Raw genomic sequence first — 132,400 nt, 5'->3', positions numbered from 1 at the left:
TGAAATATATTAGGCAAAAGTGACAAAGTCTTGCTTTAAAACATTTAAGTATAAATGATTTTGCATCTTTACTGTAGGGCTAGAAATGGGTATTTCATTTAAAGAATATATATTTGTAATTTCATATCAGTGTATTTAGAAGGCCCTAACAGTACACCACAGTTATTCTATTTGTCATTTAGGCTGCATGATATATTATTTGTGGAAATAAAAAACAAAGACAAAGTTGTAACTCTTTAAATAAATTCATTTATTTCTGTAGGATGCTATCCATAATCGATACAGACGAAAGCAATACTCGACTACCAGAATTTATAAATCATTATAATCATCTCTTGTGAGCATCACAATAAACAGTATATTGAATTATGTACAATGGAAGACAACGACGCATTCAGACTGAGTCAATCCAAGATCAGTCTGTCTGTCCATGGACACAGAAATGGGTAAAGAGCTTTGAGACACGTCAAGAACAAAGTTCCCAGCGACAAAAAAACAAAACACTTGGCAGAAAGAGAAATGTACAAGGAGCAAAACAGGTTCTGCTCGCCACAAGAAGAAAAAAAAATCATCAATGCAAAGTTACATTTGGTTCCACGGTTGTAAACTAGATTGTATTCATGTCACTATTGCATATGCCATTAGGTAAAGTGAGTCAACAAGGCCAAGAGATCGCTATAATAAAATAGACAGAGTATTTTTTTCATATAGTCGGACTGTGAGGGAGAAAAGCATACAATACACTGTACAACCCCAAAAGCAAAAACCCCGATCCCCTTTTTAAAAATCGGTAGCCAAAATCTTTACACAGGAATATCATTGCAACATCGGTAAAATCTAAGAACTATGTATTGTCAATAGATTGTTTTTAGTTAAACTCTTTCTATGTACACAATATACACATTCAAGACTCTGTAGATAAATAGATACCACAACTTAGCGTGGTACAGCTCCAATATTATTCAACTCTGTCAAAAACAGTTACCCACGATATGTTTATGTGGTGTTCCTACCAGCTCAGCGATACATTCAGACATGGTTAAAAGTTTTACAATCTACTGTACAATAAAGGGGGTTGTGAGCCTGTTGGAGTTGGCACAGTGGACGACTCGAGGACCAAACAGTCAGGACATTACAGGGGGCTTTCAGTTGATGTTAACTAAACGTCTGGCGGCCATTTCGGAGGGTCACAGTTTCAGTTTCCGAGACTGTGTAACTTTTGAAGGCTATAAGACAATCTTCTTCTAACTATTGAAAAGTTAAATTTATGAGTAGTGAATCACCCCAGCGTATGGTAGCCTAGCTATTGTTAGCTAATAGTAGCAATCTGTTGGCTTTTATAGTTATCCTGAAATAGCTTGCTACTTGTGGCCACAGTGGCTGCTGTTTTTCTATGTGCGCTAATATTATAATTTGTTTTAGCATTATCCTGTAATTGTAATTACATAGGTGTCACTTAGTGATATCGGCTAGTTACATAGTTTTGCTTTAACTTGTAACATTACGTAATTCTCTTCACCTAGATCAAATTCTTTGTCTGCAATAGAGCTATATTTTCCAGACAGCTGGTTTTCCAGTGACCCTCCATGATGGTGCCAGATGTGTTGGCCTGTCCACCTCTACTTTTTCAGCGATTGTCCAGCACTGCCGATACTGGTTGACCAGAAAAACGTCTCCACTGTGCCCCAAACGTGTCATTTTTCATCGGCTCCACCCCCTCCATCGTCACCTCAACTATACAGTTGTACCGTCCAATGATATCACAGCAGAGTGGCCTGCATTAAGCTCAACGGCAGGCCGTACAGGTATGAAGGTAGGAGTGTGTGAGGTCTTAGGGGCTCAAGTGACTGAGGAACTGTGGGAGGTACAGTGCATTCAGATGCCTGGTGCTGTGGGGTCTGAGCTGAGTTATAAAGACATGCATAACGCTTAACGACATTTAGAAATATAACTCTTTAAGTCCAGCGCTTTGATTGGACAAAAAAAACTTAAGTTAGAATAAATAAGAAATTAGTAATTAAGAAAATACTTTAATATCAATACAGCAAATCAGATCTCAAGCCGCCCCACTGTGCTGTATATTTCTGAAATAATATCTTTACTGGTAAGCTTTTTAAGTTCCACAACAGAACAACAATATAGAGATGTAGGTCCAAACAGACATATCATAATAGAATATTTATCTCTTATTTCATAGAAAACATAAAGACAGTATAGACATTAAGGCATTGGGTAGGTCTTATCAGACATTCATCTTCCAAAAATAAATAACATGTTAATCTAAATATAGTTATATTCTCCGTGTACCTTGGTATCCTCGCTCCCTGGGCCATTTGTATAGTAAGTTTCTTTGTTCATTGTCATACCGGTTAGTTGTACTTTGTCTCAGAAACACACTCGCACTCACACAAGGCAGTCATAAAACTGCCCTCAGGTAAATAAATAGAATCTGGGTACCATTAGAGTTTTGTTACGATCTGACTATCTTTGCTTCTGTGCTTGCGCCAAAATGTAGGTCACAGGTGAGAGGGCCTCTGAAAGCGCAGGGAACATGAGACGCACACACACATACACATATACACAAACACACTTGTCCTGCCTTCAGCGAAATTCATGACATGCATAGACGGTGACCTGCTTGTTTCCTAAGTGTGTGTGTATGATTGTTGCTGAGGGTCCAGACATCTTTTAGGGCCACAGAGCCCAGTGGAAGGGCAGAGTTTTCTTTCTCTGAGCAGCAGGTCGGTGAAGACGTCAATTCAAAGGATAGAGGAGTCCTTCAGTCTGAAAGAGACGGCCACGGAGAAAAAGAGGGAGTTAGTGGAAATATCATTACAACACTCTTTTGGCTTTAACTATAGGATGAGCATTTGTGAATGAATACATTTGGACCAACTAAAGGCCACCAGTGATGAACTCTACATGGAGTCTTAAAGCTGCACTGTGAAATCCTTTTTTATAAAAAAACAAGTCATATTTTAATTCAGTGTTTCTCACCAGAACTCATTGTATGAATCTTTTGAGCTCAAGCAAATGTGTCCAATGCGTTTTCTTCCTCATAAAACATTTGAGAAATAATCAAAATCAAAATTTTGCGAGCTCAAAGTCTTTCTTCTTTCCTGCCTTCGTTGGTACGTTGACAATCTTGTTTGTGCGTTGCCCTCACCGACTGCCTATAAGACCCGCTCATAAAAACATTTCTTAAAGAAGAACAGTCTCATACACTGAACGCATTCGGACTCAGACTAGGCTGCCGTTTCTGTGCCACAATAACAAGGGACACAAGAACAACAAGAACAGAGAGTGCTGCACAAACACACACACACACGTGTTGAATAGGAGGGATTTGGGATGTGCTAACCTGAATGTTTCATGTGCATTACTCGTGTGTAATGACGGTATTTAACCAATGTCCAGGTGGTTAGATGGTGTGTGTTCGTTTCTTAACACACCAGCTGTTTTGCCAGGGGAAGCTGCTTGAAGGATGGCGGAGCAGCGAGCGTTATTACATAATCTGGGATAGAGCGAAGAGGGGGGGGGGTGGGGTGGGGGGGTCTCCTGTCGCGCTGCCGTGTTGCTATGGACACGGGCTGAGCGGAGGAGAACCAGCTACCAGTACAGTAGCTGACGCATCTCTCACACACAGAGAGAAACTATCGATGCATTTGTTTTGCATTGATTGTCTGGCCACTGTTGACAGTCTGTGTGTGGACAAGGGGTCGGAGGCATCGCAAGCAGAGTGGAGGGAGGGACACTGGGTCAACTGGAAGCAAGGCTGTCTTTTTTCCTCTTCGGTCCTGAAAAGTTGCCAGTTTTGGAGCATTCTTGCAAAAGCCCCATCACAATTCTATTTTTAAACGGTGAAATGATAAACAGAGAAGGCTGGAGGGCAGTTAAGGACACTGGATGTTAAGTCACTAAATCCAGAGACAAGTCCCCTGCATCTTACATAATTTACTATTAAAAAAGGGACAGTTCAAAGGGATATATTGGCCATAGAGATGTCTCTTGAATAGAATGCGACTACATGGCATTCTGCCTTTGTGGTGAAGGTGAACTGTCCCTTTAAGACATCCAGAGTTCACCTACTTACACAGAGAAGATATCCCCGTTTGGCTGATGCTTTTATCTTTTTATAGCCAATTCAGACAGATTTCTTTTGGTTCGATGCTCAATTACTGTGAGCTGGGACGTGGACGGGGGCTAAAGCGACACAAATTGCCCACACCTCGCGTCGCGTAGTGGCCAGCTGCTGTCCGCGGAGTAGCCGCCGGCCCTCACTGATCTACCCACTGGCCTTTCTAATCTCGCCAGCAGAGGCTGTAATCTCATCTGGAGCCGTGGCTGGCTAAACGTGGGGAATGCTGGCCACGCAGTTATGTAGCAGCTAGCGCTTCTGTCTGGAACATCCCGTCCTACTTTAGCACCCCCCCCCTGTGCAATGACACACATACGCTGCCTGGAAACTCTGACACAAGAGCCCCGCGGTGTAACGTGTGTGTGTTTGTTCTCCATATATCAAGTAACATGGCATTTCTGGATTTCCTGGCTTGGGTCGTTATGTTTGCAGGATCTCGGCTTCAACGCCGGCGTAAATAAACTATTCAGCATATATATATATATATATATATATATATATATATATATATATATATATATATATATATATATATATATATATATATATATATATATATATATATATATATATATATATATATATATATATATATATGTATATATGTGTGTGTGTGTGTGTGTTTGAGCCGGTGTGCAGGGGACGCAGCATCAGGCTTTTTTTTTTACGAGTAACACCAGAATAAAGTGTGACGTCTGGAAAATCAAAAACGAGCCACACGGGCCCCACTAAATCACGATGTTGGCCAAAATTCCAGCAGTGGAAAACGTATCAATGCAGCCTTTATGCAAAATGTTTCAGTATCAAGTGTGTGTGAGCAGCAGATTTTGTCTATAAAATACCCCCCCAAAAAAAGATTGTGTCATCCAAATCACCTTGTTGTGACATCCGCATCTACCGAGCATGCTCAGAGCGAGTTAGGGATGCATGGCTGTGCAGGCTGGACCCCTTTCGCTCCCGTCAACATCGCAACGCAAAACACATAACACAGGGAGTGAAAGTAACATTGGTGTGCACGCAACACGCTACGGGTGGACGCGGATCCGCCCCCCACCCCCTGTGATGACATCACTCGCGCTACTACTGGGTGAATGACGACGAGTGGAAGCGGGACTCTGAGTCGATGGACACACGAATGCCTCTCATCTGGCCGATAAATTACACACACACGATGCTGATGGTCGTGCTCTCTGCATCCTTGGGGGGGGGGGGGGGGGCGTCATTCGTGAGTAGGTTGTGTGTGTGAGAGAGAGAGAGAGAGAGAGAGAGAGAGAGAGAGAGAGAGAGAGAGAGAGAGAGAGAAAGAGACATGGCATGGATGCTTTTACATGCTAGTGTGGTCAAGGGAAGGGAAATGAGGGTGTTTGCATGTGTGTGAAGACAGGAGTAGCGGCCGGTCGTCGCCCGCTCCAGATAAAGGTATTAGTCAGACGAGGAAGCGGAAACGGCTGACTTGGCTAATCTGGGTCTGGTACAGAACATCCACCTGGCTGAGCTACGGCGAGGAGACGGAGAGCAGAGGTAAACAAACACTTTGACCCGTGTGCCAGGCGTTAAGAGCGCCTAAGCCGACTCTAGGTGGAGCACCGAAAGAACGTATCCAGCTGTCAAGAGCTTATGACTTCAGGGTTTCATTGATGAGGAAGGAGGACGGTCTGGGGGGAAGCAGCTGGGACTGATTGCACTTTGATCTTCCTGCAGAGTGTTGGCATTCCACCACCGTAGAGAGAATAAAATATGGATTTAGTCCACGCGACATCACCCATAGGAACCGTTGTGAAGCTCGAGGTAGAGGGGTCTATAGGGGGCAGTGGGACGTCCTGATGAACACGAAAACCAAAGCCCTCCGCCAGTGGGGCCCCCGGCGCACTGTGACCTCCCTTATCCCGCTTCACCCCACAGAGCAGTGGGCCTGAGCGTTCAGTAAACAAGTCATCGGGGCCCGCCGGTGCAAACGCTCCCAGAATGCACCTCAGTCGAAAGGGCGGCCTCACCGGGCGTGTTTATTTGTCGCTTTAAAAAGAAAAAAAAAAAAAAAAGAAAAAAAAAAACTCCCCACCTCTTTCTACTGAGCACACAAGGCTGTCCTCCACGCCCCCTCTCTCTCTCTCTGCTTGTCTTACTTCTGGTAAGTGAACAGCCTAATGAGGCAGAAGTGGCGTGCACGTGCCATCCCCCCCGCTATGCAGGCATTCATTCGCTCCCCCACAAACAGTCAGGCACTGGGAAACACAACAGGCTACTCTCTCTCTCTCTCTCTCTCTCTCTGCCAAGTGTTTTTTTCACGGATGTACACTATGCAGAAAAAAAAAAAAAAAGGTCCTGGAGAAAAACACCCCCCCCCCGACTGCATGCGTACGTGCTACAGTCCACATGAATGTGCTCGACTGTTTTCTCCCTCTCCCTACTGAATTGCATCCAAGCTTTATCAGCGCCATAAAAAAAAAAAAAAAAAAGTATATTTGTACTCCATCGAAACATGAGTGAAGCACGTGCGAACCAACGCAGCTCAGATTTAAAAAAAAGCGAAACAAAAAGCCGTTTTGCTGTAAATTAACTCATTTTAGCTGAGAAATAACCGTTTTCACTGGAGCCACGTTGATAATAATGTCAACAAATTTAAAGCGTGCATGAATGAAACATTGGTTTTCCATGCCGTGGGGGCTGAACATGACTGTGCAAATAACTTATTTTTCTGTGCTGCGTTAAAAAAAATAAAACTCAATATAACTTATCTCTCTCCGTATACGCAGGGGGGGGGGGGTAAGGGAGGGCATGTGGTGGCATAAAAGCCACTTTGTTTTCAAACGGGACAAAAACAGGTCCCTCGTTCGTCCAGGAAGGTGGACCGTGACATCCAGTTACCTGATGGCCGCACAGCAACTCGCCCACTTGGTTGTTTTTCCCTCTCGCCGCCTACAAGCACGGACACGCACAGCCACTTCCATGTGCTCGCGAACACACGTGAGCTCACGGTGTCCAACGACCGGGGAGGGGAGGGGAGGGGGGGGTCGAAACGTGTCTGCTGTTCCTCCTTGTTTACACCGTCTGCTATTTGGGTCACTGGAATATTCTGTGACGCGGTTATTGATTATGCAATAAGAGGTCTGTAAGGGTCACGTTGTGGTGCAACACATCCTAAAGCCCACCCGACTGAAAAACAGCCGGAGGCTCAGTGAGCCTTACCAATACTTGTGATCTAATATGTTTTTTTTAATACATCTCTAGTGTGTCTTTGGTTTTTTTTGCGCAAACAACTTTCATTCATAATAAGCGTCGGTGGAATTCCAATATCTACTTTTTTTTTTTTGTATCGGCAGCAGCAGTGAGGCCTCCTGCTCCGTCGTGGTGCTTGTTTACTTCAGAGCTCTCAGCTTGGTCACGTTTGTGCTACGTTCACGTGTTGTGGGGAAAAAGTGGGAGGACCAACTAAGTATGAGGCAAAACAAAAAAAAAAACAAAAAAAAAAAAAACATGTTATTGCAACGCAACCACTCTTCATTTTCGACCCTGACACCTCATAGCACTCTGTTGTTTAATTGCAAATGTTGATATGAAAGTACTCAGAAGTCGGAGCTTAAGGGCAGCACTTGAAGGCTACATCAGCACCGCCTACAGTTTGAATTTCTGGAGGAAATACAAGTTTGCCTTCATCTTTGTTTTTCTTCTCTTCCATTTGGCTGCCAGCTGCAGCTCTCTTTTTTTCCACAGTAAAACTTTTTATAGATGAAAAAAAAAAAAAAAAAAAGAGTCTTCCCTCATTCAAAACAAGAACAGCATCCGGACTTTAAGCTGAAAGTTCAGATACATTATTTTGCACACATCCGGCAGGGGCCTCACTCACCTTTGGCAGTGGTTGCAGCCTCCTTGAATCCCAAACAGACATATGGCGAGCTGTGTAATCCATTGATACCCCCTTTGCAGCTGCTGGTGGGTTTGAAGCCGGCCAGGTCCTCGCATTTCTCCACGTCCCTGTTGTCCAGCAGGTTCAAGGCAATGTAGTTCAGCCCGTTCGGGTAGGCGGCCGAGCTCTGCCGGTTCACGGGGCTGCCGTACTCCTCGTCGGAGCCCTCGCTGCTCCGGGACGAGATGTTCTCCACTGAGCTGTGCCTCTTCATCGCGTCGCCGCGGGCAAAGGAGGGGAAGACCGGCGTCACGGTGGCGGTAGAGGAGAAGGTCTCGGAGCTGTGGCGCCGGCGCCCCTGCGGGTTGGCCCGGATTACCTTGGCGGAGCAGTCGGGGTCCACTGTGGAGGAGGAGGTGGCCCCGAGTAGGAAGGCCCCGATGCCTTCTGGGACTCCCTGGTCTTCCAGAGAGAGCCTGCTCTCCCTGCTGCTCTGGAAGCTGGGGGAAAAAGTTCAACATATGACATGGTTACATTCACATTCATGCTAATCAAAGGTTTGAAATTATGGTTTTTGTTACCACCAGTATACATTTATTAAGAGGAAATCAAAGGAGGATAATGCTTCATATCTGGATTCACATCATCATTGCTGATATTCAATCATTCCCTCCCAGCACAGTTACACATACCTTGCTGTGTTGTGAGGAACAAGCTGTGGAGGGGAGCTGGTCATCCCAAATGTCATCTCAGTGTAGTCATTTTTCACCTCATCACCGAGGCCCTGAGACCCTTTCTCACTCTCCAGATGGTATGCTCCACCCTCCTCTGAGCACATGGATAACTCTGGGAGTGTGTCCAAGCGTTCAGCGGGAGTGTCAGTCTCCTTGGGTGAGTGTGAGCCCAGCTCCAGGTTCATGTAGTCTGTCAGAGAGGACCTCCCCGCGCCCCCGCCGCTGGAATCCGCCGATGAAGACTGGCTCTCTGTGGAGACGACGGAGGGTGGGGAGAATCTGATGCCGCTGAAGTCAATGTTAATGTACTCTCCGGGGCTCCGGGGTTCTCCGGGCAGGGGGTGCTCGTTCATGCTGGGCAGGGTCCTCAGGGTGTCCAGGTATAGCCGGTTAGGCCTGCCGAGCCGCCCTCTGTAGGCCAGGTTCTCCGCCCGGCCGAGTCTGACAGGGGAGGGTACCGAGGGGCTCAGCGGTGAGGTCTGTGCTGCACTGGGCTGCATCACTGAATAGTAGTCTGACTCCCCCGCCCTCTGCCTCAAACTATGAGGGCTCATCAACACGTACTGGCTGATTTCCTCATTTTTGGAGGCTTGAAGTTTAGCAGGGAGCGTGAGGGAGCCGGCCTGGATGGACCTCACGAATGCTGGTTCCCCTGTGAGCAGGCCCAAGTAGTAGTCGGGGGGTGTCTGGAGTGGAGGTGGGTTTCCAGGTGACATGTTCATGTATTCACCATGCCTGTCTGGGCTATCCATGGAGGATTTGGAGCCACACCACATTCTCATGTAGCCGCTGTCCTCCAGAGAGCTGCTGCAGGGGGAGTTGGTCTTGTAGCCACCACCAGCAGGCGCCTGAGGATGCACCCTCGGGTTCACAATCTGCTTCGGTGCTGAGACACACATGGGGCTCATGGGCATGTAGTTGTCTACCTTGCCCGCCTGGGCTGCCACGCCTGGCGTCATTGGCATGTAGCCATCATTGGCGAGGTTACTACTGGAGCTCCTGGACGAACCGATTTTAATGTCTCCGTAATCCTCGGGGTAACACACTTTGGGCGAGGCGGAGTGAGTGTTCAGTCCGTGGGCCATCCTCATGTGTGTGTACTCTTCCAGGGAGGCCGACGACAGCGGCGCCACCACCCTCTGTTGGCGCGGTGTGGTGAGGGAGTGCGTCCGTTTCCTGTAAGCCTTGTCCTGTGCCAGACCATCGCCGCCAGCCCCGTTCGCCCCCTCCATTATCATGTAGCCACAAGGGTCGCTGATGTCGCGGGATGGGGGCGTGCTGGACAGAGAGTCAGGGGTGTCGCTGCGGGTCAGGGGGATGAATCTGAGTTCACCCGGGCTGGAGCTGTAGTCATCACACAGCATGAAGCCAGTGTCACTGAGGGAGCCGGAGATTGAAGCGCTGCAGCTGAAAGGCCGCCTGGCTTTGTCAGGAGTGGAGATGCTGGCCCCCCCTCTGGGAGACATGCTGATGGGGCTGGAGGTGCCCGGTGGGGAGTTGGACACCGGCATGGACCGGCTATGGTGCAGGTTGGAGGAGGAATCTAGCATTCTGCAGGTGCGCCCGCTGCTGAGGGTGTGGGACCTTATGAGGTGGTTCCCAGAGTTTGGGCTGGTGGGACTCCCGTTTACAGATATGGACATGGACACGGGCCGGGTCACGCTTCCGTCCCCCTCGCTTGCCGTTCTAATCCTGCAGGACGTAAACTTTCTCCCTGGGGACATTGCTGCCATGCTATCTGTTCTGGATCTCCTCACTAGGCCCGTCTGGCTGGGGGGCAGGTTGTTGAGGTTGCGCCGCGTGGGCACGGAGATGGGGTTGGTGCTGGCAGACTGGCTCTTGCTCCGCGGCCTGAACTCAGACAGCTCCTTCATGGCCTTCATGGCCTCGAGGATGGTCTCGTGGATGTTCTGCGCCACCACAGAGTCCTCCGCCTGCATCCAGAACTCCCCGGGCCCGGTGACCGCCGAGCGACCCACCTCTATGAAGAAGAAGCTGTCCGAGTGGCCGCATCGCCTGATGTTCATGAGCTGTAAACTGACAGCGGCTGCTTCAGAGTTCAGCTTGACGAAGCTGATGGTCCTGCTGGACAAACACAGCCGGTACACTCCAGTGAGGTTCTTGATCTGACCCAGACCTTTGGATTTCAAGTTGACCTGCCACACCTCCTTATACGCAGCTGTTGCAGGGGCAATGAGTCCGTAGCTGGCTTCATCAAAGCCCACTAAAGAAGAGGTGGAAGCGGGGCTGTCGTACACTTTCCCCTCGGCTATTAGATCGGTCAGAACCGTGTACCAGCTCTCCTGCTCCTGCTCGCTGTCCGCAGCCACGGCAAAGTACTCGTCCTTGGTGTAGAGGGCGATGAGGTGCTTGTGCTTGGCGTCGGCCCGCATGTTTACGCACAGACACGAGTCCAAAGTTATGAGCCGTTTCGCGGGGGACTTGTTCCTCCATTTCTTCTCGCTCTCGTAGTACTCCAGGCGCGCGGGGCAGCGCTCGGTCGGCTCGCGCAGCACGAAGAAGCGCCGGTGTCCGTGTTTCTGCTTCCTCAGGTACCCGCACTTCTTCACGCCGTTCTTCCCATTAGGTAACAGGTGCGCTCCCGTCACCGGAGGACTTGCCATTTCTTCTCCACGTCTCTTATTTTACCCCCAGGTTCCAGATAAGCAAGCTCCTTGTTCCTTTTCTTTTACTTGCAGCAAATAAATACTTCACAGAGATGCACGTTTAAAAAAAAAAAAAAAAAAAATCTAATCCATTGCAGACACCGAAAGCTGCGTCCTCTGTCCGCCACGGTAGAAGCAACAGTGCAGCCGGAACCAGACCGGGGGACTGATCTGATCCTGGAGAAAAACAACATGTGACGCTGCTGCTCTAAAAACAGAATAAAGCACAGAGTCATAGGGGGGCGGCGCGTGCTGCAGGGGCCGTGCCTGTCCATCACGCGGCTCCGACGCTCCCCATTGGCCGCTTGAATAATTCAAGGAGCGCGAAGCCCCCGCCCCCTTTTGCTTTTCCAAACAGCCCTGTTGTGTAGAAACAGAAATCAAGCCCGTTGAATAACAGTAAAAGGCAAGTGTGTGCAAAAACACACACACCCAACACTCATTTTATAGATCTTATGTACTGCAGCAGAGTGATGCCTCCTTACTATTATGTCACAGTGCGATTGACAAGCCAATTTGGATTAATGAGGATTTGAAATGTGTGACATAATGCTGAGGCAGTAAGAGTGTAAACAACCCTGATGTCCCGCTTGTTATGTAAGGAGCGTTGTGGCCTATATTTAAACCTGTGGGTATTCCTCTCCAGCTGGAACTCAATGGGTCCTATTTCAACACCATGTATTCTCCCATCCAACACGACAGCAGTGTCCACATTTGGTCATAATTATGGACATTAAGTGTTACAATATGTAGCTTTTGCAATGTAAAAAAAGAAAAATGCTTGTTTTTTTTCTGTGGGTTTTGATAACCATTCGTGCTCGTGCTGCACTTTAAAAAAGAAAATGTTTTTGTTGAATGAAAAACAGGAATGACTAAAGCGAATGCGTCAGAGGCCCCTGTGTCATAACAGGCTGTAGAAATGCTGCCATCATCTGGCTCTTTGTCCCTGCTGCACGCAACTCTTCCCCCAACTTTTTTCTTTCCTCCTCGCTGTGGATCCCAATCAAGGGACAAAACAGAAGGGCACCAAAAGGTCGTGCCGAATAAACTAGCGCTCCGGGGTGGGGGTGGGGGGGGCTGCATTGGGCTGTGAAGGGCCTCTCAGACAGCTGTTCATCAGATCATCAAGGCAATTCTGCCAGTAATTGTCCCTGTGATCTTTGTGATCATTGGTCATGTCCACCCCCCCAACCCAAACACACACTTTTTTTTATAATCTCCCAAACAAGCAGATTACACCCAATGAGGTGTCAGTGTGAATGAGATGCTATGGATGATGGGGTGGGTGTCTGCCCCTTTAAACAAACACATAGATACTCCAGATTAAGGGTAATCCACGCCTCCTCTAATCACCATTGTACTCCTTATTGATATTGTTGATGCCTGAATGTGTGTGTGTGTGTGTGTGTGTGTGTGTGTGTGTGTGTGATCCCGGTGACATTTGGCCTTTGGCTATTTTTCTGTTTTCGCACCAGTGTTCATTTGTCGGGGGGGGATCAAGTGAGCCGTGGCATGTGTTTTCAGCATTAGCCGTCACCTATAATCTGAAAATAGCAGATATAAACAGCCTGAGGCAATAATAAAAAAACAAAGGGAACAAAGACATTATTGTCGAGACCTAAGCGGCAGGGACCTACAATACCGTGGTAACAACACCGAGGGGATGACGCTGAGAGCTGGATATTGTTGTTTTGCGTCTCCGTGTGTTGCAGGTGGTGCATGGGATGTGGTGTGCTGACACGTTCCCACAGGGGTTTTTAATTCAACACCGGTCTGGGTGTCTTCTGTCCCTCTGCAGGGCCCGAGCCCAGGGAGCTTTTATTACTAATGCAGATTGCTGTTGCCGTCTGACATCTGCAAATGAAGGAGCTCTTCTACCTCGGCGGGATATTTTTGGGATTCTTTCCACCGCTGGTTAATTTTAAACTCCACAGGGCCCCCGCCAGGTTGTTACCCCAGTGTGAACAGGCCCGAGGACAGACTCTATCTGGAGCTTTCAACTGCATCCAGCAGTCTTCCTCAGCAGAGGAGTCAAGAATGATAATAATCTTTGTCTCAAAACCTGTAAAAGCTATTAGAACTATTGTTACCAGTTATGATAGTAGTAGAATTGGTTCTGGGGATATAGTAATAGTATGATAAGTAGCAGTATTAATAAGTACAATAGTAATAGCCGTGTGTAGTGTATGGTAGTAGATATAGTGGTAATAAAATGAGGAGCACAATAGTAGCTGCAGTAGTAGTTCCCATACAGTGTAGTTGAATACTGGTGATAAAAAAAAGGTAGACGAAGATCAGATTTCCACTTGGTTTCTTGTTGCCAGACCCTGACACAACAACGCTGCTTTTCACTGTGTACAGACGTACAGATCAGCGCACCAGTGGGTCGTGCTCTGAACCAAAGGTTTCCCACCTTCACAGAAAGCCTTTTCAAGCATCAAAGCTTCCACACATGCAGCTTTAACTTCTAACACCCATGTGATTGTTGCTCACTTCAAAACAAGTGTGTATATGACCCAGAGACCTGCGGTATCCCATAGACAGATATCTCTCAGTGGTAAATACCTGAATGCATGCACACACTCAAACACACAGAGAAGACACATATGTCCGAAGACATATCACTTTTGCAATCACACAATTGCAATTAAAGCTGCGCGTATTGATTACTTTAATTGTCAATTAATCTGTTGTAAAGTGTTTTTATGATTAATCAGTTCATAGTTTAGTCTCCAGTTCCCAGAGGCACATATAACCTATTTTATTTATTAGATATGGTTGTCAATACATTTATGACGTTATTTTTTGTCCAATCTTGACTCTCCACTTATAATAATAACGACTTCCAGATCATATTTGTGGACCTGTTGTAGCTGAGGCTCCAGCTCCAGCAGTCTCATTGCAAAAACTACAAGTCTGACGTGGGAAGAGGGTACTTGTTTGTAGATAGTACAACACGGACCTCTAGTGGCAGAGCACATAAACTGCATGCCTCAAAGCGAGTAACCACTCGGATCCGAGTTTTTTTTGTGTGCAAATGTTTAATATGGAGGCCCATTCTGATCATCTCAGAATGTGGACTTAATCAGTCGATACCTCTAATAGTTTAAAATCAAGACAATTTCAGTTTGTAAGACATAATTAAGTCAGAAATCTTTATTTTATTTAACATACTATGTAATAAGGTTGACATCTGAGCATACTCAGTCGTGTGGTAGTGTGTGTGTTGAGAAAGGCCCACAGTGTTTCAGACGAACACAAAACGGAGTCGCACGTGAAGGGGCCTCCGTCTGAATTTCGCGCGTCATAATAGTCACGTGACTGCGAGCGAGCTTATTGGGTTAGGGCCGCGGGGTGGACGTGGGTAGGAAGTAGTCAGAGGGTGAAGGAGGTGGTTTGTGATTGTCAGCTTTCTGGAGCTTAGCACTCTCGCTTTAAACATGGTGTCCGCTGCGGTGCTCTTTCTTCTAACGGTCGGTTCCGTCTGTCTGGCAGACCGACAACTGGTCTACGTGACTGTGGTGAGTGTTTGCTAATAAATCGGTAGAAAGCTACGGAAGCTGCGTGGTTCGCAGCTTTTCTCGTCGATGTGGAGAGACGCTTCGCGGAACTGCGTTCAGAATTGAGGAAGTTTCGTGTTTTCTTTGCTTCTCAGCAAACGTGCATATTGTTCTGAACACGAATTAACCCGTCGGTTAATAATGTGGGTCTCGTGGTTAATTCGGCATGTCAACAATCCACCTAGCAACACTTTTTATTTTATTTATTTTTACAAAGAAGCTAATTGTGTGCTTGGTTCGCACAGGCTAACCATTTGCAAAAGTGTGCATTTTATTGAGATGCAATTATCATTCAAAATAAAATGAGTAGATTTGAATAAAAAAAACTGTATAAAAAGCTTGTTTCGTATTCAGAGTCAAAGACTGCACAACAGGAACTCTGCACATATCGAGCTAGATCTTGTTTATGCAAACGCTTGGACTCAATTGCCAGTAAAGGAACTTGTCGGGTGACTATTCGGCTGTGCTAACAATACTTGTGGACAGCTCATGATTACTCAAATGTTGGCATACCGGGGCGGATTGACTGTAACCTGTGTCGTGTAGGAACTTCCACAGGTGTTGTTAAAGTACTTGCAGATCCAGTTCCTGCCCTGTGACCTGTTCACAGCTCACTCCCACAAAATTCTTGTTTTGACAGAGATACATAAGCTTCATGTTTATGTCAATGCAACACGATGCAGATGAGAGCAGAGTAATTGTAACTGTGGTGCAAACTCGCTCCTTGCTGAATGTCTGTTAATGAAATGTGACTTCTGTATTTGTCATATTTGTTCGTTTAAAACCAGCACTAAATCGTCACTCCCACACATAAGTGCATTATTTGCACGTCCTCCTTTTATTGCATTTAATCTAACTGTTAAACCTGTCTGCTAATTTCCAATGCAAAGTATGGAGAAGCTCGCAGGACGGTGATGGTGGAATAAAGTCCTTCGCTCGCTGTAGAGTACACGATGTGGCAACCTGGGGAAATTTCTATTTATACTGTTAAATCTTCTGTGGGTTGAGGGTTAGTAGGTTCTCTTTCCACACTCTTACAGACTCTGTGTCATGGCCGTGAGAACTGAAAAAGCATCGGACACACTCTGTGTTTCCCCCGCGTTGAAGCCGTGACATCTCGCAGGTCCCGGGTCAGGAGGGCAACGTAGCGGTTTCCTCATATAAAAGCTGTTTTTGTGCTGTTGCTGCAACTTCTATCGAGGGAGTTGATGTTTGCAAGATTCCCGTTTATGGAGCAGATAAGATTAGGAGTTCTAAAGGGATAATCTGTTTCTTGGGGGCTATTTTTGAACAGATCGGTCATGCAAGCTCTCCACACCGGAGCACCAGAAACCCACACTTCTCTGAAGACGATTGACACTTCAAACTGCTCCACTCGAGCGGGACAGCTGATGCGGCGGCGTGTAGTAACGTGGCCTAATTGACCAGATACGGGTATTACTTTCAGGCTACACCAACATCTGGGCCTACAGGGCTTCTTTTGTTCCTGGGAAGGCTCACTTTAAGGCCCGTCATAAATACATTTACATTTTTTTTGCATTGTGCTTGCAGGCCATTTGCATTCATTTGCAGCTCCATTCCGATTGTTAGCCATTCAAATCTTTTTTCATGCTATTGCGGAAGTGTTTTTAGTTGTTGTTGTTGTTTGTCAGTTGGGTGTTGCCTGACTTCTCCTCTCTGTCTCCCCTTCCAGCTGTTTCGTCACGGCGACCGGTCACCAGTCAAAGCCTACCCCACCGACCCTCACCAGGAGAGCGACTGGCCGCAGGGCTTCGGACAGCTGTCGCAGGTAGAGCGGACCTTTTGTAACTGGAGTCATCGCAGAGCGTCAGCACCTGTGTTGTCTTCAACTTCTTGTTTTTTTTTTATGCTGACCTATTGGATACATTTCCATATTTGATAAGCTTTTTTTTTTTTTTTTTACTGTCTCACTTTAAAACTCACATTTGTTACCGGCACCCTGTGACGTCATCGATGTGTTTTTTTTCAGGAGGGCATGAGGCAGCACTTTGATCTGGGCCACTTTCTGAGGAATCGGTACCGAGTATTCCTGAACGAATCCTATGATCGACGCGAGGTAACCTCACAGACAGACGCTGATTCATAGGAATATTTGGGAGGAGAAGGGGGAGGGGCTTTGACATGCTGGTGTTATACAGGTTTCCCCACTGGTGCTGGCATTCCTGCAGCATGATGGAGTTGTTTACCGAGAGGAGGCCTCTGTTCATTGTCCTCTTCTGACCCCTTTATCGGCAACTCCTTCTGTCCGCAGATCTCCGTCCGCAGCACGGACTACGACCGCACCCTGATGAGCGCTGAGGCCAACCTCGCAGGTCTGAACGTCCGCTCACGCTCTCCTACCTCCTCCCTCCTTTCTACCTAGCGATCCTCGTACTCTCCCTCCCCCGCATTAACAGTCTCTCGTTCGTCGTTCCAGGTCTCTACCCCCCCGCTGGTCAGCAGGTCTTCACGCAGGACTTGAAGTGGCAGCCGATACCGGTGCACACGGTGCCACAAAGAGAAGAGAGGGTATGTGTTTGTGATGTAAATAGTTCCCCTTTGCTGTAAATGATTGTACACTGAACTTTCTGTCTTTGTCCCTTTTTTATTTATTTATTTCTTTAGCTTCTGTCTTATCCTCTGGGGGACTGTCCTCGCTACAAACAGCTGATGAACGAAACTGAGCACACGGAGGAATTTATTAACATCACCACCACGTACCAGGTACGGGGGATTTTTTGGGGGTTACGTGATGTCGAGGGGGAGTCTCAAATCGACATGTTTTTGCTTAATGCCATTTTTACTGCGTTCCTCTCTGCAGGACATCATAGAGCTGGTGAAGAATGAAACCGGACTGAATGACACCAACGTGGAAAACATGTGGAGCGTGTACGACACGCTCTTCTGTGAGGTGAGAACACCAGCAAAACTATAGGAAATTAAGACAATTATTCTGAATGAACACTGGCTAATTGGTTTACTACGCTTTCATTTCAAAATAAGAGCGTCCCTTTATTCAAGACCCGGTTCACAAGCTGTTCTTTCAACAAGTTATTTGTAAAGTTCTTGTGGGCGAAACTGTAATTGACCAAATGTCATGATGTTGAGTTTCGGTCTTGTGACTCGACCGCCCTCGTCGGTTTTTTAAGCAACACGACGAGGGCTTAGAGGAACAGAACTGTGCAGCTGGTTTCTGTTTCATATCTGTGTTTTTGTCTTATCTAGTTAACAAAGGTCACTGCTTGCTTTTCAGCATGCCTCCAATCAATAAACTGCATTGCTGTCTTATTTAAAGGCATCTGTACCTACATTTTCAGGGATGTCATGAGTCAAAAACACACAATTTTAAGTGTGAAATCAGGGACCAGTGGGTAACTTGGAGGCAGAGGACTCACTGCTGACAAGGAAAAAAAAAGACAGATTTTCAACTCAGCTACTGCTTGATTCCAGCTTTTACGCATCTCTTGAAATTCCTCTTTCAATCCAGTGTCTTTGTCGTGGCTTTCTTAATCCCCGCTGTGTTTTCTGTGCCTGAATTCAGTCCCGTCACAACATGACTGCTCCTGACTGGGTGACTCCTGATGTCATGGAGAAGCTCCGAGTGCTCAAAGACTTTGGATTTCAGGTAAAAGTGGCAACGGCATTTCTGTACGTTTAGGACTTCTAGCGTCTCGTGATGGCGTCAATGCTACAGTGTAGTTAAAAGTAATGTAAAGACACTGTTTGTTTTCCACACAGGTCACATTCGGGTTCTACAAACAGCAAGAAAAGAGCCGGCTGCAGGGAGGTATGTGTGTGAAGTTCAAACGTTACTAAAACAGGAAGAAAGTGTTTTTTGTTGGGGACTACTTTCAGCAGCAGATGAATTTACATTTGGTGCTCTAGTGAGTATTTCCAGCAGCAGGGACAGTGTATGTGGGATTGAGTCGAAATGAACATTGTGTGTGTGTCCATTCATTGATGGCATACCACGAGACTTATGATTTAAATACAGGACTAAATGGGGAAATAAGAGCTTCTGTTTGTCTTCAAGGTATCCTATTGGGGGAAATAGTGAAGAATCTTTCCAAGATGGCCGTCCCAGACCCGAAACAGAGGATGAAAATGATGATGCTGTCAGCGGTAAGAATGACTTTTTCAATTACTGGTAGATGGATTGTTTTTTTTCACACTTGGACAGAGCCAGGCTAGCTGTTTCCATTCTTTATGCTAAACTAAGCTAAGCTAGGCGTCTTCTAGCTGTAGCTTCATGTGTAGCGCAAGTAAGCACATTTCCCTAAATGTTTTAATGTGATCCACAGCATGACACCACTGTAGCCGCTCTGCAGTCCAGCTTGAATGTGTTCAACGGACAACAGCCGCCGTACGCCTCCTGTCAAATAATTGAGCTGTACAGGGACGACAACGGGTAAAACGCAAACACAGAATATACTGTAGACACTCGATTGATCAATAATAATTAATGAACAGACTCCATGCGCAACTGAGGAGCAGATACCAGAAAGAAATAATATAAGTGGAATAAATAGATGAGACTTTTACTTTGAAATTCAACACAACCAGATTCAGCCGAGTCAAAAATGCATTTTTAAATGTGACATCAGGTAATTGGAGACTGTAAAACTCTCTCTGTGTCCACCCAGCTCTGCCTCGGTGTCGTTGTTTTACCGGAACGACAGCACGGTGGAGGCGCTCCCTCTGCAGCTACCAGGCTGCTCCCTAGACTGCCCCCTAGAGGACTTTGTGAGAATTACAAAGCTCTCTATTTCAGATGACCGCGACAAGGAGTGTCAACTGCCGTCGCAGGGGAGAGATAAAGGTGAAAACACACAAAAAAAGTGCAAATTAAAAAGAGATTGTGCCACCATTCATCCATTTTTCTTCATTCGTCTGCAGAAGTCATCATCAGTCTGGCGGTGTCCGGCTGCCTGCTCCTCATCCTTATCGTCGTCCTCCTCGCCATGATCTGTTGGCAGAAGGAGCCGATCGGCAGCCAGGGGTACCACCAAGTGATCAACCAGGAAGCTGGAGAGGAATCCTGACACGAGCACAAGCTCCTCCCTCGGAGATCGGAGAGCCCGGCGTCTTGGGACAGCAGCAGCAGCAGCGACGACGATGAACTTTGAACTGTAAAAAAAAAAAAAAAAGTGCAGGTGACTCTTTTTTTGGGGGAGGGGGGGGGGTTCATCAACACATTCGGGACCCGCAACTTCAAGGACGGCTTCCTCATCTCTCTCTACACTAACATGACGAGTGAGACGTTGTCTGAGGGGACCACCCGCAGCAGGGAAAATCTTCTTATTTAAGTCTTGAGACTTGAATGGCTGCAGAGAAGTAGTAGGAAGTCGATGCAGGAAATGGTTCTGAAGTTGTGACTGTCTATAATATATAAATGGTTTTGCATCATGCTTTTCCTCCCGGCTGCTCTGATTTTCATTAAAAACAAGACTTTAAGATGTTACAAAACACCTAAGATGTCTGTTTAATTGAAACCTCATTGGCTAAAATGATGCTCAGTCTAGAATGTTTCCACAAGCTCCTAAAGATCACTTTCTTTTAATTGTTGGAATACACTAATTTAGTACGTATATGTTCATGTCTGCAGGTGTGTTCATGATTCACCAGTGTGTGTGTGTCTGCGTGTTGACTCTTGAGGACCAACGGCCGAGATGCCTTAAATGTTTTGGATGTTTGTCTTTTTTCTTCTTGTTATGATGTATCACATTCTATTTGATCAAAGGAGCAGCAGGGTGGTGCTGACCTTTGGCTAACTCGCCCAGAGAGAGCTGACCGTAAGCCTCGTGACAATAAGCATCCACCCCCAAGTGTCCGTTAGTGAGACACGAACACACCAGCAAATTGTAAAAAGAAATGAAATAACAAAGCTGAATCTCTTCTCAAGAATCAAATCAGTTTTGCGATGAACCAGCTTTTTAAAGATGCGGCTTACAGAAACACTGGAAACATTTACATTTGTGTGTTTTTCAACTTAATGTTTAGAACAGATATTGGATGCTTTTCCTTTAAAGAATAACTAAACTATTTCAGCTGTAAACTAACATATATGGGTATTAAGTTGTTGTTGATGGATTCTGGACTTGATTTTAGTGCAAAGTATTTGAGTTCTACATATTGTGTTATAAATATGCAAAGTGACGACCCTCGACTGGTTTAATACCAGGCTATTGCAATTTAATTTTGCTCTTATCTAATCTGGAGAGTGGGTCCCCCTGTCTGCAGCCTTCCAAATCAATGTCGTTTAATCCCACCCACTGGATTTGACTTTAATATGGGCGGGGTTAAACAGTCAGCACATAAATTGAAAAGGACCGGTTGCTTTCATCTAAACTGCAGTCGGCGAAACAGACCGTTATTAGACTGGTGGGTTGTAACAAAGTACATAACTCAAGAACACATTTGAGGTGCTCGTTCTTTACTTGTGTATTTCCATTTAATGATACTTTAAATATAATTGGCTCTAGAGGCAGGTGAAGTTTATGGAGGCAGCTTTTGGCCCCGCCCCCACCTATAAAATAGCTAATACAAAGTATTACAAATAAGTATAAATCCTAATGCGGTCTTAACCAGAATCTTGCTCTCCTTTAAGTCACGATTCTGGACTGAAATAACTTGCACACTGTCAAAATCATTGTTTGTAATTACATCAAACACGGAGAACACATGATCTTTGCTATAAAAAATAAAATAAAAAATCTGTTTTCAATTGCAATATCCTACACAATTAAGGTTATTTGTCAGTATAACTGTCATTCAAATTTGATTTCAGGCTGTATGAAATCCAGGATTTTGTTGCTTGTACATGTTCTTTTGAAAAATAAATCCATGTGAACGCATACGTGCAACATAAGCAGCGGTGGACTCTCTGCTGTACAACTCGGCTACCTTTTGCAGTGAGCTGCAGTCTCGACTTAAACTTTTTAACTCAGCCACATGACCAGCTGCACGAGATCATTTCTGTGCAATGTGGCTGTGGTTTGATACCCATCACACCTGTGGGTTGTATGTGGTGCAAAACTGGGAGGACAGAAAGGGAAGTAAACTCCCTCTTGTGTAATGTTTCACATAACAGATTCATATTCAAGATTAGGAGCGAACACTGACAAATTCCAGTTCACCTTTGTCTTAAAAACAGTGCAGTAGGCCTTTATTTAAACATGGTAGTGCTTTTCTTGCATACATAGTTAGTGATCTGTCGCACAATAGGTTACATTCAGTATGACCACGGATAAACCAATCCATAACAAAACAATTCATAAAACATTTGCCATTGTATAGCTGATAAAGCAACGTTGTTATAGAAATGATATCAACTTGGAAACAAAACTTCAGTTCCATGGTTGTATTTCAGCGTCCGGTGACACTTGTTGATACGTGTAATGCTTTTTTTTGTTTTGTTTGTTTTCTTGTGTGAAGTTAGAGTTTACATGGTCATTTACAGATTGAGTTACACGACAGCTGAAGTTGGTTTACGTACCGCGCGGTGGTGGGTAGCAATTTTTCATTTAGCCAGCTCAGCACAGATGGGTACACTGATTTGGGTCAAGTGAAATATGCTTACAGGCTGCAGTCTGTCATGAGATTCAGAAAATAGGATAGGAGAAAAAAACTGAATAAAATCTGTAAAATAAAAATGTATAAAAGCAAACTCGAAAACCTAGAATTCAAGGTCCCACACACACATACAGACTCATAAACACACCTGGATTAGGAATCGATTAAGTTGACGCACAAACACTTAAAAAAACACCAGCCGTTTCTTGTGCAAAAATATTTTCTTTAAGGAATGAAACTAAGATATGACAAAATGTGATGGCACATCAATATTTCCTTTCTCAGAGGATAAATAGTAAAATATTGAATACAGACGATGATTGAAGAAGATTCAGAAAACAAGTAGGAGACGAAAATCCTACATTCAGGCCCGAAGCCTTTTTCTCTGAAGGTGACGTCTTCTAAGTGCAAAGTTTTGCCTCACAACCCACAAAGGATCAGATCACGTGACAGGTTTTTGGTCAAGCGTCTGTTTTCAGCAACATTTCCACCCTGTTAATGAACAATCCCAGGGTTGATTTCTACTTCAATATGGAATGAAGGCTACATTTTACTACTTTGATCTAGTGTCCAAATGATACTGAGTAACCCAGTAAAAATCAATGATATGTTTTTAATCCCAAACATTCAGCAACTTGACTTGTATGGCACTCCCTGTCTTCACATAGTTTCCATTGTATAATTATGGGGAAGTAAACCTGGATTTGGCTGCAGTTCAATATAATCCGACAGCAGTGGCATGAGCAGATTTTGTTAAAGCCTGAGTCAGTCGCTAAAGTCATCTGTTGACACTCTTCCCCCATATAAAAATGCATTTATTAGAAGTTACATTTTTCACACAGTTACACATTGACCTTGTGCTATTGAGATTGACAAAGTACACACATATGGCGGCTACATCGAAGTTTCACGTATATTCTGCGGCTGTAAGCAGTCTACATGGATGATACTTGTGAACGCTGAAATAAACTGCCCCGTATTTTGATGACAGTTATTAAAACCGCGATAAACTTATTTTACGTATCAAACGAAACGCAAATCCAGTACAGAGTAGGCAGGCTAAAGTCTCAAGCTTGCTAACGTCGTTTGTACAGCTTTTCTATGGCTCCAAAAAGAAATCATTGAAAGCAATAATAAAGTTCTGAAGGATGGAAGTTCGGTTAGCTTTTTATATTTTTAGTTTTGCTAGGTCTCTGAGAATTTTGTTGGTTGAAACAGATTATGAGTTTAAGCTAACTGATAAGCTAGCTCTCACTGCTACAACAGCTAAAGGCAAATCAGAGATAAGGCGCCAGCGTCCTTCGCCGTTCTTTTCCCGCCAAAATAACCACCATTGTATGAATGCGTGGCCATTAAAAACAGTCACACAACCCTTTTTTGACAACCAATATAACAGTTGGACAAATGCCGAGCGAATAGAACGTCTTTGTGTCCAGAGCTGTTGACTGACAAACCATGGCAGCTTCAGCATTAGCCACGTTGGCTAGCCCGCTACATGGCCCCCATCTGAGCAGAATGGTACATTCCATAGAAGCACAATTGGATGACATTTACAAGAATAGGATAATTATCTGATCCCTGATGATTCCAGTCTTAGAAATGATAACAGACCAGAATGTTTCAACATAAAAAGTTTGGTCTTTGCGGTTTTAGGTGTATTAGCCACATTAGTGCTAAAACTCTGGTCCATGGCCTGCGCTTGCTTTCGTTCTGGTCCATACATGCCATTTAAAGACAGCGGTGTCTGTAGTTACTGATGCAAGCACAGTTCTCTGGAATAATTTGGCGAACCAACCTTCTAGGCCCAACCTGGTTTGGAGCAATGTCTCAGAATATCCCTCAAAAGTACCTGCTTTGATGTATCTGGGGAAGCAAATTGGCGACGAAAAAAGGCAGGACGTTGTTAGTTATTAGTCAGGTTTTTTTTCAATCTTTACGGATGGACCCTGCTCAATTCTGTGGGGTGCAGAAATATGTTTGCGACCCGCCATAATAATTCTGTGGCGTGGAATAGTAGTTACTGTGATGATGATGATGATGATTTTGGTTATTGTTGTTCTGGGGGGTGGAGTAGTAGTTGTGGTGTTGGTGGTGGTGACTTTGGATGTTTCCGTAGGCAAAGAGCAGCGGGGCCGTGGAAGGCGGCGGTTGCTGGGTGGGAGCAGCGCCCGCCGCCAGAGTCCCGTTGCGTTGGATGGAGCCGTACCAACTGGACGTGCCCAGCTGGGGAGTGGTGGAGAGGAGGCTGAGGGACGGATTGAGAGGAAGAGAGAGGGGGGGGAGAGGATAAGCAGAAGAGAAATCAATCAAAAGTAATTTCATCAGTCAGGGTATTGGTTTTCTTGGGTGTGTGCCCACCTGGCCCGATCCGTCCTACTATTAATGCTTCTGGACAGGTCGTCATCACTGTCGTACCGCCGAGGGTTGTCAAAGAAATACGCTCTGGAGCTGAAACTGTGGCTGTTGATCATCCCTCCTGGAGCCTGAGAGTCAAAGAGATGTTCAAGGTCCATTACTCTTTACAGTCCTGCAGATTTACGGTTCTGTCCCACAGATCATCGCTAGCATATGTACTTTCAACATGCTATGTTACCAGGTTTTGGTTGGGTCTTTGGACTCGGAAGAAAACCACCACTAAACTTGTAGGTAGCAGCTCCCAGAAGAACAGAATGATCCCAAACGCGACGTAGGCTTCGCCGCTGATCTCCTGCACATCGGCCTGCAACACACACACAAACATTTTAGATTCATCACCTGAATCTTGAACACACTAAACAACTGAACAAAGAGAACATATTAGATATCATGCTCTGGCATTTGTGCTTTTTCCATCTTTTGAGTGCACATATCATATCTTACACTGTCGACATCGCTTGTGTATCGAGTATGGCAGCATTAAAGGGCTAGTGTATAAGATTTGCCACCATCTAGTGGTGAGGTTGCAGATTGCAACCAACTGAAACTTCTCCCGCGTGCCAAGCGAGCAAGAGAACTACGGTGGCTCTATCTAGAGTCCTTGTTAGGTTTGTCCATTCTGGGCTACTGTAGAAACATGGCGGCCAGAAGGGACATAATTAAGTTGAGACGTCGGACCGACAGCTGGTAAACAGACGGATTATAAAAAAATATTTATAATATCAGATTATACCCATACATACAATGGAACCCTTTAAAATGGCCTGTCCGTCTCAAGTCCTGATCCATGATGTAGGTCAGGACACACAAACACACACACACACACACACACATGGTTATTTATAGCCAAACAAAGCCCTTTACCCCACAAGGCATTGCTTTCCCAAAGCTCCTAAGATGGATTGTCCACTCGCTCACACACACACAAACAAACAAAGGCACTGGGTTTCTGGCTGAATAAAAGCTTGTTTTCCTTCTACAACCCAACACACTCTGTGCAGTACCTGATCAGAGAAGCTGTACCAGCCGTAGTTGAAGGGACTTGGTCTGTCCTGTGGGGACAGGGCCACTGCCACCAGGTTGTAACAGGCTCTGGATGTGTAGAGCAGGATCACCATGGATCCTATGGCTGTAGCTTGGCACACCGATGTACCCTGGGTGGAGGAGTAAACCGTGCTTATTACAAGTCATGCATCAGTTGGCTATCGGCCTGTGATTGAATGTCAGATATGGGCCCTCTCCATGGCAGACTATATAGGCCAGGAATTGAGTTTTGAGGCTCAAGTTACTCAAATGACAGTCATAGTCGGGAATACATTGAAATTTACAGCTTACCAACAAAGAATAGTTTTTTCTGACAGGTCAAAGGTCATCAGTTGGCAATATAACTTACGAACTTCTGGGGAGTGACTACCAAAACAATTTACGATACCAAATACTTTTGACATATACCGACATCTTTTTCTGCAACTAATTAATATTGGCGTTAATCAGCCTCAACACAAAGCAGTAGTACAAGACCTTTGCCTGAGCAAAATACATTGTAATTACTACTTTTTATCATCCTACCTTGGACTCGAGGTAAACGTTGGCAGAGGACATCTTGGCGATCTTGAAGACGCAGACGGCCAGAGAGACAGCGCACAGCACAAACAGGCTGTCGTTGATCAAGACCCGGGCCAGGACCGTGTGTCGGACGCCCCCGTCACTGGAGACACAAAGGTCACGAACTCTTTGAGTGAAACTGTTCCGTTGGCGCCTAATGGGACATTACTGCGCGAGGAGACAACATTCTGTTCTTTGCATTTGTATTGTTTACCTCGGAGATTCGGAGCGCTCCAGAGCTCCCTGCACCAACAACGCACACGTCAGATTCACCACCAGGAAAAACACACCGAGACACAGGAAGAACAAACACAGAGGAACCCTTGGGGAGGGAGAGAGAGACGAGACAGTAAAGAGGACGGCCAAAACAATGGGATTTTATTCTTACACAACAACTCATTAAAATGCATCGTGTTGAATCTGCAAAGCAGCCGAGTGTGTGAGAGAAGTAAGGAAAAGAAAGAAAGAGTCTGGTTGTTGAGAGGAGGAAGGAGGAAACTGCAAACAACATCAAAAACAATGAAGTTGAAGGACAGACTCACTTGTATTTGGTGAGCTCTGGGGAATACTTGGCTTTAGCCTTGAACATCACCTACACAAAGAAAAGTAAAACAATATATATCATGACACAGTGATAAGACATATTGCATTTTTAAAATGTCACATTTAAGATCAGATAGAAGAAAATAGAGAGCAAGAGAGTTGTTTTATTTTTTTTTTATTGACAGCTGTATGCAAAACAGCTTTTGCCCGAGGCGATGATTTTATAATTGAGAGGAATAAAATAAGGGTCTTCCCAATTTCTCCTATTGGCCTCCGAGCCTAGAGCAGACCGCTGAGCCGACAGCAGGGATTACAGGACGTGACTTCATATTAATAAGTAAACAGAGAGATCGAACAAAAGACACGGTCGTCAACTTGCGAGCAGCAGTCAGGAGGAAAAAAAGGGACGACACCAGTCGTCTGAGTTGACCGACTTTGACACGGTATGCAGGTAGGCCTTTATGTTGTCCAGGTTTTCAGTTTATTAGCAATCGAGGCTAGAACACTATGTGAAGTGCACTTTTCTGTGTGGACTTTCCTTTAGAAAAGGCATGGGATTGCTGAGTACATTAATGCTGATTGGCACTTTTTAGATTACTTTATAATGGAATGAATGGAGGCTTTCAAACACGTCTGTCTGTGTATATATATATATATATATATATATATATATATATATATATATATATATATATATATATATATATATATATATATATATATATATATATATATATATATATATATATATATATATATATATATATATATATATATATATATAGTAAGCTGTAGGGGGAAATATGTACAAAAACTGGGTTGATCCCCCCCCCCCCCAGGGTAACCCATTAAATATACAGAAAGACACTGCATAAAATGATGCAAGTATCCATATGTCATTACAGACAAGCAGAAAATGGTAAGAAAGGATAATAATAGGAAGACGGTATGAAAAACTGCTGTTGGGCAATCACACTAATCATGACATTAAACAGAAATCATTTTTTGGAAAACTAATCACATGAAAGTGTCTGTTTTTGGCTAATCCAGTGGATTTAATACCAGACAAATGAAGGTACTTCATCTAACAAATAAAATTAAAAAATGTAAATCTGGTTTCTAGCTATGATACGGTATGAAATTGATCAAATAAAGACAAGCCAAACAAAAACTACATATCTATCATCTACCCGCTTCCAACATGTTATCAGTAAAAACACTCAACAAGTCCAGTTTGAGTGTACAAAAGCTGGTTTTGAAAACTGTTTACCACAAATATAGTTGATTCAGTTATTAACTGTCTTTGACCAAAGTCATGTTTGATGTGATATGATTAGATGGCCACAGAGGTCTCGAACGTTGCTCAACATTGAGTTTATTGTAAACACACGTTAAACACTCAGCCTTTTGTGTGGGAATGTAGGCCAGGAGGTAATTGATAACCCACAAATGAAGCAGCCAGCCAACAAAACACGACCAGATTACTTCATGTGTACCCAAACATCACGGGGGAAAATATAGCTAAATCTACAGAGAATGACATTTGACAGTTTGCAGCTCAACAGTACCCTTATTATTTTCTGTAGTGAGATAAAGGGGAAGCAAATAGCAGGTCAGGAGTCATGCCTGACTCATCAGAAAACAGACGGTGGCATGATGTTGTGTCAGCGGTTTACGACTCTCGGAGAGTCCGACATTGAGCAGCGCTGTTTGGCAGTAACGCACAAACGGTGTTGTGATATTGTTTGAACAAACTGGTGCCAAATATTCCTCGCAAAAGGTGGAGAATTGATGCATCGCTTTGTCAAATATGGTGGTAAATATCTTTGGTGGTTTGGAGAAAAAAAAAGCATGTTCAATCGACGATAAATGCAATCATTAAATGCACCCCAAAGTCAGCGAGGGCACTTTCTTTCACCCTAAAGGAATTAATACACAGTCTGTCTCATAGATAAATGATAGTTTAAGACAGTGGTTCCCAACATCCTGGACTTGTATCCCCTTTAACAAATGGTCCATCACAGGTTTTATACGTCTGTGAGACATGAGCAGTTCAATCAAAAAGGCAATTTCTTTTTTTGTTGAAGAAAATGTGTTTTTGATTCAATCCCATTCAGCACTTTGGATGGATCTGTATTGGATTTGTCCAGGTACAGGAGCGCCAATGGTAGTTTGTCAGCCTGTCGTTGTCACATGATTACATAAACTGGGAAAAATCAAGCCTTGTGTTTGTGCAAGTCCAATATTCGCTCTTCTTTTAGCTCCGTTTTGGTCTCCACCAACTCCCGAGGAAAACTCCTGGCTCATTTGAGCATCAAAGAGAGATCACTGATTGAGAAATCATTGATTATAGCTGCTTTAATGATTCTTTGAATGGTCTAGTGTTTGATTTATAACTTTAATATGACCGAGACTGTAAAAAACAACATAGATTGAGATGCATACTTTTAAACTGACGATGACATCGGAGAACACCATTTTGTTGGTAATGGTGGAAAGAAAAAAGGGCAGTGCGCCAATTGTGCTATGCAAAGTAGCACAACATCCGGACAAAGGGAAGTTGTTTACTCAGCAGTTTGTATGCGTTGACTGGTCGCAGGTCGGGCCGCGATGTTTTTTCAGCGGTCTTCATTACCTAATCTCCACTCAGACAGTTAAACGAGCTTCCTTTCCACTCACACCCACGTTTTATGTCACTGAGATGCATCCTGTGTTTACCTCCGAGGGCCGTGTTTGATCTTCAACCAACTCAAAGTCCCAAAGTGCGTAGGTGTTTGCTGCCAGAGAAATGGTCTTTGACATTTGGAGTGGGCAGGTGTTAAACAACTGCGACTGACCAACTGTCCCTCTCTTTCTATCCTCCATACCACACAGGTTGTGACAGGAACATTCGCTCCAGTCTTGTCCACTTATTGAATGAAACACATCGATGCAACGCAGGCTTTTTTTTTTTTTACCATTCGGTCTCAACGTCCCTGACCCCCGGGGACATAAACTTAGCCAATTTGCAGAGCCTTCAAAGCTGATTCAAGTCAGTCAACCAACTCTATGGAGCATGTGGGCCAAATAGCGACCACAGTAACCACATTTCACCATTTCGCGGTGGCAGCTCTGCAAGCAAAAACTCGAGTTTAAAGTCACTTTGCTAGCGAAACGGACATTTCTTGACAGTTATACATTGGCCGACCACAAAACTGCCTTTCGGCTTGATTGCCGTCTTACTGAGAGCGAGACGAGTAGATTGATACCTCTCACCACGTCTGTCCATTAAGCGTGACGGTAGAGCAAGGAGATGGCTAGCTTAGCTTAGCATAAAGACTGGAAACAGGTAGGGTGGGGAGCTCGCCTGGCTGTGTCTAAAGGTACCAAAATCAACTTACCAGCACATCGTAAGTTCTCATACTCTTATGTTGGATCTTAATTCTTTCCTGCAGGGGGGGGGGGGGGACTATTTCTTTGCTGGGTGCAACTTCCTGGAGTCCCTGCTGGTTGCCTGGAAACCTCACAGTGACCACGAGACCCAGCATTGACACAATGTCGAGCTATTCCTTTAAGGTTGTGTGTTAACGGTCTGCTCTGCTAATATGCTCTCAATTAACCAATTCATTATTGGGTCCATGAAACAAACTGTCATGGGAGCTGTAGTTTTGGAACATCTGGTCTTTTAATCTATGCTAAAATTCAAATTCAAATGTATTTGGAAAATTGTTGTTGACAAAACTGCGATGTCAGCCGTTTTATGAAACTAGGTTACTCCCCCGCCCAGTGCAGTCTTACCTGTGTGAAGTAGAGATTGAGGAGGCAGAGTGTGAAGAACTGCAGGCAGACGGGGCAGCAGTAGAGCAGCCAGTAGGCCAGAGGCTGCAGCCGGTTGGCCTGCACCACATTTTTAAAGTAGAAGGAGAAGAGGGTCGTCCTCAGCGCGGCCCACAGCAAGCACAGAAACAAAAACACACTCTGGTAGCTGAAGCGCTTGTGTCCGTAGTGCAAAATGAGCCAGAGCTGCAGGTAAACGAAGGCAAACAGGAAGGAGTACAGGACGGTGTAGACGGCAGTCAGACTGAGCTCCAGTGTCGGGGAGATTGCAGCTCCAGGGGACTCCTTCAGTGAGGTAAACAAGTGGGACTCGACCTCCTCTCCTGCAGAAAACATCTCCACCGGCCGCTCGCACTAACACATGGGATGCTGTGAAGGCGACAAAACACTACAACTGGGTCAGACCCGGGCTAAATTCACCGCGGATGACAAAAAGACGAGGGCATTCGGGTGAAAATGTGCGATAAAAGCAGTTTATTCTGAAAAGAAGTGTCATAATGAAGCTGCGCAGGGGTTTAAATCCGATACTAGGCTGAAGAAAATATGTGGTCTAGTTTTTAAAAAATGCGCTAGGTTAAAAAATATCAAGAAAGGGGGAAAGAAAACAAGAGAGAGGTCCATCTGTGAATCTCTGCAAAGCTGTTCTCTGCAAAAAACAACTTAAGGGGGGGGGGAACCTCCGGATCAGCTGTGATGCAGTTTTAGACCCGCCCCCCTTGCGCTCGACGAAAACGGAAACTAGCGTTTCATAGGCCGCCATTTTGGCTCAACGTGAGACTCATTTGCTCCTGAAACAGCTGACTCCGGAGCCACAGACTATTGCCAGTTTCCGAGCTAAATCTCCCAAGCGAAACGACGTCCTCACACCTACTTTCTCAGTGCGCCGCTTCATTGGCTAATCCAGCCGCCCAACCTCCACAGTATCCTCACTCCATTGGTTCATGATGATGTCAGCTGCGGCAGTGCCCGCCCTTTGTATGCCTATGATTGGGTGTTTGCTCAAGTCAAAACTGTTCCCCGATCTTATTGGCTCAACTAAGCAAGTGGGCGTCTCTCGCTGAGAAAGAGGCCATCAAAACAATTCGCAAATATTTACGTCAAGTCATTGAGCAATAACCAACAGTTGCGGAAAAAAACATGGTTGCCTTCAAAATAAAAGCTTAAAACGTTGGCACGCACGAAACTGCAATGTTTGGGAATTACAAACAACTGTAAAACAGCCACATTCTTACCATCTACGTATTATTATAGTATAATTGTCACGTTTATCATACAAGTTTGTCCGGACAACTCAAAAAACGCATCGCAACAAATTCGCCAATTAAGGATTTTATTATGAAATGATAACAGGAAGCTGGTTTCACCCCTGTAGCTTGACACTGTTTCCTGAAGTGTGAAGCATCGATCACTCAAGATACATTTTTTCAAATTTCACTGTGCAGCTTGAGGAGAAATAACCTTACAAACTTCCCTGGCATAACACTACCTCTCCCACGGACATAAGCGGATATGTGTATATTATTCACGAGTGTTGACGTTAGCTAGCCATAAAAATAACCATGGACGAACACTCGTCAGTAGGAAGCTAACAGCTAGCTAATTAGCTAGCATGAACAGCATCATCGTCCCTAACTAAAGCATATAAAGCGCCGTTTGGGGCTTTCTTGATATTATACGCGTAGGGAAAACGGCTGCTTTTAATTAGCGTCATTATGTAAGCCGTCTCCGTTAACCGCGGCGTTAACCGTGGTTTGTAACGTTTGAGCCACTTGGACAGACAGACGTTGGAAGTTAAACCCCTCCTCAACTCTCTGGTAAGGCTCACATTCTGCTAACGTACTTGTTGTCCCTGCTTATCAGAATCAGCTTTATTGGCCTTGTACGCGGTGTTTACGTTGCTCTCAACGTATATACACAGAAATGACAAATATACAAAAAAAATAAAAACAACAACAAAGTAGAACATAACGACTATGTACAACATACATATATATCCTAAAGTATATCTATGAACACGCAGGAAGTACATCCTCTGCTGGGCCTTTTTCCTGATGGTGTCAATGTTGGAGGCCCACTTCAGGTCCTGGGAGATTGTGGATCCCAGGAACCTGAAGGTCTCCACAGCAGACACAGTGCTGTTGAGAATAGTGAGGAGGGGGGCAGTGTTGGGGGGGGGGGGGGGCTCCTCCTGAAGTCAACCGTCATCTCCACAGTTTTGAGCTTGTTCAGCTCCAGGTTGTTCTGATCACCAGTGCTGACAGTCCGGGTGCTGGATGTGATTTTTCCCAGCCTCACCTGCTGCGTCCTGTTTGTCAGGAAGTTTGTGATCCAGTTTGTGATTTCCCCCCCCCCCCAGAAACGGAGCCTTTCCCCCATCATGTGGACGTGCATTGCTGTCGTCCTGCTGTGGGGGAGGTTAGGAGGCGGCACAGAGAAGGCCAGCACGTCGGCCCCGATGGAATACACGTCTGCGGACTTCAACGACAAATTGCATTCTGGGAAGACGATGTTCATCTATTTCGAGCAGCAAGGTGGGCCGCTGGCACACGCAAATCTCTTTCCACATTTGGTATGGTCGTTTTAAATGCAGTCGCTAATCTCTGTCCCCAGTCTCCTCAACCATCGCTCTGTTCTTGGCGGAGTTGGAGCAGTCCGCTGACGCTCTGCAGCATTATGGGGTGCTGGTTGGCAAGGTAACCGTAGTCCTGCTGTCATAGAAGTTTGACATTAAGTTTTCTTTTCATTCACTTCAAAATGTGGAGACGTATACCAGCAGGTGTACGGGACGGAGAGGTGGCAGTTCAGTGCTTTTTTTGTCTTTTATTTCCCGTTCAGGTCAACTGCAATAAAGAGCCGGTTCACGAATACTGCGCGGAAGAGAAGGCGCTGAACACGGCATTTCTCTTCAGGTGTGTGGAGTACAGCAATTTAATTTCGATTGACTTTCTCACGAGAGACACCAGAAGACGTGCCTTGTGTTGATGTTTTCTTCCCCCATGTCTTTCTTCCAGGGGTGGCAAGGAGTTCTTGGGTTTTAATTTGGACACCGTGTTTGACGTCAACTCCATCGTCTCGGAGGTCCTATTGTGAGTAAGCGACACTCCATCAGTGTGACGCTTTAACCTTCAGTCCTTCTGAAACATCCAATACACTATTTACAAATAGTATTTTTAACATAGTGGTAAGTAGTGCTTGTATTTTCACAGTGTTGATATTGTTTAACACTACAAATGAACATAAACAAGATGTACTTTTATTTGGTCTCTTTCTTCCAGTGCCATTCTGCGCGAGGAGATCAAGTACGTTCACACAGAAACTGACCTGCTGGCCATGGAGAAGGCCGCCAGAGGGAAGAAGGATATCGCGCTGGGTTACGTCAGCAGCCTGGGAACACAAGGTAAGGAAAGGAAAGGAAAGGACAGATGTACGGAGGCCGAATGTCAGCGATAGAGATGATCTGGATGATTTGTTTAAGGGCTGATTCATTGACTCGTGGATTGCACTGTGAAAGATGGCTCAGTCTAATTGATTGATTTGACTTATATGACTACTTAAATGAATCTGTGATTGTGTTGCTTAAGAGCACAGATCGATGATGGAGATGGCGTATGTGTACGGATCCAAATACCAGTTCATCCTCATAACTGGAGGCCCAGTTTTGAACCACCTGAGGTAGGTTGTTTTTCTTTTTCTTTGTCTCCACCCCCCTGAGAAAGTCTTCACCGTGTGTGCGTCTCTCCTTCTCCGTCTCTGTCCCGCAGCGTCGATGAGACGTCTCGCTCGTCTCAAGTGTGGTTCCTCCACTGCAGAGCTCACGGCGGGTCCATGACCTCCGAGCACTGTCCCTCGACCCGTATGAGCAAACCGCTGTCCACGCTCAGCCTCCACTCCTTCCTGCAGCTCATGGAGGCGCCGCTAGTGGTGAGCAGGATGGAAATGAAGAGTCACTGAATGTTGTATTCTTAAAGGGCCAGCGCGTAGTAGCTATGTTTTCATCAGCGTTTAATCTTTCTTGTTAGAATAAGCTGAGATCCATTCGCACATAATCCCATGTGTCTCTCCACTGCACAGTCTGAAGTTTACGACGACCCGTCCTCGGTCCAGCCCCCTCAGTTCCCCTACCAGGACACCCCCCAGGTCTTCCTGTTCTCCCGTCCCGCCACCAAGCAAGAGGACCTGGACACGGCCACCGCTCTGGCCTGGAGGCTCCGCGGCCTCGCCCTGCTGGTGCTCGTGCACAGGTAAGACGCACAGGTACACACAAGAACATGGATCTGATCCTATTACGATTAAAATAGTGTTCTTCTTCATTCTTTTTTTATTTTGTAGCTTTCGTTTACCAGGTAGAATGAACTATATGCCCAGCAAACAAGTCTAATTCTACCTTCTGTGTGTGTGTTATCAGGCAGAGTCCTATAGTGAAAACCGTCGATGAATATAATGCTGCTTACAGGCTGCCTGAGAAAGTATGATGCCCACATGAATACATCCATACATTAAAAAAAAAAGATGACTCATTATTGTCACCAATGTGTGATTGACCTTTCGTGTTTGTGTGCTTCAAGGGTTCAGAGGTGAAGTATTTGCACTCAAACAGCACCGATGAGCTGCTGGAGCTCTTCACAAATCAAGAGGAAGAGGAGGACGAGGGGTCGGAGGAGGAGGAGGACGACGAGGAGGAGGAGGAGGAGGAGGAGGAGGAGGATTTGGATTCCAAATTGCGTAAGTGTCGAGAGAGGATAAGAGAGAGGAGTTAGCGAAGGAGGGAGAGAGGGTGTTCATGGCTTTTTCGTGTGCGTCTCCCCCCCCTAAAGACATGCTGGACGATGAAATCGCCGAGTCCGCCTTCGAAAACCGCCTCAACTTGCCGGACTCGGACTCACTCGCCCAGCTGACCTCCGACAACTTCCACGCCACAGTGGCTGAAAGCAGCCTGACGGTGGCGCTCTTCTACCTCCCATGTAAGCCGCGCTCTATTCCCTACCGTCCTGTCGGATATTAGGTCGAGATGCACGTGGGTGGAAGTAACGGTCGTTTCTGCTTTCACCACCAGGGGAGGCTGTTTCAAAGACCTTTCTCAGCTCATTCATTGACGTCGCCGAGAGACTTGAAGGTAAACGGGACGACATGATTAGAGTCTCAGAGAATCGTTTAGTTGTATCTAGGCTACAGCTTCTGGAGATGTAAGAGAGAGCCTTGAGATTATTTTCAAAATGATTGTAATGACTAGATAGATAAAGGGAGAGCTCATCCAATTTGATGTGTCTTGAAATGACGTGATCTTGACGCTTGCCTGATTTACTAAATCCCTTAAGATTCCGAGGTCCAGATGTGTGTGGTCGACTGCGCGGAGTGGACCGACCTCTGCGCCGCCGAGTCGGGCGGCTCGCCCCCGATCCCGTTCCGGCCGGTCACGGTCTTCCCCACCGTCCTGCTGCTCCGCCCCGAGGAGTCGGCCCAGCACTACGGAGGCATGCTGGGTGCTGAGGCGCTGCACCGCTTCATCGTGCTGTGAGTTTTGGTCATGAATTTGTCTTTGAGATGATTCTGAGTATATTCTCCTAAATGCCTTTCCAATCCAAATTATGAAGAGCGTAGAGTACAGAGTATAGAGAGCACTTCTCACCCTGTGGAAACCGTTAAATAGTATCATCTGTGACTCTAGAGGGAGATGAAATAACCCTGATGATGTCATAGTGATGTCATCAGGGTTATTTCCGCTTGGCCCTGAACACTACAAACGGAAAGTTACAAAAGTGAAAAACTAGGAGTTTTAAAGATGTGGTCTAGGGTGGCCGAGTGAGTGACTATCAAGTTGCACCATGGGAAATGTAGGATTCAGTGTTTTTGACCCATTCCTGGGAAAGTCAACATATCTCAGCCTCTGCTGCTTTGATTTTGACTTTTTTTTTTGAATCTGTCGCTTGTGACTCCCCCAACTATTGAAGTAAAGTACTTATTACATATTGATATAAAATAAGTCACTATCAGGCTCATTCAACAACAAGTGCACTGCATCTGAAGGCAGGACTCTAAAACCCCATATGCGATAAGGGAGTCAGGGGAAGACAAAATAAAGTTAAATGTCCCTGTCGGACATCTTTCCACCAAGGACATCAATCTGTTCCTGATAACCGCTAACAATGGCCGTGTTTTACAGGGAAAAAGCATAAGAAAATAACAGGAAACACCCTCGTATATAAGCCACATGTTCACAGCAGGACAATAAAAATCCATATCAGGGAGCTTTTACAAATATATTTTCAGATTGTGGGAATCTTGAAGTCATTGCTTATCTAGCTGACCAGTCATGTTTTCTATAATCATTTTTTTGGTCCCATTATCACCCAGAGACATCTATGCATGCTTTGATTTCATCATGTCTTGACAGGAGTGTCTCCTTAGAGCAGAATGAGACCAATCAGACCATGTTGTAGCTATATATCTGAGCCTTTAACCTGTATAAATCCTTCAACAATAACATACACGTTTTGTATATGCGTGTGTATCTGCGTACATGCGTGTATGTTTCGTCTGTGCACACAATCTTACATGTTTCTTCTTCAACCAGGAGCCAGCCAGCTTCTCCGGTGCGACTGTCCACCCAAGAGGAAGTGACATCATTCCTCCAGGAAGTACCTCTCCCCGGGCTGGCAGGCTACAAGCCCGATCGCGCACTGGGACTGTTTAAGACACAAGCAGACGCAGGTGAGGGGGGGGGGGGGGGGGGGGGGGGGCGGCTGTAAAATGATATTGAATTACAAAAATATTGCAGAAATATCTTCCAGGACGTCCTTTAAAGCCACTGACCTGTCAGTAGCATCATGATGATGATGATGATGATGTAATGGTGATGTCGCCCTGTCTTGCCAGCTGTGCGGCCGTTCACTGAAGCAGCAAAGTCATTGAGAGGAGAGGCGCTGACCGGACTGCTGACGGATGGGCTGGCAGAGAAATGGTAAGAACTTTAAATCCAGTCTCGTCATTCCTGCCTCAAGGTTTTCCCGGACGGCTTGAAGTCGTACTTCACTTGAATTTGAAAAACACACACGGTAACCGGAAGATGAAGAGGAGAGGTCACGTCAGTCAGTGTGTGATGACCAGCTGTTCTTGCATCATTAAATAGTCTTCAAAATGAGCTTTGAATATGTGTTCATGTTGCACGTGTGCTCTGCAGGGCGGCGGAGCACAACGTGGATCTTCCTGCAGTGTTGGTGTTTCCGTGTTGGGGGTCACGCACTCGGCCCTCTGCACTGACCGCCTCCACCTCTGCCGAGGAGCTGTTCTCCCGCATCAGCACCGCACTGCTGCACCCACTGGTAAAACAGGCTGTGCACGTTTGTCTGTCACGTTATATATTTTAGAGTTTAAACAAAGCCAAAGAAAGCCAGATCGTTATTTATATCTCCTGAAATGAAATCGGCGTGAATAAATGATGGACGTAACTTCTTTGGAAGTTTGTTAAAGCCGAGATGGAAGCGTTCACACTGTGTCACGGATAACCGGCTCCACGTCTGAGTTAACTCATTCAGAAACAAGGCAATAATGTGCAAACAGCGCGTTCAGCTCTCCCTTTGAGTTTTTATTATGCTCTTTTGAGCTGATGGATTTCATAATTCATTGAGCTATCGGGCACTTTGTATTAAAGGCCATACAATAACTAAAGGTCCCTTTGGGTGGTGCTGTTGTCCACATTTTTATCAAGGTCTCAGAGGTCTATCCAGTTAAAAGCACAATTTATTTTACAAATAAAGCAGCTGAGGGACTGTATGAAGGGGGGTGGAGTCAGTCAAATAACTGCTGCCTCTTAATGCCTTTGTGCTGACACTCACAAGCAGGTTTGATGCCTAACAGCTCGGTGTAGCAGCTGCTGTGAACAGCAAAAACCCCTGATGTGAGATACTGAGTGAGATACTGAGCTTTGTGCTGACTTAATATAAAATAATTGTTATACTTTGTATATTATTTTGGGTGGTGTTGAGCCGTCTGTATCCAAATCTCTTATTTCTATCACTGTAATATTGTGTACGTTTAAACTCCTCCATCCCTGTTTTTATGTCCAGCCTGAGCTGACGGTGGAAAACCTGCCATCCTTCCTCTCCCTGGGCAAAGGCCTCCTCCTCCTCTTTGTGGGAGAGGAGGAGGACGAGATCGGTCGGAGGCAGAACCAGGCGCTGCTGGAGGAGATGTTAGGAGTGGTGGAGCTGGGCGGGGAGAGGATGGAGCGATACCTGGTCTGCTGGATCCACCTGTACGTGATCGATCCGTCATTTCATTTAAAAAATGAGCCCACTAGATGGTATTGAATTGTTTTCATCGTCTGTGTTCCAGCGGCCGCACTCCAGCTGGTATGTCTGTCCTGGGGTCGTACCTGGGCTCCATGCCCCCCCTCCCTGCCCTGGTCCTCACCCATTTGCCCTCCGGAAATGAAATCTATCAGTACTCCCCCAACACGCCCATCATGGCCTCCTCTGTCCTGCAGTGGGTGCAGAGGGTCGAGGACGGGGCCGAGTCAGCTGCAGGTAAGGAGGAGGAAGTGCTGCACATCAAAGAGTTAAGAAAATAAAAGGCAGCAGTATGTAGGAAGATATATAACATAATATAATATAATACAATACAATACAAGACCACAGGATGTTTCAACCCTATTTATTTTAATAATAGAACATGCTTGTATCCTAATGCACAGTGAAAATTATGGGATACTTTTACCCTTTTTTAAAACTAATAACTATTCACTTGTTGAAGGGAAACTAAACCAAAGCGTTCCAAATAAACGTTAACTTTACAGAACATATTCCAAACTCTTGTCTCACGTAAACACAGAAATGAACCTTTTGGATTTATTCATTTTAATTGCGATAGAGATCTGCTTTCTGGACAACCAGCCGGTTAACCAAACTTGAACCCCCCCACACATGAGCAGCAGAACGGCCCGAACTCTGTCCTATCAACCACACCAGTGTTTAAGCAAAGAGGTCATCCCCTTTCAATATCTTTATTTTCCACCGTCATAAAATGTCACAATACAAAACCCACGATTAAGACAAGACGTACCGAAAAACCACAACACAAGAACAGACTCATAAACAATAACAACAACCAAAAACAGTGAAGTTTTACATGCTACGCTAGAATATTAAGCAAAGATGTTAAAAAATCCAGGTAAAGAATAAAAGTACACAGTAGAACAACAGATCCATGCAGTATAATGCCAAATGCTCCCCAGAGGTTGAAGGCAGGATCCAGCTTGTAGCTTTCCCGTCTGAGGAATGTGAAAGGAATGCACAAGAGGCTTTGAGTTGAGCAGCTGCACGTGTATCGATAGTAAAAGGGTCTTTAAATTACGATTTAACCTAAGGCTTTAAACGCCAACGGTCCGGAGCCGTTGACGCTTGACCTTTTGAACTCTGTCGTTTGGTGAGGGCCGAGACAAGAAGCCGGTCTCGCTGAGACTCGTCCCCGGTCTATCTGAACCAATTGCCGCGCATTCCATCCGTTCTCCGGAGAAACCCCAGACCTGCAACCGTCTTTAGAGACGCAGAGTGGCTTCAAGCCTCCACTCTTTACTTCCTGGAGCTATGTTTCCTTGCAAGGCAGCTTCCAAAACTCTTCTTTTGACTGGAAGTGTATAGCGTCCAGGTTTTTTAAAAGAAAAAGCATTTGGACTAACAAGTGTTTTTAAAGGCCGACATCTGGATTGAGACTTTCTCTTATTTTCTGGCACTCAATATTCTGGAAGTTATCGAAAATGATCTTGAAAATGTTGAGTCATTTTTCATGATCATGAATCTAACTTCAGCTGCAACATGGTTTATTGCAGTTGAACATTATAAACTGGAAAACGACTTTATTGTTGCATTACATTGAAGGCATGTAATCCTCTTTAATGTGTCAAATGGCACGATGTAATTCTACATGTCTGTCTCTGCAGGGACGTTGGGTGGGGACAGCTGGCCTCCCGCTGCCGAGTTTTTCGACTTCCTGAAAATCATGGACATGCAGGAACCCGGCTCCAGCCGGCAGCAGACTCCTGAGGCCAAGGTGGAAGAAGGTGTGGCGGTAGATAAAGCAGGGGGGGAGTCCTCCTCTAGCTTTCCCGCGCATGACAAGCACCCTCACACTGAACTGTGAAGAGAACACTACGCAGCACCAAAAGACACAGTGAACTTAAAGTCAGTTTAATATGACTGATCACATATTCTGTTACGTGTAGTTTCATTTCCTGGTTTCCTACCGCTGCGGTTTTGTCACTGATTCCTGTGAACTCTGCTTCTACCCGATTTGCTGACTACTCATTATTAAAGATACAACCGACAGTATGTGCTAAGCTGTTGGTAATTGGTGTGAATGTATCGTTCCAGTTCCAGAAAGCCAACATCCTCATCAGTCATAGGATCAGACGCCGTTACCTCTTCCTCAGATGATTTGCCACAGTGATGTTTTAACTGTTCCCACGTCTGCCTTCCCTCTTTAATCACACCATGCGTGACAACTGCAGTGACTTTACGTGAAGGATATTTATGTCCTGCAAGCGTCCTGAAAATTTGTCTTATTTTCCCCATCATTCCACTTCCCGTCCCGTAACAACAGCGGCGTAATTTGTTTTTTTTCCCGGCAGTTGAGATGCAGAACAGAGGAGGTGGAATAGGTCAGTTGGATCGGTCTGCTCTCATTATTATTATTATTATTATTATTACGGTGGTTTCAGATGTGGTTTCTGGGACTTAGAGTCGTTTGAATCAATTAGTGTCTCCGTTAAAAGGGAACATCCATCTTGAACAATCAGCTGAAGGATCTGAAGGGCTCTTGTGGTTTAGGGCGGAATTTCTTCTGAACCCATGTGAATCTTCAGCTTAAATTTTTGTCTTTGTTCTTAATGAAACAGACGCACTGAGCACAAGACTGGCAGTTTTTTTTTTTTATGCTGTAAGGGCTTGGTTGTTATTTTTTTGACATACTGTGAACATTAAATAAATGAGATAATGACATTAAATATTTTTTCAAGCCCATGTTTTGAGGTATGTTGACATATGTTTACACAATGGGGCTGTCCTGTAAAGTGTTCTCCTTTTAAACAAAGTACTCCTTAAATTGGTCTATTTTTGTAGATTTATATATACAGTGTGAGCACTGAGCAGCGCCCACCCTTTTGCCCATTAGGCACTACACAAAGGTGAAAGGTCAAGTGTGTGCTGGTGGCTGCCTGACCGATACAGTGAAAGAAAATAGGGGCAGGGCTGGTCAAAGAGGGTCCAATTACAGTAGAGAACCAATGGTGAAATAAGAAAATTTAAAAAAAATCATTTCTTTACTTTTATGGCCCAAAAGTGTTGGTAGTTTTAGTAGTTAAGTACACAAAAAATGACAATTAAAAAATATTTAACTTTTCGTAAACGCGTGAAACAGCGCCCCTCTTGGTTGTAACGGTTGGTACATGTTAGCCAATCTGTGTGGTTGAAACACGGTACTGCACCCTCATCAAACGTACCGAAGAGAGAAGCTCGTGAGGTTAAACATTTAAAAGTATTAAAGAAGATGAAGTCCCTGTCATGGCGAACTGTGAATGGACACACGTCTGAGGAGAAGAGTCTGAAGAGAAGTGTGAACCCTTTCACGGCGTGGCCTCAGAAGAAACAACTAAATGTTAGCAGTATTTAAATTAAACAGAGGAGAGCTAGCTAGCTAGTTTTCCTAGCTGCGAATGTTACCGCGCTTTTGTAAAACTAAGCTAGTCAGCTAAGCTAGCAGCTTGAAGAGAGAAGACGAGGAGTTCTGTCTTCAAACAAAATGACTGTCGACACAGATACTTCATTCACTGAAAGAAAAGAGAAGCGACAAGGACGTCAAATAACGTAAGTTGAATATGAGTAACATTGCATTCTCTCCTACACAAACATTGTTTTTTGTCTGTGCTGCAAATTAGCTTAACTAGAATTGACCTGTAGGCTAAATGTTGAATGGCAAACATAAAACTGCTAGATAAGGAAGTAAGTCAAGGATTTTTAACTTTCAGTACTGCTTGTATCATACTATAAGCATTATAGGATTTTTATGCTTATTTAATATGTAGGCTAACACGTGTGTAAGTCATGTATCTATGACCTTTCTTTTTGGTGACAGCTTATTGTCTAAAAGTTGAATTGAATGTTGCATGGTTTGTTGTATTACACCACAGTGGAATGATGCTACACATCTGGATTTTCTTAATTTAGCACGTAGTGTCAGAGTCAATCTAACTGGTCACTTTAAACCAATAGCTGGTCCCTGTGATTTATGTCGGCCCTTACCACCAATTGCATTTAACTGCAGCTGTAGAAATAATAACTTATCAATGGTTGAAGTAGTCCTTTTAAGAACAGTGAGATTGTCTCAGAGTATTGCTAAAAAACAATGTAACTGACTGAAAGTCCTCCTCAAAAAAGCGAATGATTCATGTCTTGGAGTGGATTTCTCCCTCATGAAGTCAGCGCTTGGTGTGCTTTGCGTTGTTCAAGTCCATCAGCGTCAAAGGAGCAGTGAGCAGAGCAGGGAAACAAGATTAAAAGCAAATCGGTGTGTGTTTACATATCGCAGACTGCTGGATTTCACAGTTCAGTATCTCCTCTGGTTTTTCTTCCAGAGGAGTGATTAGAACAGGATTAAATCCTGAGTTGCTGCCTCAGGAAAAAAAAAACACATTTTCAAATAAAATAACATTTTGTCAGAGTTCTGGGCTTAAAGGGCTTATCTGATCCCAACTCATATGTCAGCTGTGTGTGAGAGAAAGTGAAGTAACTGCTGTCACAGGCTTTATAACAGTTCTCCCTCCTGCTCAGAGACACACGATAATAGCGTTGCTGCCCATTTGGCCGGACGTCTGCGGCAGTGATCCATGTAGCCGCAGACGGTTTGATTAATGACGACAAATACAAACATGCGAAAGGCCAATTTCACAAGCTGCTGACGGCAGCACGAGCCAGCCGGGAAACGTGCGCGGTGAAAAAGATCGGCCTTTGTTGATGGGCTCAGAAGATATTTATAAAGTTCTCCTACTTTCCTTGTAATTCTGGTCCTTTTTCCCTGAAGTTCATTACGTCTATGAATTCTGACCAAGTGTGTGTTTGAATGCATTTACATAAATCTAGCTAATAACATCAATGGGGTGTTCGTGCTGTTAATAATAATGGTCGTATGAGCAGAAATTGGAAATGTAAATTGAGGAATTATTGAAGCACGAGCCCTGATTGAACTTCCTTTAAATACATTAAAAATACAAAAACAGGCAAATAAAAACGACACAAAGGCAAGACTGAACAGATTGGCTTTAATCTGTTGTCCATATCTGAATCGTACCCTAAACATGCTGATGGAGATGTACGCTCTTCTATACAGCCTCATGACGAACATACTAAGTAATTGTATTTTGCTGCGTCCCGGAACGACCTGAGTCAGCACAAGCCATCAGTAGGGAAATGATCCCGCGTAGATCAAGCATGTAACTAGATTGCGGACCATCCGGCGCTACATGCGAGTTATGACATTAGCGTAAGCAGACCACGTATATGATTCAGTTTATGATACACAGAGCCTGATGCCGAAAGCGGTGCGTTCACTGTTGCAGGCGGTTTCATGTCATTTGTTCTTTGTGAGTAACTGGAGAGAAGTCTGTGATTTAAATGAGAAGGACAATAGAGTTCTGCAGGAATGAGTCCTAGCATCAGGAAATGAGTCAGCGTGTTTTTTCACTTGTTTTCGAAGTCAGTGGGTTTTTAGAAATGCGCTTTGGTCAGATGCCTGAAGTAAGGTCTGTATGTAAAATGCATCATCCCTGCAGCCCTATATACAGTATAATCATAAAGCTTTTGGTCCACAAAAGGCCAACTTCACATAAGCTATTACCTTCAAAAAGGTTTCAACTGTTGCACAACGCCGACCGCATTCACCGGGTTCAAATTTCTGCGCAGCATCTATACGGGAGAATGGAAAGCAGCAACAAGTCGGCACACATGCAGGCGCGTGGAGAAGGAATCTGGCTCGATTACAAGGTCGGCGCACACAATCACAGTAAATTGGCGACATAATGGCACACATATGCACGAATGGGATGATGGGGAGGCGGGACACACAGAAGAGCCATGAGAAGTTCATATTTGTTTGTTTCGTTGTGTCTGAAAATAGCTCTCTCTCGTTTCATAAGCTTGTTTGTTATTCTGTATTTTTTTGCCATGTAATCAAGCCAAGTTTTGCATCCTCATCAGTCATGACCCATCCTTCACTGTGTATTCATGTGTCTCGTATATTACTGTTAAAAGCCCAGTTTATGTGTGTGTGTGTGTGTGTGAGAACTTGATGTTGCTGTGTGTGGGAATATATCTACTCTTCAAGATTGTTATCAAAGTCTTAACCATGATTACACTGAAACTCCTACGGGATGTCCCTCCATCTGTGTTCTCACACACACACACACACGCACACACGGAGGATCTCGCTGCTGAAGCCAGGCTGCATTTCTTCACGTCAACACGGAGGAAACTACTTGCAGCAGTGAGCACAGTTAGCTCTGTCTAGATATACAGACGGGGTGATGAATGATGAGCCAGGCAGCGATTGAAAAGAACTCGCTCCTCAAAGGCCATTAAGACCTTTTTGGCGCGTGACTGCAGTAAAGTTAAAAGTGCTGTGTCGCCTCTGTATAGCTTGGCTATGAATGTCAACAGTTAGATGCCACCGAGAATATTTTCCACCTGTTACGCGTGTCGCTCTTTAGGTTAATTTACGGTCTGTGTGTTTTAATTTAACCAGTTGAGCTGTTCCGGACAGGACGCACCACGGCGAGTCTGGTGTGTCCAGCTGTGTCGCTCTCAGGGCGAATTAAATATTAACCGGGTAGTTACCGTTTGTCGGGCTATCGCAGAGCCAAATATGACCTCCCTGACATCCCTGTGATGTTTCAAGCTGTCGAGCGTTAGGCGTCGCACACCTCTCAGGTCGCTGGAGCGCACGCTGCGCTAACAGGTTGTCCAGGTGTCGGGTGGAATAACCCTTCCAAAATGTTCAGCTCTAGGCTGTTTAAACTCATCAATCCCAGAGAGGTCACTGCTAATATTTGGCCAGCTGCTGTCGGTGACGCAGTGTGTTGCCATGAAAACCTCGCTCTGCCGTTTCCTCTTTTCTCTGCAATAAGAGAAGAAGAGATTTAGGAGTTAAACCACGAAGGGCGTCGGGACACTGATGAGTCAAAATAGGACGAGTCTGTAGAATTAGGTTAGAATAGGAAACTTGAGTCAGACACTTTCCTTTGTGCATTGCATTGTGGGAGAATAGTGCCAATCAACAGCACACACACTGTTTCTTTAGTCTGTATATCGACTCTTTTGAGTATACTTTACTGATACATTTACGTTACATCTCGCAGCAAAGGCCACGTGTTTAATGAGTAACGTGATTACAGCTACCGCGATGAGTCAGAGCAGCAAATTGCACATAAAAAAAACCTTTGAGTGGAAAAAGTCCAGGCAAACGGCCCAAATCAGTCACAGTCAGGCGTTAATGTGTCAGGAAAAAACAACAACCTCTCCACTGCAGGTCAGACACCATAATAATAATCTACCAGGGGAAAATCCCCGAAATAGTTGTCCTCGTCCACACACACAGGTGTTTTCACTTACTTTCCCTAATCAGCCCTTCTTTCAGGACGGTGTGTGTGTCTCTCTCACCTCTGTCTCCATTTTATTGCACAATATTGGACAATTTGCACCTCATTAGCTCACAGAGTTTGACGACCTCCCGTAATAACTCCACCCAACGTCGAGCCGAGCACTATGCGTCGCGCTAATGGAGAATAAGTGGAAACACGTCTGTGGATGAAGGAAGATTTATTCACACAGCAGCATCCAGCGGTGCCAACAGGGGGAGCCAACAACATAATTAAGTCACCCAGGACCAGAGTTACACATAAATCTGCACTGTCACCAGACCAGTTTAGGATTAGATGTTTAATTAAAAATGAAACTGATATCTTCTCACTCTCTTTGCTTTTCTTCCCGATGTTTTGGTTCGAGACAGACTTACATACACGACAAAGAAATTCTCTCCTACCTCCAGCTCCTGGCAGCCAACACCTACACATACAACACCTTTCAGCAGCTATTGGATTGGTGGACAAAAGAATCTGTAGGTGTGCGTGCGCGTGTTGGAGCAGGTTTTGGACAGCCGGACAAAGGCAGCGAGTGTCAGTGACATAGAGAGGACGAGAAAGACTATCTGACAGCTACTCGCTCTTAATTGGCAGAGATTTTGCAGCCAAAACACAGAAAGTGTGAGTTTTTTTTTTTTTGCTTCTCCCGGCTGGTAGAAATCCAGGTGGAGTATTTTCTTTAGCCCGTCACCAGTCCAGTCAAGGCATGCCCAGAATTGGTAATAAGGGCTCAAAAGTGTAACTGTCTTTGTCTATTTCGAGGGTTCGAGGAAGTCACTACGCAGCGTAAACAGACGCATGCCGTGTTTATCCGCGTGTGCACACTGGACTGTGTGTGTGTGTGTGTTACAGCAGCCGATCGCTAAGGAGGAAGAGGTTTTAAATATGCGTGTGTGAGTCAAGGAGTGGATATTGCAACTGTTGATGTTTTTGAGGAAACAAATGGAAAACATTGACAGGGAGCGTTTTTTTTTCTGTAACAGCAGATACGTCCGTTAAAAATGTTTCTTCGTTGTGTAAGAGAAAATTAAATTTGCGTACCTATTATGTTTCGTTCTAAATTTTATTGCTGCTGTAAATTAGTTGTATTTATCTTTACAGTCTCTCTGCAGACCCTTTGCTGACAGTATGAGAAGCTCTCAGACCAAACCTCACATGATGGTCGATGGACTTTTATTGGAGTTCCTCCGGGTTCCTTCCTTTCATCTCGCGTCTCCTTTATTATTATTATTATTCTCTAAACGACTCCTTCGTTCAGGTCTGTTACGTTTGAGCTCGGCTCATGTGTAAATCTCTGCGATAACGTTTCAAAAGGTGAGCGGTGAACCTTTTTTTACATTCTCCAAACATGGACCTTCTGTTCCTGTCGGGATTCCACGCGGCCGCCCGACTCCACTGCTGCTGCTGCTGCTGAGTCCAACCTGCAGCCTCTCTTCTGGCCTCCATCCTCTGTGATGATGAGTCCATGAAATGTAGAATTTGAGACAAAAAGGTCAAAGCGATGTGATCTGATAATATTTGTTCTATTTGTAGTTTTCCGAGTTTATTTCTGCGTGACTGATCGCTGCTCCCTCGGCTGCAATAACATTATACGAGGGGGGGGGGGGACGTCGGATTAAGATCTCTCTCTCTACTCGGAGCTTTCCAAAATTCAGCGTAGATTAAAAGGCGCATGTTTTTGGCTGGAAACTAATTGCAAAGCAGGGAGTGAAAGAGGAAGAGCAGAGGTCAGCATTCCTGCCGGCCCTGAGAGGCTGAGAAACTCACTGCGGACCGAACGGACGGCACAGGGAGAGGTCACTGTGCTGCTTCACTTCATAATATGGCCAACAAAGCAGTTATTGCCTTCAAAGATTTGGGATATTATTTTGGGATAACCACACAAAGAACAAAGTCATTATTTATTAAAGATTAAATTGCCGTTTGTAGAAACGATTGCATTGGAGTGAATGGATTGTAAATGGAGGTTGTGAGCAGATAGTGTAATTTTATATTCTTATTAAACCGTTTTATAACTTGTTATTGAGCAAACTGTCACAAGCTTGCATTCTGTAACTTGTGACCCGTGCAGCAGCTGACTGCACACACATCCTCTTCTTCTTCTTGCTGTCGAATAACGAGCACTTATATTCACATGTTCTCTGCCTTACGGAGAAGGCTGTTCCAGTACAGCAAGAATAAAACATTTAAAAGACAAGTTCTGTTTCACGATATAACGACAGGTCAAATAGGTCTTCCACCACAATAGATAGAAATTGTGGTTTAGCAATTATTTATGCTGCTTTGTTGACTTCTGTACATTAAATGCATATAAATACAAGTTGTCCACCTTTAAAAAGAGCCGTAAGCACTTAAACAAAACTATTTTTCAAGAACAAACAATGTCAATTCAATAATAGAAAGATCAACAAGATGAATTGTCGATTTCTTTCCTTTTAATCCCACGTTGTCTGTCTGTGTAATTGTTTACAGGCCTATACTTCCCCGCGCATCTGGACAAAATTCTTCGCAGCTTCTTTGGCAGTTCTCTCACTGGCATAAGTAAATAAAAGCCGAACCGAAAACCGGCGCAATCTGAGGCCGACACAGAAGGTTTCGCTTATGGCCCACTGGAGGATGTGTGTTGGTGGAAAAAGTGAATTCCTCTCTTTATAGAACATAAAACCCGGCAGTAAACACCAGAAAACAAACATCAACAGTGCTTCTCCTTCGTACAACGCCAGCGGGGAAAATCGATCTCTGTCGGTCTCCCAGCTTGGACGTGTCTGTTGGTTATTACGTAACGCCGGCATCATTTCATGCTCACGTCCCGGCCAACACGCAGAGAAAGCCTTCCCCTACATGGCCGAGCTCCACTGTGGATGTCAGACCTTCTAGGTTCGGCCTTGTTGACGCGTTTCAGCTGTTAACTTCCCTCGCTTCACCTCGTGGGAGCTTTTTAAGTGGTCGATATGTTACTGTTCTGAGTATAATCTTCCAGCTTCACTGTAATGCACACTCACTTCAGTAGTCAGCATTTGCTGCCGTTAAGAGGTTTTTGCTGGATCAATATGCATTTTCATATTATTATAATTGCTTTAGGCACAAAAAGGGTCAATATAGGGTGCTGTGTGTGTGTGTGTGTGTGTGTGTTGTCTTTCTTTATAGTCTATGGAGCTACAGCAGAGAAAACATCCTCCTCTCTGTGTCTCATATGTACGACCTGGTAAACATCCTCCTCTGCCTCTGTTCCTCTGGAATGTGCTGCAGCGTTGATGTTCCTGAAGAGAGCGAGAACGCGCGCGTGTGTGTGTGTGTGTGTGCGATTGCGATGCTTCGTTATGTTGCACCGGTGTAACAGCAACACCTGTGTGACTGTTTATGTCTCAAGGCCGGGGTTGATTGTCTCTTTGGGGACAATAAGTCAAAGCTGATGTCCTGCCTTCTTTTTGACCGCCACACATTGTGCCAATCGCCGCGCGAGGCCGGGTCCGATTGCAAAGGTGACCGAGCTCGGTAGCCGAGTCGAGCCTGCGCGGGGTCTCCGATGCGTTCACGGACAGCGGAGTCTGAATGATTCAGGAGCTCTGGAACATCGCTTTGATGCCCGCCGACACTGACCCGTCCACTGGGAACGCCAGTTCATTGACATAGGAATGTGTCACCGGAATGGGTCATTAGTTCAGGTGAGAGGTTGAGCAGGATGTGCAAAACAGGGCTCAGGGCGGTGGGGCACTTTTGATGAAATGAAAGTGAGTATTTATTTATTTATTTTCAATGTATGCAGCTGCAAATCATAGACTCGGGACCTTTAATAGACTCCCATGTGGCGACCGCACAGGTCACCCACATGCATTAAACGTGATGTGTGAACGGAGGTGTGAAGAGATCAAGAGATTTCTCTATTCTGGTCTGTGACTGAAGAATGATGTGGGATCATCAGGATCTGTGTGCCGGATAATAGGTCCATGTGTGTGTGTGTGTGTGTGTAAAGGTTGTGGCCTCTCTGTGTGTTTCACTCGCATCCCCTGAGAAATCTGTCTGTCAAGTGAACCGTCTTGTTCTTTGATGTTTATTGAATGCCAGCAGCTGCATCTATTTCTACCTGGTCAGTTAAACCAACAGATGAGCGCTGAAGACAGCGAGTGACTGTTTCTCAAAGTTCAATGAAGGATCTTCCAGCGGCTCAATCTGAAGGATGCTGCTTCGTCGAATAGCCGGTAACGTTGGTGCGGGCACAAAGAGGCCAGGAACGCAGATAGAGACGGTGTGGAGAGCCAGCATGTTCCAATGCTTCCTTTCTCCACTCCTTTAGCATATATACACTGGCCCATGCTTCAACAAAGAAAAGAAGTAATGCAGATTACGTGGGGCCATATTTTCGGTGCGCTCTTTGTAGTCCTTTGATGTAGCAGTGAGCCGTTCGAGGCCTCAGGCAACGTTTCCAGAAGCCCTCTGTTTATGCCGTAACTCGCCAGGGGTAAGGAGGGAGTACGGACATGGCAGAAAAAGGGATAAGGAGAGGTCTATCAATATATAGGGAGTGGATCAACAGAGACAAATGGAGACATGTCAATATTTATGAGGTCAGAAATGATATTGTTATTCCGGCGTACATGCGATTTTGGTTCGAGCTCTTCCATCGTTTATTTGCAGCAGCAGTTTTATCTCGCCGTCACTGCAGGACCACCTATTGCAGTTTCATTTCAACAAACACACACACATGTGCACTGAATACACTTTAGCTTGGAGCCGGTTGAAACAGAGACGTATTTATTATCAGAGGCGGACTTGTACGGAAGAATGATATTTAAAGTTTGTAAATGTGATAACGTTCCCCTTCCTGTCCTCCCGGTTACTCTCCAGCAAAATGTAATGACAGACTGCAAATTCCATCCAGCCGTTAAGCATTTCTTTACTTCAGCAAATAACGCACAGAAGTCAAATAATACTGTGGTTATAACATAAGACCTGCTAGAAGCAGTTTGACACAAACCGCACCGACAAACCAAAGCCTTGCCCTTACACGAATCAAGTGCTACTGACACATAATCGAATGACTGATGCATTGTGGAGCCTCGACCTCTGCTTTTAGGGAGGAATTTGATCAAGTTGACAAATCCTGATTGAACCGACCGAGATCACGACAAGATATGTCGTGGGTGTTTTGGTGGATTTTGCCTTTAGACTGGAGTCTAATCGACCTTCACTTCATTGATCCCCAGGAAGACGCTGCCTGAATGCTTTCCCTTCTATAGCATTGTCTCGTCACGGCAATATAACAGAGTGCACCTCAGCGCACGGCCAACAACAAGGTCAAACCCAACTGCATCCAAAATAAGATTTCAAAAGATTCCTGCTCTAATAAATTGAGTTTTCACAGGAAAATGCCCCTCACTGTGCAGCGACATTTGGGCCTAAACTACCGTATATATTGTACCGTCACTAGAGACTTGACATTGGACATACAACAACATACATATTACCCAGCAATCAATGTTTTATACAGTTTATGTGGAATAAAAATACAATTTACTCATAGATACTGAAAGAGCTCTATTCAGTCAGTTATAAGATTTGAGTCTTTCTTATATTTATTTTTTTACTTTTCATGTATTCTTCTTTTCCTTACTTGGATCTTTTGACTCTATATATAATATAAGGAGAGGACATCATAGTGCTGGAGTTGTGTTTGATTGACCGGTGATTTCTGGGAAATGCAGTAGAAAACATCACAACACTCTCAAACCATCAGAGCAGAGGAAGCCAAATTGAATATGTGTGATATTTAAACCAGAAAGTGATTACGCCATCACTTCACTGACACATGATGCCGGGAAATAGCTGCTCACACACACACACACACACACACACACACACACACACACACACACACACCAAGTTACCAAGCTCCATTAACACATAATCACCTAAGGGACATCAGCTGATTGCTTAGAGGCCAATCAGAGAACATTGTAGCGTGCAGCCAGTGCTCACCTTCGCGGGAAAGTCCAGCGACGTGGCGTGGTGGCATTTCCGGTCCAGGATGAACGGAGCGCGGGAACGCTGAGCCGGTCACGTGTGATAAAGTTCTATCAGGGATGTTATCTATGGAAAACTCCCAGCTCTCTGTGGTTCTTTCTTAAATCAGTCGGGGATCTCCTGAACCGTTCCCCCCCCCCTATAATATAGATGCATAACATCCTGCTGTATCGAAGAAGACTTGAAACTAGAGATTGAGACCATAAACTCATGTTTACAATGTTTACTGAGGTAATAAATCAAGAGAGAAGTAGAGTCATTTTCTCATAAACTTCTATACAACCAGAGGAGTCGCCCCCAACCGGAGGTTACCGCTTGGGAAGGACGGTGAGAAGAAAAGATTCCTGTATGTGAGAGCTGAAGCAGAGACGTGACATCCAAAGTCTTGTCCAGAGCTCTGTGTCTTCACTGATCTTTATCATTTCGCTGGTTCGGTTTGGAAAAGAGACGCGACTCGCGATCGATAGCGTCCATTTAGCCCCAGCGTGGCCACAAAAACATCAGCAGGAAGACCACAGAAGCATCCGCCTGCCACCGTCTCCGGGGAAGACAAATACTTCTTTTTTTCTTCTTCAGAAAGCCGGTCGAACAGGTTTAATTTGGCATGAACAGTGCAGTAAAAAGAGAGAAAACATTTTTCTAAACTACACTTTTTGAGTTGTTTTGTTTTTCCCTTTGTGCTTTGTCCCTAAGGTGCCACCGTCTGTAATTGTGTGTGTGTGTGTGTGTGTGTGTGTGTGTGTGTGTGTGTTGACAAGGCTCACTGTTGGCTCACATACAGTACTAACACGCTTTACACACACACCAGGCGACCAGGCGAGAAAGACATCTTAGAAAGTGGAACTGCTTTGTTGATTTTGTTTGAGGCGCACCCTACGGCCTCGCAGACAATCTCCAGGGAGTTGTCGGCCAATGAATGAGCAGAAGAAAGGGAGAGTTTTGTTAGAGTTGGCTTCCTCGCAGGCAAACACTGACTTTGCCCCCGGCGTTAGCTCATCGCTGCTCTCCCACCGGAGACTCTCACCTGAGTTCACAGGCCGTTTCACAACAGAGCGCTGACTCAGGATCACCTGCGGCACAAAACATAGTGGAACTGACTGATCCCTGAAACTGTGTAATATCCTGTTCTTCCTCAGTTGTTTTCAAATAATGATTCATGCCAAACTCGTAGTATTTAGAAGATTTTATTAAAACATAATTTAACAGAAGCCACACAGTGTTTTTCGCCAGCGATGCCCCACGTAGCTCCGGTCACAATTTGATAATTAAATGCGATGGGATCTCAACGAAATTGTTTTATCTTCCCTACATGCAAAAATATAGAGATCAAACTATCTCTCCTGGTTGAACGTGTTTATAGTCGTCAGAGTTGGAGGAAAGTGTCTCTGGTGCTAGCCTACAGGGCAGTGAAAGGAACAGCTCCTTCCTATCTCCAGGCCATGGTCAAAGCCCTACACCCCCGCCCGACCACTTCGCTCTGCTACCTCGGGGCGACTGGTTGCCCCGTCGCTCAGAGGTCCCTGCGGCCGATAGACCCGGTCGCGGCTGTTTTCTGTCCTGGCCCCCCAGTGGTGGAATGAACTCCCCACTGACGTCAGGTCGGCAGAGTCGCTGCCCATCTTTCGGCGCAGGCTGAAAACTCACCTCTTCAAGAATGTTTACCCTTAGCCTTCCACTTAGCACTTACTTAGCATCTATTGTATTCATACTAGCTTATTGCACTTATTGTTTTCATATTAGTTTGTGGCACTTATTGCATTCGTTTGTTTCTGCACTGTACGTTGGCTCTGGTTTATGTTCTTAGATGCTTGTTTGAGGAAAGGACATGCACTTATTACTTCTGGTGACTAGTTGTTCTCTCGAAAACCGATGTTGAATACACTTATTGTAAGTCGCTTTGGATAAAAGCGTCTGCTAAATGACTGTAATGTAATGTAATGTGTTTTCTGACTCATTTGTTTCTCAGCACCAACTGTGGCGGCTTGAGTGATTTATTGTTTTAGCTGCAAATCTGAGAAATTACCACACACACACACACACACTTAACTTCTCCCCTAGACAGCACGCGTCTAGACCACTGACTTCTCACCCCGTCAGCTGTCACAAACAAAACACACCTTTTACCGAGTCAACTCTGGCCACTCGGGTATTGTCTTTGTCGGCTTCTCTCTGCGGTCCGGCTGTTGGTGCTTTCCTCTCTGAACAGATGCATCCTGCGAGACACGCAGACCCGTCTCCTCTCGATAAAAATCAAAAGAACCGATAGCAGCTAACGGCTAAAAAAAAAAAACCCGCGCCGCTGTCACTCAGCCATCTTAGTATCAGCTGCTTTGGCAAGGACGAGTCGCTCGGTGAACACGTCGTATCTGTGGTTTCATATCATCAGCGTAAATAGCAGCCCCCGTAGCATGTCACGCTAATCTGTGTTATTCTAGTATGAATGTAAACGCAGCTGCTTCAACAGCCCCGATATCAGTATGCCTACTGTTATTGTGTCTTCAGTGACGCCAGACAGTTCTGGACAATATTCGATATGTTGATTATGTTTCCGCGTTGTGCTTCCGTCCGTCCGTCCGGTCCGTTCTCGAGAACGCAACGCTTGGGACTAAAGGATGAACTGATTGGAATTCGGTGGTCAAAGGTCCAGACGTGGATGTAAACTGCTGGTTAGCGGAGGTCGTGCAACCGCGAGGCGCTAATTTCAGTTAGCATCTTTTCGTGCCATGAAATGCTCCCTTTTGGGTTTACTTCACAATGCAATAGAATAAATCTTACAAACATTAAAACACTTAACGTCAATGTCTGTGGCTTAGATCTCAAGACATAGTCGGCAAAGGAAAGAGAACAGTAAAGGTGTGTGTGTGTCGTAAAGCGCGCTGTTGTTTGTCCCAGTCAAAATTTGGTTGTAGTCCAGTGCCACGCTGGTGCCTCACCTACTTGGCGGGTTTTCTCGCAGATGTTTTTGACGTTGTTATTGCGTGCGCTGCTGTATTTAACTACTCCTGGTGTCCAGAGACGGTTTGTCATCGCGGTGTGTTAAGAGTGGACATTCAAGGGTTATGTCATCTCTGTAACCAGAAGGGGGAAATCCCTCTCTGGCTCAGCCACCCTTTCTCACCCTCTTCCCCGTCCAGCGTCTCTGTGTTCGCCTGCGTTTTCCGTCTGTAAATGAGCCGTGAGATTTGTATGGATGTCGCAATGAGAGTGGAGGAGAGTGGTTGCGGTTTTTGCAGAGGAAGTGGTTTCACGGAGAGAGAGGGGGAAAAAAAGAGGGAGCTGTCAACAGTCGGCCCTCTCTCAGGGATCAACACACCTCTGATTCATACGGCGTATTTCTCAACAGTCCTTTAGACGGGAATGACATTTTAAGACTTTCAAGCATCTGTTTGAAGCAGTAGTTTGGGTCTTCTGTTTCATGTCTTCCTGCTTTTATTTTGGAGGTAACCCCTCATGTGTCTTGTTTTGCCGCCCTTGCGTTTAGTTTCTCCCGTCTCTCGTCGCCTGTGCTCCTGCTCACCTCTTCCCACCTCCCCGTTACTCAGTACCGGCCCGGTCCTGTTTGTTCAGTCTCCAGTTATGTTGCCGTGTCCTTGCCTGCTGTTTCCTGCCCGTTATGTTTGTACTCCAGCATGTACGCATAAAAAAAAAAAAAATGAAATCATTGCATTGTTCCTGCCGCTTCCGCGTTTTTGTCTGCGTTTGGGACCGCCCCCCCTGCAGCCTGCTGTGCAACCTTGACATAAATATGTATTTATACATGAGCGTACTTTGTCCTCATCATTAAGACTTCAAATGGCTTCTACTTGACAGTACTAATCTAATAGAAATTCACTCAGCAGACACCAGAGGACGGACGGACTAAACCCATCTAGGCGGCATTATGTATTATGGAATGCTGTCAAATCCCCATCTTAAAACGACAATTAACTAATGTATTTATGCATAAACGCGTCTTTTCACATGCATCTGCTGTATGCACTGTACCAGATTTGCATGTTGAGAGAAACGTCTGTTTGATTTACCCATAATTCACCATAAATGACTCCACATTGCATGTGTGTGCGAGGGAAACTTTCACTTTTCACTTGACTAAAATTCAGAGTCGGTCATCCGTCTGTCCTGACCGACGGCCGCTGGCCCCTTTGAGCACTGCTGCTTATTTCTGTTTACTCTGACAGTTCGTAGGCCGGCGGCAGAGCTCGAGGCTCAAATATTAGCAACTTTCCCCGCAGAGAGGAAGTGCTCTCGAGGGTCAAAACCTCGACTCTCACCCCACCGCCTCCTCACTTTCTCCTCACCGAGTCATGGTGATGTCAGAGCAGCAGCGCGGCCCGGTGATTGCTACCAGCTCCAGGGTTTCTATTCCAGCAGTAACGCCTCAGATGGTGATGTCTTTCCTTGTAGCTCCTACAGCGGCCTTTAAATGAGCCTGAAAATGAGGACGCACGGTCAATGAAACTCCCGTCTAGATAAGTGAGGAGGAAAAAAATGCTTTTTATGTTTTATTACAGTCCAATTCAACAAGTTAAAAAGATAAAATGTCCTTCACCCCCCCATCCGTCCCTTTCTTTGCTCAAATGTCCTCCCCAAATCATTCCACAGCTGTTCAGAAGCTCAAAGATAGAGAGACACAAAACACATGTTGAACACCCTTTCCACATAATATTTCATCTGGATCATTTTTACACTTGAGTAAAAAAACGTGAACTGAAGCCTGTTATTCTAACGCAACATATATGCAGCTTGCAGAGACTGCGTATGAACGATACATAAAGTTTTCAGTTTACATACAAAATTGTCAAAAGGCAGTCTTGTCCCTCCGCGTCAGCAAACGTTTTTTTATAAAGCTGCTAAATTACCTTTAAGTAAGTCATGAAGCATGGGTGTGATTTCTGTAAAAAATAAAAAGCCTTGAGGACTAATGAGGCCATTTAAAAGGCTATTACCAGAAGAATGTTCCTTCGTTATAATCAGGGTGAAGAAGATGGGTGTTCATTTAAATGGAAATCTAAAGTCAGGCTGGAAAAGCACAGCAGCGAGGAGTTTGTAACCCTTTTTTTGGTGCTTTCTCTACCCGAGGTTGTGACTGGCCAAACAGCTGAGAGAGAGCATCGTCTCATTGTTAAAAAAAAAGTGTTTTCAGAGAGAAGTTGCTGTGTTTTCTTCACAGAAGTGCAGTCCTGGCAGACCTCAAGTTACAAGCTGTAACAGGAAACTGTGGCGAGACATTTAATTTACCATAAAGAAGACAATCTGGTAGTATTACGTCCTCTCTAGTTCCCAGAGATGATTATAATGCGCATATGAAAGTGGAAAATATTGTGTGGGCAGTTGTATGTGACTCAAATATCAAAAGTTGTCAACCGACTAATTTTTTGACTAATGAGGAAATTCTGCAGAAAGTAAAATGAAACTAAGCTCAATAGCGGACAGACAGTAAAAGTCTTCTGGTATGACTGAGAGGTTTCCTTTAACCCAAATAATTATTTTAATGGTTGACTTTATTTTGGCTAGATGACCTGGCTGCAACTCCACGCACCCCCACCCTCCGGCCCCACAGCTATCAGTGGTTCAGCCTCCAATATTATGGTGCCGCTATCTGGAATAAAGTGCACGCTCTCACACACACACTCGACACACAGGTCAGCTCCTTCCTTCCTCTGACCTAATCACAACACAAGAAGACACCGCATTACCCAATTACACAGACAGGGTTGATTAATCAGCTAATCAATTACATGGAATAAACTAAATTATGCTGATGTGCTCCTCATGTCTGGTTGGGCGGTTTGGATGTAATTGTTTTTTGATGGGATGTTAATTGACAGAGAGCAAGCATGATACACAGTGAATTATGGGTAATTACAAAGTGGGGGTGGGGAGGGGAGGGGGGTGATGTTACAATGTAATCGCATGACGTGTGCTTTCAGCGCGGGTTTGAGTCCGACTCAACGCTTTGGTCCTGTTATCCCATAATGGCCGACATCATGGGGGCAGCACAGCTAACTGTGCCCACAACATTGCCATAGTATCCCCATATTAAGGTGTTTATTTACTCGTTGAGCAGACATAGAGCGACGTTACACTGCTCAGTCTTGTGAGTCAAATGTCCGCTGTGTCAGAACTTATTAAAGGCATTTTTCCGCATTCCATTCAGCGCATCAACCTTCGTCAAAGGCAAAAAAACACCTTAATGAGGACGTATTATCTAAATATGTGAATGGAAACACGGCTGATGCTCTCTCTCACGTACGCCATTTTAGTGGCAGTTTGCTGCGACATTCACACCTAACCCTTATCAACGAGATCAATCAAAGCCATGATGACTTTTGAAATGGAAGTGACGTGGGGGCTGAAGTAAATACGAATAGATTAGAGGTGAGACGAAATGACCTGTGACTCACCTAAAACGCATGCAAAGAAACAGGAAGTCTCCGTGACATGATGAGAAATCGGCGTATAAATGGGTAGCGGCATTTAATGTCTCCAATCCTGAATCATCACGATATAAATTAGATTATCGCACATTCACTGGCTAATGGCAACAGAACCCTCAATTCGCTTAGTGTCGCGAATGTGGGAAATAAACACCAAACCAATGAGCACATAAATGATCACAAAACTGCAGCTGCAGGTAGAACAAAACTCGGATCACACGAGGCACTTCCTGTTTGCAGACATGGCCCCATAGGCTGATGTGGTCGACGCTTACCCTCCACACATCGACCTACTTAGCTCAAACCACAGAAATAGGTTGTGTCCCGACACACACATGACGGAAAACTGGCTATAGGCATCTGCCTATAGGGATTCCTACAAAATACAAACTTCTAATTGAAAGACACGCCACATCTGGAACCCATCTACAAACTGTGTGTGTGTGTGTGTGTGTGTGTGTGTGTGTGTGTGTGTGTGTGCGTGTGCGTGTGTGTGTGTGTGTGTGTGTGTGTGTGGGAAAAGGGTTACAAAGCAGGTCGGACAGAAAATACACACGGTGGATGAGATGTTTATTTACACGAGCCATGAAACACACAAGCACACTCAGTGCATTCAGTTTCATCTACAGTACTTTATAATTACAGAGAACAAGACATCCAGGTAGGTAGCATTCTGGTTTGACACCATTACATTTCAGTGCTGTCTGACACACACACACACACACACACACGGACGCATAATGCATGCATTTCGGGAATATTTGCAATAACGCACACTCGCGTAAAAGCGAGACTCACACAGGACGACCACAGGAAGCAGTAAGACGCCGTCGTAAACACCGAGCGGTTTCATGCCGAGCTCAGAACCAACAACAGACCAGCGGGGGCCAATAAACCGCTGTTCTGACAACACAAAAGCCAAACGACATCGTCACACACACACACTCTCACACTCTCTCACACACACACACACGTGACACTTTCAAATTAAGTTTAAGTTTACCCGACGCTCAAACTTTTTTTTTTCTTCTCACATTTGTAAAACACAATGACCAATCTCTTTCAGTTTCAACTGGATCCCAGCTGCTGTTGCGTAACCCCAGTCACACAAATATTTTCTTTTTTTCCTCCAGAGATTTGAGAGAGATGCCGCGAACAAATCCGCAGTAGCTTACCCTCTTCTCCGTCTGAATCTGTGTTGTGTACTTTTAACAAACCCGAACGTGGAGAAAACCACCTGATTTTTCCAGGAAACTCTGGTTTCAGCAAGTCAGTTAGATCTGGCATCATTATAATGTCATGTGATACATCGGTGGGTGTGGTAGCAAACCAGGGTTCTCTCATTGTGCTCCAACATGTTTGAGCAATCGATAAGGATCAGAGAGCGAAATCATGACGCTGTCCATCTGGGCTATTAGCGGCACTCTCACGTGGACGTCCTTTGTCCCACATGAATGATGGGCCTCTGGATAGACGCACATTGGACATTTTCAAGACGTTCTCTCGTAAAACGAATGCAGTTCGAATGGCACGTCAGTCGTAAAGTGGATGAATAAGAACAAAGGGCGCTCGTCTCATAGTTTCCAAATTACTTTTAGGTTACGTGATGGAACAGAAGTACCCGGCAAAAGAAAAAAGTCCCAAAATGACTGTTGACAGAATGAAAACATGGTACTTTTTTAAAGGTAAACCATCTCGAAACTCTTTATTTTATACTGTATTTATAATATAACATTTATCTCATTAAAACATTAGCTTATTAAAAAAAAAAAAAAGGCTTTAATCTTTAGCAACATTTTCCAAAAACGTTTTGTTTGTGGGTCCCTGTCGCCTCTAATTTCAGCTCCATCATGTATTCATTGAGGACAGAAAACGTCCTTTTAAAAGGTAGAAGATCGGGAGCATCTCGGCTGAGCTGGCGGCTCGTAGCTAACAGCGCTAACAGTGCAAACTATGACAAAAGTGCTGACGGAGCTAACGACGTTAACCTGAGGCGGAACTGGAGGGTTAAAATGACAAAACATTTAATCTCTGCTGTATATAAGAAGTTTTCAAGTCCCGTATGAAGAACTTTTATAAAATATTGTTATGATATATAATATTATATGTGTGTCTAATACTGTAGATGTTTAAATGAAATGTACATCCTCAACAGAACCTCTTCTGTGTTTATCACTCCCTGAGTGAAGCTTTGACTTTCTTGTATTCCAAAAAGTCTCTCCGGGCTTCTTGACCTTTGACCCTTGCAGCAGGGATCTGGCAAGGCGTGCGAGGGGAAGAGGTTACCAAAGCAGACCAGTGGTCAGAGGTGATGAGATAATGTTCTGAAGATCAAGAGAAAGTCATGCCCCAAATATTAGACAGTGTAATTATGAATAATATCTCTGTTGAATAAATTGCCTGCTTTGTAGGCTACTTTAAAATGTCCTTGCACAAGCTGCTTCAACCGTTTAACACAATATAGTATTAGTGTCCAATAAATACAGGCATGAAATAATAAAGCGCTGTTGTGGTCATAGAGTTTCCACAGAATGAAAATGCTCGGTGTACTCCAGCGTCGGGCGAGACAGTTCAAGGTTGGTGTGGCAATTCTCTTTGGCAATGGATGATCTTAGGATGGAGCCCCTGAAGGTTTCCAGGGGCGCCCGGCAAACCGAGGCCCAGAAGAAGTGCAGCACGCTGGGGGAGAGGAGGATGAAGACCCAGGGGTCGATGATGGAGTTGATGGAGATGAAGCGCAGGGCCTTCAGGTCCTCTCCGTGAGACTCATTGGTAGGCCTCAAGGAGTTGATGTAAACCCGGATCTGAGAGGTGGACAGAGAGAGGGAGAATGAAATTAACCCACACACAGAAAACCACATCCTAGAATTAAAAAAATCCCACTAGATCCTGGTTTAAATCCCACACTAAACCCTCTAAAGCAGCAGCAGCAGCACATGAAGACTGGGACCAGTTTATGGGAGGTGAACAATAATACAAAACTCGTGCATGTTTAGATTCAAAATATAAATGTATTTCATACGACCGTGATGACTGATGAAGACAATATATCTAATATCTTTGTTGAGGACAAGTCTCAGAAAACAGTGACCTTTTTTATTTCTGTTTCTGGCAGTTCAATGGAAAAACTATGAATTACTTCCCTTATTACTGATGGAAATGTGGAAGTGTGCGGCCGTTCACACTGGAAATATGCGCAGCCTTTAACCTTCTTCCAATCTAATTAAACGAGCTAAAGGCAACATAATCAACTGCATTCCACCTCACTATATTACACACGCATTGTTGGGAGTCGCTGACCTTTTTTCTTTCTTTTTTTTTTTTTAAATGGCAACCGCTGTTGAATACAGCTGTTTTTAGTAGCGCCAGTGAGCAGCTGATTTCATTCATTGCTTCCTGTCTGTGGTGCAAATGCTCACAAGGTTGGGAACCAGCACATTAATACAATCCATGGAAGCCATGACTCTCTGGGGGGGGTCAGAGAGGGACAATGAATATAAATGTGATGGGGACAGTAGAGTCGATCCGTTCACCGACACACCGCTGCTTTCCCTTTTTCCTCGCTCGACTCCTGTAAAAAAAAAAAACACCCAATTTCCTGAGATAGCGGTGGGTTGCGCCAATCTCATTAGGCCAGCTTCCTGTTGCTCAACCACACAACCTCGATGCAAGAATCGTCGCCATGAAGACAGCTACTGTCTTCCCGGCCGACCACACGGCCTGCAAAAGGCACTTAGAGTGTTGCTTAAAGGGTGAGTAGGGTTCTCTCAACCGCTGCAGGGAAATGTCCATTGTTAAATAACTACCTCGGGAAAAGTTATCCAACAACTGAGGTGCGCTCGGTTTTCTTTAAGTGCAGAGCAGCTTCACGCTGATCCCAAAACCACAAGAGATCATCACTGCGACGTCTTGCCGAGTTTGTGGGACAGAAACAGAGTGGGGTGAAGGATTGTGAGTGCGCGGCTGAAGACAGATTGTTTTGTTTAGCTGCTCACACTGTGAGCCCATTATCTTCTCCTCTCCCACTGTCGACAGGAAGCGTAATAACAAGTGTTGATGGGGAGTATCTGTAACCGGGGTTGATGCTTGAGTTCTATTTTCAAAAACAACATATTTACGATTGTGTGCAGAGCACAAACGTGAGTCAGAGGCGATAATTCCCTTAATGTGGCTGGTACTCATTAGGTCCACCACGATGTGGGAGCCTGTTCTCAAAGACGCACGCTCGTATGTTCCCACATGTTAACTCATGAAGAGGTGCATGAAGTCAGGAGGTTTAACTTGGAACGAAATGACGGTCGGCGCGGTGGTAGGACCCGCCCTCCCCTGCCTCTGATTGGCTAGTACTCTTGGCCCGTCTTGTCGGAATCTGTTGAGTTTGTTGATGATGAACAGGATTGGTGGGACAGGGTTTTTAGTTTATCATTTCTCCATGCCAACCTCTCAAACAATGCGTCTCTTTTTCCGTCCCAAAAGGCTATTGTCTAACCTTTTCCAATTTTAATACAATCACAGATAACCGGCGCACAGAGGTCACAGCAGAGAAATGTAATACAATCTCCGTGTGTGTGTGTGTGTGACCTCAGACTGTGGTATCACATTGCTGGCTGGACACCCATGAGTGTTTATAGGGCTCATAAATGATGTATTTGATTCATATCTCAGTATGCTTGAATGTGTAGCCTTGGCAAACGTGCTAGTTACTGTTGATACACCTGTCAGATTTTTGCTTCTCTATTTACTGTGTTTAAAGCCGGTATTCCTGCACAGTTGCAGATTAAGATCAGGCTGCCGTAATATTAGTAGCATTGTATTTGAAGAAGTAGGTTCCTGCGTAGGATTGTTTCCGACTCGTGTGTCCAAACAGTTCCAATACCTCCAGAGTCCAAAAGATGAATGTAATCATTTTCAATATTCACAACATGTTTTTGTCTAACGGAATGTTCCGCTTCAATCTACATTTATTGACGTTTTAGACTGCGACCGTCAGCTAAACACTGAACATATGAAATGACTTCAATCAGCAGAGAAGACATTTTTGCCGTCATCTAGATCTAAAGAAAGGGAACGGAAACATTAGGGCGGATGTTCCTTTAAAATAACAGACCCCATTAACCCCCCCCCCCCCCCCCCCTCAGCGTAATCGCATAATGTGCGCTTTGAGTGAAATATGGTGAAAGGTTTTCTACATCTTCCTGCAGGGCAACAAATGGAGACGTCTGCCAATACATTAATGTGGCCATTCTGTGGAAATATGAGCAGAGAGCACCGGTGTGGACGACTCCCACTGTAAGAAGAATGAGTGTACGGCTGACATTAACGTTATGGCGACTTCTGCCTGTGAAAGCTCTGGTTCCTAATCTGTTTAATCTCTCTTCTTCTTGTGCCCGGCCGCCTCCTTTCTGTCTGTCACTAACCTCACTGTACCCGAGTCATCGGTTTTGTCTGTGATACAGACTTAGTAGATGGTTTAAATGTAATAAAAAGACTTGCACACATGTTTTTAAGTGTCAAAATATACGCAGTCCACGTGACTTCAACGCCAGCAGAAGTGTGACTGCGTTGAGGCTCTGCAGTGACAACACAGAGCTCATTAAAGAGCCTGTGGTCTGTGTTTGTGATGTTGTGGATGCAATCAAATTAACTGCGGCGCAGAATTCGGCAATCGTTGCAGAAGTGAGGGTTGTGACTGCATTTCCAGCCACAGCGCACGAGATGGCACTTTTCATTTAGCTCTCCGCGTTAACGTGCACAACATCGTATACTGCTGGGACTGTTATTCGCCCAGGAGTCTTACTGAGACGACGGAATGGCTGATCCATCCATCCATCCATCCATCCATCTATCTATCTATCCATCCATCTACCTCTGCTTCAGTCCTCATGACACCACAAGTTTGAGACTCACTTCTCAGGTTTCTGGTTTTGAGAGGGAGAGTAACTCACGTCCACTAATATTGATCGAACTATCTTAAGCCATGGAAATAACATCATGGAACTCTTCATGATGTTCCCCTTTAGGGCTGTTTGCAGCCAGGGCTTCTTTAAAGGTTGCTGGTGTAGAATTACACTTTGTGACACAGACCTTCTCATTACGGTCTCCGTCCAAATTGCCTCCTGATGACATAACGGATCAAATCCCCGGATTCTTCACAGTCATGCGTCATCCTTGTTAATGATAAGCTGGCTCCCTTTACTCCCTTATAAGCGTGCAGTTTTCTTGAGAAAAATACAGGATATTAGCAGAATATATATCAGATTGTCTTATTTTAAAAAGTCCGAAGATCTAAGTTCTTTCACACTGCACTGGCATGATATCTATATATAAACATGTGGTCTTTATAGACCTGTCTACATCTCGGGCCGCATATACACACACACAGTATATATACACGAGTGTGCATTTCTACAGCATGCGAGTCAACAGCCGTCGCCTTACCACCAGGGGCATTGTGCAGATGAAGAAGATGATGGTCATGAAGACCAGCAGGATGAGATGCTCCACCTCCTCGGCCATGGACGTCGCCCTGCGCTCGCCGGGCTTTACGGCCGACATCACCGAGCCGCCGTTCCGCCGCCGCCGCCGGTACATCCTGTACAGCTGGTACACCACGAACCCGTTGCACGCCACGATGGCCAGCACCAGCACCAGCATGAGGGTGGCGTACAGGTTGGCGTAGACCCGGTCCTCCTTCCCATTGGGGTTCATGTCGATGAAGCACCATGTCCCGGGGCAGTATTGCACGTATTTGCCGAACCCGGCGAAGGGGAGGAGACAGAACAGCATGCACAGCAGAAACACCACGGGGATGGAGATGTAGGCGCATTTCTTGGTGACGTGCCGGCTGTACAGGTAGGGGTACCCGATGGCGAAGCACCTCTCGAGCGCCATAGAGAAGAGCAGCGTCATGGTGGCCAGGCTGAAGAAGGTCATGCTGATGCCGAAGTACGAGCACACGCTGTGAGAAGGGTGGGTCATCCCCACCAATGTGCGGTTGAGCGAGTAGGACAGCTGCACCAGCGGACTGATCAGGCAGGTGCCCGCCAGGTCGGTGACCACCAGCGCCGTGATGAGGACGTGGAACAGCGAGCGCCGCCACATGTTCGCGGTCCTCATGGCTCTGCGTCGCCGGACTTCCAGGATCACCAGGGCGGCCACGTTGCCGAAGAGGCCCAGGGCGAACATGATGGCGCTGATCCACGGCTTGCTGGTTTCGACGTGGTGCTGGATGTGGCACCGAGTATAGTTTATTGGGTCCATCGTTTGTATGACAACTGGCTGGGATTTGAATGAGAAAAGATGTCCCTTGTTTCCCCCCAAAAAAAGAGTCAAAAAAGTGTCCTTAAAAAGTAGTCTGCAGCCATCCTGGTTAAACAGAAAGGAAGGAAGAATAACTGAGATTTAGAGTGGTAGCAATCAGTCATTTATCAGTCAACTGCAGATCAATCAGCAACTTTTTCGATATTTTGTACATAGCGTTTAGTTGCCAAAGTTACTAAGAAAATCTGCCACAGCCGGTCCGTCTGTCCATCAAACACAAGATGCTTTGGCAACAGCGTTTGTTTACGTTCCCCAATGATTTCTAATCTCACTCTCGGACTGTTTTGACTCAATGTCAACTATACGCTTCCACTCTGATTCTATGTTTGCAAGTCTTTGTCTAACTTAAGTGATCCCACACATACACAGACCCCCCCCCCCTCTCATAAAAAGGAACATTTTGCATGCACTCAAAAATTCCACGGCTTGAACCGCATGCTCCAGTGTGTTGTGAAACCCAACGTTTCTTCCTCTTCTGTCTCGCCAGTCAATAGATATCAGCTGACAGGCCGGGTGGTTAAACGGATGTGTGTGTGTGTTGTGGATCAATCAAGTGACTCACCTACTTGCTCAGCCCGACGTGTCTGGTGATGCCTGCTCAAGTTCTGGGTTGCCAATTGTCACTGAATCATTCAAAGAAACAGCGTGTTTTTAAAAGAAGACAGTAAAGACGGGAAGTGGAGCCCTGACAGATGTGTCCAGGTGTTGGGTGCGCGTGCGGGGCGGTTGTGTTGATTGTGCGTCAGTCGCGATGTCAGCTGGGTAATACTGTAAAATCAGACACGTGGGGAAAAGGAGTTGAGTGAGAAGTAGTGTCTCAGTTGTCTACAGCAACACAACACGCGAAGTAACTGGTTGTCAACGTTGGATTTTATTTTGAAAAAAATAAACAATTTGTGCCGAATTAAAGATCGACTACATACTTTAAAAAATGACTTAATTCCAGCTTTGAGCGCTCGAGCGTTTTTCATTCAGAAAGGAAAGTTTTCACTTGCGTCTTTTCTAAACGGAGTTTTGCCTGAAGCGCGAGGCAACTACTGTCACCCCTCGCGTGGGCTTCAAAGCGGTGAAACGCATCCGAAATAAAGAAGTTCTCACCTACTTCACGACTTACTCCCCGCGGCCTGAAGACGTCCGTGTTTTTACAGTCACGCAGGAGAGAAGTGCATCCCGGTGTAAAGCCGCTCTGGTTTTTAAAAACAAACCAAAAAGGTGAGGTGCGGAGAGGGCGAGGCGCGCGGCACTCTGAGGAGGTAGGGATGAATGGGCTCGGGGTACAGGGAACGAGTCGGTGACGTCACACGGAACGGGAACACCCACCTCGTGCACACAGACAGCTGAGAGGCTGCGAGCCACTGTTGAGTTGAAAAATGCCAAAATAAATCATATGTAAACTCTTTTTTTTTGCAATTTCATAAATATTGAATAATTTCCTAATTTAAATAATTTGGTGACACATGGCTTTGAAGACTACTGGTCACTTAAAAATGTATTTTTAATAATTTGCTTTTAAAAAAAGTGCACACTACCATTTTTTAAAATTGTGCCCAGTCATAAAAAGATCATTTAATTTTAATTTAATTTAATGATATCTATATGATATATTTCGAAAACGTTAAATTAAAAGGTGAAATGCTGATCACTAAGTGCACACACACACACACACGCACACACACACACACACACACACATTATGCACATACACTTACTGTTTACATAAGTTAGGGAACATACCCACATCTACATATTTACATTATTTCGATTGCTCTCTTTTTCAATATAACAATGCCTGTATGTGTTATCCCTGGCAAAATAATAAATAGATGAATAAATAAAAAGTGAATTCTGATTTAGTCGACAGAATGTCAGAAAATAGTGAAAATGGTCCCGGATCCCAGGGCGGTGTCATCAAATTGTTTGGATACGTTTTTTTGAAGTAGGCAGCAAAAACAAAATAGTTTTTCAGTCCCTGAATTGATGTTTCTCTAAATCAACAGGGAAGACTGTCTCCCAGATGAATATGCAGATGTCCTGGCCTGTTTGGAGAACATCGTGTAACCTGCTGTGTTGGACATGTGAGCCCCCCCCCCCCCCCCCACATGAATGTACCATTCACAGTGTCCCGTGTTTGCTTTGCTGTGTGTCTTTATGTGTGGAGATTGTATGTTGTCCTCTTGGGTTTCCTCCCACAGTCACATGGATTTGAGGCCTTAATTTCCCATCGGGACCAATGTGACTGTCTGTTTTTCTATCTGTGGACCCGTAACATATCTTTCATATTTTCTACACAGTGTAGGTGGAGACGGATGATTTTGTCCAGTGAGGATCGACCATAAAGGCATGATGCAACATCCGCTCGTTTTTAGCGAAACGGCTTTTCAAAAATCCCCGTCGTCCATTAAAGCGACATTGTATTTGCACCATTTCACCCGTTTTAAAAAAGTGGAATGAACGGCAAACAGGATCCTGGAATGGGCCGCTGAAAGCACTTGAGTGCCTTTTATTCAGGCCCATTAACGAGGTCTTAATTGTGACATTTTGCCATTATGCCGTGGCTGCTTCCTCTCTCTGTCTCTCTCCGTCTCTCTCTCCTCCGGCCCACACTTCTGTCCCTCCTCCGTCCGGAAGGACCTCAGACATGTTAATGTTGATGAAGTATATGATTTATGGCATCAGCAGGCCACACAGTAATTCATGCACAGGAATCCTGCTTCCTCCTTCCTCCCTCTCTACCTCTTTTCATCTCTGTCTTCCTGCTGCTTCTCTTTCTCTCTCTTTGTGGCTGTAGGTCAGTCTCTCCGTTCACTTCTCTCCTTTTACTCCGGCTCTATATTTGTCTCCTCACGCAGCAGAGGGCCTCTCTCACCTTGCCCTCTGCCCTCGCTGCTGCCAAAATACCTTTCCTCTCCCTTGCCTTACTTTCTTCTCCTTTCCTTTGCTTTTTCTTTCTTTTCCTTTTCTGTCATTTCAGCCTTTTCTTTTTATTTCTTTCCTCTATTTTGTCTTTCTTGCTTCCCTTCCTTTTCCTTTTCTTTTATTATTTGTCATTTATTATAATTTCCTCTAATTTCCTTTATTTTTCTTTAATTTTCTCACGCTTGCTTCACTTCCCTTTTTTAATTTCTTGTCATTTGCTTTCATTTCTTGTAATTTGCTTTCCTTTCCTTTCCTCTCTTCTTCTCTCCTTTCATTTCCTCTCACTTGCTTCCCTTTCGCTTTCTTCTATTCCTTGTCATTTCCTTTCTTTTCCTTCCCTTTTTTCCTTTCCTTTAATTTCCTTAAATGTCCTTAACTTTTCTTTCCTTTCCCCTTCCTTGCTTCAACTCTTCCCTTTTCTTTTATATCCTTTCCTTGCTTTTCATTATCTTTTTTCCTTCTCTTTTCCTTTCCTACCAAAACAATGTCAGACAGCAAGTGTTTAGAGGCGCAACTGTTTCCATAATTTACATCCAGAACTCTGCTGAGAATCCAGATTGTTTTAAACATACTTATTCATACGGAGGGGATCTCTTGAGGGCCCTTGTGGGGCTCTTGATCCCCACGATGATAGAGTTTACTGTGGTGGGCATCTTAAGAGGCGTTGTCTGTCTGCGTTCTTTATTTAGAAGCAATTCAATCATTAATGAACCCTTAACTCCGATGGCCTGCTGTGCTGGTAAACAGCCTTTGTGGAGGGCTCAGCATGCGCTAAAGTGCTGACACGTGCTGCATGTATTGTTAGTGTCAGTCTGTCTGCCTCGCTCCCATCCACACACACACACACACACACACACACAGAACCACACAGTGAGGCTTCATCACTCCTCCATGTCAACATAATACAGGTGTGTGTGTGTGTGTGTGTGTGTGTGTGTCCAGCCTGCTAATGGTCCTCGTCTGAATCATTGATGACTTCATTGATTTTTGGTGAATATCTGATGTCAGCAGTCTGTAATTACAGAGCGGCATGATCTGATCAGATCAGATGATTCAACTTTTCAAGGGAAACGCGATCAATTGTGTATTTTATACGCCGTGTTTTTTCAGTGATCAGATTACTCGAGGGCGTTTTGGCTGATGTGATCATTTATAACGTGATGGACAAAAGACAGTTTAACGGTTTTCACACACAAATTAAAACACAGTCGAGTTTTCCCAGACTGAGTAAACAAAGTAAAGTCTTTATAGGTAATGACGTCAGCCTGACCTTTGCCTCCACCTATTGGTTGCTCCGGGTTAGTACAAGCATCTGATCAAACACAAACTACAGAGAATTTTGTTTGGTTACCAAAAGGTGAGTCCTGGACGCATCAATACAACATGTAGACAAGGCAAAACCTTATGTTTTTATTGAAAGCCCAAAGAATGTCATTTTGAATGAAGTAATATACGGTGGTACCACTGTAACATGTAGTTTGCAGAGTGTGTAGGATTTTAAATCAGATTCCTAGGTGATGTGATTTATTGCTCGTCCAGGCCTGTATTAAAACGCTCTGGGCTTTCTGCCCTCAGTCTGGTCTGCAGCAGGTGAAACACGTGCTCGACTGGACCGTTGCCATAGCCGGACCAACTCCTTCCACTTGGGCTGTCCTGTTGTACACAGCTCACTGAATGTACTTAATGGTTTTCTTCTCTTGTCCTCTGAAGAGTCCTTTCCGTGTAGGACCAGCGGCCGTCCTCGGGGCCTCCTCCCAGAGGTCCTGGATCTGGTCCAGGAGCCTGAGCCTTAGAAATGTGCGCTCCTGTTGTGTGTTTGTGTATCTGTTCTTGTTCCAGGTGGAGACGAGGTCGCGAGGCTCGGGACCTTCCTGTTTCGGAAGGTGTCCTCCCTGATTATATTCTTCATTTATCCATCTACAAATATTGTCATCCTGATTTTCCATTTTCTAATTTTAGTGTTCTCTATTTTGTACACATACTTCATGTGTCTGTCCCTCCTAAGAGAGGGATCCCTCCTCTGTTTCTCTTCCTGAGGTTTATAAACACACATTCATACAGTATATATATATATATGTATGTGTGTGTAAACAGGTGTTTGTTTTAATTAGTATTGTGTGTGTTCATGTCATGTGTGAATAACTGCGACCACAGGAATGTGAAGGTATGTCTGAGGACGAGAGAAATAAATGAAGAGGTAAAAAAAAGGGTAATAATAATAATGCATTAAAGAATGACATAAATGATTATGTGGTTGCCGATTATTATTCTTTTTTAATTTATGGACTTTCAGCTTTAGTTTTAAATACGAGGTGGAGTAGCAGTACATGCTTTACACTGCTTTATGCTGTTGCAGACACAAGGTGGCGCACAAGTTCAATTTGTTAAGGTCGCAGCCAGGTTGCCTTAATGAGTAACGTAGTAAAATAAAACAAGAATAAGAATAACTGTCATGTAAATTGTGTGATTGATTAAAATGCATTCAACTGGAAAAATAGTTGGAAATAAAAAAAGAATTAGTGCTAATAATATATTTTTTAAATGCCTTTCACCTTCTAAAATTCCAACACACATATATTAATATTAAGGGAATAAGTTATAATTAAGTTTGTGTATTGTTTGTTTTTTAAAGAAATAAGTCCCTAGTTGTTCCCGTTTTCACTTCTGTTTTGTTCAATGGAATTCTGACGTGCGTGTGCATGTATGTATGTGTGTGTGTGTGCGTGTGTAAAAAACAACACGATGTCTCCTTTACATTGTGAAACAGATAGAGTTACATCCGGATTAAAAAAACGCTCTATTTGTCTTCTCTCTAACGCGAGCCAGATGTTACCTCCAGCATCGGCCCTGCTGTCACTCTTAGCCCGCCTCCGACCAATCACAGCGCCCCCCCCCACCCCTCTCCCTCTCCCTCCTCCCCGCAGAGCATCAGACTGGAGAGGAGAAGGAGGAGGAGAGTTTCCCCGTCTTTCTCGCTGCCCTGCTCCCCGAGCCCATCTGTACCTCCGCTCCTTCTGCTCCCAGCTGCTGCTCCGATCGGCCCCGGCTCCACGATGGAGAGAGGGTCAATGCTGGCTGCGTGTCTGCTGTGCTGGAGCTGCGGCGTGTGCGTGGTGTCCGCCATCCGGAGGGCCGATATGTTCCCGTACGGCGCCCTGAGCGGGGATCTGATCCTGGCGGAGGGGGACGATGAGACCTCCAGAGTGCTGCTCCTGCCCAGACCCTTGAACTTCTACGACTCCCGGTACTCCCAGCTATATGTGAGTAGACGCCCGTTAGCACCGCGTGCGCGTGTTGTCTTTATCGCAGAAGGAGAGAGTTAACTCTGCAGGTGATGTTTGCAGCTGTTGATCCACAGTAGAACAGGGTGTTTAATGCTGCCAAATGAAGCGTTTTATTAACGAGCGTGAATGGGGGAAACATCTGTATATATGTATATATCTTGCCATATTCTGACGTCACCATCAATTACAAATCCACTGCTACTCAACAGATGGTGATTAAGAATAACTTGTGCTCATGGTAGTGGGAGAAAAGTAGCAATACTTCACTGTAACATTACTCCATTACAAGTAAAAGTACTGCAGCTTTCAAAGTTGCCTAAGTAAAATAAAAAGTCCTCATTATGTGTAATGGCCTTCACTTCACAACTTCACTTAAGTACATTTTTGAGGTACTTTAATACTTGTACTCCACTAGCTACATCCCAGAGAGAGATGTAGTCAGTTACTAGTTACTTTGCAGACTCAAAGTACTAAAATATAATCAACTTAAAACATGATGATGTCATTTTAACAGGCTTTTCCTTTCCTCTCATCAGAATGTACGCTCGTTTTTCATATTAACATTCAATGTTAGGCTACGACTATCAGAACGATGCGAACATTCAGGCTCCCTCGTATGGCTCAAAAGCGAACTGCAGATATAAACGTTAAATAAAAGATTAATTGGAAGAAGTTCTGCAAATTCATCTGTGCGACCCAAAAGAACATGTCCCACGACCCACCTGAGGGGTCCCGACCCAGTGTTTGGGAGAGACCGGTTTTAAGCTACACAGCAGTATATGGCAATAAATATGGCAATACGCAAATAAAGTACAAGCACCTCAAAATGAATACAGAAAATGTACTTGGCTCCACTCCAGGACTGATTAGATATCCTCAAAAAAAAGACATAAACCGCAGTGTTGCTTTGCACGGCACACATCATCAGGCCCAGAGGTCCTTGAGGAGGTTCCAGCGGTTTATGAGGGGGATCTAGGGGGTTCATTATGTGGTTCCTGGGGTCCATCAGGGGGCTCCGGCAGTGCCCACGGAGGTCCCCGTGGTTTATGAGGGGATACGGGCTCATTAGACAGTTCCGTGGGTTCATGATGGTGCTGCAGCAATTATTGAGAGGAACTTTAGGGTTTTGGGGTCCCAAGCGGTCTGCAGGAGCATCATCAGTAGCCCTCATTAAACAGCGCCTCTCTCTCTCTCTCTCTCTCTCTCTCTCTCTCTCTCTCTCTCTCTCTGCCTCCAGGTGGCCACTAACGGCATCATCTCAGCCCAGGACCTGCCGATGGAAAAGCAGTACGTCGACGACGGCTTCCCCACAGATTTCCCCGTGGTGGCTCCGTTTCTGGCCGACATCGACACCAGCGGAGGGCGAGGACAGATCTACTACCGGGTGACGGAGACGCCCAGCGTTCTCAACCGAGTGTCCCGGGTATGTGGATCCACTGAAACAAGTGAAGGGAATGTTAATCGACAGACTTTTGTTGTGTTGAAATGAGGAAGAAAAAGCTTGATGAATACGTGTTGCACTGTGCTTAACTACAGATCTGGAATCTTCCTTTTTCCAGTTCTTCATCCATTAGTTCAATCCATTGTACACTCCATCTTTCCTTTACTTTCTCCTTCTTCCCCCCCTCATCATTCATTCATTCATCCATCTGCTCACCCAGGAAGTACACCGAGGGTTCCCGGATGCAAAATTCACGCCCACGCACGTCGTGGTCGCAACGTGGGAGAACGTCGCGGCATATGAGGAGCAGACTCGAACCGCCGGACCTTCGAACAAGGTAAGACGGGTGGAGGGGACTGAGAGCGCTAGCTGGAGGCCTCGCTGTCTCGTTTGCACGATGATTTATCATCCTCTCGGTATGTTTTGGATCTCGTGACGCGAGAGACACAATCCCAAATTCCTGGAGGATGCGCATCCCTTGCAATCAGCCCGGGGTGGGGCTGGGCTCTATTTGTAAATCCTCTTCCCCTCCTAATCTGCCTCTTAACCTTTTCAAGGGGTCAGAGGTCATCTTTAAGGGTCATCAAAGTGCCCCCCTCCTCCTCTCCCTACTCGTTATCCCCTCTCACACAGGTAGACATGAACACGCCTCCACCATTAGTGCTCTCATGCTCCGTTGGACTTTACTTCCCTCCCTGTTTGTCAGCCAGTTACCAGTTTAAAACTTGGTTCAACATTAAAGATACACAGAGATACTGTGCTTTAGGTCATTCATCAAATAATTAAAAGGGGTCACTTCAGGCACTTCCATAAAGTTGGGTGTTTCACAATAGAAAGATTAAAGTTAAAGCAGGAGACAAGCTTCAAAAACACTGGATCCTACATTTCCCATAATGCAATTAAAAAGCGTCTTGCATTAGACCCTCCTTACCGCCGAAATGCACACATCTCTCCAGCTTTGCACTTATAATGCAGACCAAATACAGTCCAAGGCCAAGCTTAGCTAACCCTGATGACGTCATAGTGATGTCATCAGGGTTAGGAAAGCTCCCTCCAAAGAAGTAGAAGACCTGAGTAGCACTCAACGAATAAACTGAGCCTAAAATGTCCAATCAAACACTTTCTCTGTTGTCTTTATGATTAATACTACATTTCTAGAAACTGTCCTCAGGAATTGTGCACCTTCTTAAAAGAAAGTGTCACCTAGAGGAGAACTAAAGGCTTTGTTTGAGTTTGTATTTGGGACGGACTCCAAGTAAAGCCAGGCCGGCTGAACTTATCGATCAAACAAACAGTGCTTTGTTGTTCCTGGTGTGTAGCATGTGGGAGGGAGGGATGGAGGGAGTTGTAGATTTAAGGACAAAAAACCCCGGGTGATCTCTGTGTGTCTCTCCCTCCCTCTCATATGTTTGTTCTTTCTCTTGACTGTCGCGGTCTGGTTTCTTTTAATGCCTCCTCCTTCTTTCCTCCTGATTGATCAAAAGCGAAACATTCAAATAGTCCATCGGGGAGAGGCAGCATTAAGCCTCTGACGACACGTCTCAATACCTAGGGGCTCATTTTGATGGCAGCGCTGCCAAATGGACGAATGAGCGATTGCTTCTTTAAACCTCAAACTTTGGACTTAAGTCTCCATGCAGTGTTGACCAAATGCTGATTAGAGGCTGGTGTCCACCTCTTGAGGGTGCCAAGAAAGGGTCCGTGTTGTTTAAAGGGTCTGTGTGGCTTGTCGGATCGGAAAAGTCTGGGCTGGGATTTGCTTCAGTGGGTCAAGATAGCATCTTCCTTTGAACTGATTAGCCAGAGGTGCCGGGCGGGGTGCGTTGGGGGGGGGGTAGAGTGGTATGTGTGTGCGAACTGATTAACCTGAGGTGTGTATTAGGGGGTGACCGGGTGGGGGAGGGGGCAGGCCTCGTGGTGTTTGGGGGTCGGAAAGGGAGACGAGAGGAGCAGCGATGGAAGGAAAAAACAGGAAAAATAGAGGAGAGTTCACATCCCTAAGAAGTGGGGTTGTGTTTTCTATGAAATGAGTCTTAAAGAGGTTATTATCATAATTGGAAAGTAATTGCTTCTCACGAAACCAACAACACACACTCTGTTGTGTGCGCTACCATGTCGCCCAATTTGCTAATGACCGGAGCCATTTACACGGAGAATCTGGCCTTCCGTGTGTTGATGTTTTAAGAAGCGTCGACAAGGCTTTACTTTGAGCGGCACATTGCCAATCCGTCTTCACGCGGGGACACCTGTCATGCTGGTGGACGCCGTGACACAGTTTGTCTTATAATTCTAAGCGGCAGAGATCAACGGCGTAGCGGCAGAGCGCTGCATGTTCCTCTTCATCAGTTGAAGCTGAAGGAACTTTTACATACATATGAACATCCATTAATTAACGTTCAAGCCCTTCTCAAATGTGTTCACTCCTGTTGGGCTCATTTTCTGTACGCGATGTGGCATTAAAGCACGGTGGAAGTAGCAAGCTAGCTAACTAGCCAGTTGTCCGCTAGTTAGCCGGTCATTAGCCAGCTAGCTTGCTAAAGCCATTGTCCGCGATTTGCCGTCAGTCGGTTTAGTTTATACAGAAGTTAGCTCGCTGCAACAGTCGCAATGGCAAAAGTACATATAAAAATGGCCGCCGCTCTGACCATAATGCTACAACGCTTTGAATGGGAACGTCCATTCTACTCACGCTGTATTACTATGGTTGATACGAACACTGATTTGTCTGCTAATACTAAAACTAATACTTTGGTTTTTGACCAAATACCTGGAAAACGACTAACATTTCCATCAGCTACACTAAACTAAACTAGTACGGTGAACCTGATAAGAATTATACCTGCTAAACATCAAAGTCAATATCAATTTGAACGTGTTAGCATGTTGACGTGACTTTAGCAGTTAGCTCGTCCTTAGACTCTGAGTGTTGTTAAAATATGATACAGCGAGTAAGTTACTCAATTAGAAAATACATAACACCCATCTTCTCATATCAATCTCTAAATCTTGACTTGAATAATGTGCGCGTGCCTTAATGACGTTTGAAGGGAAAAAGGCCCGCTTTACAGGAAGTTCCCTTCCTGAGAGCGTTCTTGTATATGAGCAGCACTTTCAAATGGAATGTGATTTTAACATTTGACCACAGCAGACCATTTTTTTTCCTGATTTCCTCTCGAGTTCTCTTCAAAAGACATATGTGCAAAAAAAAAAAAAGGGAAAGTGCTGAACGGCATGTTACATGTCGGCTGTGTGAGGCTCAGATGAGGCTGAATAAATGGACTCCTCTGTTGGGTTCGGCCCTCGCCTTTTATTTTATTTCCTCTCCTCTCCTCTTCTCTTTGTCTTTCTTCCTTTCTGTAGCACAATAGGAACCATTGTTTCTATTAGTGCTATTTGTTGTTTCTTGGGGACCCCATGCAGTGACACAGGGCGCATCCCTTGAAATTCAGCTTTCATAATATATTACTCTGTTTATGAGTGAGCACTGAACCTCTCTGTAGTCGAAAGAAAGGGGTTCATATCCCCTTCTAGCTGTGCAGCTCCTCCATAATAAAATACTGAAGTGACTCAGCGTACACGAGTTTAACTTGGACACAGTCCTGAGAATAATTACTAGCACAGTCGCAGCGCTCTGGTTTGTAGTTGCGGGGAGGACGTACATGTTCATGTTCCTTTCAGGATCTAAGAAAAGCAGCGATGGTTTTAACCCACCATGTGTTCTTGAGTTGATGAAAAAGGCTTTTTGAAAAGCTTCCGTATGCCAAGACGTTGTTCGATTTCCTCAAGCTTAATTCAGAGCAGGGAATCCTTTTGAGGCGCGGCTGAAGTTATAACAGGAAAGCCACCTAAAAGGTTGGGGCGGGGATTTTCATATGACAACGGTGAAATACTGACCGGACTGTTCCTGGCCGTGGGCCTGGGCTGTGTGTGTGTGTGTGTGTGTGTGTGTGTGTGCCAGTTCCCACGCTGTAGGCAGTTCCGCTTGTAGCACTCCGGTGAGGCTGGCAACTGGCCTGCAGCTGCTTTCTCTCTCTCTCTCTCTCTCTCTCTCTCTCTCTCTCTCTCTCTCTCTTTCTGCCGGTTTGCAGCTGCGCTGCAACCAACAAACAAGTGTAGTACGTTCATCCAGCCTCAACAAAGTGGGACCCAACTCCAGATAATTATAATATGATTCAGAACATTTGTCACAGAGGGATGAGTCACTTATTCGAAACACAGGCGAGTCAATTAAACTATCTTTAGGAAAGCAGAGTAGACTAAACTACTTAAAGTAAACCAGACCGCCGAATACACAAATACTGAACACGACCAAACGAAGGTAAAACATGGTGAGACTAGACTGAACGTCAACTTAAGAGGTTCGCCCGCTTTTCTGCAAAAGTCTGAACTTTGTTTAGTTTGCTAAAATATGAAATGTTGACCTTAGAGTTTGTAAATCTACGCCAAAGTGTCGGGCGATCGCAAAAGCTACCATTAATTCGAAACCCGCAAACAACATGAGGCCTACTTTAAAGGAATACTATGCATTTTTAGGCTCAGTAGATGAGAAGATCGATGCCACGCTGAAATGAAAATGTGAAAATTGACTTTGAAACCTTGGAATGTGAACGTATGAAGTGTGGTAAGTTGCTCCTCAACTATCTAAATGGACTCCCTGTACATGCGGTTAAGCTGTTGGGTATTTCCAGAGCCACACTGATGATGTTACCACCTAAACCTTCAAGGACGACTCCGACAAACATTTGCCGCGTCCTGGAGACAATTAACATGTTTGTGGTCAATGTTAGGAGTGTGAGGACAGTCTTTTAAAAAAGGTGTAACAAAATGCCTGTAGGTTAGATGTGGGGGGGGGGGGGGATGCATCCTGAGCTACGCGCTGTCTGGAGGTCTTTGATGTGTGCTGGCTGCTATTTGTTGTCTTCCAGCTGTGAGTCTGTAAAGCACGACGGTACAACACAGAGACAGACTCCGACGCAGCGAATGACCACACAGATAGAGGAGGGACGGAGAGCGCAGCGCAAATTAAAGGAATAGTCTGGAGTCTTGGGGGGGAAATGTGCTCATTTTGTTCCTCTGCCAAGAGTTAGATGAGAGCATTGATACCACTCTCATGTCTCTGTATGCTAGATAGGAAAAAGGGGATTACCAAAGGCAGCAGGGTCCATCCTCTGGGGACCATGAATGTCTGAAAAAACGAAATTCATGACAATTTATTTACTTATTGTTGAGATAGCGTAGATATATAGCCACTAAAAACACCAAAGGGACTTTCCATGTTATGTGTGGACAAGGTCAAATGAAGACTCAACTTTTCAGAACTATTTGGATGGAAACACATCTTAATTTCTGTCTCCTCATATGGCCCCTCTCCCATCTATGCCAAACCCCCCCTGCATCCTTTCATCCCTCACCCCTCGCCTCCTCCTCCTCCCAGGAAAAAGGAGGGACAACAGGAGAGAAAAATACAGACATTTTAGAAGGGATATTAAGGACAAAGAAGAAGCAGATCCCCTCTTGTAGCTCCAGCCTCTTCTCCTCCCAAAGAAAAAAAGAAAGACCCCTTCCTCAGTAATTACAAAGAGCCCGGAGGCTACAAAGTCCTCCCCGCCCACAAACAACAAGATAGTTTAAAGATGTTGATGTAAACAATTAGGAACACACACATACGTTCACATGGGAGGAATATAGGTGGTGGGACATCTGTGTTTGCGTTAAGGCTTGTATAAATGTGTATGAGTGTTTGTGTGTGTGTGTGTGTGTGTGTGTGTGTGTGTGTGTGTGTGTGTGTGTGTGTGTGTGTGTGTGTGTGTGCACCCCCACGCCTCACATTGTAACGACGTCTGGTTTGCATGTTGTAACATCATCGCGAAAGATGCCCAGACACACAGGAAGACAGCTGTGGAGATCAACATCTGGGCTGGGGGTTGAGAGACCAACGTGTGTGTGTGTGTGTGTACATGTCTTGGTCTGTGTGTGTGTGTGTGTGTGTGTGCGTGCGTGTGCGTTCCGATAATCTGATTGTGTCCCAAAGGGAAACAACTCTCAGTCTTCCCCTCATTCGACAAATCTGTGTTTTTCCAACTGCGGTTTTGGGAGGCAGAGCGCGACTCCACTGTTCCCTGATTCATCAGTTCGTACTTACTCAATTCATTCATTTGATTCTGATTATTTGCCAAATAGATGTTTGGAAACCCAGATGCTCAGTATGTCAGTAATTGGCGGTGGTCGAAAAGAGGAGGGGGGGTGTGAAGGGTGAGAAGTCTCAACAAGAATTCCAGCAGAGGAACAGGAGGAGACACGGGGAGGAGGGGAGGGGAGGAGAGAGGAGGTCCGAGGAGAGGTGTGATGTTTAAATATGAGCGGTGAGTGTTAGAGTGACTTGAGGGCGGTTGGGCCGGGCTGACTCTGAACACGCAGGAGGTGACCTCATCCCTCTGACAGTGGCAGGAGCTCAACATGATTGTTAGACACTATCTTGATTACCAGTAAGCTGCTTTTGGCCGTCAGGGTCAAAAAATAATAATGGAATGCTGAGATTTATCTAGGAGAACAGGGGTTATAGGTGTAACCCGCGTATTACGATAGTTACAGAATAATTAGAGATTAAATTAAGACCGTAACAGCGGCCACTGATGGCAACAAGTGGCAATTACAGGATAGTGGTTCAATGTAGTACAATGCTTCCGCAGATAGACCTACTTGGAGGGTCCTCTTCCAGAGTCCACCGTGTTGCACCGCCATGTTTCCACAGTTGCCCCGAACGGACAAACTAAACACTGGCTTTAGAGAGGGCCTCTCGCATTTCTTGTGTTACTTGAAGGCCATCAAAGATCTCGGACATACTTGGATCAGGAGGAGTGACTGGAGGGGTATTTGGTTGCAATCTGCACCCTCACCGCTAGATGCTACTAAATCCTACACTCTGGTCCTTTGAAAGATGTGATTGTCCCTGTTGTTATTCTGGTTCAGACTGATGGTCTCTCTTGTCTCCCTTTAGGTCAATACGTTCCAGGCAGTAATTGGTTACGATGAGACGGATTCATACGTTCTCTTCCTCTACCCTGAAGGTGGCCTTAACTTCTTTGGGACACGCCCTAAGGTAACCTGGTTAGACATACAAGACCTTAAGTCACAGCTTGATTAGCTTGGCTATTTTACCGCTGCAGCACTTGTAGACATTAATGTTACTGTTACATTGCATTAATGTTTATGCAATTTTCTGCTTCTAGGAGTCTTATAATGTTGAGATAGAGCTCCCTGCTAGAGTTGGCTTCAGCAGAGGAGAAATCACGTATCTGATCTTCTCCCGAACCGAGGGACCTCACTACAGCGTTACCAGCGATGAGCAGAGTGTTAAAAACCTCTACCAGTAAGTAAAAAACCTCAAGGTTGAGTCACAACTCTTCTTAAAGCCACATCTGGCAAACGTGTTGAGAAGCCAACACTATCCCAGATAAGACGTGCTAACTTAGACCAAAAAAAGCTTTTCACATTCGTCTCTGAGCTAATTCCCTGTAATGTGCAGGGTGGTCTTTGAACCTGAAAATAATTCATGTCACTCGCTCTCTAGGGTTGGTAACACAGGAATTCCAGGTGTTTGGCTTTTCCACACTGGGAACAGTTACTCATTCGACAACATTGTTCCTGCATCCATTGGTGGCCTCCTTGTTACCCCACCAACTCGAGGACATGGCCTCTCCCTGGTGATATATCTTTCTCTGTTTAATGCATTTTATTTACTGTCAAGAGTTGTTTGCAGAAAAACTCCTCTGACCCCTCCACGGCTTCTGCTTCTAGGACACCACCACAGCCGAGTATGGTGAGTTTGAGGACTACCCGGACAACACTTTCGACCCTGATAACCAGGAGGAAGAAGACGATTACCCTCTGACAGGCGGGGACCCCGAATTCCAGACGGCCCCCGCTGGCGCTGACCACTCAGAATCCCTTCAACCAGCAAGTCCTGATGCTCCCTCGTCCCCTTCGGAGGATTCCGGACATCAGGTGGCGTATGGCAGCAAAGATGTGCCATTGACCTCTGAACCCAGGTACAACTCCGAGCCAGCAGAGAGGCAGTATGCTCCCCCTAATCCTCCAGAGGGAGGTGCTCAGCAGACTCAGGAACAGCAACCACAGGTAACACTAAAGCGTCCTTGCACATGAAATGAATTAACATCTTCAGCAAGAAATCCGACGAGCAAACATTTTAAGATGGACGTGGTTTTTACTGCCATTTAGTATGCAGTTTTAAAAAAATCAAAAACTACAAACATATGCAAAGCCGATAGACCATAATGATGTGTTATGGGACGAGAGTTCCTGATATTGCTCATGCAGACAGCAGCGCTGAGTGGCAGACTATTCCAGTTCTCAGAAAATATCACTTATTGAAGCGGGTATGAACAAAAAACGTAGGAATTTAAATTGGCAGTGCTGTCAGTACTGTCAGAGGTTTGTCATGATAATTTGAAATTGTAGTCGCTTTTTGTAAATTCTGTGGTTTACGAGGGAACGCTCTTTTGGAGACAGCGCGGTGGTGTCAACAACACGCTGGCAAAACTGCAATCATTATACCCTACATACTGTACACAAAATGTACAGTATGCGCTGATTATAGCGGTCTGGTTTGTAGCATCTGGAGAGAGTTAAAAAGTACGACAACAGGAAAAACATATTTCCAGTTAAACACAGCCTGTTCCCCCTGTAGGTTCCTCTGGAGGTGGTGGATGTCTACCCCCCTCACAGGAATGAACCACGTCTTTCCCCTGGAGGTCACGTGGTCAGCGTGGACGAAGACATTGATTTTGACACAGGAGGTAGGAGATAAATGTATAAATATGAATATATATATGAAGTTGTCTGCTTAAGTTATGAAAGGACGGCCACTTTAAGAAACTGGAGGGTAGCATTACCTTGCCCTCTGCACGCGGAGCTGCTCAGCAGCTGGTAGTACAATACTGCCGTTGTGCTGGGCAGCTCCCAGGTGTGTGTGTGTAGGTGTGTGTGTGTGTGTGTGTGTGTGTCAAACGCTCCCTCCCCTGCAACTACTACCACAGGCTTTTAGCCGTAAACAAGAATGTGTTCTCAGTCAACTTGCCAGGTTACATAAGGGTCGAAAAGCCCATCTTATTAAGTCATTTAACTCAGTTTGAAGTGAGGAAATACATTTATTTCTTGGAAAATGCAAAGAAAGATCTGTGAACAGATTGAGTATTTTTGGAATAAGGCCTTCATTTAGTACATTACATGACATTACAGTCATTTAGCAGACGCTTTTATCCAAAGCGACTTACAATAAGTGTATTCAACATCGGTTTTCGAGAGAACAACTAGTCACCAGAAGTAATAAGTGCATGTCCTTTCCTCAAACAAGCATCTAAGAGCATAAACCAGAGCCAACGTACAGTGCAGAAAGTATTTAAAACAGTTCTCATATCCTGTTTTAAACAAACAAAATCAATTAAATACACACACTTACATTCTCTCAGTGCTGTCATGGGTTTGATGTTCATGAAACTCAGACTCAGAGCATAAACATCATTGCGATATTCCTATGTGTGTTTCCCTCCACAGTATGTGTGTTTACGTGTGGAAAAGCACAGTGATTTGTCTACTGTGTGTGTGTGTGTGTGTGCGGTTCCTGAGAAAATATCCTGACATAGTGTGTCCATCTGAATGTGCGTTTGTTTGTGTGTTTGTGTGTGACGCCCCAGTAGGATGACAGAATGCTAAAAACGATCCCACATCAGCCATTTACCAAAAAGAGAAATGGAGAGATAAACAAGGAGAGAGAGAGATTTGGGAGTTATGCAAGTTCCATTTGGTGTTTTTAATCCAGTGAGAGGTTTAGAAATCCTTCACGTTTTAGTAGTAGTTACTTTACTATATTACTCTCGGTGTTTAGAGCAGCGCATGTAACACGTATAACACTTGTATGAAGTACAAATACTGTTTGCTGGTGCGGGGCGGGACGAATCAGGGAAAGGACACGCCGCGACTGCTGAGAGCCAATCAGGAAGCAAGTGTGGGTGTCTGCATCAACGCTTTCAAAAGTCTCCGTTTCTGCCGTCCAGACTCAACGTAACTCCCGAAAGTTTTTTAAACTAAAACGGTCAGCAGAGTTTGTTAAGTGTCCATGTTAGGGGTTGGGACAAAAACGGTGGGGCGTAGTAGAGAAGTGTTGCACATAATAGTAACATAGTGTGGATGTAGCCTTAGATGCCTTTGGGAGTTCATGTAGCAAACAGTGAATCTGTGTGTGTGTGTGTGTGTGTGTGTGTGGTTGTGTGTGTGTGTGTGTGTGTGTGTGTGTGTGTGTGTGTGTGAGTGAGTGGATTAGTGGGTGTGGGAGACAGGACTGCAACAGCTGGTTTCTCTCCAAGTAGTGCCTCAACATGTGTGTGTGTGTGTGTGTGTGGGTGTGTGTGTGTGTGTGTATACCCTCCTCTGTCTTTTTATTTGTTCTGTCCATCTGTACTTATATGGAAACAACCCTTAAATGTTCCGTCTCCATTTAAACATTCACGTCTGCATGACGTAAATACTGGGAACAGCTAAGCTAACCAACATCTTTCTTCTGAACATTGCAAACAACAGTACCGGTGGTCTGCACGTACAGCTTTCTCTGTTTTGTCCTGTTGCCATTTTCCCTAGGATCTTGGATAGGAGACTGCGGGATATAAATGATATAAGTATTGTATATGTAACGCATATTTATACTTATTCTCTCTCTCTCAGTGATTCAGTACACCACGGAGAATAAGGAAACATGCGCCAGGTATGTGACGACAAGTGAGCATGATATACTGTATACTGTACCTGTTGTTGCTGGTGTGTCTAACTATTTGTAGTAGTTGTTGTACTGACAGAGGTCAGATTGCATTGTGGGTGATGTAGGCAAAGAAATCCTTTTTGTTTTTTTCAGCATTAAACGTGTTTTTCTTCGCTCTCTCTTGTCGTTCTAGATTCCAACAGCAGTGCTCCCAGAATGCATTTTGCTCCGACTACGCCACGGGGTTCTGCTGTCACTGCCGGCCTGGCTTCTATGGCAATGGACGCTACTGTCTACCCGAAGGTTAGAGCGCTGCCATTGACCCACAGAGATGCATTAATCGCATTATCTTTTCTTCAAATGCTTAAGTTGTTTTTTGTTGTTGTTGCTGTAACCCCTGTGTCGCTCCTTCAGGTGCTCCACAGCGAGTTAGCGGTAAGGTGAGCGGAACAGTGACCGTGGGTTCGACTCCAGTGGCGCTGAACAACATCGATCTTCACGCCTACATCGTGGTGGGCGATGGCAGAGCGTACACTGCCATCAGCGAGGTAGGAGTCTGAGAATCTGAATTCTCCTCTTCTCATCCACATTTAAGTCTCTGGTCTCTCTGGATTTCCCCTTTTGTAAACGTTGTGTTGATTGGTCAGGTACCCGAGCCGGTGGGCTGGGCTCTGATGCCGCTCGCACCGATAGGAGAGCTGTTTGGATGGATGTTTGCTCTGGAGCTGCCCAACAGCCAAGCGGGATTCAAAATCACAGGTAAACTGCGTGTGTGTGTTTTGGTCAAATTATGTCGCTTGTACATTTTCACTCTTGAGCACATCGATAGAGAGATGAGGAAACTCCTCTACGGTGTGTGTGTGTGTGTGTGTGTGTGTGTGTGTGTGTGTGTGTGTGTGTGTGTGTGTGTGTGTGTGTGTGTGTGTTTGTTTGTGTGTGTGTTTTCAGTCTCCCAGCCAGCTATATTGTCTCCAGGGATGTGATGTGATATCAGGCTCCCCCCTCCCGTCTCTAATAGGAAACAGCTGTGTGTGTGTGTGTGTGTGTGTGTGTGTGTGTGTGTGTGAGAGCGTGCATGCATGTGTGTTCTGCACAGATACAACCATTTAACTTTTTTAATGATATTCAACTGCTGCATCGTTGGCGTGTCTGCAGTGCTGTGAAGATAATCTATAAATAGGCAAACAGAAGAAGAATTGATCGGTCGACTTATTTCATCACCAGGTGCCGAGTTCACTCGTCATGCAGAGGTGATCTTCTACCCCGGCAACCAGCGCCTGTCAATCATCCAGAAGGGCCGCGGCCTTGACGACCACAACCACCTCACCGTGGATACTGTAGTCAGTGGCAACGTGCCCTTCCTGCCCCCTGGAGCTGAAGTCACCATGGATCCCTTCAAGGAGACCTACCAGTACTACCCATCCGGTAACAGCAACAACCACGAGAGACGAAGTCTGTGCAACGTTTGACGCCTCCGTGCGCCTAAAAAAACGTTTACACTTTTTTCTTTCCCCAGTTGCCACCTCCACCTCTGTGAGGGAGTTCTCGGTGGTTTCGGCCGAGCGGGGCTCCGAGTCCTTCTCCTTCCAGCTGAAGCAGAACATCACCTACCGCGACTGTCGGCACGCCCACCGCGCCGCCGTCCCGGAGACGCTGCAGATCACCATGGAGAGGGTGTTCGTGATGTACGTCAAGGAGGAGCGGATCCTGAGATACGCCATCACCAACAAGATCAGCCCAGTCGGAGGTGAGTCCGGGTGGAACCGAACCCGAACCCTGCAGATTTCAGGCTACGATCCCAATCCTCTTGGCTGAGTTTGGTTTAATGAAATACATAGATCCACTTCCACAAAATCCGGGTCGAGTGTCGCTATCGACGGTAGCTTGGCTATTTAAATATGGCGGGTGTGTGTCGGATGTCCAGCATCTCTCTTGACCAATCAGCAGCCTGCAGTGTTCTAACTCTACCTTCTGGTGGCGCAACATTGGGAATAAAAGCAGTCATAGTGAAGAAGAACAGGGGCTTCAAAGAAGAATTTCTTTCTGGTGTGTGCATCCATCACGTGGAAAACACTGGCCCGCTGACAACATTGGCTCATTATTTTGGGAAAGCGAGTATCTGAGTGACTGCTTAAATCCCTTCCAGACCATCACTGACAGTGTTTAAGTGGGTGAACACACTCGGGCGTCAAACATGAGGTTTTCTTGTCCCGGGGCCACAACTTGCGACCAGACCACCAAGTAATTGAAACCTTTAGCCAAAACCACGCTGCAGAGTTGGACAGAGCTTCGCTTCAAACAACACACGCCGCGAGCCGAGGGATGATTATACGCTGAAACATCAGAAAACAATGTTTAAGAGTCCGTATTACCCCTGTTTCTGGGTTCATTGTGCACTAAAGGCTGCAGACGCACCACTTTGAGGATCACTGTGACCGCGATTGGCGTCAGAGCTGACTTTCGACATGTGACTGGTTCGGTTTGGTCGTTAGGACTGAAATCTGGAGCGTTGACATCGTCCTGCAGAGTGAGCTGGCACGAGGAGAAATAAACAAATATGGCGAGTGCGGAGAGAAGAATGTCCACCTCATTGAGGGATATGGTTTCCAAAAGTACTTTGTGGTACCAGAACACAAAACCACAGAACTTTGTATTCTGACCAGATTGGTTTGGCTCTGTGATATTTGTATGGAGGCAAACAATGGCCCGAATTATTTGACTCTTATAAGCAAATGAATACTTACGGTACTCTTTTTGGGGCTGATTGCTGGAAGCCGTATCGGCTGATACCAAATCACATTTATCGTGTAGAATTATTATTTTTTCTATCTATTATTACCGCCATTGTTTCTTAAGTATTTAAATTAAGAGATGCTTCTTTTGTTTCATTTTTAGCTTCTCTCACACTCATTTCCTCCAGATAGCAGCAGGAAAACAGAGACTACACAAACATGAAAAAAAGTGCATAGAAATACAACACGTGTCCCGTTCTGTCAACACACAGTGGTCCCGCTTCCTTTACCCACTGAGCCTGATGAAACAAGAGACCCCGAATGATGGAGATGAAAAGGAAGAGATTGAAAGAGAGGGGGCAGGATTTTCGTCTTCCAGTTTTTGAATCCAGGCCAAGTTTCTGCCATTTAGACGTCAACACGTTGATTAAAAAGGTTATGATGACACATCTCACACGTGCACACGCACACGCACCGATACACCCAGAGCACAGCTGGAAGAGCTTTCGGGGATCAGGGGTTTTGTAAACATGGGTTAAGTGGTGTGTGTGTGTGTGTGTGTGTGTGTTGAAGGGTCTTACACTTTCTGGGAAATAATATCCCTGCCAATGACAGATTTTCTATCGGGGGGGGGGTGCCGGGTAGAATAGCTGCCCACTGATGTCATGAGAATCCGAGATTGTAGACGAACTTAAGACACTGAACTGAGAGAGAGAGAGACAACAGATCTACCTGACTTGAGTATGTGATGTCAACATCTTTGTGAACAGCTGTCACACAATCTGATTCTTATATAACTGGGAAAAAGGAATTATTTTCAGTTTAAAACGTCAGCAGCACATGTAGAGTATTATTTGTAGTAATCAGGCTACAACCTACAGAAACGCTGGTGTGGGCCTTTTAAAAATGTGTTTCAGTCAATAGTGTGATTGAATAGAAATAGAATGAGTGGGAATGGAATAAAATAGAAATAATTTATTACTGGAGTCGGGACAACGGAAAGCGGGCGACACTCGTCCCATACCTGTCGAGAAGCCGTCGGCTGTCAACTAGAACTGGGCAAAGTTTTTGGGAAAAACCCACGACAATGAAAGCTTTTCACCCGGCCAGTAATGTTAACACACAAGAAACCCGTCTATACAGTGAATAGAGAGACGAAATAAGGTCCCGTGGTGGTCCACCAGGAGGGAAAGGACTTCGCCTCTCTATACAGCTCGGTGAAACCCACTTTCCAACTTACCTTGGGACTTTCACAAAGTGTACGAAGCAGCACCAGTTGGTGTCCACATGGAGATAAGCCCCTCCTCCTCTACGACGCTCTGACGCGAGTGGCACGAATAAATGCAAATTACACTGCTGTCACCAAGCGAGGCAGGGCGAAAACTCACTTTTGGTGTAAACAAACCATTGATGTGTGTGTGTGTGTGTGTGTGTGTGTTTTAGAAAAAGCAACAGGTGGGAAACTACAAGTCATTTCTTTGATGGTGTGTAGTTCTTGCGTTTGTGTGTTCTCCACCTTCTCTCTCTCTCTCGCTCTCTCTCTAATTATCCCTCCGTTTTTTTTCCTCCCGTCCATGTGTATCTCGGCCTCTCATCTGCGCATTCAGGACTTTGAAGAGTCCCTTTCTGTCTCTCTCTCTGATAATGAGCCAGAATTGGCCTCTGGGCTGAGGAGATGGAAGCAAGCTGTGGCTAACGTCTGTGTGTCTGATTTAGTTTAGGTGTGTGTGTGTGTGTGTGTGTGTGTGTGTGTGTGCGTGCGCGTGTGTGTGTGTTGTTGTTTATATGCCCCCGATGGTAAAGAAAAAGTCCACCCGAAAGCACTTAAACATCATTAAAACAGATATTAGTCTTGTAGGTTGTTAGCTTCTCTGATTCCTGCGGATAGCTGCGCGCATGTAAAGCATCACGGCCAACTGGACTCCAGACCGCTAACGGCATTTTCCCTAAAACGAAGTAAAACTGTCTAGACATTAAAACCACTTTCTGAAAACCTAATACAGCTGCCATATTTGGAATAATATTTCTATTTGATTGACATCAGAAGTGCTGTATTTCTTTTTATCCGACAGCAAATGCGACGCCAGCGTGCTCCTTAAAACACTTTCTTTTTTCAATACGTTTTTCGAGCATTATTTAAACCTTGACACCGAGCCAGTTGTCGGGGCTTGATTCCCACCGCGCCACCCGTCCTGATTTATGAGCCTTCCGCATTCTGTTCTCATGGTGTCCCATGGGTTTCTTCACTCTGCTGTTTGCCTTCCCCCGAATCGAGGGTTGCTGTTGAAATTGCCTCTTGCTTTGGTATGAGGAAACCCTGAACGCACATCCGCTCACTCATCCCCGTCTGTCTGTCTGTGTGTGTGTGTGGGTGTCTCTTAACATCATCCATATGTCCAATATTGAGAACATGACTTCCTAAGAGGAAACCGTCCCACGGGAATGCGCGTGATTTTACATGTGCGTTTGGTTAGGCTTGCAATCAACTGGACTTTGACCTTCGAATAATCCGGGTCTCAATAAATCTCAATTCAGGACGTTTGGAGTGTTGCGGAGTCCGTGTCTCTGGATGTGATGCTGTTACTGTCCGTCTCTTTAGCTTCGTTTTAAGGCGGAACCCATTCATTGTTTTGATCTGTGCTGCTAAATCCTCTTTACTGTGGTTTTACTGATACCAGAAGCCATATAGACGAGCACCAAGGTGCACAATTACACCGAAAAACATACGTATATATCAATCAATCCAATCTGTGTCTCCTCCTCCGTGTAGTCGAGCCAACAGAGCCGGAGCTGGTTAACCCCTGCTACGCCGGGAACCACGACTGCGACACCACGGCCCAGTGTATCCCACTGGAGGGCCGGGACTTCCAGTGCCAGTGTGCGACTGGCTACAGAGGGGACGGACGCAATTGTTACGGTAACTGTCAGCGCTTCGTATGGGCGTACACGTACAGAGTACTGTCTCACTCCATCACACAAACACATGCAGACAGAGTCAAAGACGGTTCAGAGCGTCTGTGTTTCATCAACATCTGTCCATCCAGAGTAGAGGGGTCAAGCACCGGCTGGATGGCAGGAATCATCTGTACTTCTACTACTCTCTTCTCTTCTCTTCTCTTCTCTCGCTCAGCCTTAGTTTCCATAATTAGGCCTCAGTGTCTGTCTCTGGTCACATAATCTGTGTGTGGCTTTGTCTTGTTTATTGCACAACACACATAGGAATGCAGCCAAGAATCCAGGTGTGGGGTTACATGTTATAGTAACACCACAGCACCAGTAATGACCCGTGTTTACAGCTTTTACACACACACACACACACACACATGCTAGCTGTCGGTAGACTGGGATTCCTGGTTTGCAGGCTCACGAGTTCATAGAATAACTGTCTCCCTTTGTCTCACTGCAGACGTGGACGAGTGTGCTGAGAGCTTGAGCTCATGTGGCGCTCATGCTCAGTGCGTGAACCTGCCCGGTAGCCACCGCTGCCAGTGCCAGAGCGGCTACGAGTTTGGCTTCGACGGGCGTACCTGTGTTGGTGAGTTGCAATGAAAGCCCCTTAAAGCCAAAATCAGTCTGAAGTCTGTTGCGACTTTCATGGTAATCCATCCAATAGTTCTTATATTTCCGTGTCGAACGACCAACCAACCAACAGACGGACATCGCTATCTCTAGCGAGGCTAAAAACCAACAGCAAAAAAGGATATTTTGATGTAAGCACAGGTGCTTTATTAATTCCCAGTGAGGCGACTGTTGAAGGTTTTACTTTAAAGTTCAGTAAGCAGGCTCACCTGTGTTTCTGTGTGTGTTGAAATTGTTTCAACACCTGTTAATTATTCTCCAGAACTACTGACAAGCCCTTTGTAGTGGTTTGTCTTTGAGCTGAGCTCCAACATCAACAAAGAAATCAACTAAAGCCACTAAACATAAAGGCTTGACTTTAGAAAGACAGCAGCTCGAGCCACTAAACATTCTCCCGTCTTCATCGCTGTCCGTTGCATTTGTTGGCCACATGAGAGATGTTTGGAAACACGCGGTGCTGCATGCATTTGGAAGACGTCCACGTATTTGTCCCGAGGGCAGGCACGACATGTCTTCCACGGCAGCGGCGCACAGCTGCAAAAGCGTGGAAACGTGGCGAGAGGGGAGGATGGGGTGACAAATGTGAGAACACGGGGGTGGGAATGAGAGGCCTAATGTGAGAACGAGAGGGTGAGATTAGACAGCAGAGGGGGGTGAAAGTGAGAGACAAATGGAGCAATGACACAATGTGTGTTTGGCTTTGGAATGTGTGGAGGAGAGAGGTCCTGAGGGTGTGTTTGTGTGTGTGTGTGTGTGTGTGTGTGTGTGTGTCCTCCTTTCACCCATCAGTGTGAACTTTTGATGAACTTCCTTCAAACCCTCCCTACCTCCCTGATGGACAGATACTTTACATAAGGCCTGGAACAGATCCAAATATAAGATACCACTGAACTGAATTAGTTTCTAGATATAGATCGGTATAGATCAGTATTTTTGACTAAATTCCAATTTGTAGGTTCCGTTTTTACATTTGTGGTTGTTGTATTTATTTTTTCTTAGATGTGGATGAATGCAGCTCCTCTCCGTGTCACATCAGCGCCAGATGTGTCAATGCACTGGGCTCCTTCCAGTGTCAGTGCCAGCCGGGCTTTCATGGTGATGGTTTCTACTGTTCCCAGCAGGAAGGTCAGTGAAGTTGCCACTATAGTGATGCATGATTACGACTAATATCATGTTTCCCATGAGTTCTGATCTCTTTCTCTATTGAAACATTGTATAGAAAAATGTTAGAAATTCCACTTTGTTTCATCGGAACACAAACAAATATATAAATATGTATCCAATGTGGAAATAACTGATACATTTCCTCTATGATCAACTAAACATATCCAATATAAACCAACTACAAAGATGTGGGAGGAAACAAAAAGAAACCATCGTAAAACATATATATATATATATATATTATTTGTCTCTACAGGACAGACAGTTCGTCCAAGGAGCCAGTGTGAGCAGCACAGAGACAGCCTGCAGAGCGGGGGGGAACAAGGCGGTCGACCGAGTCTCGGAGCCTTCGTCCCTCAGTGCGACTCCGTCGGACGCTACCGACCGCTGCAGGTGACGCATAGAGCGCAAAAGTACGCGGCCGGCTGAGGACTTGAGCGACGTACTGATTTGGAAACGTCTGATGATTCATTTCAGTGTCACGGCTCCACTGGACATTGTTGGTGTGTGGACGTCAGGGGGCAGGAGAGAGGAGGAACCAGGACGCCACCTGGTACACCACCCACAGACTGCGACAGACCAGGTGAGAGCAACAAAAACACACCTCCAGTCTATTACATCAAAGAGCGATTGTGTTTTCAACTCTTTCCCTCGAAGCTGGAGAATTAGATTAGTGTCTGAATTATCTTTATCCCTCCAGACGAACCAGAGCGTCCTAAAACTCACTGTGAGCACCACAGAGACGGTGTTCAGACCACCAGTCCAGAGGGGTATCCTGTTGTTGGAGCCTACGTACCTCAGTGTTATGATAGCGGACAGTACTCACCTTCGCAGGTTTGTCACAAATGAAGTGTCTGAAAACACTCTTTATCACCTCCAACCAAAGGAAGGTTAACTGTATTTCATACTGATAAAATATGGTATGTTCTTGATGTTATTGCTGGTATTACTTACTGCAGTGTCACGGCTCCACTGGACATTGTTGGTGTGTGGACGGTAACGGACAGGAGAGAGGAGGAACAAGAACGCCACCTGGTACAACGCGTACAGACTGCAGCAAACCAGGTGAGGAGCATGCATACCTCTGGATTCATTCAAAAATCAATTAAATCAATTTGGTCAGATTGTTCTACACAAAGGCACAAATATTATTTTACTTACTTACAAGAGTTTAAAGTTAGATGACATCATGATGACATCACCAGGATTACCCATAACCAGTAAACTAAACTCGCAGTGTAGATTCCCCATTAAAAACCAATAAGGCAAAAGAATAATAAACAAAAAAAGTATCTAAACATACTGTGGTACACTGTGGTACACTGTGGTACATTTTGCCCTTGAATCAGAAAAAATGCTCACATATGCAGATGACACCATCCTGGTGTGCATCATCGCCAGCAAGAAGGAGAAAAGATAAAACTTAACTTCCAAACCAAGCTTAGCCTTAGAAAGTGGCCGAGACACCACTTTTTAAATGTTAATTATTTAATGAACTTATTGCCTTGAACCTTGTTATTTAAGTAGGATATGATGGGGTCAAAAGATGATCACATAACAGCAAATTCTTTCATATAATTTCTTTTCTTTTTCTTCACAGATGAACCAGAGCGTCCTAAAACTCACTGTGAGCACCACAGAGACGGTGTGCAGACCACTGACAGAGAGGGATATCCTATAGTTGGAGCCTACGTACCTCAGTGTGACGCTAACGGACAGTACAGATCGTTACAAGTCAGTGTTTGCAATTGGTTTAATACATGAAATATCCTTTTCAAATCACTAATGTAACTGCTATTTCAAAACTTAAAATACGTGAATTCATTTCGGTTACTGGTATTGTTATTTCAGTGTCACGGCTCCACTGGACATTGTTGGTGTGTGGACGTTAGGGGGCAGGAGAGAGCAGGAACCAGGACTCCACCTGGTACACCACCTAAAGACTGCGACAGACCAGGTGAGATTTCGGCTGGCAGGCTGTGCTTACATTTAGGCTTAGGGCTGCTGTTCGGCCCGGGTAACACACCAAATTGAATCCAATCAGATCAATCTAAACAGACTTACTAGTATTATCTTGTAGTTGTGGCCGGTTTATTTGATCAGTTTATAATCTACCATGTAAACAAATGTTACGCTGTTCTCCTCAGACGAACCAGAGCGTCCTAAAACCCACTGTGAGCACCACAGAGACGGTGTTCACACCACCAGTCCAGAGGGACATCCTGTTGTCGGAGCCTACGTACCTCAGTGTGACGCAGGAGGACAGTACACACCACTGCAGGTCAGCACCTAATGAGTGGTCAGCTAACTGTCAAGACAGATGACTTTTGAATTTAATTTGATAAATAATACGTGTATTTTTCAGTGTCACGGCTCCACTGGACATTGCTGGTGTGTGGACGGTAGGGGACAAGAGAGAACAGGGACCAGGACCCCAGCTGGTGCACCACCAACAGACTGTGACAAACCAGGTGAGAACGAAAAACATACAGGAACAGACGGACCCCTCCCTCGATTCAGCTTCCCGTGAGAGCTTCAAACTGTTTCCACCGCTGCAGTAACAGCACCGGCGTCAGCAGGTGTATTATGTCATTAACATTGACCTGTGAACCCCCTAATTCCTCAACTCAGCGACAAGTCAAGCAGACAGCACGTTTATGTGAAGTGTGTGTCTAACCTTGTAAGTGGTGCACTGCTGAGGTCATTGGGTCACAGCCTTGGAATGCCTGGAAAAACAGGTGATATCACTGCAGGACTGTGTGTGTGTGTGTGTGTGGTGGGAAGTTGAGCGTAAAGGACATATGAGAAACACGTACATTTCGTTTTTTTTTACATTGTTGCAAAAAGTAACTGCAACTTTGTTATTTGTTTCTTACATTAACTACAAGCTGACAGGGAGAAGTGCCGGCTGAATGGATTTTATGACCCTAAGCCCTTTTTAACTACGAGTTGTCAGTAAGAAAATAAACACTGCCCCCCCCCCCCCCCCCCCCCCCAGTCATTCTTTTAAACCGTACATTTGTAGGTCTTTACACAAACACAGCCCTGTCCACACATCCAGCATTAACCCTAAAGTAGTAATTCCAATGCAAAAGTAAAAGCAACATGTAATATAGCAACATGTGTATTTGATCAGATTTGTAGTTTGTATGTTTTATTTTCCACTGCATGTGTTGTTCTTAACACATTAAATGAAGGACTGACTATGCGCTACATATCTAAATAATAGTTCGTAGTTATGTAAATACAAATGGTCTGTGTTAGAAATATATATATATAGAATATGCATATGATCCCTGCTGTCGTTCATCTTTATCCCTCCAGACGAACCGGAGCGTCCTAAAACTCACTGTGAGCACCACAGAGACGGCGTGCAGACCAGCAGTCCAGAGAGACATCCTGTTGTCGGAGCCTACGTACCTCAGTGTGATGATAGCGGACAGTACATATCATTGCAGGTCAGCGTCTGGTGACAGATTAGTAGTTTTATTCATGAATGTCATGCAACCTTTGAGTAACATGAAGAAACGTAAGCATCATTTTGATATCATGTGCTCCAGTGTCACGGCTCCACTGGACATTGTTGGTGTGTAGACGTTAGGGGACAGGAGAGAAGAGGAACCAGGACCCCACCTGGTACAACACCCACAGACTGTGACAAACCAGGTGAGGGAAAGGGTCCATTCTTTGAGGTCTTCATACACGTACACTGAAGGTTTTGTAATTACATGTCGGTTACTAGCTCTGAGGAACGTCATCAGGTTTTTGTACTCTGGTGTGACTATATATTTACTGTTATTTAATCTGAACTCCTCAGATGAGCCCAGAACTTACTGTGAGCAGCACCGAGACAGTGTAGAGACCACCAGTCCAGAGGGGTACCCTTTAATAGGAGTATTCGTACCTCAGTGTGACTCAGATGGACAGTACACATCTCAACAGGTGAGATCTGCTTTTAATGTAAAGAGACTTCATGCCTTTGCTCTCTCATGAGGCTTGTTATGTGTAATAATGGTTGTTATTGTGTATTTCAGTGCCACGGATCAACTGGACATTGTTGGTGTGTGGACAATAGGGGACAGGAGAGAGCAGGAACCAGGACCTCGTCTGGTACACCACCTGTGGACTGTGACAAACCAGGTGAGACTCGTTGGGGTGACTTTAATATGTATCTAAGATCACTTCAGTAGCATTCTAGATGAGTTGTTAGGGTTGACGGAAAATACTTCAGAAGCCCATCCGGGGGGGGGGGGGGGTTGTACTCGGTTGTACAGGATATGAGGAGAGCTTACAAGCCTCCGAGCAGAGTTGTACAGCGCAGACCAACAGAACGAGAACATGGCCGTAATGAATACGTGTTCTGGGTAAGTCAGGGATTGTGCGAAGGCTGAAGTCTGTGCAGAAGTCATGATACCATCAAAGAAGAAGGAGAGACTTTCAGAAGTCAGCTTGCCCAGGATAGTGGATCGTCATCAGCATAGAGGCACGTCTGTAAAAACATGTTGACTCGGTACATCATAACTCATGTGGATTCAAGACCTGCAACTTGAGATGTGCTTGATACAATTTGTCTGTTACTCTTACAACTTTTGGTAACTACTAAATGTTTTCCAGATGAACCGGAGCGTCCTAAAACTCACTGTGAGCACCACAGAGACAGAGCTCAGACTATCGGTCAAGACGGACAACCTATCTATGTGCCCCAATGCGACGCTGACGGACAGTACCTACCGCTGCAGGTTGGCATCCACAACAAACCTGTTCTACTGTGGTTTAGTGTTAAACAAAATGATAGACGTAATACCTAAATAATCTTTCGTCGTTGTGATAGTGCCACAGCCCTAGTGGACATTGTTGGTGTGTGGACAATAGGGGACAGGAGAGAACAGGAACCAGGACACCACCTGGTACACCACCCAGAGACTGTGACAAACCAGGTGAGTTGTACCCTGCCAGGAGAACCTCGGGCTATATTGTATATATGCTGTTTACGGTGGCTATAACAAGGTTGTTTAAACGTATCAGCTTAGAGGAAGAAGACCAGAGTGAAGGAGTTCTGCAGCGTTCTGGATGACTCATACAGGATGAAAAGAATCCTTTACGGGGCCAGCCTGGCGTATTTATAGTGTATAGTGTATACAGGACACGAGTTGAAAGTCCAGTGTCATCTGCATAGAACCGGTAGAACCAGATAAGGACTCACAGCAAAGAGAGCAGTGTTGGCAGTCAGGAGACAAAACCAGCCACGTTCATTCAATCATAACGCTTCTGTACATTTGTTATTTTTTCCAGATGAACCAGAGCGTCCTAAAACTCACTGTGAGCACAACAGAGACGGTGTTCGGACCACCACTCCAGAGGGACAGGGTTGGATTGGAGTATTCATACCTCTGTGTGATGCAGAGGGACAATATCTACCTCGACAGGTACAAACTGTGATTCCTCTGCAGAGCGTTTCTCTTGTTTCTCTTCTTCTTCTTATTCGTGCGGATAACATTGTTTTTAATTGTTATGTGCTTCAGTGCTCCGGTTCCTCTGGGTATTGCTGGTGCGTGGACAGTAGGGGACAGGAGAGAAAAGGAACCAAGACTCCACCTCATAAACCATCTGTGGACTGTGACAAACCAGGTGAGAACCCCCCCCCCACACACACACACACACACACACACCCTCTCTCTCTCTGTGATCCTCTCTCGCCCTCTCACTCACACAGAGGCCATTCTGTAAATTCACCTCTTGCTATAAATCCCATTTACAACCGTCCGAAACATCTGAAGCGGTCACTTGGTGGTAAGATGAGCAGCCGGCTGGTGCCGGGCGGCCGAAGCACAAACAAACCGGGCTGCCTGAGAGCTGAGTGACGAAGCGGTGTTACCTCCAGAAACACAGACTCAGCTCAGCTTTATTAAAACTAAAAGCATTTTCAGTTGCTCGGTACGACCACAGTGAGCCTGATGTAACCCTATAATTTGTCCATTTTAGTTCTTGAATTACATTTGTATCATATTTAGAAGTTTACGTGATGCCAGCATCAAACACGCACACTAAGCTCTCACATCTGTGTGCCCACATAAGTCGTTGCCAACACAGTAAGTCAGCCCGAGGACCGAAATATCATCGATTTAGCATTTCTGTTAGAGACACGTGGACCACTGAACTCAGTTGGTCATGTGGTTAAACACTAAATAGAAGTAAAACCAAGTGATTCATGAGGCCGGATCGCAGCGCGCTGACCGCCACTACAGCGAACGCTGCCGGGAAAACTCGCCAAGACTTCAGTCCTAATTGTTTAGTTAGCCTTCTTCGCTCTGAACCTCTCTGATCTCTCACTACGGAGCTATTCTCTTCTCACCCTCCTTTCAGATATTAGCCCGATCTCCCTCTTAGTCTTAGCAACGTGTCTGGCATCAGAGACGCACAGAGAGCGAGAGAGAGGGAGGCCAGAATAAACATTAGTGGAAGCCCAAAGTGGTTTCAGGTTTAGTTTTAAAGCTCGCCTATAAAGCGAGTTATTAAAGAGATTTTACAAGGTAAACAGTATTGACGAAAGCAAGATGTGTGTGTGTGTCTCTTTAAACACAGGACCTCCCCGCACCATTAATCAAGCACTCCACATATCACTGTAACGTAAACTCCAGCAAGAAAACACCCAAACAATCGGATTAAATAATGATATGAATTGCAACCGAATGGGATGGGAATTGTAATTGCACAACCCTGTAGTATTATACTTTACTTTTTTTAAATATTTAAAAACGTTAACAGCGTTGGGTGTGTTTGATTCGTGTCCCCCTCAGTCCCCGTGGCGCCGACCCAGCACCCCGAGAGCGTGTGCGAGCGATGGAGGACCAGTTTGATCGAGCACTACGGCGGCAAACCGGAGCCGCAACAGTACGTGCCTCAGTGCGAGCCGGATGGACAGTTCAGTCCTGTCCAGTGCTACGGAGAGACCACTTACTGCTGGTGCGTGGACCAGGACGGACGAGAGGTCCCTGGCACCCGATCACATGACGTCGTCAAACCTGCGTGTAAGTGTCTCTTTTTCGCCAGCGCTGTGCCGTTTGGGGCCATCAATCATAGCTGAAATGTAATTTCCAACCCATCCAATCTTTGTCCCAGGCCTTCCCTCAGCGGCCCCGCCCACCGTGCGCCCATTGCCCCGCCCAGACGTGACCCCTCCGCCGAACGCTGACATCACGCTGCTGTACGCTCAGGGACAGAAAATAGGAGCGTTGCCCCTTAACGGGACCCGACTAGATGGAACCCGGTCCAAAACGCTACTGACCCTACATGTAAGAGATGAATGGACATGCTTCCATGTGTCCCCCTTTAACATCTGGTATCTGTTTTCTTTACTTTTTATGCCGCATCAGGTCGACACCGGCGTGGCTGTGATTATGTCGACATATCTCATTATGTTCATGCGTGTGTCTCCAGGGTTCCATCGTTGTTGGTATAGCCTACGACTGCAAAGAGAACCAGGTCTATTGGACAGATTTGTCCGCCAGAACCATCAACAGGGCTTCATTGGTGGCTGGTGCCGAGCCAGAGATACTCATTAACACAAGTAAGAACACACACTGGTGCTCTGTGATGTGTGTGTGTGTGTGTGTGTGTGTGTGTGTGTGTGTGTGTGTGTGTGTGTGTGTTTTAAATGATCTCTAAACCCTCTATGTGGTCTCCCTGCTCCCGTGTAGATCTGGTCAGTCCAGAGGGTCTGGCGGTGGATGTCAAACGCAGGTTGATGTTCTGGGTCGACTCGAACCCAGACATAATCGAAACCGCCAACCTGGACGGCAGCGGGAGGAGGACGCTGTTCGGCACGGACCTGGTCAACCCTCGAGCCATCATAGTGGTCTCTTCCACCGGGTAACGACCCAGCAAGTCTTTGTGTCTGTCTATCTTCTGGCAAACAAACCTGAGCCATTCCACCAGAGCGTTGTGGTCTTTGTCCACTAAGGTTTACAGTGGCGCTTTCTGTGATTCTTTGTGGAGAAACTAAGTTTTACTGTCGACTAAATTGTGACGCTTTAGTCTGGACTCGCAAACACGCACAAATCTGAGCAAAAAAACAAACGAGCACCCACACAACCCTCCTCGTGATCGAGTGTAACAAGCTGGAGGTGCTCCGCCGAGGCAGAACGAGAAACAGTTCCGCAGTGTGATTTTCTATCAGGAGAGGGCGCAGATGGCTTTGGGCCCGCTAGCACGACCGTGACAAACACACAGCCGGTCCTCAGTTGGGCTGTGAGTCAACAGGGCGTCTGATTCATTAGTACAGTGCAGGTTGCTTCGTAGGAAAAGATTCTTGTTGAGTCGCTGAACATGATCAGTACGAGACAGATGATCGCAGGAGTAACGCATGTCTGCCAACTCTGTCATGTAAGTGACTTGTAGTGCTTTCTCTGTCAGTGCTGCACCAAACTGAGCCAAGAATACTGGACGGGATTTACTGACGCTATTAATCCTGGACAGTCTCACACACACACACACACAGGCAATGAGGTAGGTCAGCTCTCCAGCAACAACATCTGCTTTTCATCATCGCAACTAATCGCATAATCAACAGGTATACGTGTGTGTGTGTGTTAATGTGGCCGACACAAATGATTAAACAGCAGCAAAAACACAAATCATTAAACAGCACATTGTTGGTTTAACAGTTTAAAAGTTTATTTTCTGACTGAATGCCAAGTACGTGTGTGTGTGTGTGTGTGTGTGTGTGTGTGTGTGTGTGTGTGTGTGTGTGTGTGTGTGTGTGTGTGTGTGTGTGTGTGTGTGTGTTTACATACTTGCGTGTGTGTGTTCTGACAGAAAGCCAAGTCCTAAAAGTAATCACCGCTTCACACGGGTACACTTATGATTAAGCATGTGCTCTGTGATTTCTGAGCCTGCACATGTTGCCCTTTCACACACACACACACACACACACACGGAGACATAGGCACACACACTGAAAGTAAGCGCACACGCATTAAAGAAGCGTGTACGAACGTCTCACACGCCGACATCTGCTCGCCTGTACCTTCATCAAATTCATTAACGTACAGACTCATAAACACATGGTGTGTGTGTATGTGTGTGTGTGTAAGTTGATTGCTCATGTGGTGTGTATTACCTGTAGTTCCCAGCGGACGGCCCGCATGTAGACCATCATCTACAGACGAAAGGCAGCCCACACACACACACACACACTCCTGCCTGTTATCGTCCCGCTGAGCGCAGCTTTGAAATGTTGCAAACAATAAAATATGATTTGATTTGGTCGCATTCATGAAAATGATGAAGCAGAAAGTTTGTTTGAAAGGGAACAATGTGTCTATTTTGGGTCAGCCGGTGTGTGGTCCATTTTTCCTGGTGTATACAGATGAAACCGAAAAAATGCAGTGGGAGAGAGCCGGGGGTCAGAGGTCGCACGTTGCTCAGAGTAACCTGACCGTGACCTCATCAGCATCAGGCAGATGGTCCCTCGAGCCCTGTGCCCTTGTACCTTTACATACCCACTCGTGTGTGTGCGTGTGTGTGTGTGTGTGTGTGTGGTTTTCCTCTTGTCTCGTTATATTAGCCAGATTGCAGCGATGAGTTCCAAAAAGATGCACAGCTGCAAAAACGTGTCCGCTTTAAAGTGGTCAGCGGGACGCAAACACCGCGCTCTATAATCCCTCCGTCCCCTCCGTCTCTCTAGAACTCTGTTCTGGACCGATTGGAACCGAGAGGCTCCGAAGATCGAGAGCGCGTCAGTGGACGGACAGAACCGCAGGGTGGTGGTGTCTGACGGCATCGGTTTGCCGAACGCCCTCACGTACGACTCGTCTTCTGGACAAGTCTGCTGGGCCGACGCAGGTAAACACCACCATCGATGACCCTGAAATCATTTCCACTGGGGATGGATTGACCCCCAAAAACAATCCTGCACAGCTGCCACCTCATACACATGTTTTCCTTTTCTCCAGGTACAAAGCGCTTAGAGTGCGTATCCCCGGACGGTTCGGGCCGAAGAGTGGTCCACCCGAGCCTCAACTACCCGTTCAGCATGGTCTACTACAAGAACCACTTCTATTACACTGACTGGAGGAGGTAGCCAACTTCCTCCACCTCCATGTTGTCTTTAATTCTGAGCACTGATCAGTCAGCTGATCGCTGCGACGCCCCACCCTTCCCCTTGTCCTCAGTGTCTCTCTCTGTGTCTCGTCCCCCCCAGGGACGGAGTGATCGCGGTGAACAAAGACAGCAGCCAGATCACCGACGAGTACCTGCCCGACCAGCGCTCTCACCTGTACGGCATCGCAATAGCCACCACCCACTGTCTATCAGGTATACTGTGAAGTGACTGAATCCTACACACACACACCCACACACCATCACTCTCTGTCACCCGCACTCTGTTCACACTCGGCTCACATGTGTAATTAAAGCTGTGTAACAACAACCAAACGCCCCCTGTCTCTCACACACACACACACACACTCTGATTTCAAGGTGTACCAGCTCATGCGCGCGGTGTTGTCATCACATCAGTCAACTCCCACCAGATGTCACCTTAACCCCCCCCCCGAAGGCTGTGTCCACACAGAGACAGGAAAACATAGTTAACCCTACAGAGGGTCTTATGGAAACACAGCATAAATAAACTTCTGACACAAAAGCAGCAAGTTGGTGTCTGAAAAAGGATGTGTTCAGGGACCGCATTGAGTGTAGGTCACCTGCACACACTCAATGCATGAAAAACAAGAGTGTAAAAATACGCTTCATGTGCGAGTTTGAACTATCATAGATTCATAAACTATATTAATAGATTCTGAGTTTTTCAGTGAGGGAGAAGTAGATTTATATTTTTTTACAAGGTATTTGATGAGAGTATTTTTATATGTCATAAGACGTGTCTGGAGGAGATGGAATACCACATTACGAAGATACTGTCACACGACAGTAGTGCTCAATATAAAAAGCTACATGAGTGAATAGTTTGCACACGAAGTCAATAACTTTGTTGTCGGATGAAACCAACGTTTGCGTTTCATCACCAAACAGTCATCACACAGCTGGCTCCGACCCCCCCGTGTGTGAAACAGACATGAGAATAATGATTACACAACTGCCCGAGACTCTCTACCTGTATTTTGCGCTTTTGCGTCACGTTTGATGTGTTCGACGTCCGCAGATGGCCCCGAGTCCTCCCAAAGCTTCGTATTAAAACCCCTTTAAAGTACAAAGCGGTCCCCTCTAAACACAGGACGATCCCTAAAGTAGCACCTTGGCAGATGTCGCCATCAAGAGAGTGTAAAAAAAAAAAAAAAAACTGCTCACGGCAGAAGAGAGTGCACACGGTTCGGTCACAACGATGCCGAGTGAGCTGCAGAATGTCACGTCTGCGCATCCCCGGAGCCTCGCGCTAAGTAACAGCTTCAAAGGCGTCGGCGTGCGGTGTAATTGTGGCCGTGATGACGGCTCTAAAACGCTCTCGTTAAGGGGTTTGGGAGCCGGCCGTGAGAGGCTTAAAGGCTGTTATTGTTGAACAAACACACACACACACACACACTTTACGGGGAGAATCCCCAGTCGCCACAAGTTGTTAAGTGCAGGGCTTTGTTCGGGACGGACGGCCTGTTTGTTCTGTCATTAGGCCGCCGAAGCACTTAAGCTCCCATCCTGTCACATTTCGGATTCACACAGGAAGAGAAATTCAGACCTGTAGCTCCTCATTTCCACCCGGAGCTCTAAACAAAAAGAAAGTTTGTACTTCCCGTAGAGATGGAAGTCAAGGTTATATGTTGTCCTCTAAATGTCTTCACTTTGTGTGTGTCTCAGGGAGCCACTGACGGACAGACTGGCAGCTGCAGGGTCCTTTTGGTGCTAAAGTTCTGAGGCGACCACCGTAAAAAAAAAAAGGTGCCTTCTCCAGTGTCCCTCAGAGAAATAAAAGGACACTCAGCAGGGCGCAAGATGGCTTCCTGTTGCCAGATCGACCAAATTTACAACCCCTCCACTCACCCAGACCCCAATTATCTCACCTTAAAGATATAACCCCCAAATAAATGTTTTGTAAATTTGTTTTATACCTCATTTTTTGTTGTTTTTTTCTACTGTATTTTTGTACGCAAGTTTTGTTTGTTTTTCTATCGATTTAAAGCTACAGAACAATTTAAAAAATGTATGAGTGTAGGTTTTCTGCCAAAGAAGAATGACACTGAGGAGCTGTTCCACTGTTCCATAAAAATATTCTGGGTGTGAAATCATTGCAGCTGTTGAGTGACTGAACCAGTTCAATCTGACTCCGGGTCAGATCGTGCCATATATACTAATCTGTTTCTCACACATGATGAAAGGACATTCTTTTCTTTTGCCAAATATTTTTTACTACTACTTTTCAAATCTTTATCTTTTTATAAGATGTGATATTTATAACAATAAAGATGTGACTTGGTACTTGTTTTTCCATAGATTGTTCTGACGCTTCACAGAGGAACAAGAAGCACAGGAGACGAACTCTGCTCAGCTGTATTTATAGATTCACCCGCACAGCGTCAAATGTAAACCATTTCAAAACAACCTGTTCTTCTCTGGAAACAAAAAGATACAAATATAACTTGTCAGTTTGAATGTTTCAGAAGCTCCTCTGTGCTTTCTGTTGAGGGAGAGGTTGTGGCAGCGAGGAGATGAGCACAAGGTAAGACCACACATTAGCCCAAACGAGTACTTAAATACCAATTCATCAAAAACGGTTTGCATTTGCTACAAAACTCCCCAAAATCTCATCAATTCTGATCTCACGTAGAAATACAAACTCATGTATGTCCGACAAAGACCAGCTTTCTTCTTCTCCCCACCCCCCCTCAAAATCAAATGAATCAGTCCCTCCTGGCGTCCCTCGTCATCCTCGCTCTCATCTGCCGACCTTGCCCAGCCTGTGGTCCGTCTTGGGGTCCGCTATGATGGCCTGGACGGCCACGATGGCCTCGTTGATCCTGGTCTGGAGCTCCCTCAGCTCCTCGATGTGCAGCAGGCGCAGGATCTGGGCCGCTTCGTTCAGAGTGGCGTCTAGAGGGGAACATTTATTTCACCTTTATCTTCTAGTGGGTACATTTGTGCACTCGATGCATGTTTTTGGATTTGCTCTTCCTGCACTCACCTCCGGTGTCGAAGCCCAAGACGTGCTTGTCTAAAGTTACCGGGATACCCTGTGACACACGGCAACATAAACGACGTTACACATATATTTCAGGGTTTTCTTGTAACATAGAAATACCTCTCGACATCATTCTAGATGCAGAATGTTACAGCACCTCTTTATTCTGGCTGGCTTTAGCGATGGCTTCTGGAGAAAGTCTCTCCTGGATCAGGATACGAATGGCCTGGCGGGAGCACATGGAAACACACATATAAGTATATAAAGTCTTGAGAGCAAACAATTAAGAGACATCAAAAAGCAAACAGAAAATATTAAAGACACACCTTGAGCATGACCAGGTAGTCGTCATGCCGTTGGATCTTTAGGATGTTGGCCAGAGCCGTCACTCCTGCTTTGAAATCTGGACAATTACCTATAAAAAAAAAAAATGAAAACAAACATATTTCACCTTGAAAACAAATAGATGAAGAAATTAAAAATGTGCGCAAGGAACAGGCCAAGGAGTGTTTTTCTGCTCACCGTCGAGGTTGAGGAGAGGGTCCACCGCTTTGTCGCTGTTGCTGGAGGCGGCCAGCGGCTTGCAGTTCTTATACTTATCTGAGTACGAACACAATGCAAACATTGTACAGAGAATGTGTTTGGGTTGGGTGTTTGGGTTGGGTTGGATTGGGTGTCATGTGAGGATAACACAGGGATATAAAGATTGTTTTTAACATGCTTTGCAACACCAGATAATTAGAAAACATATTATTTTGACAATGTCTCCATCTAATGGTCATCAGCGGTATTACAGCGTAGTAGCAGGCAACAGTCCCTGCACATGTACACCTACTGCTGCTGCTTACCGTTGTCTCCGTATTCATATCTTACAGCCAGGCCCAGTAACCAGTCCACAGCCTCCTGCTTCTCCTGAAGTCCAAACGGACAGTTCAGATCCTGCAGGTACTGCACACAAGAAAAGCACACGTATGTCATTCATGTGAGGAACAATGATATCCTCTTCATAACAGGGTTCATGTTCAAGCTTTAATTAAGAAAGGCGTGGTGTCACCTTCTGGTAGGCTTCGGGCCAGCCTGAGCTCGGGATGTTCCTCAGGTTTCCTCGGTCCTCGATCTTGTAGTGTCGGATCTTCTGGTCCTCGAGCCACACCACGCAGTTCCTATACTGTGTCTCATCTGATGCAGAGAGGACACACCAACGAACAGTTGACATTAATAATAAAGCCGAATAAAAGTGTGGCCTGTGATAAGCTCGTACACATTTTTATCTCGTGAACAAACAAGTTTCTCAGCCAAAAAGCAGCATGAAACTGCTATTTTGTTCGTAAGAGTTTGGCATGTCGTCGTCTCCAGTGACAGGACTCCGGCTCCACGTTTAACTCGCGTTTATGAGCGAATACTTGACGAGTTTCGTCTTACCTTTGCAGTCGAATCCACCGGGGTTGTGATAATCTAGCGCCGTCAATTTCCTACGAAACATTTCAACGCGTGTTTAGTGTGTAAACAGCTGCTTTCTTTAGCTAACAGTTGGCTATCTTGGCTGTTTTATGTGTTAGCTGTCCGTGTGGCACTACGCATGCGCGGCCGGACATCCTTCAACTTCCGGTTATAACTATCGAAATAAAGTTCTCAATGACCAAAAGCGCTACATATAAATAATATTTCCTGTCCCACTTGATACATATTGGTGTTTTTTTTTCGGGCTTCAAGTACCCAAAAACACAGATTTCATTTTTCATACTTAGATGCAACATTCCTGCAGTTTTGGGTCAAATTTAATTTCAGTGTTGTAAATCGACTATAATTGAAGGCAGTTTAGATCCCAGAGGTGTTTTTGCAAACTTAGAAATTTTAAACATCACTGACATGTCACCAGAAAAAAAGTTGGTGGACCACCTTCAATTTAATATAATTGTTTTTCACAATAAAAGTGCAGTTTAACACACCGAATCAAAACATAAAAGACTAAATTCCTCATACAATCTCACAGTATCTTACAAAGAAAGGGGCAGAAACTTTGGAAAAAAAATTACAGCTTTATTACATGTCACATTTTATAAAATGAGGCAAAAAAACCATCCAAGATGATGCAATTGAAGAAAAAAAAAAGGACAAAAAAAAAAACTATGGCGGATGTGTGTCGGTTTACGTGTCTGTGTTTATGTTCAGAAGGGCCTCATGCGTGTGTTAAGGGGCGGGGCTCTATTGGGCGGTGTGATAGCTATGTCCAGATAGTCTCCGATCTGGAAGCGCTGGGACTGCAACGTCATGGAGTCATCTGCGCCCTTCCTGCCGGATACAGTGTTGCCGATATCTTTCAACCTGTAAAGGGGGAGGATGGGGCAGAAAGGTGTGTCAATATACAATGCACACAAATTCACCTCAACATTAAGCAAGAGGCCTGCTCCATGAGGCCAACCAGTGCTGTTGTAGTGCGACGCTAACCTGTACACTTTCCCTCTGGGGTCGGGGAAGACGATGGCAAAGCTGAAGTGGGTCCCCTTTTTTCTGGCCTCAGGATACACTTCCTTCACCAGGCTGGTCAGCTCCTTCAGAGTAGCATCCATCCTGAAAAAAAAAAAACACAGATTAGTACCTGAACACAGAGAGTTTCCTCCATTTTATTAACTCCGCTTAAAACTCTGGATTGGCACATACTACTACTACTACTACTACTACAACAAGAAAGAAAACAAAGCAAAATGTTTGCGCTCTCACCATGTGTATATCTGCAGTTCGCTGGAGGGAACGTTGCCACGGTTAAACTCGTCTGCTCTGTGGTGTCGGCCACTGTTGGTGGTGAAAACACGCAGCAGAAGGGGGCAGGTCTGCAGCAAAAACAAGCATCAATGTGAATTATGTTTTTTTTTTTTTTTAATGGAATAGATCAGTTTCTTCAAATAAAATTTGGTGGCACTACAACGACGTGAACCCATTACACACAAACGATCTAACACAGGGATCCCATCTGGGTGTTTTGAAAGTTTTATTTTGAAAGGTACAGTAGTGGCGTCACTAAAGTGTGCTGCCCCTTAGTGGTCACACCGAGTAACTACAACATACGACATTTTGAGTGCCAATATACAGTTAAGTTAAATATTAACTCAATTAGTGTTGTAATTGGTCAATTGTCATGATAGTAACCTAATGCAAGTAGTACCTGAATGCATACACATGGTGTACTAAAGGATAGTTAATGAGCTATCTTAGTTCACCCAAATGAATAGAGGAGGAACAATATTAGACACCTGTGGAAAGTGACCATCATCTCAAACCCCATCAAAGTGTCTCGTGACAGCAACCGATATACCACTTTAATTATTGACCCCCCCCCCCCCCGTGTTGCTTGGCATTGGAAACCTAAAACGTATTTTTATTTTATTTTAAATTGGATACATGCAGAACACGCTAGTTTCGTCAGAGACTCCACCTGAAAGTTGCATTTAGCAAGTTTTGAGTGTGTACCCAGAAATTTTGTTTTTCAGTTCACGCGGGATATGTTAAGTCAACTTTTAGTAACCTCTCAAGCTAAGCATTTTAATAACTAAACAATGAAATGTATTTTTTCGTGACGTTAGGTTGACGAGGACTACATGCTAAGCTAGCACCATAGGCTATCACTAGCACGGTATAAACGCCAAAATTAAATATTGTTTTTTCTTTTACTTGTGATGACTAGTGCATAATATATCATCAAGTAAAACTGGAATACTCGGGTACTTATGTTCTAATGTTTGGAGTTCATCCTAAATACGTAAGTCAAACAGTCTCCAAGCTGTTAGCGTAGCATTCAGAGCTAACGTAGGTTAGCTTAGAGCTCATAAGGTAAACAAGCTAAAGTAAAAACCGGGCTTCGGTCTACCTTCTCTCGGTCAATGGGCTTCTCCGGCTCCTTCTTGATTTCTTCCTGTGTAATCCGTGATTCAAGGGCCATTATTATTTTTCACAGATATACTAATGCACGTAGGTATCGGTGCTAGCTTCTACCACCTTGCTTGGGTATTTTCTCGTAGCTGCAGAAACGAATGAGACTGAAGCTGTTTCCGTTTCCGGTGTATTCTACCTAATTCAACCAGCGACAACTCTATCGCCCCCTACTGACTCGGAGTGTCTATGCATCACCGTGCGCATGGCAACGTTATAAAGTTTTTGCTTGGTCAAGTCCTTAAATCAAGTATGTACCGTTGTTTGCATGTTTCCTGTGCATTGTAATCTAATAATATATAGTATATATATACATGTATAGTATCACTGTCATCACATAACTGCAAAGTGTAGAACAGAAACATCACCTTGAAGCTGTTTAATGTTACTGAAAGGAAAAACAAAAATCTGGAAGTCACATAAATCATCAAGACATCTCGCAGACTTTCATATTGGCTGGTCCAGGATCAGTCCGCCAAGTCCACCTACGGAACTCACAGTCACATGCTGCTCTCCCCCTCATTCATTACTGCATTTGTATGTGTGAGTGTGGCTTTCTGGGTAACTTATATGTGAATGCTGTACAGTGTGTGTGTGTGTGTGTGTGTGTGTGTGTGTGTGTGTGTGTGTGCACACTGGCCCCCTCTGTTCTCCTGAGCTGATCAGGAGCTACGCTAACAATCAGCTCTGTTTTACCTCTCTCCCTTTCTCCCTACTCATTCACTTTGTGTGACCCCCACCACCACCACCAGCTCCCATCAGAATGGATGGCATGGACCAGCTTGAAACAATCCGCCCGCCTTTCTCCCTCTGTCCCGACTGAGAGATCAGACAGTGGGTCTTTGAGTCCGGTCCTGACACTGATATCCATTCATCGATATGCATCAGGAGTAAGGGCCGCTGTTACTCCCATAATGACTCCATTAGAATCACAGACGCCCTCTCTGTCAACCCAGTACGTTTACTACAGTGTGTACAACTCTAGCTTCATTATTTACTTTTTCAGCATATATATACTGCTACACGTATGTCTACAAACCTCTCCTAACATTGTAGCTCAAGCTGAATGTGCATGTTACAGCATCCCCAGTGTAAACTGGGGAAGTTGGTTTTGCTCCCACACTTCAACAAACAGTGGGGAGCGCTCCTCGGTCACAGTCATTAGCAGCACACAGAGCCGCACTGTGCCGCTGCCAAGTGATGGTCGGGCTCTGAAAAGTCACTACCTGTGTCCTGTTACCTCACACACACACACACACACACACCGTTTCACTACAATGCAGCTTTGTTCTTGGTGTCCATTTACAGGAAGTCACCTCATAATGTTCTGGATGTCTTGACACTGGAGGCTCATCTTTTTATTTCATGCGAAAGAAGGAGGTACATCAGACCCAGATAACATTCATCATTTTCATTATGCCAGGGCTGGTGTGACAGTGAGCTGTTTGTTTGTTTCCGTGCAGGAAAGGAACATGTGGAATATTTTCCTGCAAACAACCTGACTGTGCAGAAACAAGGTGAGAAAAGTACTTTGTATTTTCTTTTGAAAATCTGCCTGAAGACCGAATCAGTTTTGGAAGAGACATTTTAGAAAATAAAAGCTTCCATCATCTTATGAATAATCAATACATCAATCGATGGTTCAGTGTGAATGGTGATGCTCAGTGAGGACTGTAGTAGTGTGGGGTTGTACAGTGTGCTCAGTGTGTCTTTAGACGGGTGGGCTCCGTTCAGTACAGTCCACAGTGGGCAGAGAGGATCATCAGTTCACATGAATTCTGGCGCTGGGCCTTCACTCTTCCTCCTCTCACTTTCATTCCTTTTCATCCTCTTCTTGTATCAAACTTCTCTTTTGTTTCATCGCCCCTCTCTGCTTTCATCTGTTGCCACGGCCCCCGCTCTGAATCTCCCTCTGTGCTGCTGTCAAGAACCGGCCAAACCTGGTACAGAACTCCGCTCTTCTGCCGGCAGCATCGTGTCATTGTGCTGTCCTTCTCATGTTTGTGACTGTTTCCTCAGGATGTCTTGGCCTGCTCTGTACGCTCAGTTGGTCGGGGCAAACCGTCACTCCACCAGCCTGGGTAAAGTCTGGCTCTCGGTGCTGTTTATTTTTCGGGTCATGGTGCTGGTCGTGGCTGCTGAGAGCGTCTGGGGCGACGAGCAGTCTGACTTCACCTGTAACACGCTACAGGTAGGGCACCCAGTCAGTGATCCCGTCGTGTAAATGTAATATGTCCATTTTCATGTGATTTAGAAGTGAATACAACATCTATAGAGCAACCGTACGGTTATATTTTCATTGTTGCAACAGTCTGCCTCTGTTTTTCAGCCTGGCTGTGAAAACGTCTGCTACGATCAGTTCTTCCCCGTCTCCCACATCCGTCTGTGGTGTCTTCAGCTTGTCTTTGTCTCCACGCCAACGCTCCTGGTTGCAATGTATGTGGCCTATCGGAACCACGGTGACAAGAAGAGGCTCCTCCAGGTGTGTGTACGGTTTAATTTGTCTGCTGCTCCGGTGGGAGACAAAGCTTCTGTTTATCCCATGTCTCGTCTTGTCCTGTCATGGGTTGTCTTGTCAGGTATCGTCATGTCATGTCTTTTTTAGTTGTGATTTGTCTTGTTTTATCCTGTCATGTCATGTCATGTCTTGCTTTATCTTTTCATGTCTTGCTTTATATTGTCATGTCATTTTATAACATATTCAATGTTGTATCCTCTCTAGTTTTAAGTTTTCATATCATGTGGTTTGACAGGGTTCTGGTAGAGCTGGTTTCCTCAGCAGCAAAGGCCAGGAGGAAGATCTGGAGACTCTCAAGAGCAGGAGACTCCCGATAGCTGGTGCCCTCTGGTGGACGTACGCCTGCAGCCTGGTGTTCAGGTTGCTGTTTGAAGGAGGCTTCATGTACGAGTCTGGTTGTTGCTGGTTTGGTATAATCCTGCCATGTTGCCTATCTGCACACAGTATGTGTCTTTGTCTCTCCAGGTATGCCCTCTATGTGGTATACGATGGTTTCCAGATGCCACGGCTGGTGCAGTGCGACCAGTGGCCGTGTCCTAACCTGGTGGACTGCTTCATCTCTCGTCCCACCGAGAAAACCATCTTCACCGTCTTCATGGCCACTGCCTCCTCCATCTGCATGGTCCTTAACATGGCTGAGCTTGCATATCTTGTAGCCAAGGCTGTCACTAGGTAGAGGCATTAATCAGTCAGACAGTCAGGTGATTAATTCAAATTTGAAGTCCTTCATCCTTCATCTGGGTTATCAAAGCGCAGAAGTTCCTTAAGTCCATAACTTCTTCTTTTTCAGGAGTCTCTGTAGTCAGAAGGAGAGGAAAACATGCGGAAAATCCAGCCGAGAGAGGACGCAGAATAAAACAAACCACAAGTCACTTGTCTCAACCTGAGGAAGCAGGAACAAGATGGACGATACGTGCAGTTAAAGGACTTATAAAACGGAATATTTACAAGTGGTACACTCATACCACTCAAAAAGTGAACATTTTCTGTGATACCTTTTGATGTTTTAAATGTAACATTCAAGAGGTGGAGAGGATTGAATTGGCGTCAACAACTCAAAACTGTATTTTTACATCATACGCTCTGAGATTGTACATTAATACTTAATTGTCAATACTACAATTTATTGAATATAAATACACTCACCATTTCCTACTTTATGTACTTATCTTTATTGCGTGCTGGTCTAATAGTATGATTTAACAACAACAACAATAATCATCATTATTATTATCGTCCCATTTAATTAATCAATTTAATTTAATCAAACCATGTAAAACACACGAACAACAGACGCATCAAGTGATCTACTGTGTTGACCTCTGCTGGTTGACAGCAGTGACTGCACCGCCTGTGACTGCTCCGCCTGTGACTGCTCCGCCTGTGACTGCGCCACCTGTGACTGCTCCGCCTGTGACTGCGCCACCTGTGACTGCACCGCCTGTGACTGCTCCGCCTGTGACTGCTCCACCTGTGACTGCACCGCCTGTGACTGCTCCGCCTGTGACTGCTCCACCTGTGACTGCACCGCTTGTGACTGCACCGCCTGTGACTGCTCCACCTGTGACTGCTCCACGGTCCTCCCTCCCCTCCTCTGAGGGACGGTCACTGACACAAAGTAAACAGATGTTTGGTGAAACATAACAAGTTACCACGTGAAATAGTTTAGAAGTACAATTATGAAAGACATGCTAACTTTAATACTATTCTATGCTTTTTGTCATTTGTATTTCATTTAGTGGCAGTTTTTTAAAAACGTTTTTTGTTTATTTTTCCTAATTTTTACAATTATTGCATATTTCCGGCACAACTTAACGTCAGATATTAGTCTACAGCTAAATATGAAGTGTGTCTAATACCAATACTACTTCTGCTGCTGCCTACAACTACAGAAGTAATGATAATCATAATAAAATAAAATTTTAAGTAAAAAACTATTTTGATAAATCTTTTTTTCTCTACGTGTTTTATAGTAGTAGCAGTAGTAGTCGTAGTAGTAATAGTAGCAGTAGAGTTTGAAATAGTATTACATTTGGCTTAACAGTGATGTGGTGGGGTCGCGTGTGCCCCCTGCCACTACCTCCACACACACACACACACGCTCGCGCGCATACAAGCACGTACTCCCCCCCCTCGTGCGCCCCAGGCACGGGGATACCAATGTGTGACAGTACCGGATGGCCTTGGCCACGCGGGATGCAGCCGCTGCGCTTCGCGAGACAGGTTCCACACGCGCCCTTTTTTTGAGACTAGACTAGCCTCGTGTCTTTTTTTGTTACTCTCTCTCTCTCGCTCTCTCTCTCTCTCTGCCCTCTCTCTCTCTCTCTCTGCCCTCTCTCTCTCTCTCTCTCTCTCTCCCCCCTCTCACTAATCTCACCCACTCCTCGCCCGGTCGCCTCGAGCCCACCCGTGGGAGTAAAAGAAAGAAGAGGAAGGAACGGAGTGAGAGAAAGGAGCGCGCGTTTCAGAGGAGAGCGGTAAGCAGGTGGAGTGGAAACTGGAGTGATGGTGTTGGGCTGGAGTGGGAGGGAAGAAGAGGGATTATCATCCATCACCTGCTGGATTATGAGCACCTCATGCTGCGTTCACTTCCCTGTGGGAAAGACGGGCAGACAGGAAGCCGCTAATATTTCACTAATTGAATGAAGGATGGTTTTCTGATAACAGAGGCTTGATGCTTGCTTATTATTATCTATCATTAAAAACACACCAATCTGGGTCTTGCACAGTAAATTAGGATGTGTTGTACAATATATATAATAATCTATAAACTTTAAAAGCTTGTCTCCCCATTACCAGCATCTTATTCTCTTAGAGTTTGGTCATTATTGTATTTATTCAAACATCAGTTGGTATATTGTGAAAAATTCCAATTTTGCATCAAAACTGGAAGTGTTGAATACACATGTATGTCATTTTACTATTTTTAACATGGTACTGTATTTTGAATATGTACGCAGGCCACTTAAACCAGACTATAGCTTCAAGTGAGTGTCCATCACGGCACCCTGCTGCTCCATGTTCCCTGTTTATTCTGGGATGTTTTTTCAATGGATTCTTCGGAGCCAAAACACAGACACCCTTTTTATTTTTTATTTTTTACAAACATTCAGCGTCTTTATTTACATTGGTGGCATTGCATCTTTACACACCTTTATACTCATATCTTTACTCACCTTTGTGACACGTAATGCACCCGTACACCTTTATGCATCGGTACCAAAATATCATGCACCTTTGCACACTTTATGCACCTTTGGGCATTTTATGCACTTTTACACAACTATGTGCACATTCTGCGTATCCTGGCCGCTGTCCGCATATCTTAAAACGGTTTTCGGGGCGCGCGCGGCAGGCCAAGAGTTAACTGTTTGGGCTGTTTTAGCACAAAGACCTCTGATCCATCAAAAGCACACGCCAGCCGGGACAATGTCCATCTGGGAGCTTCTCTATTGTCTGTCTTGACAGATGGTATTTCATCACGTCAACACATCATGTACATGTACTCCTGCCGCTGTTAGATCGGCCTATCAGCAGACAGTTACAGCAATCAGTCTATTCATTTAATATTCCCTTTTCCTTTCACAGTTTGGAGAAGTCAAGGAAAGTTTGTCCACTTCTATTTAGACATGTATGAATTTGTGAAAGGTGTATTTTGAAAGGTTTATCGTATTAATTACATTTCCTTCTCAGGCTGCTGATTTACTTTGTGTGAGGGGAAAAGTAACAGAAGTCTTGGGTTTAACCTTCATATTAGAAGTGAAATAAGTCGTCCGTGGCGTAGCGTGTAACCGCAACTCTGCGTGTGCGTACGTATCAGGCGATCCAACATTTGCCCTCCTCAGCATTCCTGGGATGTGATGAGTCCGGCATTCAACGGGGACGACCTGTTATCCGCTCATTCACTTCCCACAGATGGCCGGCCTTTTGTCCACAAGCCAGCCAGCTCTGCGACGCACATACACTAGTACACAAAAAAATGCATGTGCATATGCATGCACCAAGTTTTACTCGCACGCATAAATATACACGCATCCACATTCGCAGAGAGCGGCACACAGATGCACGGATACAGTTTTATTCTGTCTTCTAGAGCTTCTTCTGAAAGGCCCCACAACCATATTATCTTCTATATTTTATGATGCATGAATGGATGCAGATTTAAATGTGTCGTACGATAAACTGACTCCACGAGACGAGAAGAATAAGCAAGAAATAAAAGTGGTGAGATGTAATCCATGTATGTGACATTTGACAGTAAATGTGAATTTTGTGACGTGTAAAGTTGATTTTGTCTCTTCTTTCCAGATAGTTTTTCTCTTCTGATCTCTGGTCGATGGATTTGTCACTGACGATACAACAATATTTTAGTAAGTCGGCCTTCCTCTTTTCCTCATCATGACACTTTTTGTTTGTCACCTCTGACTTTGAAACCTGGAACAGACATCACATCCGGATCCTGGTCTGTTCTATTACTGAGAAGCGTTCGCAGCATGTTTCTCTGCAGTAATTAGTCCCAGCGCCCTAAATGTGTATTAGTCCACCGCTGAAAATAGTCCCAGACAAATGCCCGATTTATTCTCGTTTGAGAGATATTTGCTAAAAACTGCAGTGACCAGCTGTTTAAAAAAATGACACAGAGTAGCTGAAAAGTATTGAGAGGCAAACTAACGCATTGGTTTTGGTCTTTTCATAAGAACAAATATAGAACAAGGTTTTATTTCCGATGCATCTCTGGTCTCTGTCTCCTGCCTCTCCTCTGGTTGTTGGCCCCCCTCACTGGGGGGGCCCCCTGTGTTCTTCATCACACACTCTTGTTTTCCTCTGCAGGCTAGAACATCGAGTGAAGCATGGGCGACTGGAGCTTTCTAGGGCGGCTGCTGGAGAATGCTCAAGAACACTCCACTGTGATTGGAAAGGTGACCGATGGACTATTGATAAATATGAAATGCTATGACATCAGGTTCACCTCCTTCTTCCCACACAATCTTTAGACACCCGAAAGGCCACAATTTAGAATATTTTATTTCACATTTCTGTGTATTTGAACTCATTGAGACCTTGTCAGTCTCCACCTGGACTGACTGTTTTTAATCCTTCCTCCCCAGGTTTGGCTGACCGTCCTCTTCATCTTCCGCATCTTGGTGCTGGGCGCAGCGGCCGAGGAGGTTTGGGGCGACGAGCAGTCCGACTTCACTTGTAACACGCAGCAGCCCGGTTGCGAGAACGTCTGCTACGACGAGGCCTTCCCCATCTCCCACATCCGCTTCTGGGTGCTGCAGATCATCTTTGTCTCCACGCCCACCCTCATCTACCTGGGCCATGTGCTGCACATCGTCCGCATGGAGGAGAAGAGGAGGGAGAGGGAGGAGGACCTCCGGAAGGCCGCGCGGCACCAGGAGGACCACGACCCCCTCTATCGCAACGGGGTCGGCAATGGAGGAGGAGGCGGGAAGAAGGAGAAGCCGCCAATCCGCGATGAGCACGGGAAGATCCGCATCCGCGGGGCGTTACTGAGGACCTACATCTTCAACATCATCTTCAAGACTCTGTTTGAGGTGGGCTTCATCCTGGGACAGTACTTCCTCTACGGCTTCCACCTGAGGCCGCTCTATAAATGTGGCCGCTGGCCCTGCCCCAATACTGTGGACTGCTTCATCTCCAGGTTAGACTGTAGGATGTTATCTTTGTGTGTTTGTTCATTTGAAACGCAAAAAACAACATGGAAGCGTAGCTCCTACCCTCCGGTTCCTCCTCAGGTTGACACTGTTGGCTCTGTCAGCACTGTTGCTCTTTTTAGCACTGTTCCTGCTGTTAGCAACGTTAGCTGCTGGCCGCTAGCTCGGCCATCACCACGTTGAGAGCCGCGTGAAGGCAATCCCTCGATATCCCTCATATTCAAAACATCAAGCATTATGTGTGGAAAAGGACGTAGCATTTCCTCTGTTAGATATATTCTCTATTAATACATTTGTGAATTAAATGTGGTTTTGTTCGTCTGGTGTCGCAGGCCCACCGAAAAGACGATCTTCATCATCTTCATGCTGGTGGTTGCCTGTGTCTCTCTGCTCCTCAACCTGCTGGAGATCTACCACCTGGGCTGGAAGAAGGTCAAGCAGGGGGTCACCAACGAGTTCGCACCCGGCGGTGAGTCGCCGCTGCAGAGTGGGGACGAGCCCGGGGACGCGGAGACGATCCCCAAGCAGACCTCTCCGCCAGCGCTCGACTGTTTGCCGGCGTACGCCAGCGTGAATGTGGTGAGGGTCGTGGCAGAAGAGGGAGGAGCCGCAGGGATGTCCTTAAACACCGCCTCCGGGCCTGCCAGGCTCAAGGTGTACGGCACGGCGTACCACCCAGATGACTTCCTGCTGGAGGCGCTGCCCACCACTTTTTATGGCGGGAAAGTGAGTGTCGGGAGCCACGAGCAGCTGATGGCAATGGAGCAGAACTGGAGCAACATGGCGCTGGAGCTCCACAATCTGGAAGGAAAAAACTCCTCCTCCTCCTCCTCCCCTCCTCACGTTCCCTCTCCTCCCAACTCCGCCTCCTCCTCTCCTCACGAGGAGACCACCCCGCCACTTCCACAAGGGGAGCAACACTCCACGTTTCCTACACTTCCTCGTCACACCCCCCTTTCCCCACTCGCACCGAAGGAGGCGGCGGCGGATGAGGACAACACGCCCCCTTATATGGTCCCCCATGACGACTTCACCGTGGTCACCAGGGCGGAGATGCATCCGCCTCCTGCTTCCGCCGCGAGAGACGTCCTGAAGCCGAGTCGGTCCAGCCGAGCTCGCCCCGACGACCTGGCGGTGTAGCTAAAACACACACACTCACACATTTCACACAACCATGCAGACATGCTGTGTACACACAGGAAACCTACATAAGCATTCTCTCTTCCCACATATGCACAACAAGCATAAAACCACACGCACGCATGTCCTCCAGCAAAAGACATTCCTGCAAGGAAGACGCGCAAAGCACGACCACATCCAGCTGGAGGTGGCTGCTTATTTTAATCTCACAATTATGAACTAGGAGTAGGGATGGAAAGAGTTTGGCCAGACATGAGCTCCTATTGAAACTTAAAAAGAGAACGTACAAAAAAAGTAATAAAAATAAAAAGGCTAGCTGTTTCCCCTTTCGAACTATTCCGTTAAACACTACAAGCAGCACTGAGGATCTCCAACATGGCTACATTCTTCTTAATTAAGAGCCAACAGGCCAAAGGACAGGGGAGCTATATAGGGAGTTACACTTACACATACTCACACACACACACCTACAGTATATATATATATATATATATATATATATATATATATATAGCCAGCACACACACGCAAATAAGGAAAGGTTATTGTGATGATGATGATTGGACTAACTAATACGTTTGGGAGCATAGAGGCAGCAATGCTATATTCTTTTATCTTTCATTTAATTTAATTTCTTTGCCGGGAGACATCTGAGGAGAGGTTTGCACTTTTGTTTCTTTATTTAAAAAATATTTTTTTTTCTTTGTGACGTGATGATGGAGCTGAACGGTCCGTGGCGTCGCGTTGCATCTGTCCGTGTGCGTGTCAGGCGCTCAGCCAGCCTGTAGTTTCAATGAAGAGAGGGATGCAGTGACAGAGGAGAGCGATAAAGCAGTCCCACCCTGAGACGTAGTCCTTAGGCTTCACAGGCTGTGTGTGTGTGTGTGTGTGTGTGTGTGTGTTACCTTAATCTTGTTTCAGTGTTTACAAAATGACATCTCTGCAGTTACATCAGGGTAAACTATATAAAGTATATAAATATGTAAATATATAATGATTGATAGTATTGACAGGCACCACAGGATGTTTTACAGAACTTCCTACTGGTTACTGGTCAAGCTGCAAATTTATAACGACTTCTATCGAGAAAATCCAAAGTGCTTTCGCGTTTTTTCTGACATTGGCCCCACAGGTCACTTTAGGCGAAGCTCCAGTGTTAGAAGACTCGAGGTAATCTATTAAAAGAGTCCACGATCAAGGGCTTAAACTACATTTACAGTAGCGCTGCAGCTTGAACAGAGCATACGAATCGGTACAGCTTCTTTCTGACGCTTGTGTTTGCAGTGTGTGACAGAACTGTGGAGTTCCCCCTAGCTCTTCTGTATAGGAGGACTCTACGTTCCTTTTCCAGACTAGCTGTAGGTTATACAGTAGATTTTAGATTTTTATTTTGAAAAAAAAAAAAAAAGCAATATGATCTTTAAAAAAAAAAAAAGTGCTAACTTTTATTTCTGCTGTCAGTTCTTCACAGACATCCCACATAGGAATGTTCATTTTTTTTGTTCTTCTCATTAATTCCTGCCGACAACGACAAAAACAAACAGAAAATGGCCGATATAAATTTCCTCCCCAGCAGGTTTAATTCAGCAAATCAAAGCATAAGTGTTTTTATTCAGGAGTAGAAATGCCCCCTATGAGCAAGTCAACAGAGCAGAGTTTGGTGCAAACAGTGTTACGTATTTGTATCTCTTTGCGTTTCTCTCTGAGCAGAATATTAGTTGATTATACTTGAAAGAGTACTACGAGTATACTAGAAAAAGCGCTAGTTTATACCACATGTGCCTCAATTAGCATTTAAACACTGCAGGCAAAAATAACCAAATTAAAGTAAAGTCTGATTCCACATTTAAATACAAACAAAATGTTTGTTTTTTTAGTTTGATCAAATAATCTTAACTCAAGGTCTCCTTACTCGCTTTCAACCACATCTCACGGCCTTTGTGTTTTTTGTAGTCTTGCTCAGGTCGGGTTAAACGTTTTACCACCAGGTAATAACCCGTGACATAGTCTCGGGTTCATCCTCCTAAGAAGAAGAAGTCATGCTGCATGAGTCACATGTTAGAGTGACTCCATTAATGCTTCTTTTTAAAACGAATCTATATATTGGGAACGTTGCTCATCTGCATTCATGGCAACTTGGAACGTGTACATCAGCTCAATAGTGAATTCAAATTCTTCGATGTGCTGCGTCTGTTCTCTAAAGGTCAAAGGTGACATTACTTTAGAAGTCATACGACATTGGTCCCAGTGTCTCCACACGCACGTTATATTGTATGTGGTCACTTCTGAAGTTAGCTAATCTTAGCAAAACGCCAGCTAACTAGCTAACGTATAGCTAACGCTCCGTAAAGAGGGAGGTTTGCTCCCTCCTTATTTCTACGGTAACGTTAAATAGATTTATAAAAAGGACAGATTGGTTGGTTTTTAAGACATGAAGACATGATAAGACATGTCTTTAGCCAGAAAAGATCTTGTTTGGATTTTCTCCGTGAAGCTTCGTGCCGCCCCAAAATAACTTTTGGCGTAATTTATTTTGGATGTACACGATGTCTAACATCCCAGCGGTAAAAGGCACCTGAGTAAAAGTCATCATCGTGAACGTATCCTTCCACCGCATACCGTAGTCCTAGCTGACGGCTTCGAGACGCTATATTGCCCGACGGCCTGAAACTCGTATACACACGGCTAACTGAAACATCAAAATCAAACAGCGCCATCGTTAAATAGTGTTCGTCTGTTACATTTGATCGCTGTGTGGTCTGTCCCTCAGTCGCGCTATGAAGCTACGCTGTGATTTTAAGTTTGACAAAGAAGTCAGTGGCGTGTCGAGCTGTATTTTTAGAAGTCCTAATTTGAAAATGTACCATCTCCAAATTGTCATGAATGCAACCATTTAAGCAAATGACAAATGCGGTTACAAATTAGAGGCAGGATGCAGATTTGTACTTATTTACAACAAGTTTTCTAAAGATGGGATGAACCATAGACCGGTTCTGTGCTGTGTCGGATGTTTACACGTCTGATCAAACTGAGGTGCCAATAAACAACTTCAGCACACTACGGCAACTGAAGCACATGTTGTGTTAGATTTAATAAAAGATATTTAACAAACCAAAGATATTTGTGCCAAAGAAATCACGATACATGAAGGAATTTTTAAAGAGCCTTTGCGCGGGAACCTAACAATCATGGCTCCGCCCACGCGATCAGTTTAACAACCCTTCTGGGAATGGACAACTAAAATAACACTTAAAAAAAGACGTTGCGTCGAGCGTCGTCTCTAAAAGAGAACAAGGTTAATTTTACTTATTTCTATATTTCTATTTCTATTTACTTATTTCATAACCTTGTTGTAGCTGTTCTTAGTACCTTTGATATGTAGATATAGAGTTGCACAGTTAGTTATAGGCCACTGAAGATATTATAAATGAAAAAGAAAAAGGGTGTCCTTGGAGGAAGGATATTAACATATTTTTGTTTATTTATGGAAATAACACTATCAAATTAGACTTGCGACGGACAAGAAATGAATCTAAAGTGATTGTTCTTTTCTGTCCTGAATATCGATTGGGAGACTTTTGGCTATTCCAACTTTTACACCACGGATGTGCCATGAATCAAAACCCATCCCGCGATGGAAAACAGACGTTGTGTGATGGGATGTTCATGGTGCCCCCCCCCCCCATTACTCCTGCTGTAAAGCGACAGTCTTTGAAGAGAAGTGCCTTGCGTCTGAACCTTTTTGTTAAGGAACATGTTGATGTAAATGTTCATTTACCTCAGATGTTTACAGAGCTGTTACTGAATAAACTTTTTTTGTACCAATAACTGTTTCCTGCCATGGTTGGCGTTTTCTTTTTGGATTTTCTCTCTCTTCTTCTTTTTTATTCTGATTTCAAGAACCCATGATTTACAAATCATGGGACAAAAATACAAGATAGATGCCTAAACATTGTGATGTTGTAAATCAAAATACTGAAAACCAATGGCTGGATTGTGAATGCATTTCCTGCAGCTGTTCATGGTCCCCAGAGGATGAATGTTTTGGTGACCCTGTGCCCTTTCCTGCCAACTGTTGCCAATATCCAGCTAAAATTTTCACTTGTCCGCGAGAAATATCAAAATCTAACATGCAGATTGGATTGAATTTATTGATTAGATTCATGCTCCCCAGGGGATGAATCCTTTCCATTCTGGACATTTGTTTTTTTCTACCTGAGGCTAATGCCAGTTAATGTTTTTCAGTAAAGTAAAAAGAAATAAATAAAAGAATGCATGTGTAATATTTCAGCATCATCACAGCATATTAATATTACTTGATAGCCGGCCGCTCTGTGTGCGCGATGAAAACACGTACTGTCTGCTATGCATGTGTGTGTTTGCGGTGGTGTTTCTATGTGCACATGCATGTGTGTTCCGGTGTGTGTGTGTGTGTGTGTGTATGAGCTCATGGCCTCGCCCATTAAGCTGTGCTGAGGCCAGCACTTCCTTTATGCTCGCTGAAAGTCCTAGGGATTTTGGCTGAACAAAAAACCTCTCCAGGGAGTGAAAAGGCCTTGAATGCCTGCTAATGCCGTCCGACCTCTGGGCTCTTGCAGGCTGCTGCGTACACGTCCATATGGTCCAATATGAGCACGGACAGTTGTGAAAATACTGTATTTATTTTAATAATGACAGAAACCAGGAGTCCCAAATTAGACAACCACCATTTTTAGACATTTTGGCCATAAACGTTATGACTTGTGGAGGGTTTAAATTTAATTTAACATTAATTGCCATTAAAATGTAACAAATTACAAAGACCCAGCACACTGACAGATATGCAGATGACTGCATTAAAAACTAAAAGCATAGGTCCGTTGACTGTATTTTCTTGCTGAGAACATCTTGTTCTGTTTTTTAATTCGAGAGCCAATCTGTCTGGGATTCTGTCGTGGCTCAGCTGGTCGAGTGCTTCGCTCTCAGTCTGCACGACTATGAGGCCTCTCCGTGCTTTACGCGGCACTACTCGACCCCGGTGACTGAAGGAGGCATGTCTTTGTACCGCTGGTTGTTGTCATCCAGCCGCTTTCTTTGCGAAAAATAAAAAAATAAAGTTTTGGCCACCAGCAATTTGTCACATCTGTCTACATCTGCGATTCTGATTGAAATCCGTGAAAAGTCACTGCAGGAGCAGCTCCCTCTTCAGGTGATCTGAGTGGAGAGCTGTCTCCATAAATTGCTTCTCTTTTGAAGCATATTGCTTGCTAATTGCTTCACAGAGCTCAGTACACTACAGAAAACATTAGTAAATGGAGAGAACCCCCCCCTGTCTGCATTCAGACTTTCACATTCATTTGTACAGTAGGTCCTCTAGTGGACAAACGCTGTCATTACTTCATACATTTACTTTGGATTTTGTTCCTCATTATTGTTTTTGATTCACACCCAAACCGATAGCAAATATTGTTGTGATTGTAAGTTACTTTAAGTGGTCAAAGTATGTTTATAGGGAATCATAGACATGGGCGTCATAGAAAGTGTTACCAAATGTTCTTTTTATCATAAAGATATCATAAGATGTTGACAGAATAATCACTGAAATTGACTCCAGTATGACGTTTTCCACATTTTATTCATTAAACAACTTAAACTCCACGATGCATGTGAGGGAGGGAGTTATCAAAAGCTTACACATGTAGTTCTTCCCTCTATCTTCCACTCTCTAGTGTGACTGAGAAACTACTCATTGCGACATCCCAACAAGGCGTTGGTAATGGGGAGAGGGTGAGGGGCTATCCTGCTCATAGATAGTAGCATGGGGGACGCGTACTTGTAATACTGCGAGCCCTTGAACAACTGGATTCCTTCCGCATCGCACAGAGTGGCGTTGATGCCGGACAAGGGCAAGGGATAATCGGTCACGGCCCTGGGTGTGGCGATAAGGTCCACGTACCGTATCATATTTCCTGTTGGAAGAAAGATGTTTTGTCAACATTCCAAATTCACCAAAAGAGATATAAGAACTCCGTAACCTTACCTTGGATTACATGAACCGTGTGTTCATTTGGACAGACAAAAGCGGCGTCCACGTGTCCTTCGATTCCGAGCTCCTCCTTCAGGGTTTTAGGGTAGCCTTCAATCAGGGTGTAGTGAGCCGCTGTTTTGTAGATGTAAACTTGATCATCCTGCAGGGGTTTGGCAGCACGGGAGGCAATTTTAGTATTAACTTCAACACGCACGCATAGACGCGTCAAGGTTTTTTTCAAGAAGTTTTTCCGGTTACTTCAAAGTCTACCTTGATCAAGTACATGTCCTCGCCGTGGGAAAAGACGGCGTCCACCCCATTGCTGATCTCTTTCCACGCCCTGGTGATTGGGAAGGCGTGGAGGCCGCTACCACGGGTGTCCAGGCGCATGTAAATGGAGCCTGAGCAGATGGAACGGACGTCTTGTGAGCGCTTTAGAGCAAGCTTGAAAGAAATTATCAACCCGAGAAAAAAAAAATCAAAAGGAATAGCTTTGCATATTGGGAGGTACGCTTTTTAAATTTAGGTAAGATGACACAGAGTTAGATGAGAAGATCGATACCACTCTCATATATGTGCGTTAAGGACAAAGCTAGAGCCAGCAGGTGATTAGCTATAGCTTAGCATAAAGGGGGAAACAGCTAGCCTTGCCAAAGTTAAAAAGAATGCTTCTAACTAGTTTTAAAGCTTAACATTAAATCTAAAGTAGTAACTAAAACGTTATATCTCGTTTGTGATACTAGCAGCTCTACCTTTAGCATGTTAGCGCAGTAACTAGCTACAAAGTTCAGCTGATGCTGATGGGGGTGTCATTTTGTAAGATATGGTCGTTATATCCCAGGCTCATTTCTTCCTGCTTCTGGTATTTATGCTAAGCTAAGCTAATAGTATCCTGGCTCTAGCTTCATACCTCTAACTCTCAGCAAGAACACAAATAAGCCTACTGTAGTTCCCAAAATGTTGAGCTATTCCTTTAAAGACTACTTTTTTCTTCTTCTTTTTTTTACTTTACCTGCAAATAAATAACTTTTGCCTGCATCATCAGTGGTGATGGCATCTAACTTGACCTCACTGCATTTCGGGACTTTGTAGTCACCTCCATGACCTGCAGTGAAACACAGACGATTACGCGATTAACCCGAAAAATAGCTCTGCACTAAATCACTGGAACCGAATCGACAGAGGAAACCCACCGAAGCCCGGGCACTTCATGAAATAGTGGCGGATGTCCTTGGGGTAGGAGCCGCTCACCTTTCCGGTCACCGGGTTGAACGTGGTGAAGTTGTGTCCGTGGAAACAGTAGTAGTGCTCTAGCCAGCGTTGAGCGGAGGTGCAGACAGGCAAGTGGGGCCACATCTTGATCTTCACTGTCTTTGTGGTAATATCATACACATGCACATCATGTCCTGTGGGGAGGGAGGATAACATAGTTTGAGTTACCAATTATGCCTAAGATAATCAACTCATTCTTTCATTTATTAATTTTAATTTAAACATTATTTAGTGAGATGGATATCTTTACAGTGAAGGCCAACGTACCCTTGAAGAACAGAACCGAGTCGGCCATGCACTCTCCTTTGGGACACTCCACGGCTGAATCCAGATGCGAGGGGACTCCTGGGAAGTCCTCCTGGATCTCTTTGGGATAGCCGGCCTCCAGAGTGTGGTTGTAATAGCTGAACACCTTGTCATCCTGGAGGTGACATTAGACAACGTGTAGGTACAGAGATATCTGGAGCTGAGAAAAACGAACACACCTTGGGGACCATACCAGGAAGAAATAGATGTGGTCGTGGTCGCCTGGGTTGTCTGCGTTGTGCATAAGGAAGGCAGCGTCCACGTGGCCGATGTGATGGATGTCATCAAGCTCCTTGAAGAACTCATTGGAGAGCTGGGCCGCACCGTGGAAACCATTCCACAAGTGGCCGCCTGAAGGGAAAACATCCACTTTGTCAAGGCAATCAATCAATATTCAGTTTGGGCCTCTGGCTCAGGCACTGAGTAGACTACAAAGTATTTTTAAATCATCTTGGTATGATAATGAAGGCACCACTTGTGGTATTTCTGCAGACGTGTACGCATCAGTACATATGTTACTGGGTCAGATTAAATGAAGATAGGACACAGCATTATTTAACTATGTTATTTCCGCCGAACAAAACTGCACACTTTTATAGTGAATATCCCTGTGGAATGATGCCGTCACAGCCGGAAATGTCTTTAATACCATAGCGCAACATTTGAACATTACCTTTACACAGACTGACGCTAATAAAGTGAATCACAGCAAAGATGGAGAGGTTTCAGTAGAGGCATTTTAAGGCGGAATCTACATTTGTGTACCGTCTGTGCCATTTGAAATGTTCTCAGGTAACTGTAAAACCAATTTAATTAATTGAATGTATATGTCAATATAGGTAAAAACGACATGTAAAAACAACAAAAATCAACCATTTAGACCTCTTTACATATTCCCATTAAAAAAAGACATAACCCATTGGTCTATTTAACCAGCTCATGCCATTGAAGGCCAGTATCACAATTCATCGAGACAGTGTTATCACACACGGGTGAACATAGGTTGTTTATTAATGTCTTAATTAATGCAGACGGCTTGAATATGATCAAAAATGATTAAGAGACATTGGAGTAACGCTAGACATTAGCAGCGTGGGTACGCTAGCGTTAGCCATTAGCATCGTGAACACGCCCTCCAACACAACTCTGAACACACAACAGCGAAGGTAAGACATCTTTATGGTTATGACTGTTTAAAGTTGAATTTTATGTTCCTCTTCTTGCTGCTGGTTTAGTTTTTGACACGATATTTTAGACACTTTCAGAGTGACATATTGTTGGGCGGCTAGCATGAAGTAGCAACATTAGCACAACTTCGCGCGCTGTTAGCGTGTGTTCTGCTGCGCGTTTAGTTGCTTGGTGTTGGAGTTTCGTTTCGTTTCTGTTAGAATGGGTATCATGAGCGTGTAGCCGAGCTTCTTCCCGTTATGTGGATGTGCAGAAATAATATGTTGCTACATGCTAAACGTGTCATTTTCATGTGTTTGTTTTGATGTGAACTGCTTCTCCAGGTACCGGTGTTATGTCGAAATCGGTTCCCCCGTTTAATAGTGTTTCCTTCCTGTTAAAGTCATAGCGCCCCCCTGTGGTTAGGTTTAGGTTGTCAGCTATTTGACACCAAACCTGGTTCAAAAGGATAATAGAGAAAGACAATAACCCCAAAAGACAATAAAGTCCATCATTATTTATAGAATTATTCCAAACCTTTGAAGTAGAAAATGTTTCCTTTCTCGTCAGGAGTGACGGCATCAAACTCAATGCCTTCACACCGGTCTGGTAGAGCAGCTTCTAAACATGGAGATAACAGCACTTGTTACCATTAGTGCAACTGAAATACTGGCAAATACAGAATATGTGTATCATTGGACAGAAATGAATGTTTATGTGAGAAAGCAGGGCTGTGAATTAATATGTTTATTTAAAACCCACCATCTACTGCTGCATCATTTGGCGGCCTGTGGATGATACAAATAGATCTTTATTTTTCTGCAGTTCAGCATAGTATCAGATTACATTTCCAAAAATCCTTAAGTCACGACGATAGGGGGGTCAATCAGTGACACGCCACCAAAGTTATGCAACGGCTTTGCTCTGTATTTGTATTTGTTTGCATTGATCCCACTGGCGACCTTTGGGAGCCAGCAGATAGAGTTGTGACATGAATGCACCGTGACTTGCACGTTTCTGCTGAGGAGAAAATACAGGAAAGTAGGAATGATCCAAATTACAGAGGGGGGGACAAAATAACGGAAACACCATATTGTTCAATGTGATCCAATGAAACAAAAACCCAAAGTCACACCCACAGCCTCAAAAGTTGGCACTCTGAAGGAGCCATTTACAGGGTTATTGTATCGGTTTGCATTATACTATAATCTATACTTTATTTGTACCCCCTGTATTTATAGATACATGCTCATATAATGCTGTGCTACATAACTGAAAATAAATTTGAAAGCATCTCGAGATCAGAATTAGAGCTAGAGCACCTATCACCTATTTTGAGCGTGAATTCATTTCAAGATTGAAGAGTTCATTAATACTCACACAGGTCCTCCATTGGTGAGGGCAAGTGCTAAGCACAGAAACAGGGTTTTGGGGAGCAGCTCCATGCTGTGAAGTCCTCGGATGTGGAGTCTGGCTGTGGAACAGAGCTGTAGCTGTGCAAAGCCCGCACACTCTTATACTGATGTGTGTGGGTTAGGTAACAAGTTAGGTAACTGTGTGTGTGTGTGTGTGTGTACATTGGAATTTTAGTTGTTGCAAAACGATGAGTAAGATCATTCACAATCTCTTTCTCTCTGGATTTCAAATGAAGTTATTGATCGTTCCGGTTAAAATGTTCCCACTCCTAGCTTTGTTTGGTAAATAGATGTTCTAGAAATTGGGGCAAATTGTTCTATCGTTTTTGTTTGGTGAAAGACTTTTCTAGTAATACACACACTTTGGGTAAACACGGCCACCAGAGAAACACCTAAAAGCCTAAAAACCAGCCTCTTAGGTTAGGTGTGGTTGGGCAATAGCCCCGGTAACAACAGAATAATGCAAATAGATTTAAATCAAAGTTTAATTCTTTTTAGTCAGAGAAATGTATAGTACAAAAATCATTAAGCCAAGCTTGAGCAAACTCAATAGTTTGATCTGCTGATTACACGATAGATTGTACTTCTCAAATTTGTCTTGATTATTGATTCATGAAATGTTTTGCAATTTGGCCATAGTTCACAAAATGTCATTGAATATCATTCAGGCACACAGCATTATGGGCTGTGTACATTACTGTAGATCAATCGAGATTAGAACAACACTCGGGAGTAATTTAAAAGCATGCATTAGTACTTTTATCCACTATGTGTATCTTTTGTACTAAATAGATGTGATGAAAATAATTTGTAGTAATCTGCTATGATGAAAAAAGCATAAAGTACCATCATCAATTAAAATCTAATCAATGGTGTTCGACAAAATAAAGCTGGTTGGAGGTAGAGGCTGTACATTACACTCAAAGAAAAAGGATATTATACTGCCTGCTATTACAAATTTAACCCTCTCGCCCTATCATATCAATTATTCTCGACTCTACGAGTTTGTTTCTTTCTCTGTCCTCGACATTCTCTGTGGTTCACTTGTAGCGGTAGATCTTGATACAATGATTCATGCTGTCTGACACGACCAGGTGGCCATCAGGGAGCAGCGCCAGGCCCCTTGGGCTACTCAGGCTGTCGTTCACCAGAGGCCAGCCGACACCTTTAGATGGGTAGAGGAGAACACGGTAGTGCTGCTTGCCCCAGTCTGCCACCAGGACGTCCCCATCGTTGTCAATGCAGAGACCCCAAGGGCAGGTCAGAACTGGCCCCAAGCCAGAACACACCCCCAGGATTCGGATAGTGTTCCAGCCGGGCTCCAGGACCCGGATGCATGGGACACGTCCACTCTCGTTTCCTCGTTCGGACACGGCCATTAGCCCAGTCGTGAGACAGGCTGCCACTAGGTAGGGCCTGTGGTACCCGGTCACCACCGTGCGCTCCAATCTGGCCCCGGTTTTAGGGTCCAGCTTGAGGGAAGTTAGGGTGCCACGCTTGATGTCAGCGACCAAGAACTCATCTTGACGCGTCACAGTCACCCCTCTGGGAGCATCCAGCTCTTTGTTGGTTGAACCAATCAATGTGCCTCCAAACGTTTGCAGGAGGCGTCCATGACGGCTGAACACCAACACAGCTCGTTCAGCAGCACAGGTCAGGGCAATGAGGCCCTTTGAGTTCACAGCCACGTCAAAGTAGTTGCAGATGCGGGAAGATCTTTCTGATCCCGTAGCAGACACCTGCTGCACAACATTCTTCTGGAGATCAGTCACCTGAATGCGGGCGTTTCCACAATCCACTACAAATAGTTGCCCTTTGACAGTTGCATGGACGCCACTTGGTAGGTTGAAGTCAGCGCGACCCGATCCTTGTTTTCCAAACTGTTTGACCAGAAAAGCTGAGTCTAACGCAGTTGAACCACCCTCTTCCTCCAGTTCCCCCAAAGCTGGCACAACTTTCTCTTTCTTGTCCTTGTTGTATTGCTGTGATTCCTTGCCTTGGTGTAATTTGTCTCCTTCAATGGCGGACATGGACAGAGATCTGCTCACTCGGTTTAAACTTGAACCCTGTGTAACACGAGTCTGGGATCTGGATTGTCGCTCACTAGAGCTCAGGGTACTCCTGTCAGATTCCGTGCCATTACCTTGTTGAAGAGTTGAAGGTTCAGAGGCAAGACGCATTCTGCAAACCTTCCTGATTCCTCGACGCTCATCCTTGTCACTGTTAATCAAAGAACAAAGTTTACCTGAGAGTTCAGTGGTGGACATTGAGCGGTAGTGCTCTTGCTTCAGGGATCCATTGACTGGAGTATTCACAGTATAGGTGTAACAGGAATCCTCACTGTCCACTGGGGATGGAGGGCTTCCACTGTCCATTGATGATTGATTTGAGGTCTTTTTCTTTGGTAGGGTGTGTCTAGAAAGTGGATGTCTGGTGGAAAGATCTACAAGACTGTGCGTGGAGAGTGAACCTTTGCGCCTAGTCTTTGGAGATATTGTCACATAACTGCTTTTTGCATCAGTTTCTTCAGGAGGGCAGGATGGTTCTTCATATGAGACCAAGACAAGGGCCTTTTGCTTCCTCTTACCCTTCAGCGTGGAGGGCCTTTTTGTACCAGTTTGCCTGCCATCAGATTCATCACCTTCAGATTCTCCTTGACTGGAGACCGGTGGGATAGCAAGGAAAAGGTCTTGGCCCTGTGTGTCTGAACACACAGACTCCACTTCCTCGTCTTGGGATGACTCGGACACGCCACGACGTCTTGGTACAGGGGACTTTAAGGTGGGGGATTTGAGATCGTCCTCGTTCTCTGTTGAGCTTGACAGACGTAGTTTCCGGATAACACGCATGTTCCCACTGTTTGCCGTATTGCTCTCCTCTGGACTGTACCGATGCCCAGCTCTGTTTGGTTGTGGTTCCTTTCGAATTTCAAAAGGGGTATTGTTTGAAAATGCTTTATCCCCTGAGTGCAAGGCACACTTCTGTCCTTCGACACCACAGACACTAATTGGGTAGGTCATACTTTGCTCTCGAACATCAATTTCCCCTAAGCTTAGGGTCTTGGACGCAGGGCTTGTTAGGAAACTGACCCTTTTCATTGTTAAAGAGATCTCCCAAGGTTGGGTGACCTCTGCCACTCCTCTTTGGAGTTGATTTTTGTTGGATCCACCAGCGGTACCGCCCCACCTTTGTATCTGCTCCTTCAGTTGTCCAATTTTTCTAAGTTGCTGGTCAACAAGTGACTGGACAACTCGCACCGTTGCAGCGTTCTCCCTCTTCACCTGACTGAGGTGCCGCTGGGCCTCTCGGTGGTCCCGCTCCACCTTCTCGAGAAGCCGTCGCTCCTCTCTATGAGCTTCAATCGCAGCACTGTCCAACTCACGGTTCACCTCGTCCACCTCGGCCTGCTGCCGCTCCCCGAGGCTCTGCAGTTCTCGTTCTCCTTGCTCCAGGTTGGAGAGGGCCTGAGTCACCCAGGGAGGTAGTGAAGTAAGAGATGTGGGTGTAAAGATGGACACCCGTGGGGTGAAGGATAGAGGAGGTGGGGGGGTCACATCTCTCTGTTTTGGAGTGCTGTGTGTCAAGAGGGCTGAGAACCCAAAGAGGG

General features: G+C 45.1%; 11 protein-coding genes across 19 annotated transcripts; 5 read left to right on the top strand and 6 right to left on the bottom strand.

The window, feature by feature from the left end:
* Positions 1-226: 226 nt before the first annotated feature.
* On the bottom strand, positions 227-11,568 carry LOC142952727 (insulin receptor substrate 2-like). Its single transcript, XM_076094616.1, has 3 exons — positions 8,675-11,568; positions 7,983-8,482; positions 227-2,784 (listed from the first exon to the last, which is right to left on the bottom strand). Exons 1-3 carry the CDS (start codon positions 11,338-11,340, stop codon positions 2,780-2,782), a joined length of 3,171 nt encoding a protein of 1,056 aa, XP_075950731.1. The 5' UTR covers positions 11,341-11,568; the 3' UTR covers positions 227-2,779.
* Positions 6,951-21,810, top strand: acp2 (acid phosphatase 2, lysosomal). Of its 3 annotated transcripts, none has more exons than XM_076094620.1 (13): positions 6,951-7,102; positions 16,636-16,731; positions 16,933-17,019; positions 17,215-17,275; positions 17,380-17,471; positions 17,568-17,666; positions 17,764-17,853; positions 18,484-18,567; positions 18,681-18,729; positions 18,976-19,064; positions 19,244-19,350; positions 19,586-19,761; positions 19,839-21,810. In XM_076094620.1, the coding sequence occupies exons 1-13, from the start codon at positions 7,007-7,009 to the stop codon at positions 19,982-19,984; spliced, it is 1,272 nt and encodes a 423-aa protein (XP_075950735.1). In that variant the 5' UTR covers positions 6,951-7,006; the 3' UTR covers positions 19,985-21,810. The 3 variants fall into 3 exon arrangements, with proteins under 3 accessions (XP_075950735.1, XP_075950736.1, XP_075950737.1); XM_076094621.1 differs by lacking the exon at positions 6,951-7,102 and adding an exon at positions 14,745-14,903; XM_076094622.1 differs by lacking the exon at positions 6,951-7,102 and adding exons at positions 14,763-14,903; positions 16,237-16,376 and having other exon boundaries at positions 19,586-21,810.
* Positions 21,811-22,079: 269 nt separating this feature from the next.
* On the bottom strand, positions 22,080-32,664 carry gpr137c (G protein-coupled receptor 137c). Its single transcript, XM_076094619.1, has 8 exons — positions 30,855-32,664; positions 27,077-27,126; positions 26,749-26,856; positions 26,499-26,637; positions 25,934-26,083; positions 25,108-25,233; positions 24,873-24,997; positions 22,080-24,759 (listed from the first exon to the last, which is right to left on the bottom strand). The coding sequence occupies exons 1-8, from the start codon at positions 31,227-31,229 to the stop codon at positions 24,465-24,467; spliced, it is 1,368 nt and encodes a 455-aa protein (XP_075950734.1). The 5' UTR covers positions 31,230-32,664; the 3' UTR covers positions 22,080-24,464.
* Positions 32,271-41,889, top strand: txndc16 (thioredoxin domain containing 16). Of its 2 annotated transcripts, XM_076094617.1 has the most exons (20): positions 32,271-32,707; positions 33,250-33,424; positions 33,504-33,586; positions 33,729-33,802; positions 33,905-33,979; positions 34,169-34,290; positions 34,475-34,565; positions 34,655-34,814; positions 34,965-35,134; positions 35,299-35,359; positions 35,459-35,615; positions 35,708-35,854; positions 35,947-36,006; positions 36,209-36,404; positions 37,465-37,601; positions 37,767-37,851; positions 38,071-38,212; positions 38,957-39,144; positions 39,225-39,415; positions 40,828-41,889. In XM_076094617.1, the coding sequence occupies exons 2-20, from the start codon at positions 33,271-33,273 to the stop codon at positions 41,025-41,027; spliced, it is 2,493 nt and encodes an 830-aa protein (XP_075950732.1). In that variant the 5' UTR covers positions 32,271-32,707; positions 33,250-33,270; the 3' UTR covers positions 41,028-41,889. The 2 variants fall into 2 exon arrangements, with proteins under 2 accessions (XP_075950732.1, XP_075950733.1); XM_076094618.1 differs by lacking the exons at positions 32,271-32,707; positions 33,250-33,424; positions 33,504-33,586; positions 33,729-33,802 and having other exon boundaries at positions 33,934-34,074.
* A 17,694-nt stretch (positions 41,890-59,583) lies between these two features.
* ptger2a (prostaglandin E receptor 2a (subtype EP2)) lies at positions 59,584-67,590 on the bottom strand. 6 transcript variants are annotated; one of them, XM_076094608.1, is made up of 4 exons: positions 67,453-67,590; positions 66,913-67,118; positions 65,469-66,395; positions 59,584-61,834 (listed from the first exon to the last, which is right to left on the bottom strand). In XM_076094608.1, the coding sequence occupies exons 3-4, from the start codon at positions 66,288-66,290 to the stop codon at positions 61,544-61,546; spliced, it is 1,113 nt and encodes a 370-aa protein (XP_075950723.1). In that variant the 5' UTR covers positions 66,291-66,395; positions 66,913-67,118; positions 67,453-67,590; the 3' UTR covers positions 59,584-61,543. The 6 variants fall into 6 exon arrangements, with proteins under 6 accessions (XP_075950723.1, XP_075950722.1, XP_075950725.1 ...); XM_076094607.1 differs by having other exon boundaries at positions 67,449-67,584; XM_076094610.1 differs by having other exon boundaries at positions 66,913-66,973; positions 67,449-67,584.
* On the top strand, positions 62,699-104,656 carry nid2a (nidogen 2a (osteonidogen)). Its single transcript, XM_076094606.1, has 42 exons — positions 62,699-62,782; positions 68,348-72,526; positions 73,788-73,973; positions 74,212-74,328; positions 80,989-81,090; positions 81,221-81,360; positions 81,562-81,694; positions 81,789-82,127; positions 82,699-82,807; positions 84,729-84,768; positions 84,956-85,065; positions 85,177-85,310; positions 85,410-85,521; positions 85,987-86,187; positions 86,279-86,509; positions 90,265-90,411; positions 90,901-91,029; positions 92,073-92,198; positions 92,494-92,630; positions 92,715-92,820; positions 92,938-93,071; positions 93,197-93,302; positions 93,838-93,971; positions 94,089-94,194; positions 94,385-94,518; positions 94,603-94,708; positions 95,562-95,695; positions 95,798-95,903; positions 96,055-96,179; positions 96,272-96,377; positions 96,852-96,976; positions 97,069-97,174; positions 97,530-97,663; positions 97,760-97,865; positions 99,035-99,265; positions 99,357-99,529; positions 99,675-99,804; positions 99,935-100,106; positions 101,923-102,080; positions 102,191-102,314; positions 102,439-102,551; positions 104,046-104,656. The coding sequence occupies exons 2-42, from the start codon at positions 72,320-72,322 to the stop codon at positions 104,054-104,056; spliced, it is 5,580 nt and encodes a 1,859-aa protein (XP_075950721.1). The 5' UTR covers positions 62,699-62,782; positions 68,348-72,319; the 3' UTR covers positions 104,057-104,656.
* Positions 104,657-104,724: 68 nt separating this feature from the next.
* rtraf (RNA transcription, translation and transport factor) lies at positions 104,725-106,953 on the bottom strand. The gene is made up of 8 exons (XM_076094613.1): positions 106,786-106,953; positions 106,418-106,542; positions 106,212-106,311; positions 105,886-105,963; positions 105,690-105,778; positions 105,521-105,589; positions 105,367-105,415; positions 104,725-105,275 (listed from the first exon to the last, which is right to left on the bottom strand). The coding sequence occupies exons 1-8, from the start codon at positions 106,844-106,846 to the stop codon at positions 105,121-105,123; spliced, it is 726 nt and encodes a 241-aa protein (XP_075950728.1). The 5' UTR covers positions 106,847-106,953; the 3' UTR covers positions 104,725-105,120.
* Positions 106,954-107,382: 429 nt separating this feature from the next.
* On the bottom strand, positions 107,383-109,397 carry sap18 (Sin3A-associated protein). Its single transcript, XM_076094615.1, has 4 exons — positions 109,229-109,397; positions 108,085-108,194; positions 107,812-107,934; positions 107,383-107,688 (listed from the first exon to the last, which is right to left on the bottom strand). The coding sequence occupies exons 1-4, from the start codon at positions 109,298-109,300 to the stop codon at positions 107,532-107,534; spliced, it is 462 nt and encodes a 153-aa protein (XP_075950730.1). The 5' UTR covers positions 109,301-109,397; the 3' UTR covers positions 107,383-107,531.
* Positions 109,398-111,310: 1,913 nt separating this feature from the next.
* Positions 111,311-112,734, top strand: LOC142952800 (gap junction beta-6 protein-like). Its single transcript, XM_076094748.1, has 5 exons — positions 111,311-111,481; positions 111,620-111,774; positions 112,070-112,192; positions 112,274-112,509; positions 112,599-112,734. Exons 1-4 carry the CDS (start codon positions 111,311-111,313, stop codon positions 112,482-112,484), a joined length of 660 nt encoding a protein of 219 aa, XP_075950863.1. The 3' UTR covers positions 112,485-112,509; positions 112,599-112,734.
* Positions 112,735-116,658: 3,924 nt separating this feature from the next.
* Positions 116,659-118,626, top strand: LOC142952596 (gap junction alpha-3 protein-like). The gene is made up of 3 exons (XM_076094417.1): positions 116,659-116,727; positions 116,917-117,473; positions 117,819-118,626. The coding sequence occupies exons 1-3, from the start codon at positions 116,659-116,661 to the stop codon at positions 118,624-118,626; spliced, it is 1,434 nt and encodes a 477-aa protein (XP_075950532.1).
* Positions 118,627-124,347: 5,721 nt separating this feature from the next.
* hpxb (hemopexin b) lies at positions 124,348-128,823 on the bottom strand. Its single transcript, XM_076095127.1, has 10 exons — positions 128,759-128,823; positions 128,141-128,166; positions 127,916-127,999; positions 126,405-126,562; positions 126,173-126,326; positions 125,827-126,039; positions 125,646-125,738; positions 124,904-125,034; positions 124,646-124,793; positions 124,348-124,574 (listed from the first exon to the last, which is right to left on the bottom strand). The coding sequence occupies exons 1-10, from the start codon at positions 128,821-128,823 to the stop codon at positions 124,348-124,350; spliced, it is 1,299 nt and encodes a 432-aa protein (XP_075951242.1).
* Between the last annotated feature and the right edge of the window lie 3,577 nt (positions 128,824-132,400).

The sequence above is a fragment of the Anarhichas minor genome, unplaced genomic scaffold (assembly GCF_050575085.1).
Source record: "Anarhichas minor isolate MPS153535 unplaced genomic scaffold, ASM5057508v1 ptg000018l, whole genome shotgun sequence".
NCBI classification, from domain to species: Eukaryota; Metazoa; Chordata; class Actinopteri; order Perciformes; family Anarhichadidae; genus Anarhichas; species Anarhichas minor.
The sequence above is the reverse complement of the archived record's forward strand: the minus strand, read 5'-3'. Positions and strand labels throughout refer to the sequence as shown.

What these genes read in the sequence shown, in the direction of transcription:
- txndc16 (XM_076094617.1), top strand. Translation starts at nt 33,271, where the DNA reads ATGTGGACGTGCATTGCTGTCGTCCTGCTGTGGGGGAGGTTAGGAGGC. An exon ending in GGATTTGGATTCCAAATTGC is followed by an intron (nt 35,616 to 35,707) that starts GTAAGTGTCGAG and finishes CCCCCCCTAAAG; the next exon opens with ACATGCTGGACGATGAAATC. An exon ending in GGCGCTCTTCTACCTCCCAT is followed by an intron (nt 35,855 to 35,946) that starts GTAAGCCGCGCT and finishes TTTCACCACCAG; the next exon opens with GGGAGGCTGTTTCAAAGACC.
- LOC142952727 (XM_076094616.1), bottom strand. Translation starts at nt 11,340, where the DNA reads ATGGCAAGTCCTCCGGTGACGGGAGCGCACCTGTTACCTAATGGGAAG. An exon ending in GTTCCTCACAACACAGCAAG is followed by an intron (nt 8,483 to 8,674) that starts GTATGTGTAACT and finishes TTTTTCCCCCAG; the next exon opens with CTTCCAGAGCAGCAGGGAGA.
- gpr137c (XM_076094619.1), bottom strand. Translation starts at nt 31,229, where the DNA reads ATGTTTTCTGCAGGAGAGGAGGTCGAGTCCCACTTGTTTACCTCACTG. An exon ending in GAGCGCTCCGAATCTCCGAG is followed by an intron (nt 26,638 to 26,748) that starts GTAAACAATACA and finishes TTGTGTCTCCAG; the next exon opens with TGACGGGGGCGTCCGACACA. An exon ending in GGTACAGCTTCTCTGATCAG is followed by an intron (nt 25,234 to 25,933) that starts GTACTGCACAGA and finishes TGTGTGTTGCAG; the next exon opens with GCCGATGTGCAGGAGATCAG.
- LOC142952596 (XM_076094417.1), top strand. Translation starts at nt 116,659, where the DNA reads ATGGGCGACTGGAGCTTTCTAGGGCGGCTGCTGGAGAATGCTCAAGAA. An exon ending in ACTCCACTGTGATTGGAAAG is followed by an intron (nt 116,728 to 116,916) that starts GTGACCGATGGA and finishes CTTCCTCCCCAG; the next exon opens with GTTTGGCTGACCGTCCTCTT. An exon ending in GTGGACTGCTTCATCTCCAG is followed by an intron (nt 117,474 to 117,818) that starts GTTAGACTGTAG and finishes CTGGTGTCGCAG; the next exon opens with GCCCACCGAAAAGACGATCT.
- sap18 (XM_076094615.1), bottom strand. Translation starts at nt 109,300, where the DNA reads ATGGCCCTTGAATCACGGATTACACAGGAAGAAATCAAGAAGGAGCCG. An exon ending in AGCCCATTGACCGAGAGAAG is followed by an intron (nt 108,195 to 109,228) that starts GTAGACCGAAGC and finishes TTTTTGCTGCAG; the next exon opens with ACCTGCCCCCTTCTGCTGCG. An exon ending in GAACTGCAGATATACACATG is followed by an intron (nt 107,935 to 108,084) that starts GTGAGAGCGCAA and finishes TTTTTTTTTCAG; the next exon opens with GATGGATGCTACTCTGAAGG.
- acp2 (XM_076094620.1), top strand. Translation starts at nt 7,007, where the DNA reads ATGGCCGCACAGCAACTCGCCCACTTGGTTGTTTTTCCCTCTCGCCGC. An exon ending in CGCTGAGGCCAACCTCGCAG is followed by an intron (nt 17,276 to 17,379) that starts GTCTGAACGTCC and finishes TCGTCGTTCCAG; the next exon opens with GTCTCTACCCCCCCGCTGGT. An exon ending in TGCCACAAAGAGAAGAGAGG is followed by an intron (nt 17,472 to 17,567) that starts GTATGTGTTTGT and finishes TTATTTCTTTAG; the next exon opens with CTTCTGTCTTATCCTCTGGG.
- hpxb (XM_076095127.1), bottom strand. Translation starts at nt 128,823, where the DNA reads ATGGAGCTGCTCCCCAAAACCCTGTTTCTGTGCTTAGCACTTGCCCTC. An exon ending in CTCACCAATGGAGGACCTGT is followed by an intron (nt 128,167 to 128,758) that starts GTGAGTATTAAT and finishes TATCATCCACAG; the next exon opens with GCCGCCAAATGATGCAGCAG. An exon ending in ACCACATCTATTTCTTCCTG is followed by an intron (nt 126,327 to 126,404) that starts GTATGGTCCCCA and finishes TGTCACCTCCAG; the next exon opens with GATGACAAGGTGTTCAGCTA.
- ptger2a (XM_076094608.1), bottom strand. Translation starts at nt 66,290, where the DNA reads ATGGACCCAATAAACTATACTCGGTGCCACATCCAGCACCACGTCGAA. An exon ending in TCTGCACAATGCCCCTGGTG is followed by an intron (nt 61,835 to 65,468) that starts GTAAGGCGACGG and finishes TCCACCTCTCAG; the next exon opens with ATCCGGGTTTACATCAACTC.
- LOC142952800 (XM_076094748.1), top strand. Translation starts at nt 111,311, where the DNA reads ATGTCTTGGCCTGCTCTGTACGCTCAGTTGGTCGGGGCAAACCGTCAC. An exon ending in TCACCTGTAACACGCTACAG is followed by an intron (nt 111,482 to 111,619) that starts GTAGGGCACCCA and finishes TCTGTTTTTCAG; the next exon opens with CCTGGCTGTGAAAACGTCTG. An exon ending in CTGTTTGAAGGAGGCTTCAT is followed by an intron (nt 112,193 to 112,273) that starts GTACGAGTCTGG and finishes TTGTCTCTCCAG; the next exon opens with GTATGCCCTCTATGTGGTAT.
- rtraf (XM_076094613.1), bottom strand. Translation starts at nt 106,846, where the DNA reads ATGTTTCGTAGGAAATTGACGGCGCTAGATTATCACAACCCCGGTGGA. An exon ending in GGCCCGAAGCCTACCAGAAG is followed by an intron (nt 106,312 to 106,417) that starts GTGACACCACGC and finishes TCTTGTGTGCAG; the next exon opens with TACCTGCAGGATCTGAACTG. An exon ending in CCCTCTCCTCAACCTCGACG is followed by an intron (nt 105,779 to 105,885) that starts GTGAGCAGAAAA and finishes TTTTTTTTATAG; the next exon opens with GTAATTGTCCAGATTTCAAA.
- nid2a (XM_076094606.1), top strand. Translation starts at nt 72,320, where the DNA reads ATGGAGAGAGGGTCAATGCTGGCTGCGTGTCTGCTGTGCTGGAGCTGC. An exon ending in AGTGTTAAAAACCTCTACCA is followed by an intron (nt 81,361 to 81,561) that starts GTAAGTAAAAAA and finishes CTCGCTCTCTAG; the next exon opens with GGTTGGTAACACAGGAATTC. An exon ending in CGTACACTGCCATCAGCGAG is followed by an intron (nt 85,311 to 85,409) that starts GTAGGAGTCTGA and finishes TTGATTGGTCAG; the next exon opens with GTACCCGAGCCGGTGGGCTG.